At 44.5% G+C, this 138,795-nt stretch overlaps 3 protein-coding genes across 8 annotated transcripts; 2 read left to right on the top strand and 1 right to left on the bottom strand.

Moving 5' to 3' along the window:
* Positions 1-62,318: 62,318 nt before the first annotated feature.
* On the top strand, positions 62,319-65,782 carry PDC (phosducin; the record flags this gene model as incomplete). The annotated part of the gene is made up of 3 exons (XM_082287191.1): positions 62,319-62,379; positions 64,004-64,164; positions 65,258-65,782. 3 exons carry the CDS (start codon positions 62,319-62,321, stop codon positions 65,780-65,782), a joined length of 747 nt encoding a protein of 248 aa, XP_082143317.1.
* A 4,418-nt stretch (positions 65,783-70,200) lies between these two features.
* Positions 70,201-86,946, bottom strand: ODR4 (odr-4 GPCR localization factor homolog). Of its 2 annotated transcripts, XM_082286850.1 has the most exons (14): positions 86,810-86,946; positions 84,818-84,951; positions 84,588-84,719; positions 84,103-84,198; positions 82,879-82,985; positions 82,116-82,152; positions 81,852-81,992; positions 81,182-81,277; positions 80,634-80,699; positions 79,211-79,339; positions 78,451-78,541; positions 77,296-77,481; positions 72,129-72,221; positions 70,201-71,360 (listed from the first exon to the last, which is right to left on the bottom strand). In XM_082286850.1, exons 2-14 carry the CDS (start codon positions 84,914-84,916, stop codon positions 71,293-71,295), a joined length of 1,341 nt encoding a protein of 446 aa, XP_082142976.1. In that variant the 5' UTR covers positions 84,917-84,951; positions 86,810-86,946; the 3' UTR covers positions 70,201-71,292. The 2 variants fall into 2 exon arrangements, with proteins under 2 accessions (XP_082142976.1, XP_082142977.1); XM_082286851.1 differs by lacking the exon at positions 82,879-82,985 and having other exon boundaries at positions 82,116-82,157.
* Positions 86,947-87,303: 357 nt separating this feature from the next.
* TPR (translocated promoter region, nuclear basket protein) lies at positions 87,304-121,678 on the top strand. 5 transcript variants are annotated; one of them, XM_082286801.1, is made up of 51 exons: positions 87,304-87,474; positions 89,373-89,477; positions 90,214-90,287; positions 91,204-91,300; positions 91,633-91,736; positions 92,343-92,507; positions 92,730-92,822; positions 92,944-93,024; positions 94,017-94,104; positions 94,590-94,730; positions 95,467-95,558; positions 96,328-96,525; positions 97,029-97,136; positions 97,660-97,886; positions 98,912-99,075; positions 99,156-99,295; positions 99,383-99,531; positions 99,794-99,956; positions 100,214-100,348; positions 101,092-101,232; positions 101,394-101,562; positions 102,037-102,203; positions 102,421-102,573; positions 103,104-103,220; positions 103,881-104,084; positions 104,174-104,358; positions 104,545-104,692; positions 105,063-105,200; positions 105,801-105,932; positions 106,192-106,322; positions 106,678-106,888; positions 107,041-107,187; positions 108,215-108,413; positions 109,060-109,265; positions 109,766-109,827; positions 110,662-110,870; positions 111,173-111,445; positions 112,230-112,378; positions 113,213-113,296; positions 113,626-113,823; positions 114,164-114,295; positions 114,823-114,913; positions 115,367-115,551; positions 116,449-116,517; positions 117,102-117,211; positions 117,745-117,851; positions 118,526-118,621; positions 118,766-118,922; positions 119,531-119,649; positions 120,545-120,643; positions 121,541-121,678. In XM_082286801.1, the coding sequence occupies exons 1-51, from the start codon at positions 87,324-87,326 to the stop codon at positions 121,594-121,596; spliced, it is 7,119 nt and encodes a 2,372-aa protein (XP_082142927.1). In that variant the 5' UTR covers positions 87,304-87,323; the 3' UTR covers positions 121,597-121,678. The 5 variants fall into 5 exon arrangements, with proteins under 5 accessions (XP_082142927.1, XP_082142930.1, XP_082142931.1 ...); XM_082286804.1 differs by having other exon boundaries at positions 117,117-117,211; XM_082286805.1 differs by having other exon boundaries at positions 117,120-117,211.
* The last annotated feature ends 17,117 nt before the right edge of the window (positions 121,679-138,795 follow it).

Genomic DNA, 138,795 nt, shown 5'->3' on the forward strand with positions numbered 1-138,795 from the left:
AATGTGCTCCCAGGGCTGGCTCCATCCATGGAAGCTCTCAAGGCCCAGCTGGTGCCAGCCCTGAGTGACCTAGTTTGACCCAGAGCTGACCTGCTTTGAGGGGGGGGTTGGACAGGGACCTCCTGAGGTCACTTCTAGGCCAAGTGATCCTGTCACCCCATGGCACGGACAGGGTGCCCTGTGCATCCGTCACTCAGCACTCAGAGTGTGTCACCAATCTTTGACACAGCTGATTTCCTGCACTTGTGCAAAGCCATTTCCCTGCAGGATACATGATCCAGGAGCAGGACCCTCGGGCTGACCACGCTTCCTCACACTTACACAACCGGTGACTTACGAAGAGTTACGCACTGTCCATCCTTTCAGCTTCCATGAATGAAACACCAGTTCTCATGGATTTACAGCCCTTTCCCATGACCAAACGCAGTCACTGGTTGGATGTGTTAACCTATTCTGCAATACCTAGTGCTGGTCACGCAGTTATTAGTGGTCTGTTAATCGTGCATCCATTTTCTGTGTAATTGAGGGGAAAAATAGCTGTATAAAGGTCAGACTCTGCTTTTCAGCTCTGATCCAACAGTTACCCACATTACCATTGTTATAACTAGCTTTTTACATGAACAGGATCTGGGAAACCCTTAAAGCCCTTTAAAGGCCATGGAGAAAAAGAAAAGCTGAAATTGCAATCCAAAAAGTTCCTCCAGTCTCCAGGAGCAGAAGAAGCAGCCCCATGTTAATAATTTCCAAAGTCCTTGGCAGGGACAACACCTGGTCTCACTATGCTCTATGGTAACTTCCAGGGTGCTCTGCTCCTTTAGCCCTCATGATTTGCTGATAGATATTGGCTTTGCAATAGCTAAATCCACAGAGAGAAAAGTAAATATTTCAGTTCAGTACTTGGGTATTACAGCTGGAGAGGGGTCAGTAGCTCTGACCGAGGAAGCTGTGACCGGTCTGGAGAGATGGTCCCGAAAGGAATCGCCTTCCCAGGGCCCGGTGTCCTCCCTCAGCTGCTGGCCAGGAGGGCCCATGCAGAGACTGTCAGCTCTTTAGTGATTGTCAGCTCGTGATTCCAGCTCAGCTCTGCAGGGCAGCCTCCAGGCCAGACCAGGGAGAGAGGAGAGGCTCATGTGGCTGGTTCTGCACAGAAGGAGCTTTATTGTTGGTTCCCTCCGGCGAAGGGGAAAGCCAGGGAAGAAAGCTCTCTCCTCGCAGGGGTAGAGGTCTTGCTTTTATAGGGATACAGTGGGTGGGTGTCAGAGGGTAAAGGCCAATGGGTTACAAAGAATCTGCATAGGGTTTTCCAGAGGATTCTGGGTGAGTAAAAGGTTAGCTGCCTTCCCAGGGAGTCCTGCTGGGGATTGTGCAATCTCTTATCTCAGCAGACATCCCTCCAGGGCAGGGGCTGGGCATACCCTACACACTTGAGGAATCCGGACTTTCTGCACACCTTTATGCAGATCCCTGACAGCAGCATGAGAGGGAAGGAATTACAGTCACTGGATTCCTGCAGCCATGTCTGTGTGGAAAGTTCATGTGATCCACCTCAGCAGCCAACAGCAGAGGCATTTTTGACCAGCAGAAGCAAAAACCTAGAGAAATCTCTCCCAAAGAGTGACATTTATGGGTGTCTGAGACATCAGGTTGGATTCAGCAGGTGTTGGAGAAGTGTTTGCTCTCTCTGAGCTCCATCACCCGCTGCAGACACATTTTGTGAGGGGCTGCCCACACTACACCCACAAGTATTACGGAGGCCCAGAAGCTCTTGCATCCCTTTTCTTCGCTAGGAAAAGCTCCCTTGATTGAGGTCATAGGCTCAGAACAGACAGACCAGAAGAACTTGATGAAACTTGATTCCAGCCCCACCGCAGCTCACGAGCCCTCATATCAAGCCCACATGGGCTTGTTATCAAGCTCAAGTTACTCAAGAGAACAAACTGTTCACTGAACTGGTTTGCATATACACCCCTCACTCTGCCTTTCTTCTCAGATCCTTTCTATAAAGTGCTGGAAATGTTTCCTTGTGGATGAACGCGTTGTTCTGAACCCAGCGATTGCACTTGTTTGGCTTTTCTGAGTCTTTGATAAGATTCATGGAAGGGTTTCATGAACCCCAAATCTCTCCCTCTGTACGATTCAGTAAGGTCGGTGGATAAGGTTGTTCCTAGAGGCATTAAAGGCTCTCCTTCCCTAATATCTGCATTTCAATCAAGTTATTCATATAATAATGAGGGGTCAAACTTGCACAGCGAGTTCTACACACCAGTAAAAGCACAACAAACCATTTTCCCTGGCTCTGTCCTTAACCAGAGCAGAAAGTGTAGGGAAATGCAAGTGATTTGGACCTTTTGAGTAGATTTTGTGACTGTTTGTTTGCTGATGCTTGACAAATACGTTTATGTCTGACCAAGGGTCACTTCTGTTTTTCTAATGCTTTATATAGAAAGAATCATAATAGGCTGGTTTTGTTATGAAAATCTTCCCTGTTTCTTAATGCAAGTTAGGACCAGTTTTTAAATATCCTCCACTGTGAATCTGGGTATAAAGGAACCAGCTAGCCCTCTGAAAGGAAATCACTGGAAAACCAACAGGGTTTAAAGTCCCCATCCCTGGTGTTATATACCATGGTTTGCCATTGCACAGAGCTGACATATTCTCCTCATCCAGCAGTTTATGGGAAGAAACAGCAAAGACCTGGCCATTTCCAGTGTCTGGGACCATGGGACAGGCAAAGGAAAGCTTCCCAGCTGTTGCAGATTTTAGTAGGATTTTAGAAGAAGAGCGGAAGCTCCATTCATCGTCCCTGCTCTCCTCAAATGGGAGTTAAAGGTAGTACATTTATTATTTCGGGGAAATATAAACAGTTCCTGAACAGACTGTTTGCATGCAAGCAGTGACTAGGAAAAAGGGGAACCCCTGAATTTCCTGGAGAGGGTTTTTTTAGCTAGCCAAGGGGCTGATGCAAGATGCCTGAACCTTGCACGTACTGCCAGTGCATGATCACTGCTATGCCAAGCACGGCTCTGTGCATGATCACTGCTATGCCAAGCACTGCTCTGTGCCTACACACTCACAGGGGCACTTCCTGGGCTGTCTGGGTGTTTCCAAGCCTTCCTGACTCCCAGTGAGGAGAGGAAACAGCTGTTTTTATTCACCCTTTAACCTGCTGTGTGGGGAGAGGGGTCAGGAGGGTGGGGACTGTCAGGCTTTGCTGGGCAGGGAGCACCATGGTGGAACAGTGCTGGCACCAGCACCAACCAGCCTGGAGAGAGGAGCCAGGGCTGAGCTCACCAGGGGGCTGCAGCTCCTCCTGAGGGACAGCTCAGATCTCTGCTCCCTGTGACCAGGGACAGGACCCAGGGAATGGCCGGAGCTCGGCCAGGGGAGGGTCAGGCTGGAGATCAGGGAAAGGTTCTTCCCCCAGAGGGTGCTGCCCAGACTCTCCAGGGAATGGGCACGGCCCCAAGGCTGCCAGAGCTCCAGGAGCGTTTGGACACCGCTCCCAGGGATGCACAGGGTGGGATTGTTGGGGTGTCTGTGCAGGGCCAGGAGCTGGATCCATGATCCTGGTGGGTCCCTTCCCACTCAAGATATTCTGTTATTCTGTGACTCTGTGAATCAGACTTATACATGGTCCATGCCACAGCATCCTTGTCTAACAAACAGAGAGGCCTCCAGGAGGGCATCCTGGATGGATCCTGGCAGAAAAAGCCACAGACAAACATGAGGAATTGGGAGACCCATCTGGAGAGGTGGTTTTTCACACAAATCCTCACATCAACCTCCTACAGGACCCTTAAAGTAGAAATTATCACATATTTCCTGGAAAAGTAACACCAAGACATGATACAAAGGTTATTTGGTGGGTGAGACTTCCCAGAAAAATCTCCTTTACCTTGTGTTTGAGAGATCACCAAGGTAAAGCATGTCCCAGTGAGAAGCCTGCTGGACACCTCTGGCACAGCTGAGCTTGGTCACCCAGGCAGTCACCCTATGGCCCAGCTGGCCACAGCAGGAGCCACTGTGCTGACACCGCGGATGCACTCTGGAAATGTTCCATGCTTCAGAGGATCATCCCCCAAAGGGGGGATGCAGCTGAAGTGGTGCTTTCTGTGCATCAGTCAACATGAAGCCTTTGGCACTGGCTCAGTGGAAGTTACCCAGAGGAGATGGGCTGATCCCCTTCCTCTCCCACTGCAATCGGGAATCTCCCAACTGTTCATCTCCTTGTACGAGCAGCACAGGAACAGTCCTGGCTGGGAACATGGAGTTTCAGCCTTTTTTCCCTAATTTGCAAACACTTTTCACAGGAGAAGAATTCTTGTGCATAACTATCACCACAAAACCTCATGTACAATTTTGATGTCACAATCCTCAAATTTAACCCCAAACTCCTGGAAGTGTGCTGTAAATACAGCAGTGGGGATGTGGATGCACCTTGGCTGACGCTGCCAAGGAGAAGGGGAAAACCACTGTCTGCAAGTGGAGGATAATTGTTGGGAACTGCTGCAGTTCATGCAAATCTTTTCCAATAAGAAGAAGTCTCTTTGTAAGAGAAGCCTTCAAAAAGCTTCGCTGAGGCTGAACTCTGAAGCAGAAGTTATGCTGAAATACAAGTTGGGCTGCTGCCTTCCTGGTAAAATTCAGACTAAAAACTACATGGAGAACTTTTCAAAATTAAGATATGATCCCAGAGCTGGAGCCCCTCTGCTCTGGGAGCCAGGCTGGGAGAGCTGGGGGTGTTCACCTGGAGAAGAGAAGCCTCCAGGGTAACCTTAGTGACAGGACACAGGGAATGGCTTCCCACTGCCAGAGGGCAGGGTTAGATGGGATATTTGGAAGGAATTGTGCCCTGTGAGGGTGGGGAGGCCCTGGCACAGGGTGCCCAGAGAAGCTGTGGCTGCCCCTGGATCCCTGGAATTGTCCAAGGCCAGGTAGGATGGAGCTTGGAGCAGCCTGGGATAGTGGGAAGTGTCCCTGCCCATGGCAGGGGGGGCACTGGATGAGTTTTTTGAACCCTTCCAACACAAACCATTCTGGTATTCCATAATGTATTGATTCAATGGGGGGTTTTACAGTAGAGGTTTGTTGGCTGTGATTTCTGACACATAGGATTTTAACCTCCAATCTGAGCATGGAGAGCACTCAAATACACACACACATCAACGAGTGACAACTCGTTGAACACATTAAGGAAGAGTTTGGCTCAAAAGTTTACAGCCCAATATGGATTTCAACCATCAACAGCTCCCTGTTTCTGACACTACAGTGTCTGGGGAAGGAAGTTATGAAACTAATGAACAATCTTTGGGTTCCCTCTTCAGTTTGAAACAGTTTGAATTAGGGAGCTTGAAGGCAAAGTTAGGGAATATGAACCAACCAAAGCAAAAGAGCATTTGCATATTTATGAAGGAAAAAAGGTTGTATTTCCAGCTGTGGAATAGGACCATTGCACTGGCAGTCCCCCACGACAAGTGCAGCACAAGTTTTCACACTTTCTGGACCAGACATTCACCTTCCTTCCAGAATTGGAAGCAGGGGAGGAGGAAAGTCTCCTTTTCATGACTTTTACTTTCCAAACCCATCAGCAATCTGGGTTGTCTGCTTTTATCACTGTACATCTAAAACAGCCTCAGCTCCTCAAGCAGGTGCTCTCACAGGTCAAACCTATTTCCACTCATTTTTACCCTTTCAGAGAAGAGAAAAAAATTCCTTTTGTTGGTGCTTCTACAACCAGCAGCTACCAAAGAATTTATCCTTCACTGCAATTATTTGTAGAGCTACGATTTTTATGCACATAGGTCTAGTTGACTATTCGTAATTATTTTGAAAGAATCTTTTCCATTCAGTCCTTCACTGTAAAGCTCAAACATGAAAGCATGGAGACGTACGGAAATCCCAAAGCCGTCTGGAAAAACCCCAATATTTATAGTAAAATTATTTGCAGACCCAAACTGCTCTGAGTGGAATTCATAGTCAATAATTTTTCTCAATGAGGTTGAGCCACTGAAGTCCTGAACTCCCTTTCACAGTGTTGGTTTGGGGGTAGAATGATCAGGTGTAGGGACCAAACACCCTTGAGATTTACCCTGCAACTCCCATCCTCTGGCTGCAGATACCAATATCTCCCATTGAACTGGAAGAGGTACCATAAATATCAGGAGAATGATCCAATTTCTGAGTGGCCAGAGAAATGGGACCCTGCAGACCTGTCCAATTATGTGATTTGATCCGCGCACTCCATGAGCTGTGTCTGCTGAGGGAAAAACTCCAGTGCTTCTGAGACATCCATCCATCCATCCATCCATCCATCCATCCATCCATCCATCCCCCAGCTGTTTATCCAGATGGGATTGTCTGGCTGTCCCAACAGCACCCCCTCAGCCCTGAATTGTTCAACTTGTCCTGGTGTTAAAGAGTAACTTAAAATGTAGCCAATGGCTTCTGGGATGCTGAAAATGCAAATGGGGAAAGGTCAAATGATCCCACCCCTGAGTGCTCTTTCCTGGCTCAGCCTGGAAAAGCCTCAAATCCTCAAGGTCGTTTCCATGGGGAAAGCATGGAAAAGGCTCATGGGACATGGAACACCTGTCACACCTACATGGATACTGGCTGGTCACACACCTTCATTGTCCAAATCCATACAAAGCTCCCTGCACCAAAATTCCTGGGGCTCCCTGATCCCTGGTCTTGGAAAGCCACAGATGGGAAGAAGACCACATAATTATCTTCAGGCACCACCACGAGCTCTCTTCTGACATCTGGACACCCTCACTGGCCCAGTTCTGGCTCTTGTCCAAGAACTGCACACTCTGACTTGTCCAGGTTGTGCTCTCTTCCTAGAATTGGGCACTCTAACCTGTCCAGTTCTGGCTCTCTTCTGAGAACTGGACACCCAGCTGGTCAGACTGGAAGCAGGATGGTTCCCAGCCTCCCAGTCATCGCCAAGACAGCTTTCCCAAAACCTGCTCTGGTCACTGGGATTCCCAGTGGCTCCCTCTTCCAAGAGCAGGTAACCAGGCAGGTTTATACCAAAACCCTGGATTCTTTAGCCATGAGTCCCTCAGAAATTGTGTATTTTCCTGAATTCTTTTGGGTGTGAGGAACTCAACATGTCTCCCTTCTCCATGATGGATTGGTTGAGATGCATCCTGGATGGTTCCCTTCTTTCTTCAACTGTGGTCTTCAAAATTTTTCAAGCTTTTCTTCCGAAATCTGAAAGTGAACACACCACTTTTCAAGATCCAGATAAAAGGGTTTGTTTCCACAACTGCCTTGTGCTGAATGAAAACCAAAATCAGAGAGGAGGGAGCTGCATGCCCTGCAATAGGAAATCTGTGTTGAACAGTTCTGCAGAATCCAAAAAGCATCTGGGAACAGCCCGACTTTTATTTCTGATGGATAGGAAAGAATAGAAACCAGGATGTGGTTTCTTTTCAAATCCTCTCAGAAGATATAAACTTTTTAAAACATAACCCAGAACTCTGACACTAAGGAAAACATAAAAAGCCCCAGGAAATCTAAGGAAAGCCCCAAGGAAACAAACAAACAAATGATTAGCTTTTTTCTTAATGAAGCAACTGATTAGCAAGTTGTGTGTAACATTCCTGCTGTATCTGACTATGCCTGACACACAGGCACTGAACTTCGTGGAGGATTAAGAAAAGTGAAATAGGGAGGTTAGCTTCACTGTTCATCATGTATTTTAATAAAAAACACAGTAGAATAACCCTAGATGCCAGTGGGTGCTGAAATGCCCTTTAATATTACCTCAGATCTGTCACAGGAAAGCAGCAAACCAATTATAACTTCCTTTATTTACCTGCCACCTTTCCTTCTGTAACTCAGGGCAGGGTTAAGCTCCTCACCTGCATTTATTTAACAAACTGGGTGGATGCAAACCTGACCAAGAACTGATGTAACCCAGGTCAAAAAGTATTTGTACTAATAGATGATTTTACATTTAACACCTACAAGCATAACTTCAATCCAGTACAGCTAAACCATGCCAAAAGCCAACATCAAAACCCAATTTTGCAGCCTGGTGAGTGCTGTATCTGTATTTTCCTCTTCCTGGGATTTTAGAGAGCTCTGGAAACAAGTAATTATAAAATTATGTACAAATTATTCAAGGTGTCTCATTCAACTTCAAAGTGATAATAAAAATACAGCAGGGAGGTGAATTACAGGTCAACTCCTTCTAGAAATTTTCCACTGCGTGTAACAGTTTTAGGATTGTCTTGTTGCAAAATAGAAGTTTGGGTTTTTCTTTTTCTACCATAGTGCTGGCATGTTCTGTTTCCTGAGAGTGATTTTGCCAGTTAAATCAAGGGGTAAAGTGGTGGGGGATAGAGGAGCAAGACAGATGCTGAAACAGGCACAAGGAACATGTGAAATTTCCAATTATTTCATATAATTGGGAGAGGATTTTTTTAGAAAAATCCCCAATTTCTCCTTAAATATTTCCAGCTAGTCTAATAAAACTTCAGACAAATAAATCAACTTCCTCTTCTAGAAAAATCTGAGGTCAAGCTACCATTTGCCATTTTATATTTCCCTGACAACCCTACCCTTTACACAGAAGAGTTCAGAGAGACACAAAAGTTCATGAAACATGCAGCACCCAAAAGGAGGAAACTACTTTTCAATGCTCATCAAATTAAGTACCTCAATTACACAGAAGAAGAAAGTTGGGAGCTGAAATTGCACTTTAGTGTTTCGAACTGTTATACTTCAAGTTTCTGTTTCACTCGGGGGATTCTATCCACCCCCCCCCCCAGCTGAAGGTAGAAGTTATGGAGTCTGCTTTATTTGTGGCTTTGGGTTAATTTTAAAGCGAGTACTTAAATATAATTACGGACCAAAACAAGCTGGTGCAAGAGGAGCTGATCTGGGTAGATCCAGAAATAGATTTTAATTTTATTTTCTGCAGCTACCAGGACAGAGGAATCCAACCCACTCAACCTGACTTTAAAAAGCACACAAAGGAAAAGAAAAAAAGTAAAAAGCCTCAAACTGTTGAAGCTGCCTCAATGTGATGCAGAGCAGGGCAAACTGTTTTCCTTCCATGAGTGCACAAGCTTTGGGGTCTAAGAACACAGGAGAACCTGTCCAAACCCTATAAAAAATACAATCACTATAGAAACCCAGGCTGTACCAATGATACAGAGTTCAGAGTTACTGATTTGATGGTAATTCAATGGCTTGCCTTCCCAGCTACCAGGGGAACTCGTGGTTTGCAGAGTCGTATGAGACAGTCCCTGCATCCCTGTCAGATTGCAAAAGGACCTTTCCTCACTCCCACAGCCTCACCAAAAGTACCTGAAAGTTCGTATTTTTCCCCATAAAAACTCATCCTGTTTTTATTCCCAGCCTGTGGTTGCAGACTCCACCTACAACACACGTACAGGGAGCTGCCAGAGGTGTGATCCCAGATGTCTGCTGGGAATGCAGAGCCATAGGATGGGACCAAGCTGGTGGCATGAGCTGCATCTAAGGCTTCCCTACAGCATTGCACAGGAGCATTGTCCCAGAGTGGTGGAGGGACACTCTCCACTGGCCGCAGCTGGCATGACAAGGAGTCAGAGCAGCAGGAAATCATTAATTACCTATTAATTCATTATTAATAATTAATAACAAATTTATGTGTCTGCACTAGAAACCATTAAACACAAAGCACCTTGGGCTAGCTGTGTGCCTCGAGCACTGTTTCCTGCTGAGAAAGTTAATTAAAAAGCAGCTTAAATGGTAGGGAGTGGAGAGAGTTCATTTAACCCACCACAGAGTCACCCTGAGCCCACAGAAGAGGAAGGGCTCAAGAGTCGGATGTTGAGCCTGACTCTGGAGTTCCAGCCTGCCTGGGAAATGAGAAAAGTCTGTGTCCCTGTTTCCCAGATGCATGGGCAGTGCATTCCCAGCATCTCCCTGGATATTCAACGTGTACTGTTCCTACTGTCCTTTCTCCTTTCTTCCCACAGTTTCAAACAGAACCATCCCAAGCCAGCTGCTTCCCTGCATGTCCCCTGGCCAGAGAGGCAAAAAGCACAGGGTTTCCACCAGTCTGGAATTAAAAGCACCAAATTCCTCACCTGGAGGAACCCCACAGACAGGGAGAGGGATTTCTGCAGGGAGAAAAAGGAGAAGTTCAAGCCCTGGTCAAAACAGATGTTTTTGTTCCAGTAAGCCAAGTTTAGTTATTCCAGGCTGCATTAAATCAATAATAAGTGCAGCTCTGTAACCACTGCCTGAGAGAGGCTTTGCAGAGACCTCAGATCAACTCCCTGGCAGCAGAAGTGGCGCCTGGAGATACCAAACACGTGGAAGAAATGCACTCAGCAAACACTGTGGGTGTGAGTCAGCTCCCAAACCTTGTCAGTGCCAAAGTTCACCAGTTTGGTCAGCCAGGCTCCATCCCTGGGCTGTAGATAAGGGATGGATGTGCTCCCAGGTGAGTCACGCCACACACTGACAGATGTTCGTGATGTGTGGTACCAGCCCCGTTTAGACAAGACTTTCTTTCAGATGGCTAAATTTAGACTAAATTCATTCTCTCCAACCATGATCTCACCCCAAACCTGTGAAGTCTTGCCCTTCTTAAGGCCGCAGGAGCTGTGCTGATATGCAGATGTTGGCATTCCAGCATCACTGAATAACCTGTTCAAAATCCAAGGTTAATTCCATTCGTGCCATGTGCTGGTTACCAGTGGTGGATTAATCATCCTCATGATTTCTGTGGCAAATACCGAATTCCCCTTTTCTACACCAACATGCACAGTCTGTGGTTGATTTCCAGCAATATTGACCATCTTAATGACTCCAGATTAAGATTTCTAGGAAACATGAAGTTTACTCAATTCTGCAATTATCACATGTGTTAAAAATCACCAAAATATACAAACTGGGCCACCCAGGACCCACCATCGCCTTCCTCTGATCAAAAATCTGCTGGAGGAGCAGCTCCTTTTCAAGACCAACACTGGCTGAATAATGTTCTCTAAATTCCTGGTCCATTCAACAGTGATAAGGGTTCAGCATTCTCCTCATTAGCTCAGTAATCAAAATATCCTATTTTGAATCCAACTGAAAATGGTTAGCTTCAGTGAACTGCTCTAAAGCCCAGCACAGGGATCCTCATGGCTCTGAGGCCACACAACTGAACACCCTCTTCAAAATGAAAAAGAAGAGGAGCACCTTGGGGTGGGAGAAAGTTTTGTTATTTTCTAGCCTGTAATTGATGGAAAATAATGTATTTTCCAAAGCACTCGTGCTTTGCACAGAAGAGAATGGCTGAATTTTAACCTAATGTCACAGACACTTGGATGTGCAAGGGGATAAGGAGCTCCAGCTCAGCCAGGCACTCCTCCTGCAGCCCCTTCTTGAGGGGATGTGAGGGATCATTTCATTATAAAATTGAGTTTCTTCAGTGCAATTGATTTAACAGAGCACTGAGAAGACCCCAGGGCTTGTTGTTTGTTTTAGCCACTGCCTGCTTTAGAGGAGGCCTCCCAGGAGATGAAAGCAAGTTTCCAGTGAGAAGAAGTGACAGAGTTCTTTCTTTCAGTTCCTTTGGGCCCCACTGCCAAGTTTTATGATTGTGGTAGGAAATGCTGCTGAGGAGAGCAGGGGCTGTTGAGCAGAGGCTCCTGCACGCTGACATAAAAGGAGGGTGGCTTTCCCTTTTAAAGGCTGATTCCTGGCAGTGAGGGGATGAACTGCAGTGCCACACGCAGAAAACCAGGATTAAAGCTCTTGCATGGCTTACGCCTATCCCTTCCCTCCTGAGGTATCCAGCAGGATCTTTGGAAGTGAGGACACCTGTGTCACCGGGAAGCCCCAGCTGAGAGCTGAGTCCAGGCCACACCACCAAGAGAGGCAGAGCCGTGTACGGGATCCAGGACGGATCGCGTTGGGCAGAGAGAGCACCGGCGGCTCCCACCCCTCCCTGGGTGTGGCTGGGGCGAACACACAGCTCCACACGGAGATCAAACCCATTGCAGTCGCTTTGGTCTGTATTTAGCACATCAGCCCCCAAGGGCTGCTGACTCAGGCGCTCAGCCTGCGCCAGCCTGAATCTGCCCGGTGGCCAAGGCTGAGATTTCACATCTGGGCACATACGAGGCTCTGGCTGGCAACTGGGAAATTGTGTCAGTGAACAGACAGCAAAGTCATGTTCTAATTTTGCTCTGAATAACTAACTAAATGTGTTAATTGTATAAAATTAATTGCTAGTGCTTGAATCATTACAATCTATGTTGGGATCATCAGTTCAGCTAAGAGCTGTATTGTATTTCACAGTTTTTCACTGCTTCTTTCTCCAGGGGAAGAAAGGAAAATTAAGTATGATACAAATAGCCAAAAAAGAGGAATTATCCACAGCCAGCAAAACTCAATTCTAGCACTGTTTTGGAGGGAAGTCAGCTGAGGAAACTCAGCTCGTCTTGGGTCAGCTTTGACAATAAGAATAAGCAGTCACAAGAAGGTGCTGCGCTTCCAAACTTCAGGGTTAGTCTGACTTTCCCAGCTCTGTTCTTTGCTCAAATTACAGCCCTGCTGAAAGCAAAGCACACTTGTGTCAATGCTTCCATCTGTACCTCTTCAGAGTAATTGATTTCCCTCTCCCTTTCCCTTTATTTTTCCCCAGACTCAAGCTCCAAGAGACATACTTTTGTTTCTGGCTTTCCTCCACTCCCTTTCCTTTTCAGTTTTTTCCACTTAAAAGAATGCATGCAGACTTAAAAATGGGGTTTCTAGGATGAGTTTTAGAGAGCTCAGCCTCTCTGCTGAGGGCTGGGTGCTGCCAACTTTAGAGGAATTTTCTCCTACTCATTTTGCCCACAGATGCTCACATGTGACTCGATGACCAAAGCACCCTCAGCCAGAGGAATCCAGGGGAGAACCCCTATTTTATCACCTCCCTTGTCAACACAACCAACTCAACACATCATGGGTGAGCTGTAGGGTGGAACTGGCCAGCCCCAGCTGCTTCCCCCATCAGCCCAGAGCTGCTGCAGTCACAGGGTTCCTGCACAGGCAGCAGTGCACGTACGACATTCCTGCTCTGCCTTCCCCAAACCACTCCATTCCCCCTCCCTGGGTGTGGAGCCTCCCAGGCTGCCCCTACAAGCAATGAATTAAGGCATCCCAAAGTTCCCCCTGCAGCACACGTTGCTGTGCACTAAGGACTAGGTTTTCCAGAGTGCTCTCCCATTTAATTGATCACAAGGATCAATTCAATGTACCCTCCTCCCCAAATTCCTGTGCCATGTGGGGCTTGCTGGAGTCTCTGAGCATCTTGTGGTTTAATTAATAAAAATTTGCAGTGAGGTGACCGTACTGAAGAAAGGTGAGGAAAAAGGGGCAAAGGGATGACCACTTTCTCTTAGGTACATTTTCCCGTAGGAGAACAGTTTTCTGCTAAGCTGAGGGTGCTCAGATCTAGAAAGCTCATGTGAACATCCAGGTATTTGCTAATTCCCTCAATGCAGATGGGACCCTCAGGCTGGGGGCTCTGAAGTTCACTGCCTCTTCTGTTCAAACAAAGATCCTTAGGGCTCCCCTAGGCTGAGGGAATTACAGAACCATAAAATCATTAAGGTTGGAAAAGCCCTCCAGGGTCATCAAGTCCAAGCTGTGCCTGATCCCCACCTTGTCACCAGCCCAGAGCACTGAGTGCCACGTCCAGGCCTTCCTTGGACACCTCCAGGGATGGGGACTCCAACACCTCCCCGGGCAGCCCCTTCCAAGGCCTGACCAGCCTTTCCATGAAAAATTTCCTCCTGATGTCCAACCTGACCGTCCCCTCACACAGTTTGAGGCCTTTTCCTCTCATCCTGTCCCTGTTCCCTGGGAGCAGAGCCTGACCTCCATTTGGCTGCACCCTCCTGTCAGTGAGTTGTAGAGAGCAAGTTCTCCATGAACTCCATACCCATGAATTCCCATGATTTGGTTCAAGTGTTTAAGAAACTCATAGTGCACTTTAAAAGAAAAAATAATTGCATTTAGAAGCCAGGGGGTTTATCCTATTGCAGCCATAATCATAGGGAAATGTCCTACCATAGGGCCTGTGGTTGTTAATAAAAGGATTTCTGATGAGGGGCAAGAATCGATGAAATAAAATACCCAAAAAGGGTGGAATCTGCCAAATTTTTATGCCTGGAGGGGAGCAAGGAGCTGGCAAGAGCTGCCATGGTTGGAAGTGAGGAAAAGACGCCCAAGGAAAGGGAATGGCGTTTATTCCCTCAGTGACGCTCAGCTCCAAGGAGCCTCGACGTGCTCCCTCCCGCGGCCCCAAGCCATGATCAATTTGACCCAAATAATTTGACAGATTCTGGTCCAACCTATTCTTAAAAACCTCAGAGATACCACACCCTCAGACCCATGGTTTGCTTCCATCAGACAGGCACTGGAGTTTCCTATTGGAAATTAACCCACAGCTTCTTGCTCTGTTGCCCGTGGCCAGGAAGGAACAGCTCATTCCCTTAATCCCTCCCAGAGACCTTTCCCAGCTAGAGGACGTGCTTCTTTCCTCCAGGATCCAGAAGCCTGTCCCCCATAAAACACAACTTAAAACTAAGCCTACAGAGCAAAGTCCATAAAATATAGCGTAGAGAAGCAAGACTATGTAGTTAGAGGACTCAGGATCTTCCATATCCATTGAAAACGTTCTTGGTTCGAAAAACTTTAAAAGCTGTGTATAAAGTAATCTGGTTTTCCATTTTTCTTTGGTGATCAAAATTCTCCAGACGTTGCTCATTCTTGCCAACTTCCTCTCCACTTCAACTGAGCCAGAGCTCGTTAGGATCCCTCAGCCACCACATCCTGAGCACCCCAAACACAAAGGGCCTTATTCACCAGCCAACCCCCAGCCCAGCACCAGGAGTCTGCCCAGGAGCTGCTTTGGGAGAAACGTGGGGAATCAGCCAGCAGTGCCATGGAAAGGGTTTGACAGTGCCACAACTGGGCTTCATAATCCTTCTTTCTCATCAACCATTTCCCAGAAACCCATAAATTTTTGTGTCTCAGTCAACTGGCAGCCCTGGGATCAAACTCAAACTGGGCCTGGGACTCCATGGCTGAGCCTAAATGGTGGCCTGGAGCCATGGGCAGGGGTGAGGAAGTCCCAGCTGTGGCCACCCCACATTCCCTGTGAACACATTTATTAGCTCTTAAATTCACCTTTTACAGGTATTTCTATCCCTCTCAGTATCTGGGGTTTATTAACTTAGATACACGTCTGCATTATTTATCACAGCACCCTCTAAAATCTTTATTTTCCTGAAAGTATTGGCTGTACCCACAAACATACTTTTAATTTTATTTGGTCTGTCTATTGAAATTCATCAATGTTGATATGCCTAAACCATAAAATAGCAAAGAAGTGCACTTCAGCCAAGACAAAACTACCAGGAGACAAAATGTTTCCATTTAAGAAATGTTTTAAAAAAGAGCACCAGGAACAGCAAAGTTAATAATATGCTTTGCTGCAGGATTATTTACTGTGCCTTAGTCTCACGGGCAGTTTTACCAGATGACTTGTCTTCAAAGCCTGAACTCACCCCGTGTTTCTAATGGGCTCATAAAAGTTCAAGGCAGCAGGTTCATATTCCATAAAAATCAAAATGCCTTTGAAGCACTGCAGGAGCATGTCTGCTTCCTTATCCCTCACCTGCTCGTGTCCCAGGCCAGCAGCTGCCATCCTGAGCATCCTGCTGGAACAGGTACTCCAAAAGCTCCTCTTGATAAATGGGATAAATGGAGGGCTGCAGCTCTGGCAGGAACCTCAATAAATCCCACGTGTGCAGGGGTTTTCCCTGGAGGAAACATCCAAGGCCGTGATCAGGGTCTCCTCGACTACAGAGACACAAAGTGACATTTATGGAAACATCAAGGCTGGTGTGACCTCCTGAACGAGCAGGAGGCCTTGGTGGGCCCCAGTGGGATGTTTCTGAACACCCCACAGCTGGGTCAGGCTGCTGAGAGCCTTTCCAGGGAAGCTTTGACACCTCCACGTGAGGAGAGCGCGTGGTCACCAGTGCCGAACTGATTTCCCTATGAATTCCTATTCCCCTATTACACTGGGTGCCTGCTGCCTTTTCCTGAAGGCAGCAAGGAGCTTGTCCAAGCACCCTCTTTGCCATGGTCCTCTGCACCCTGAGACTCCTCCTGCTCCTGGATGGATGAGGCTCCGGCCACAGCAAGGGTCCAGGAGCAAAGTGACCAGGACAAGAGGAATGTGCTGAGCTGCACTGGAACAGACACTGGCAGCTCTTACCATGCCCAGACAAAGGAGGAATATTTTCCAAATTTTTCCTCTGTGTGTCATGTTTCTCCTCTGGTCAGCCATGCCGTTTTCCTGCTCTTCTGCACCATCAGAATATTCTGTGATCTGATCTGATCCATGGAGTCGGTGTATCCGGGCACGTACCTGACTCTGGCCACGTCTTCCCCTGCCTTTACACCTATTTTTTTTGCCTTTCTTGGGCTCTTCTGGTCTTCACCCAGGAAAACTCTCCAAAGCATCCAGAAGCCTGCTAAGAATTTCAGGTCCAGAGGTGTGGCCTCACCATGAGGCACAACCACAAAAAGAAGGCTCCACAGGTCTGTCTCCCATCTGAATCAAGATCTTGGCTTGTACAGCTGACAAGAAGTTTTTAGTGTCTCTTATTTTCTGCATCCTGCAGAGAGAACAGGACTGGGCAGACTGAATTTGCAGTGGAGTCCAATCCCTGTGCAGTACTTGCTCAACAGTGTTTGGCCTTGAATCCACCAAACAACTACATTTGTCTTCTTTAAAGATCCATTTCAAGCAAAAAACCCAAAAGATAATGCATCAGCAGGTCCTCTCTTTTGAACAACAAGAAGAAAACAACAAAAAACCAGTCTTTCACTTATTCTTTCACTATTTCAGCAGCTATTTTTTAAAAATCAAATTCAAAAACCACTTTGAAGCTCAAGTATTGTTTAGCTTCATGAAACAGCTGAGGAAACAACTCCATCCTTAAACCTGCAAGGCAGCACTGGGCAGAACACTCATCTTTAAATACTTACAGTCTTACTTAGCTAAACACTTGAATTACTTAAAAAAATGGGTTCAAATTGTGCTTCCATAAGGAGAATCAGACAGGTCAACCTGGAATATCAAATGATTCTTTAACAATTTAGTAAATATTTTCATTTTCTTTACTTCAGTGTTAGAGTCAGCTACATTCAAGACAAACATTTTGGAGCACTGATGACCCCTGAAATCAGGGAAATAAACAGAATGCTGGAAAATTCGGGTAGCTGGTTCTGTGGGGGCCAAGAAAAAAACCGGCCTAACAAAAAAGACTTTGTAAGACTGCATGATCCAGCATTTGGACTAGGTAGGCTTCAGAAAGGAAAGGGAAAATCTGACCTCCAATTAAATCGCTGTGTCATAAATCTAAACCAGCACTGTGTGCTAAGGGCAAGCAAACAAGAGCAAGCTCAAGGACCCTGGATTGCCCCCAGAGGAACAGCTGCTGGATGAGAACAAAGCTGGAGCAGAGGGATTTTGTCTCTGGAAACAATGCGGGCTTTGGATTCTCTCCATGGATGTTCCGGCGTGTGTCCATGTGCCTGCATGTGTCCAGGTGCCCGTCCAGCTCCGTGGGCTGGGGAGCAGCCCCCAAAAGGGCAGCACACCCCACAACAGTGGCATGTCCCTGTTGAGATGCTCCACTGGCTTATTGGGAGGTCACTCTGCCTTTTCCTTGGGAGCAGGGATAGGAATCTTTGTCTCTTCTATGTGCCAAGGGAAGTAAATGCACCTTCCAGGTGCTGGCAATTGCATATTGTTGAAAAATAGGGGTTTTCTTCTATTCCTACATGAACTTTCCACATGCTCCAGCCTGGAGGATCCCTCAGGTGCCACGCTGGCTCCTGCCTGCCCATGCACATATTTCGTCTCGGAGGAAAGCTTCCCCATCCTCTCCTGGCCGCTCCCAGAGAAGGACAGTGCACATTCCCTGGGAGCAGGGCTGGATCTCACCTTCAGAGTCACTGCCCTCCCCTAGGTGTGACCACAGGGTTCTTCAACTTTTGAGGCACTTTCTGAAGATGTTTTTGAGGACACCTTTACAAGAGCTGAGCATCACTGAAAAAAGTTTGCCCCAGTTCCTGTTCTCCAGAAGCCAAATGCTGCCATTTAGCTCACGAGGACATGGAAAAAAACTCAGGCAAAAGATAAAGAAACGTGAAGCTCTCCAGCCTGCTTGAGATGAGTGCCGCGATTATGTGGAATTTCCTGAGCAATGGAAAAGTCTTAATGCCTAAGTTCTGAGAAGTTCTCAGAGAGATTTCCAGAGCAGCTCAGCCTCCTGCAGAAGCCAGGGGCAGTTCCAGGGTACGTGACAAGATTTGTGCTACAAGACCTCCCCAAGCCCCCAAAAGCCAGGATTGCTTTCCTGGCCTTACAGCTGCTCTGCAAACCCCCAAAATCTCTTCCTCTTCATTCCTCAACCCCCAAGTTGTAGCATGGAATGACACCAGAACCACAGGGACCTATACAACAGTTCTATCCCAGGGACATCACACAAAGATGGATGGATGGATGGATGGATGGATGGATGGATGGATGGATGGATGGGAATAGCTCTTGCATTTTCTCTGGACCATGACAGTGCTACACCACTTAGGAGATCTTAGGAGGGGGTATGAAACTCAAGAAATCTGTTTGCCACACAAAATTCCTTTGAAGTTGTTGTCCTATTGTGAAAATACCAGGGTTAAATAAGAGTTAAACAAAGAGGAACTCAACATACCTTCCCCAGCCAGAGCTATTTCAGAAGAGCTTAATTCAGGGGTTTTTTTCCTCAAAATCCTCCATCTGAAGCACAGCTGATCTGCCACAGGTTTATTCTGCTTTGCCAGCCCCTTCTCCCGGAGGGAACAGCACAGGATATTGCTCTGATTAAACCCATTCCACTTGGTATGAGACTCTGGAGGTTATAGCTGAAGGGATAACTTTCAACTGTACTTTCATCTTTCTGGCTGAAAGTTATTCCACAGATTTATTTAACTGAAGTCCGTTCCAGAGATTTCTTTAATGTAAGTCTGGTTTTAACCAGAGCTCTACCTGATTTTTCCCGTGTTCCCCATCGGCACCTCCATTGTGATGTTGCCCAATCTCTCCATCTGTTGCACCAGTCATGTTGATCAGAGGAACACATATTTTATATATATATAATTAAAAGGGACTTTTAATTAACAGAAATAAAATTCTGAAAGTCGGATTGTAGAGTTACTCCTCATCCTGTTAGAATTATGGCACCTCTCATCCCATGCTGGCTCTCCTCTGCTGGGATCACTGAATAACCACTCTTCCAGAGAAAACACATCGGTTTGCTCTCTCCAATTCAAAATCACAAAGGGACCCAATAAATAGAGGCATTATGTGGTTTCATGTGCTCTGTGTTCCAACATCTTATTACTTTTACCTCAGTAATGATGAATCCTGAGCAGTGTGTGATGGCCCAGATCAGCCAAAGAGACAAAGAAAAGCTCTTCAGGCAGCAAAGATGCTCTAGTCTGTGCAATCAGCTGCCTTTCTTTGCAAAAGCTACCTCAATGCAAAAGAGGACTATTAAAATACATGGTCATAATAATGAGAAAAATAAAATTTAATTGCTGTTACCAACTCATTATACAGAAAATAAAACATGTGAATGTGGAGAATGAAAAAATTGAAGTTGACCATTTCAGTCTTAAATGGGAGTTATCTAAAACATTTTTCCTTTGCAAAGATTCTCCCCAGAGAAAAATTGCACAAATATTGCAATTTTGTTTTTAAATAAATAAATAAATAAATGTGAAAAATTAATCAAGGCAGCTTTGCAGGGAATGTGAGGCCACTCACACTTGTAACTAAGTTTCTTACATTCACTTTGTGTTCCTTGTGGCTCCCTGCTTTTGTTACACCTCCTGGACCAGACAGGGCAGGGGGATGCAGCCCTTTGGATGTGCAGTACAAGGACAATGCCAGACTCTGGAGGATATAAATAGATGTGTGGGCTGGGCTTTGGTGTTTCTGAAGCTTGTCTGAAATAGTAGGAGGGAAAAAAAGGCATCTGTCACCACATTTTGGTCATAAATGGCTCTTTTCTGGAAAGAGTTGGCAGAGGAGTGGAACAGGTTTGTGAAAACCAGCACAGTATCAGTTTCTTCGCTTTCTTCCACATATCAAAGATGTTTTATGCATTGCCCTATTTTGGCCCATTTCTCGTGCCTCTCTGAGCCTACACAGTTCTTCCTGGTCAACCTGACCCAACCAGGAAATCCTCTTCAGAAATGTGCGTCCCCTGCCCGGGCTCAGCATTTCCCACATTCCAGTGGACAAACAAATCCCACCCAGGTGCTCCAGCAACAACAGGCCCGGGAAAATGCAAATAAGGCCATCAGGAAAGATATTTTGGTTTCAGATCATGTTCTGGGTGAAGTTTGCCGTTTAATTTATCCCATTTCTTCCTCTTCTATGTGCAGAAATTTGGGAATGATCCATGTGCAATTAATTTGTATGGCAGATACGAATCACAGGTAGAGGAAATGCTTTTAGCAATGAAAATGAAATGGAGGCAGAAAAGTAAGAGAAGGTATGAATAAGGAAAAAAGGAACATCTCAGTGGTCATTTTCAGGGCTGAGATGGTTTAAGGCCAGCCCAAGTGGGCACAGGGTGTGGCCAATTCAGCACGAGAAATAAAGACTCCTCTGTGACTGCTGTGCCCCCCCGACACCACTGGAATGCCCCTGTGCCCAGCACACCATCAGCCCCCAGGAAGACACTTTCCCTGGGATCCCTGTGGCCACACCTCACTTTGGGAAGGTAGGAATGGACAGGACAGATGGACGTGCTGTGGCGCCCCTGGGCTGGGTGCCCACGGGTTTCTCCGTGGGGGGCAGTGGCTGTTCCCTCAAACCACGGGCTGGACTCTGAGGGGACAGCGGGGAAAACGTTCTGTCATCTGCAGCTCTGCCCCGGGCAGGAATAGCCCACATTACAGAATACCAAGTGGGTAAGGGAAAACCACATTTTCTCATTTTTAGCAGGGAAACTGTATTTGCCAAACAGCCCATTGCCCCTGGCACTCGAGGCTCAGACTGAATAATTCCTGGGATGGTTTACCTCATCCCACCCAGATGGTTTTGAGCTCAGGTTGCCTGCAGGACACAGAAGGACCCAGGCAAGCAGACAAACCAGCAGCTGCCATGCATTACCCAGTTTAGAGACCTGGCAATGGGACGAGAAGTTTTCTACTTTATTTTTTGTTAACTTCTCTGTAGGGCCATTCACACTCTGCCAAGTAGCACAAACTGATCAGAGGAGACAGAAACTTCAAGCCAGTTTCCTAGAAATCAGGTGAAGGTGAATCCTTTTTTTATAGTGGATACAGAAGAGAAGTTGTGTAGACAACTTTTGAGGGGAAAAAATGCCTCAGACTGCACCAGCCCCATAAGGCTTTGGAGAGAGACTGGAAAGGTGTGTTTTTCCACAGACACAACCCAATTCTGGCTGTGATGTTCCACCTGCCCCCTCTTCTTCCTTCTTGTCCATATTGCAGAAACCATCATCCCCACCTCATCTTCTGCCTTACTCTCACTGGGAACACACCAGCTGTCCAACTGTCTCATACCTTCCCCCATCACAGCCTGAACACACGTCCATGAAACCAAGAAAACCAGCCCTGCAACAGACGAGGAAGCTTCAGGAATCCCTGTTTCTAGATGATTCTAGAATCTGTAGCAAAAGAGGGGACTTGCTGCTATGGTGACCTAATTCTGCATTTGCTCCTCCTGTGCCTGTGGAACACATTTCCAGGACCAGCTCCAGGTAGACGCTGGAAGTCTGCCTGGGTAGGAGATGTGGATGAAAGAGGATCCACGTGTCTCACAGGCCTGTGCAGAAGGTAGCTGTGCCTCAGACTCCGGCTGACTCCTCCCTGCAGCACCGTTCATGTTCCCAAATAAACAGGAAAGCACACACAAATACTTTCACTTTGGAGCTTTCTCTGCTTCCCCTCCTTGCTCAAAAGCGTCTCTGCAGAATCTGGGATCCATTTCCTTGGAAGGCAGGGAGCCTTTCTCTTAGAGCTTCCCAACACTGACTATCAAACATGAGAATGCCACTCATGAATCACTCTGGATGAGGCAAAACAATCTCTGGCATAAATTAAGAAAGTCCAGAGTGAGAGCTAGCGCAAGTGGAGAGTAAACTTCCTCGCTATGCAGCTCAGCTTGCCAAACTCTAGAAAGAAAACCTTTGAAAAAGTGGCAGAATGATCCTATTTCCTGTTGATTTACTCTCTCCAGCCACAGAAGGGATGATGGTGACACAGACCACTCTGGCTTGCAAAGCAGCTCTAAGGAATGGCCCTGGCTGGATCACATCGCCAACAGCGGCACTTCACACACGCACTCAGTCACATACAGCCATGGCAACACTGATTTATTGTGCCACCATTTCACTCCCTTCTCTTCCCTCCTCACAGGTAATTGAATAACTGCCTTTCTTTTTAATCCCAAACAGGGTGCATTGCTTGCACACCTCTCAGCAAGCCCTGCAGCAGATGCCCTCTCCAGGGCAGCATTGCTGCAGGGAGTGTGTGTGAGGAGGGAAAGTCTCTTTCCAAAACTCACTGAGTGCCAGGGCAGAGCCAGCACCCCCACGCTAAGTGCCAAAACCAGACCACGAGCACAGGGTGAGGGGTTTTCCTCTCAGTGCAGGACCTGCGAGGAGCAGGGCTGGGGAGAGCCTGTCCTGCTCCCCAGGTGCTGCCTGTGCAGCGCCTGGGAGCCTCTCCCTGCCTCTGCTGAGTTCCCAGCAGCACGTTCAGCCTCTAATTTGGGAAAGGAAAAACCCAGTCTGGCTCAGCACCACCCTGGAAACCCAGCCCACCCATCTCCTATGCCAAAGCTGGTGTTTACAGCTTCCTTCAGACCAGGTCAGCGGGTTCTCCCCAGCCCTGCACAGCACGGGGGATGCCAGAGCACTCACGGAGCTCTGCACACGGGAACCGCATTTCTGCACCTCGCAAACCCTTCCCTAAAGCTGTGGATTTCCTCCTTCTCCTGTCAGGCAACACTAGGAGAAGTCATCCAGATCCCCTGGGATGTCCTCTACAACCCAGCCACCCTGCTGAACCCCTGACAACAAAGCCAAATGAAGCCCTGGTGGTGCAGTGACTGAAAAAAGCTACACGAGGAGGGAAATTTTGAGCACCACTTAAAGAGGAAAACAGCTTCCCCTGATATGTCAGTACCTGCACAACCACAGCTGGAAACACACGGATTGCAGGCTACAGGCATGGCCTCACCAGCTAGCTGAAAAAAAGAAAAAGTTCAATATGATAAACCTAAAATTTAAGAATTAATAAAAATTTATTTTAAGGGGTGAAAATGGCACCAGTACTTTGCTACAACAGTTCTGAGTTTCAATTTGGAAAATGCAATTTGCCATTTGGAAATACTTCTCCTTAAGGCTTTAACCACTGTGCAAATTATTCCTCATTATCACCTTCACTTTTCTCCTGCAGCAAGTCAAGGCATAAAGTTAAGACATGGAGTTCCCCTCCAGCCAGAGAGCCCAGCAAGGGCTTCCCCGTTCAAAGCTTTGGTCCAATTAAAGTGCACAGAAATAAAGTTCTACCTCAGACCATTTTTTATTGTCCATACGCTGAATGAGAACTGGCCTTGGACCAGAGAACAGGAGTGGGGATAAGACCTCACCTCACTTCCTGCAACATCTGAGCTTTGTTGAGATCATGATGGAGCTCAGCCTCACGTTCCTGAGCTCTTGTGGGGACAGAAATTACAAGGTCTGTCTGTGCTGAAGTGTTCCAGGTGTTCCCCAACTGCTGCAGAGCTTTTTCCCCTCTGTCCCCACACTGTGACCAGCCCTACAAGGGTCATTTCCCATTTCACCGTGTGCCTCTTCAGTGAATGTTGGGGGGCTTTTTTCAGTCCCTGGCATCAATCAGATCCTTTTAGTTTGAGAGGGGAGGCTCACAGAGGAGAAGGGCTCCCAGGCACACCTCACCATTTCTGACCATGGTTCAGTTTTCTGGGCTCCTCGGTGCCTCTGGCAGAAAATCACTGTAATTAAGTGTTAACAGTTTGATGAGAAAACCTTTCCTCACACTGGAGGATTCACCAACCTCCCTTTGACAACGCACAAAAGTCATAAAATAAAAAGCTTTGGAATTTTCCAACATTTCTGTTTCCTTTAAAGCTTAAAAAAAGAGAGCTTTTCAGGAAAGAAAAAAAAAAGAAAACAAACAAAAAACCACCAAATTCAGTCCCCAGACATGGAAAACACAGCTGGAGGAAAAATTTTTACAAATTTCCACTCCCATGAGCAGCTGGTGTCAATGGCATTTTGAAGGAGCACAGAAGATCAAAGATGTATTAATTGAGATTAAATAAATATGGGGTGCTGGAACACAGGATGCCCAGCTTTAAGTTGCTGCTGATTATCACACTTATCACACTGAAGAGAACACCTCCTACAGCCTCTGACACCTCTGCTATCCTACACAACTTCAGCCAAAATCTTCCTAGGGATTTGAAGTTCCAACAAAAATTCATAAATCCGCACATGCAAATAACTGAGATGTACTTAAAATTTCCCAGCAGTTCCATTAGAAAAGCAACTTATCAAAAGCAGTCTTTTCACCAAAATGTGTGAATCCTGGAGACAAAAAAACCCCGAACAGTTCCAAGTTAGTATTTACGGTCAACATATCTTCCCTACAGGGCTATTGCTCCTAGCACCAGCTGCCTTCCAGGGATTCTCCTGGCAGGCTATTCCAAGTTTGCTGGAGGAGCTGTTCCAAAATGTTTGGATAATTAAGCATTCTGTGAAGCAAGAATTTATACTTTCTGTATAAACTGTAAATGTAAGGCCATAAATTGTCCATGTAAGGACTGTAACCAAAGGACCACTCACTCAGCTTTTCTTTAATCCTTCTCCCCCAGCACAGGCAGAGCCACACTAAAAGCAGGAATGACTCGAAATCTCCGAGCACATGCTTAGGACACAGATTTGACATTCAAGCCTACAGAACACAGGAAAACTCAAAAATATTTGTTGCATCCTTAGAACAGAAGATGAAATTTTTCACATGCCAAAGATTTGCAAGACATTGGGCACAAGGAAGCCTCCCTGCTGTCTTTTTATGGCCTTTTATTTATAAAGATTTGGTCACATCCTGCATCTGAAATGCAACACACACAACTGACAAGCCTGAGAGAACAAAACCTGAGTGTTCCCACCCTCAGGTCAGAGGTCAAATTGCTGATTAGCACCATGGCCGTGCCCAGGGGTTCTCCCCACACTGCAGCCTTTCCTGAGGGGTAATTTATCCCATAGGAGTGGCAGTTTCTTTAAGGTCCTTATTTTACTGTGAAATATCTTGTGCCTTTGTTCGTGGACTGATTGCAAATTGGGCTGTAATTAAAAGCCAGGCAAATATTTGGGGTTGGTGAAATGCAATGAGCTCCCAGCCCTACGCTTTGGTGTGGGAGAGGTGACTTAAGTGACTTGTAAGAGCTGGCATAAAAGACTGAGAATATGAATGAATATGAGAAATGAATTCTGAGAATGGAATAACTCATTAGGAACATGTGATCAGCTCTGCAACTGCCTCCATAATTCCCCAAACTGAGCAAAATGTTGCCATCAAATAAAATCATGAGAATTGTGGTGTGGTTTGGGGGAGAAAGGAGGCCTTCTGGTTGGGTGTTTATGGCCAAAGAAGATGCTCCCAAGCCAACATCTGTCCCAGATTATAAATCTCCAGGTTTTAGATGTAAAGGGAACACAGATGAGGGAGAGTGGACCCAGAGAGGTTCACAGGAAGGAGAAGGGAGGCACCAGGCTGAGCAGAAGTGGCTCCTGCAGGAAATTAGGGGAAAATACACAGAAAAATCCTATCCGGCTCTTCAGCTGCTGAAATCAGGAAGCAGCTTCAGTGGAGGTTTTGTAAGAAGCCAAATGTAACAATGAGTTACCTTCCAGTGTTGTTTGCTTGTTTGGATTTTATTTTTTTTAAACTTTAATGAGTGTATGGAAAAGAAACTTTTGAAAAAGGTGCACTCCAGCACCTTTTACAACTGAAAATTCAAAGTTTCTCACAAGCCAATATTTTACTCCTGTTTTATAAAGGTGGAGAAGAGGGAACAGAAGCACAAGAGGCATTTTAAGATTTTCCTGAAGTCCAAAGGTGACAAAACAGAGTTAAGACAAATAAGTAGAAATTGTAAAAGCCCATTGAAATAAATTTGTCCTGTGGAAGGTCTTACATTGTATTTATCCTCTAAACACCCACCTGGAAGCAGCCATTCTGCCCTCGACTTCCTGACTGAATTCCATCCGCTCTAGTGTTGCATTTCCAAAGCAGCAGTTCACCCCAATGGAACTTAAAAGCTCTTCAGGGGAAAGTCCTGAAAGCAACTTCTCCTTTGCAACAGGACCTGCCCAAGATTTAATCTTCCCCTGAACAATTACTTCTGTTTGACAAGGAAAAAAACCCTCATAAAATTGTTATAATTGATGTCAGCTCAAACCACACATGAACTAAGAAATGAAGGAATATCTCTGTTAATACTGCTTTTGTAATGCAGTGTCTGTCTCCCAAAATGAACTGCAAGCACCTAAAAATAGTCATGAGAAACCTTTGGGGCAATATTACCTCTGAAGAATAAACAGCTCCAGAATTTTATTGAGCACACAAAATTCCTCTGCTCCAACCCCCTCCTGTTCACAGGCAAGGAGCCAATAAAAAATAGATTTGTAATTAAAATGCCTGGAATTTGTGCAGTCAAGCTCTTTATTAACATTACAATTTTTAGGTGTTGAGTTAGCACAAGGACACCACTGTTCAAGATTTATCACTGCGTCTTTTGATTCTTCTTTCTACATTTAGCTCTTCAAACCATTTCCAAATTTCTAAGCTAACCAGAGTTTTTTTATTAGTGGACAATGAAGGTGCCCACACAAATACTTTTTGTTAAAGAGTCTAAATTTTTTCCTACTTCTGAAGGGTCTCTTCTTCTCCTCTTCCATTTCTTTTCTGTGTGGCAATTACACAATTGCCTGTTCAATTTATTGTTTTATTTCTCTTGGAATTCCTCTAAAAATGACAATCTTTCTCAGTAATGGCTTTAGTTTACTTTTCCTTTTCAAGAGATTTCCAGCTAGTTTGGATTTAATATCCTAATATATTGTTAAAAAAGAAGAACCTGTTTCCAGCTGCCAGCAGTGGCTGGGAATGCACACCAGGAGTGTAACTCTGCATAAATGAAAAGAGAAAGTCATCAAATATAAAACCTCTCACATCAGGTAAAAATTATGTTGAAAGGGAGTTAGAGCTGGTATTCCAAAACCATAACTTTGTGTGAGAGAACCGACCCCAAAAGCAAGCAAAATAAAGTAAATAAATAAACAAAATAAATAACAGAATTTTCTTTATTTTAAAGAAATAAAGAAATTTAAAGTTCATTTTAACACAAAACGCACACCTAATAAGGTATATAAAAAAAGAATATTTGTAGTCAGCAATTATACTACTGTCTGTGTTTGAGGCACAAAAGCTCAGTGTCAAACCTCAGAGGCATGGACAACGTATTTTTCCATATTTTCTCCTTTTACAGTGTCTGTCCAAGGCAGCTTTTTGGTGTTCAGACTTCCCTTCCTGGAAACAAGACACGAAGAAGAAAAGTTCTCTGAGAGTTTTGCAGAGCACAGGGAACAGCTGTTGGTTTATGAAGAATCATGGCTAGAAAAGCATCATTTTAAATCCGTTTTTAAGCTGAAGTTAGGGAAAGGATTGCCATCAATTGAACAGAGAAGCTGAATCTTCATTACTCCACAAAAAAAAAAAAAACTTGGCCTGAGATCAGGAACTGAATTTCACAAAGAACTTTCTTTTTGATAAGTTGAACAGAGAAAAATGGGCTTTGCTCTGAACATGTGGCAAACTGAATAAACTGTGAAAGAAGAAATCTGTAATTTTGATCACAATTCTCCCTCTCCCTTAGTGAAAAAGGATTTTTTTCTCATCCCTGAGCAGAACCAGCGTGACCCCAGCACTTGGTCAGGATTAACCTCCTCTGATGAATAAGGTCAGTGTGAGTACATCCAAAATACTTAAGCAACCAAATGCAAAATATAACACGAAAATGAAGGGATAATATCAGTTTCTACTGAGTGATGAGCACAGTCCATCCTGAGTGCGTGGATGCATTCTCAGAGTGTGAATACACACGTACTCAGCCCAGTGGGATCCCACCAGGGAAAACTTGCCAGATGCTTGATTCAAGAGGAAAGATTTTCAATTAGGACAGTAAAATATCATTCTCTTCTCTTTCTGGATAAAACAACGAAATTGAGGGCTTCTTTCAGCAGATTATGCTGAGAAATGTCATAATGAATCCCGTCAGACAACTTTAGAACAATTATTGCTAAGGAAGTTGATTCTCAATTTTCTCCATTAAAACCTTCCAGCCTCTCTAATAGTGAAGCACTGATTACCACCCAGCCTTCAAGTAGTATTTCCAACAAAATTCCATCTGTCTCAATGAAGAGGACAAGGACTGTGCTACCAAAGAAGTGAATTTGGAAGTTCCACTTGGTAAATGCTCAAGATGTTATTGATACCCTACACAGTCACCCTACAGGGATGGCAGAAACTCTTTAAAAAAAGACAAAAACCTAGTATTAAAAATGTTCTACAATTTAAGAGAGCCACAGCTGGATCAGCAGCAGGTGAATGAAGGTTGGATCCCAGTTGTCTCTGCTTCCCAAAGGAAGGACACGTGGCATGGAAGGGTTCACACTGAGCCCAAGGCAGCTGCAGTGGAACTGCTGCTCTCTGCACCCAGGGACAGCCCTGGGGTGGGGGCTTGAGAGGAAAATCATCTCATTGCTCTCTAGACTTCCTTCAAAACCAATTTCTGCATGTCCTAGGGAGCACATAAATATTATTCCTCTGGAATTTTATCAGGAGATTATCCAAACAAACGGGAAACTATCAAAACAAGTGGGATGTTGTTGTCTCCGTGGTGTCTCCAGGCAAAGTAAAGATGCTCAAGATGGCCTCAGCAGCAGCTGCTTCTGGGCTGGGAGGTCTTTACAGGGGCTGTAAGGATGGGAAAAATTCCTAGAGCAAGGACTGATGGAATACAGAGCAGCCACATTCATTTTAAGTTACATTGCCAGGAAACTGAGACAGGATTAATTATATGTGGATTATGACAGGAGGAGGTTCCTGCTCAGGAGAATTGGTATCTACAGGTCATCAGACCTTAAGGACATGGCAGATTTGCTGCTTTCCAAGAGGGATCTGCCAGGTACAGGTGAACCAAATACCTAGAAAATAAATAAATACCCACTCCAAAGAGCAGCAGACACAGGACAGTGGCTCTCTTAACACCTGAAAAAAAAATTGTGGCCACAATATTAAATATCTATAGTAAGATAGACATGAAAATATTTGGGGCAACAAGTCTGCAGCCAGAGCAGCATAAATACACTTAGCAACTTCTCCTCACTGAAGGAAACAAAGAAAAGGAATTATTGGGTCTCATACTAAAATGGGATTTGATACATTTAAGGGAAGAGATTAGAGTATAAACCCTTCTAACTCACAGAAAGGAACATTGAAATCCTCACATGCTGTATTCATGTCTTCTCCTGCATTGCCTCTTTCAAGTCCTTCTAATTTGAGTTTCAGATTCAAATAGCTGCAATTATGGAACAATTCAATCACAGGGTAAGGGAAAGGAAAAATAAAACTCTCACCAGAGCGTGGTTTGGCAGGGCATGTTCTGCTTTAAACAAAGATTAAAATGAGAAGGATTGTTCAAAATCAAATAAATTAGTGTAAATTCCTAGAATATTGGATAATTTCCCTTTATTACTCCTCAGCTGCAACAGGTTAGTCAGACTGGGAATTTTCCTTTCTGTGGGTGCTGTTCAAAGCCTCTGTGCGGACACCTAGAAAATTCACCAGTTACCAAGGCTGTGTTGGGATTTTAAGAACAATTAAAGCTAAATTTGTTATACTGGCTGAAGAGCTGAGAACCAATCTGAAAACCAGCAAGGCGCCTCTTTTACCAGTTCCCTTCTGCAAAGTCGAGCAGAGATCATGAGAATCTCAGGACACGAAATCTGACGTGCACTGAAATTATTGGGAGAAGCAGATTTGTCTTCATCTTATTGTCATAATAGCAACCAGCCCTCTGGCTGATGTTCCAGACTATTCAACCCCTACTCTAGCCTAAGGAATTTGAGACACACTGTGGAAAACTGTGATTAAATCCAGGTTTCCCGTGCGAGTAGGACCCACGCCACCAGCACAGGCGTTTCCAGGCATGGCCCACTCAGCACAGAAACACTTCCCACTGGATTACTCACCTTGGGCAAAATGTCAGGGGGACAATAGGACCTGGAGAGCCCACGCAGAGCTTGCTACCTGCAGGAGATCCCTGGAGATGGCCTTCCCTGCAGGCTGGAAGGGGCAGCAGGACATTTACACATCACCCACGTACCGACACCAAGGCAAAGTGACAGGTCATGTAATTTGGGGATTTTCCAGCCTCAGAACAGAAAACTGGAAACTGAAAGAGGGCCATTGCTACGCCTGTGTCATGTGTTCTGAATCAGGCACAGACACCCCAGCAGCCATGAAGAATTGCCATTCTTTTTTTGTCTCAGATGTATTGCCTTTGATGAAGGGTAGTCAAAGGTTAGTTTGGGCAGTTAATCATTTGTTTGGAAGCATTCTGTCAAATAAGGGTCAATGTTTTCAAACAGGTTACACTCAAAATGCCTAAAATACATCGATACAGAGCAGGCAGTGGCTGACAAAAGGGAACCCAGAACCCTGAGTTTTTCTTTTCTTTTGCTGATGGTGCTCCTGAGAGAGTGACCGAGGTCAGGTTTCAGGTGAAGAACACAGTGCTGCAAAAAAACCTGCATTATGTTTGTGATAATAGTCATAGCTGTGCTGTCCAAAATCAGAAGAAATAAATAACCTAAGTTTTATAGATAAATTCCGTTTTATTAAGGTGTGGCTCACCAAGCTTAAAGCCAAGACAAAAGTTGGATGTGGAAGTCCTAAGGGACCTCGATCTGTCATTGAGCTTTACACTGCAAAGCCAGAAAGGGATTGGGCCACAAGAGACAACCAGGAAGCAAAGACATCCCTTGGGATGAAGAAGACAAGGACTTGGAAGTGTGAAACACCTCTTGAGGCAGTCAACTGATTATGAAAATGTTAAAAGTAGCTGCATTAACATTTCGCTAGAGATTTCCCCCTGCCTCTCCCTCAGTTACCCTTCTGCTACCACACATTTAGAAATATTTTTTTTGTAATCACATCACTTGCCAGGTGATTTATAAAGCAGAATGAGCAACAGCCAAACATTTACTAGAACTGTTGCTGAGCAGAGAACAAATCACCTGCTGTGCCACAGTAGGACAAACAAGCTGGGCTGAGTGGTCTGTACATAGACACTAATGATCTCATTAACTCAATCCATGTTATTAATTGCTAGCAATGTAAAGGCCACACTTCTACCCTCTTCTGTCCCTGGATACACTGCTCCTCTCAAATGAATGAGTTCAAAGTCATCCTCTTAGAACCTATCCATGGTCACCACCTGGCTTGCTCACACTGAACCCTTGTGAAAATGTGGAGAGGTACTTGCATATCCCCCTACTAATTCCAAGAATTCAAATAACTCTTCATTCTCTGAAAGTGATTCATTAGTTTTGAGTCCACCATCATCATTGTTTCCAGCCAAAACATCTCAAAAAGGAAATTACAGCAGCCAAGATAATCACGCATTGGGGGAGGTATTTTGACACCTTAGATCTTACCACGGAAATATGCTCAGAAATTTGAATGAATCAGTAACCTGGAAAAATAACAAAATGAGTAAAACAAAAACTACAATAGGTCGTGATTCATCTTTTTTTCACTGTTAAGGGGCTACGTGCACTCACCCCATGCTGAAGGACACATTGGAGGAGGAGCAGGACGGTGAGGGAGGAGGAGAAACCCAAGGCAGCATCTGCACCAACAAATGGCTGTGACACATCCCAGGGGTTCCAGGGCCCCGCGGCTGAAGGGGTGCTTTGACACCGGAATGATGAATCCGATCGGAAAACAAGTGGACAAAGGAAGAGAGCTCAGCTAACAGAGTCATCTCTTCGCCGCAGGGATCCCTTCCGAGGCATTGGGCAACGTGTTTTGATTCTCAGGGTGATGTTGAATATTAAACCCAGTGAATAACAGGCTCTGGAGTCATTACCAGCCCCAGCTGGCATTGAAAGTGGTGAATGCTTTCCTTCCAAGCCTGGAACAGGGGCCAGGTGGGCACTGACTTACCACTGAGGGGAAACCTTTTGTTTTGATTTGCTGATTACTTCCACTTGGTGGGCGAAAGGAGTTAGAAAGTTCAAAGCCATCTGGACATTTTTAACTGAAAATTTTCACTTCAAACACTGCAAAATCTTTAAAAACTGGTTCAAGTGAAAATCAAATGGTTATCCAAAAGCATCAGTGATTTCAAAATTCAATAACACGTCTTTGTGTACTGCAAAGTTAAGTCAAAATCACTTTTTAATGTTTTCATTTCAACAAGAAAGCATTGAAGATGTTATTTCGACTCAAGAAAAGCCCCTTTTTCAAGTTTCAGTTACCTTGCTGAGCCATGTCTCTCTTCTGCCCAGCTCTAATCTGTAAAGTCTATTCAGCATATAAACTGCACAAATAACAGCAAGCATGCATCATATCAGGGGTTCCAGCAAGGAAAAAAGGTGTTTTTTCCAGTTCAGAAGTTGGCCTAATAAAAAGGGGAGAGGAAAGAGAACAGATTCTGCTTATTTTAAAAAATTCTGTGTACATAACATGTCTTCAGGAATCCATCTGGCACACCAGACACATCCATAGCTGGGATGGCTGCAGTGAATTTTCTGAAGATAATTTTACCTACACTCAGGTAACCTCAGAGCATAAAGTACTTTTTCTTCAAAAAGAAAACAAAAACAAAAGATGTCTTCAGAGCACAGGCGTTTCTTTTATTTCAGAGACTGAAGTCATAGCAGGTCAAGGAGAAGAAAAACAAACCCAAAAATATCCATTTTTTTTCTTGCACTGGATCCCAAAAACCCTGTGCTGAGGCCTCTTGAACAAGGAAAGAAGAAAATTTCTTTGGCGAATCCTTATGGTTGGAGAAGACCTCCCAAACCATTTGAAATTAAAGTTACATCACCATCCTTTATTGATCATTGGCAATATCTGCTCCAGTGTTTGTGTACGGGGATTACAGGACTGTTTCTAATTTTTCTTTGGAAAGCAGCCCTTTCCTGCAGGGTTTGCAATAGTTCAGACAATGTTAATCCCTCAGAGATGCTGCTGCTGAGCCTGTGGTGCTCCTGCCCTGCAGGGCCTCTGTTCCCACCCCATGCTGTGCTCCAAGGGATTCCCCATGTGTGTGCGTGGCTGCGGGGGCTCGGGACAGCAGGAAAACCGCTCTGGCGTTTTGAGGAGCGGGGAGGAAGGAGGGAGGTTTGGCAGCTTTCCTCCCAGCCCCCCCAGTCTGACACCAAGCCCATTTTCCTGCCAGCTGGAGACCAGGGTGGGAGTGCCAGGCTGGGTTGTGATTTTGCCTAGCAATTATCTCCCATCTTTTGGGAACATGCTCTACCCTCCTCCTTCGCAGTCAAGAGCTGTCCTGACACAGACATTCTCTGAAGCGGCTCTGGAGCTGCTCTCCACTTCCGTTGGGGGTTTCTGGTTTTTTTTCTTTAAATATTTATATTGGAGCAACCCACTGAAATATCCAAATGTATACATGAAGAACCCCAAAGCAGGAGGAGACAGCCAGCCCTACCTCTTTCATCTCCTTGTTTTCTTGCTGCAGCAGAGAGAAGCCAAAATACATAGTCTGGAAGGGGTCAACACTTAAACCACTGGAGCATGGGAATGAGGTTTTTCCGTTACTAGATAGAGCTTTATCTACCACTTAGGAAAAGATTTTCAAACCTTACCAGTGAGAGATTAGGGGAAAGTCAGCAAAAATGAGAAAATGTCTCCTTCCAACAGCTCCTGCTTCACCTATTTCATTTTATGAAACTACACAACAAACCCTAAAGGCAGAAAAAATATAGGAGAAGATAACGACCTCAAGCTTCGGTAACAGCTGTGAGATGTATTTAACTTGGAGAGGGGTTACGACGTCGAGGAAGCTTTAAGCCATCTTTGTGGTCCCCTAAGCCGAGGCCAGATGTGTCTGCTCAGCCATGGAACATAAACTACAGCATCCTGCTGGAATTTAAGCCAGTTATCCATGACCCCAGGGGCTGCTGAAAGCCTGTGAGCAGCAAGTGCTCCTTACAGGATCGCTCTCTCCACCTGTTGCCAAGGAGGGAAAAGAGGAAGATGATGTCTTTTTAAAGTGTTTAGTCTATTTTCAATTGCTTGTAAAACCGTGATTCTTTATTACACCTGGAAAGAGCAAGAGACATTCATTTCACCTTAAGCCTTCACTTCCCTCACCCTCCTTTCAGGTACTTGCATCATCCACACAGTGTTTCCTCATTACCTGCCTGTCACTGCTGCTTAGAAGTCCCATTACTTGTAAAGGGCTACATCTCTGCAGCACACTTCAGTGGTATTTGTCTTGAGATAAAAATGAACTCTGTGCCGTAAAAACCAAACGTTTACACACGCAGATTTCTCTCTCTCTGCAGATCCTCTAGTAAATCATTTGCAGGCCCAGTATGCTCAGTCCGAGGTGGTGCTGACACTGCTGTGCAGTCTCTTCAGAAGTCCTTTGATTGTGACTATGAAAACAGCTGAAATCTCACTTGACCCTGTAGGAACCCAGTGTGCCAAGAATATTTCTCTGCCTGTTTTTAAGGGTTCTTACCCCCCTGAACAACACTGTTTTAGCCTCAAACCTCGGAAAAAATTACCAACGGTCAGACAAGAACTAGAAAATACAGTGGTGTGAATTAGGTGATAGACTACTATGTAAGATTGCCACAGAGTAAAAAATTTAGAGATTTTGGACTTCTCTTTATGGTAAATAGATAAGAGTTAAAAATATCAAAATGGAGAATTGTTGTTGTTCTCTAAACCTTCTTCTCCTTCTTCTACTACTCCATATTCTGCAGTAAAAGTAGTTTGGAATGATTGGATAGAGAATTCCGCAGTTCCTAGTTGTGTTACTGAATAATTGGTAGGAAAGTGAAAATAATGTACATTTTTAGTAACTATTGGTTAAAATATCTTTAAAAGGCTGTGTAAATCTTGATAGAGAGGGCTCACTCCTGCTTTTCTGTGCTCTATGCTGTACCTGGGTCACGCTAGTGGCTCTGTTCCTCTGATAAGACTTAATAAACAACTATCTGGAAGCATTGAAACTCAAGGAAAAGTCTCAGTTTATCTTTGAAACTCCTTGCAAGGACTTTCAGCAAATTCTCTCCCATCCAGAGGGACTTGATTTACGGCACAGTTCAGTGTCAGACCCTTTCCTCTTGCTCCTATTACAAGGGCAATAGAGGAAAGGTGTGACATTAACCCCACACACACCTCCATGGATTTCTCCCCTGCGAGCACCCCAGCACAGCTGTACAATGTACATGGAACCCCAGAATGGTTTGGGTTGGAAGGCACCACAGAACTGATATTGTCCCACCCCCTGCCATGGGCAGGGACACCTTCCACTAGCCCAGGTTGCTCCAGGCCCCATCCAACCTGGCCTTGGACACTGCCAGGGATCCAGGGACAGCCACAGCTTCTCTGGGCACCCTGTGCCAGGGCCTCCCCACCCTCATACTCAGCTTCTTCTTCATGCACAAAGATTCACGTGCGTGTCCTGGTGAGACTTCCCTGGATGGATTTACTTTACTCAGGTCACCCTGGAGTTCAGCTGCACTTCATGAATCACTGCTGACAATGAGAGACGGTGATGTGATGCATCGAGCATGTTCCTCTCTCGTCCGGCAGCTGATGACGGTGAACTTTTAATTTGCCCCCTGGATTACATGGACTGGGATTTCTCAGAGGAGGCTAAGGGGGTTAGGTGGCAAGACCAGGGGGTTTCAGTGGCCACTCAGCCCCAATATTACACACACATCCTATATCCTCTGGTATGTCCTGACCAGATGCTGGTTTACAAGCAGATTCCTATTGCTCATGTCATAGGCTTCGGGCTCCTGACTTATAAACAACACAGGACAGCTGCAGGGATCACACACAGCACAGGAGTTTCAAAAGGCCACTCCTGTTGATATCTAAATCTCAAGGTGGGCAAGGATCCAAGTTTTCCTGAGCAAGTTGGTGTCAGGTGAAAGATTGCCAAAAGAGACGATTCTATCACACTGGAGGGTTCTGCTCCAAGCTAAATGAGGGTCTTGACCATGGATGTTCTTCTGCCTTCCCATTTTTATATTAAACTCTTTGGGCAAAAGATCTGGTGAGCTCATCCAACCTGGCAATATCAGATCCACAGGAAGATAAGAAAAAATGTGTAAGTACATATGAAAACTAAAGCCCTGCAGACCTTTTCTTCCTGCTGGATAGTGAGCAACTTATGTGGAAAAGAACCTGGATTGAAGTACTCACAGTGATTAGCCAGGCAATCATTACTGATGAAAAGATAACGACCAAGCAATGATTGTCAGCGTTTCCCTGGATGCTTTATGATGCAATTGGTAAAAAGGAAGAAATAGTGCCAAGATTGATTCCAATGTGCATTTCTACAACCTCTTCAGGAGATGAGTTAGAAGGGCCCCTCTTAGATATTGACAGGTCCATTTATAATAATCTGTAAAAGATTCCTTGTTCAGAAATTACCTTCAAATCATCCTCTTTCCTCAGAGCCAGCCTTTAAACATTCATCTAAATACAATATTTTGATATATTCTGCAGCTGCATATTTCTGAGCAGAGGAATGTGCTACTCCCAGCATTCCCGCTGCTCAGGAAATAAAACTTGTGAGAGATGTTCACGAACATTAATTCTCACATCTAAAATCTAACTGCTGCAGATTTCCACAGCCAGTGAAAGTAAAGTAGCTGCTTATGAGTTATTTTACAGAAGTTTTTAGACCTGCAAGATTTTAAGGCATGATTTTGATTGGGCTGCAGTGCTGGTAAAGAAAAGATCCAAACCCTTGGAGGCTTTTGGAAAAAGGAAAGAGCCTTCAGCACAGACATGTTAACACATAAATCAGGCAAGAATGGGAGCCAACACAAGTATGATTTAAGAAATGCATTAGTTTAAATAACAGAGAAAGTAAAAGCCCCAGGAAACAGAGAAAACAATCTCCCTTAAAATCTGGGATCTGCCAGATTACAGAGCTGTTGTGCTCGGTGCCATCAACACTGTGCCAGACGAGTCAGGAATCCTCCTCCTCAGGTAGTGACTGGCAGGTTCCACAAAGCAACTCTTTCAAAAGTCAGATGAGGCAACAAAAATGCCCAAGGAAAGCAGAAAAGGCCAAGGGCCTATTTATAGTCTGTTCCTGTCTTTTTGAGTTTGGGAATGTGACGTGCCAGTGAGCCAAAAGAAGCCAATTAGCCCATTTTTGTAGTGGTACATGAGCAAAGACTTGAAAGAGAGCTAAAGGCAACAAAAATAGGAATATCCATGAAAAGGATCAGTAAAGAAAGATTCTAGAGCCTTGTGAAGGGTGAAAGCTACCCAGAAAATACTCACTCTGTGAGAAACAGCTCACCCCAAGGAAGAAGTTTTCAGTCAGAAAATAGCAGAGCCACAACACAGCAACCAGAACATGAAAATGATTTTGTGTGCTGCAATAAAGAGAGCACAAAGTGGCTGGAGATGCAAAGGGGTGACAGGGTACCAAACCCAGGCAGAGAGTGAGACCAGACCAAGAACTCGGCTGCTGCACCAGGGTAACACCAAAGTGAGTCTTCAAAACAGGCTCCAGGCCCATGGTGCTCAGGCAAGGGCTGTCAGCCAAGTCCCTCCTCCATCTCTGGCTCTGTCCTTACACCAAAACTTCATAGATGCCAAGAGCTCCCTTAGGTGGGATAAGAAAGGGAATATGGACACCAACCTGCTACAAGAAGGGACAACAGAGCATAAATGAAGGAAACGTTTCAAGCTGAAGTTTATAACATGGACCCTCAGGATCTGCTCCTGTCCCTTAAAAAGCAGAGTTAACACATCATCCCACTCCAGATTTTTACTCAATCACATGCATGAAAAAGAAATTTGAATCTCAAATACCCAAGGCAAAGAGTTCACAAAGAACCTAAAATCTCAAAAAGTCTTTACAAACTTTTCTAGGATCACACGTGGATAAGACACTGTCTGCTTGGATAACTCGTTGCACTAAAAGGGCAATTCTTGATTGGAAAAATAATTTTCAATTAATTAAACTCCTGTAACTTTTCAGTTCTTCCAAGGAAGCAGAAGCAACTCAAGAAGTCACACTCCGCCATAATGTGTGTGGACAGTCACACTCTGTCTAAATGTGTGTGGAACACAAACATATATAGGTGACATATACATATATTAAAAAATATATATGGTTTATGGTGTTCTGTGTATAGAACAACGTAAACCAGCACATGCATCTGAGCCCCAGATTCTTTAGCAAAAAGCTCAGACAGAAAAAGCCCCGAATTTCAGCTCCCAGGGAACATTTCCATGACTCCTACTCAGAAAACAAAATTACAAGTTTACTTCTCCACTGAAAACACAGGGGCAGAAGTTCCTGGGAAGCAGTAACCATGGAGCCCAAGCTATCCCATTTTTTACTGTCACTTCCAAGAGTTCAACAACGCTACACCACAGTCCTTTTGTTTGTAAGAGCTGGACAGTGCAGGAGCTGCCAAGAAACCTCTTCCCTGGCTGCAATGACCCCTTGTCCTCCCTCTCCGGAGGGGCGGCTCGGCACAGTTAAACTCTTCCATGACGCAAGGGACTGGGCCCGATGACCAACAGAGGGCTCCTTCCAAAGACCTCTCTGTGATTATGTGCTGATTAAATACCTGCGTGTACTGCTGCCTTATTTCCCCATTTGCTCCAAATTCATCAGGCTTGGCCCTGCTTCACTTTATGACGTGCAGTGTTATATCAGGACCTATGAATAACTGTCCCTCTCCCTTATGTGTCTGCCCCGGGAAGTTCTGCCCTTTTTTTTTGCCCATCCCCTGGTTTTATAATAATTTTCTCTCTGTGTTGTAACCGCAGCCCTCACACAGACCTCCCACCAGACCCTGCACGCAGAGAACCAGCACAAGCAGCCTGACATTCCCGTGGTGGATTCTCCAAAGAGCTTCCAAAAAGATGCCCTTGATAAACTGCACAAACCCCACAGCATTAGCATAGGCAATTACAGTTTCACTGCTGCCCATGGCTTTCAACTTCAAACAGACTTTGGAGGAGCAGCTGGACATTGGAGAGAAATCTGAGAAGAAGCTTAGGAAGACCAGAAAGGCCTGCACTCCTCTGCTGTCAGAAATGGTTTGTTTGGGTTTGCTTCAAAACAGGCAAATAGGAGAGAGGTCCAAAAGGCCCTTCCTGGGCTCTTAGTGACAGAGCCTGCCAGAGCTCCAGGACCATCTGGACAATGCTCTCAGGGATGCACAGGGTAGCACTGTTAGGGTGTCTGTGCAAGGCCAGGAGTGGGACTGGATGATCCTTGTGGGTCCCTTCCAGCTCAACATGTTCTGATTCCACGATTGCGCAGAGGTGACTTACCACACACGGTATGGCTCTCCGCCACATCACCTATTGTGTACTCTGATCCTTGGAATCATTGTCCAAAGCAGGGGGAGCTGGGCAGCCTGGCTCTAGGAAACAGCAGGTTCAGCTCCAAACTCTTTGGACCAGGAACAGTAACATCCTGGATGCAGACATCCACCTACTGCAGGATGCAGCTACCTGTCGTCCTGATAGAGGTCTGTGTGACAAATTAATATCTGCAGGAGATTACCTGGACCCTGTTAGGGGAAAACTTCCAATTTGCTTTTAAAACGTTCACTCCGTCATGTGTGGAGCTCTGGTTAATCCGGGGAAGGAAAACAAACACATGAAAGCTGTCCCCACTTGACTGTGAAAGCTTTTGAATCATGGGGTGACTGATGGGTCAGTATACTCCGTTCAGTTTTGAACCTGATGCTTTTCTCTGCCACAGTATTTTAGTTTTGTTACCCCTGTTCACCACCGATTTCTGCAATGCATCCTTTACACCTCGCTCATGGCAGTGAGGTGCCACGTTGGTGACATCCTAGGTGTCACTGTCTGCATGATACCAAATTGAGATTGTGTGGAGTTCAACAATAGCGACTGCCGGGTGCTGCAGGGTCAGGGCAATCTCTGGTACCAGCACAGACTGTGGGATGAAGGGACTGAGAGCAGCCCTGCACAGTAGGATTTGGGGATACTGATGGGGGGCAAATTGGACATCCCTGGCCATGAGTGCTGACACGCAGAAAGCCAATGGTATCCTGGACTGCATTCCCAGCATGTGGGCAGAAGGAAAGGGGGGGATTCTGCCCCTTTGCCCCTCTGAGGTGAGACCCCACCTGCAGAGCTGCCCCCAGTCCCGGGGTCCAGCACAGGAGGACATGGACCTGCTGCAGCTGGTCCAGAGGGACCACAAAAAAGGTCAGAGGGCTGGAGCACCTCCCCTATAAAGAACAGTCGAGAGAGTTGGGGTTATTCAACCTGGAGAAGAAAAGGCTCTGGGGAGACCTTATTGCAGCCTTTCAGTGCCAAAGGTGGGGTTTGAAGAAAGGTGGAGAGAGCTTTTTACTATGGTCTGTAGTGACAGGACAAGGAATAACCGATTTAGGATGAAAGGAAAGATTTAGATTAGATTTTAGGAGGAAATTCTTCACTATGAGGGTGGGGAGGCCCTGGGACAGAGAAGATGTGGCTGCCCCGTCCCTGGAAGTGTCCAAGGCCAGGTTGGACAGGGCGTGGAGCAGCCTGGGCTAGTGAAAGGTGTCCCTGCCCATGGCAGGGGTGGGACTGGGTGAACTTTAAGGTCTCTTCCAACATGAAGAACTCTATGATCATACTGAGGAGTGGCAAAACGAGGGTCATACATCACTGTTGTGGAAACACATACATGGCAAATCCCTAAGAGAAGACAAAGGGAGAATTGCTTCATCTCACTCCCAGCTGCCATTCAATGTTAGCAAGCAGAGGCTACCAGCAGTAATGAAAGAGGCACAAAAGTCCATTACGTGGCAACAAATCAGTGTAGAAACTGCATCATCTAACAGCTCCCAGCCTCACCCTTTACTCATTGTTCTGGTGAAAGAATTTGCTGCCTAAACACACCAAGCCAGCAGAAACCGAGGGGTAAGGGGAACCTTTCAGTGCCTTAGGTAACAGTGCTCCCTTCCAGCTGCAGATTCCAAAGAAAATCTGAGAAAGAGTGATCTTCATTTGCCTAGATGTAAATTGAGAAAGTCATACATCATGCTGTCCTATGCACTGAATTAAAAATTAAAAAAAAAAAAATTAAAAGGATTTTAAAAAGTACGATTGGGAAGTTAATTCAATAAAAAGTTAGGGGGAGCACATCTGGGGGCAAACAGGATTTCAACACTCAGAATCCCTCACCCACTGCCAAGATGCTTTAGGAGGAGACTACACCTTTAAGGAGGGAACATGAGTATTAGAAATTACGTATAGGCACTTTTAGCTGAAGATTTCCACAACTACATTTCCAAAAGCACTGCGTGCACCATACTTTCCACAATCATTTCATTGATAACCTATCCTCCATAGAAACCTCCTAAGGAATGGAGTCCCAAGTACTATCCAATTAAATCAATTGGTTTGATTTTTGTAGAAAAACGATCACTCTTCAAAGAGGGATTAGGCCAATTTAATTATGAGAACACACAGAACTATTAATTAAAATACTATTAATTCTCACCTCACTTTCCATGTGAAAGCACACAGAAACTAATTCAAAATAACATTTTAAAGTGTGTTTAGGAACATTACCTGTGGTTCATGTAAAGAACATTTGAGGAGACAGTCCTTACAAAACACAACCTGGTCATTGAGTGATGACTTTTATACTTTCCTCACTCAAAACCACTCCACAGACTTTATTTCCCCAAATATCTTCCATAATCTCAGGCAGCCAGTTGGTGTAATTGCTCTCATGCTGTTACTACCCCTGATAAATCATGGGGTGTGGGTGTCAGGATAAAGAGGGAGCACTTCGTCCCACAAACACATCACTGACAACGTTTCATGTGCTCAGCCAGCAAATGACTGCATAAAATATATGTAAGATGATAACTACAGACACAGTTCTCACTCTGAATTATCCTCTACTCCTCTTTAAGATGTGCAAATATTTTATGAAATGTCAACTTCTTGGGAGTTTTTTTAAATACCGTGTTTGATCTTCTAAAATCCTTTAAAGATAGCAAAGCCTAATGATGTACCAATATACACACCAGCACCTTCCTTCTCATTTATGTCTTTAGAAGAAATGAATGTAATGTTTTTATCCCAGGGAAGCGGGGGGAAGCACCTCTGAAGCAAAGAGGATGTAAGGACAGAGACTGTGGCGCTCCAGGCACCCGACTCTGCTTTCCTAGGCAAACAGCGACCTCTACGGGCAACACGGAATGGTGCAAAATAAATGACTGAAGAAAGGCCAAGTGTTTGAGAAAGAAAGGAGAATCAAAAAGCTTGGTGAACTTCTGGAAGACAAAGTCATTATAGTGAAGTAGGATATGGATAAGTATCATCCCTCTGGTTGCAACAATGGGCTCCAGAAGCTCGCTGGAATAGATTTTGGTGGCAAACAAACTCAATGTACAAAGCACTCCTAAAACCAAGGGAATGACTCCCAAAAGGAACCCTCCAGTGCCAGAGTGCCAGAACCCCTCTGGCTCACCTCAGAGCCCACGAGGGAATGCAGACATCACCGCTGCACACCAACATTTGAGCCCAGCCCTGCCAAGGCTGCCCAGGCCTGGCACTGCTCGGGTGTCTTGGTTTGAAAGACAAATGTCTGCCAAGGAAGGCAGGAGCCTCCCTTGAAATGAAAAATGCAACCCACTTCCCTCCAAATTATTATAATTTTGAAATAAAGGGGCTTTAGGCAAAGATGTGGGAAATAGGAATAGCAGTTCTTTACTATTATATATCTATATGTGTATAACCAGTCAAACAAACAACAACAACTATGGCAGTAACAGCACACACAAACCCAGTCCCAGCCTTCTCGGCTGTCAGGCCCTTTCCCCTCGGGTGCAGTTCCGCTCGCAGCCGGCAGGGGCGCTGGCGGCTCCCGGTGAGCAGGGCAGGTGCGATGGTTCCCCCGCGGCTGCAGGGGGCGCTCCGGAGCGAGCTCGGGGAGCACGCGGCACCGGTGCCCTGGGATCCCGGGAAGGGATGGAACAAAAAAGCTTCACAAACCCCTGGGCAGCTGATCCCGGTGTCCAGCTGGACCCTCAGGAAGGGCAGGCTGGAACAGCAGGGACAAGCACAAATCCCGGGGGGCAGACGAGATGTATCAAACTCCAGAGCTGCAGCGGGAACCCTGGGAGGTCTCAGCAGGCAGGGCAAGGCGGGGTTACAGAGTAGCAAAGGCTCACAGCAGAGACAGTGGTAGGGCAGCCACAGCCTGGCTCCCAGCGGGGCAGGGAAAGGTGGGCTTGGGAATCCCGGGGTTTCTCCCTGAGGTACCCGAGCAGATGGTGAACAGGTCCCTCTTTTAGTAAGGTGGGGTGTTAGGGTCCCAGTGCAACAGCTGCTCCAGTGAGCGAGCTCCACTCACGGTAGAAGGAAGGCAGCTGATCCCTCCACAACGATGGCAGCCTCTCTCTGTCCTAATGCCAAAACAACAGCCCACAAGCCCAGGTGAGAAAGCGTAGCCCGTTGGACCCCTTCTCCAGTGGCCAGGTCTTTTGTTTCTCCCAAACACCCAGCAATCTGTCACCCCGGCAACATATGTGGGAAAAATTCCTCAAGAGAAAAAAGAAAACATAAGGGGAACTCCCAAAACCCCAACATCGAGGCACACAGGGTGGGCAGCCAGGGTGAAGGAGCAGAAGTCCTGTGCCAGAGGATGGCCAGTTGGGAATATGGCTTCTCCTCACCCCTCTTCAAAGGCAGGACACTGCTGGCAGGCATGGAGCCATCATCCTGGGTGATGGAGACTGGGCCACAGCGGGAGGAAAACCAAGACTTATGACAGAAACTGCAAAAATACAGAAGGGCAGTGGATGGCTGGGCAGTGGGAAGGTGGGACCAGTCTCTCCCTGACAGCAGGAGGCTGCTCCAACCTCGTCAGTGGAAAAGAAACTAAATGGGCCACGATTTAAAGCCTTGTTTTGCCTCCAACCTGCAACAGGGCAAGACGCTGCAGCACCATGACAAATGGGGCGTGGGAAACACATTGCTCCTCTTCCTGCTCTGCATTTTAATCTTCCTTAACTTAATGACAAGGATGCAAACAAATAGAGTTCTCCTAATTGGTTTAGGATCAGTTTCCACGTCAAGATTTAATCCATCTTTTTGCAAAAAAGGGGCTTTTTGAGCCAGTGATGAACAACTGTAATTTTGTAGATATTCTTGCAAGTGCAAATTCTTCATCATTAGATGTAAAACTATCACAAAATAACACCAGTAATCAAATTTTCTGACAGATATTTTGTCTGAAACTGTAGCATGTACAGCGCAGTTGCTAGCAGAAAAAATGTAATCTAAATTAAAAACATTAAGGGCATGTTTTAACCTAAGGTTGTAGAACTGATATCTCATCAGAAGTAAGGAGGAAAGAAAATAAATAAATAAAATAAAAGAGAGAGAGAGAAAACCAGGAAAACCCTAAAAATTAAGAAAGCTTACCAGTTGCAGAAGACTAAATTGTTTCAAAATGTCATTTTTAGGCCTGGCAAAGCTTTTTTGGCCATGCTAATTTAAAAGGTTTCCTCCACAGGCACCCTGGAAATTTTTTATGGTTTTTTATGTCCCTGTGACTTGCGGCAGGGAGAACCTAGAGGCTGGTGGAGTAAAAACATATCCAGGCCTTACACTAAAATAAGAGAACATCTCACAGTCTAAAGTTGCAAAAATGGACAAAACAATAGATAAAAGTAGAAGGTTCAACATTTAGACACAATGATACTCAATATCCCGCTCAAATGCAAAGCTGTCTCCAATGGAATGCCAGCTTAAATCTTCAAAGAACTGGAAGTTAACAAGTTTATATTTAGGAATTCCCTGCCTGGCCCCTTTCCCCTGTGTGTGTCCTCCTGTGGGGCCCTAGAAAAGCTCCATCAGCTACTTTACTGCTAAATTGAATTCTGCCTACGCAATGCTATGATTTTATACGTTTTCACAAGGAATGAAATTTCTTGGTTTGCCCTTTGGAAGAGAGCTCAGTGAGCGTCTCAATTTAATGGGATCTTCCATTAAAAATTAACTATCTCATAAAAGACATTTAGATAGTCCATAAGGAAGTGAAAGGAATGAAGAACCTGGAATCTCTGGCAGCTCGTGCATGTCAGGTAGGAAATAACTCAGGGCAGGTTTAGCACAGAGTCCTGAAATCCCAGAGTGGATTGGGCTGGAAGGGAACTTGAAGCTCATCTCATTCCACCCCCTGCCTCGGACAGGGACACCTGCCACTAGGTCAAACAGGGAACAAAACCAGGCCAACAAGCAACAAATAACTATATAACATTCTACATAAATGCTGGAAGTTGGGGAAAAGATGTCACTGAACTGGAATGTCTCATTTTAAAAGGAACTGTTGCCATTTTAACTTCTCAAAAGTATGTTTATTTTTAAACTGGGGCACAAGGCTTGGAGAAGGCTCCAGTCCAAGACCTTGCTCAAGCAGGGCCAGCTAGACCAGGCTGCCCAGGACTCATCATCTGGGTTTGAGAAACTCCAAGGACAGAGGCTCCCTAATTCCTCCTTTGCCAGCTTCATGGTAAAAAAGCATTTTCTTCTGTTCCCAGGAATTTTGTGTGTTTCAGTCTGTGCCTGCTGCCTCTTGTCCTGTCCCTGGGCACCACCGCCCAGAGCCTCTCTCTTTTCCTCATACCCACCCATTGGATATCCACTGACATGAATGAGATCCCCTTGAGCCCTCTGCTCTCCAAGCTGAGCGCGCTCAGCTCTTTCTGTCTCTCCTCACATAACAGATGCTCCAATCCCTTGATCATCCCTGTGGCCCTTCCTTGGATTCACTCCAGTGAGTCCAGCCCGCACCAGTCCTGTACCGGGGACCCCCTAACTGGACACAGCTGTGCTTCTCCAGGGCTGAGACAAGCTCCTGACATGCCCTCCTGGGCACCCCATCTCCTATGGGCCTGATAACATCCAGTTGTGAAAATGTCCCCTAACCTGATCCTCCTCCACTGGGAGAAGGCAGGGCTTTCCTTATGCCAGCCCTTCTGATGTCAGGAGGAACGAGGCTTAATGAAGGCTGGTCTCAACAAGGACTCAAACCTCTGGAGAGCTTTCAGTCTTATCAGGAACAAAACCTTGGATAACCTAAGCCACTAGAGAGCCAACCCCTCCAGAGACACAATTCCAAAAGCCCTGGGTACCCTGCAACTCTTGTGCAATATTCACATGGGGCAATAGCCCTCAACATTGTATCTGTGAAGGATGTTCTCTAAGTTTTTTTAACTGGTTCAAGTTTGCTGACTTTGGTTAAACAAGGATCATGGGGAATGTCTTTAAACTAAAAGATGACAGATTTAGATTAAATGTTAGAAATTGTTCCCTGTGAAGGTGGGGAGGCCCTGGCACAGGGTGCCCAGAGAAGCTGTGGCTGCACCTGGATCCCTGGAAGTGTCCAAGGCCAGGTGGGACAGGGCTTGGAGCAGCCTGGGATAGCAGAAGGTGTCCCTGCCCATGGCAGGGGGTGGCACTGGATGGGCTGTAATGTCCCTTCCAGCCCAAACCATTCTGGCATTCTGTGATATTCTTGATTGCAGAGCATCTAACTTCATGTCACAGCCACAGCTGCAGGTGTTTAAATGCAAGCCTTCCATTTAAAACTGCTTAGAATTTAATGTTCCTTGATGCCACATAAGACATTTATAGCCTTCCATAGAACAAAATTCTCCCTCCCCCTTTTTCCATTTGTGCTGTCAGTGCTTACTGAGTAACTGGGTATGACTGGGTGATTTATTTAAATATTAGCACAATTTCTGTGTATGCTTTTATCCTTTCTATAAACTGCAGTCCCACCACAGCTCAGAAATACTGAAAAGGCCATCAGGGTTGTAAGGACAGCTTTCCTGCATCCAGTAACAGGTTCTTACACTGTTTCTATAATCCATCTGTACATCTCCAGCATTTTTAATACACCTGGCTCTGCAATAGCAAGGTGCCATCTGTGGTGGCTCTTGGGGCTCAGCTGTTTTTCTCCCTGCCCAATTATATATATGCACCAAATCCTTTAAACCTCTCTCCAGTCTGCAGCTTCATTGGCTCAAACTAAAGAAGAGAATTTTCTAATTCTCTGCTGATAATCCTATTACCTGTCCAAGGCTATTTCTGCAAGGGTCATCATTCCAGAGGGATGTAAATCAGGGGCCAGGTCTTGCTGTGGTCAGTTGTAATCCAGCTCCTCTCCTGGAAACTCCAAGGACATTCGTCAGCCCCTGGGAACAGCAGAGCTGAGGGACTGAGCCTCTCAGGTACCGTGATTTGTGTGTCCAAACCTTGCCTTTCAAGTTTGATTTCAGTAGGGAGAAAAAAATATGGTGTTTTGAAGATATATGAGTGGTGTATGAAAAGTTCTAATAAGTGATGGGGTCTCTCAAAAGAGCCTCACCTTTGGCAGCATCAGGCTGAAATGGGGCTGGTGACATAACAGCTACTGCCAGGTTCCCAGCTGTGAATTTGGCAGGCTACTTTCATTAAACTGAGCACAATGAGCTGCCAGAGCTGTCATTATTTGTGCTTTAAATGAATGCATGGGCAGTGAGTGGTGCCTCACTCCAGCTGGGGTCATTTGGGAGAAATGGAAATACATTAGAAATCAGACACTGGATCTGCTGACAATGTGTGCCCAGACTATTGGAAGTGACTCCTATATCTAATTTAACAGGGCTTCTCTATTCCTTGCATGGAATCCTATCTCTCTCTATTTGATTTTGGCATTGATTTGATTCAAAAATGGGATTTCTACTCTTTTGTAACCTACCTTTGAATACCTGTATATAAGGATCTGCAAGAGAATATAAAAACACCATTTCTTCTGCCTGTGCTGGGATGGAGTTGTGTGCTCTGGGGAAAGGTGAGTGAAGGGCTGAAATCTCTGGGATAATCTCCAGAAAATGTTCACATCTGGGCCCATTTCGGAGCCTCCAAGGAACTCTAAGTGGTAACTTTAGAATGACTCCTTCTTATCCACGTATCTAATCTCAGCTTGGTTTTGCAAGAATTGTTTTCTTGCAAGAGAATGTTTTGATGAGCATAAATATTGGTGTGAAAGAATAATAACCCAAATGTACCGTGGGCAATTCCCTCTGTAGCTGCTGTGACAGCACTACTTTTAGGCAGGTGACAGGTATGTAACTAAAGGTATAAATGATGCATTACATAAAAAGATGGAGAAAAACTCCATTTTTGGGCCCTGAGAGGTTGCTTTGGACAGCTGAAATCCCCAGATGATGAGCATGTTGTGACTAGAATGGGTCTGAGTGGTCAAGAAACATTGGGGCAAAATTACACCTTGGATTCTTGCTTCCAGCCCCTCCCACAAACAGTTTCACCTGCACAATCAATGGCTTTACAGGTTTCCTGCAAGCATTTGACATCTTTTTGACAGGAGGGAATAATTTCAACCTAACCCATTCTTCTGCAGCTGACCTGTACCAGATTGCTAGAATTATATGGAAGTGCTTCATCCTGTTTCAGAATGGGATTTTAAGCTGATCTTTGTTACAAATATTAAAGATTAATCCTAGCAATTATAATTACAGCACAGCTAAAAGATGGGAAATGCATTAGGGCATGAGAGATAATCACCAAAATAATACAGCTTGAGAGCAAATAACATAGTTAAAGATGATTACTATACACCAGGATGTGCAACTGCTGGTTTCCAGTGATAAGGGGAATTCCTCTCTAGCAGCAGTGTGTCTCAAAGCTATCACAGGGCTCCCATGTTCCTCATTTACAAAGTTCGAAAACCCTACAGGTATTTCACACCTTCAAAATACTCATGGGGCCATCTGGTCATACCCTCAGCTCAACTGCAAAGGTTTTTCCTGGGTGAATCACAGCACCAAAGGGCATTTCCTGCCCCCCTACAGCCCTCCAAAGCAAAACCAGAACCTGACCAATGCAATCAGTGCAGAAATAATTCTCCATAAACACTGCACTGGATTCCAGGGATCAGGCAGCTCCGTGGGGTAACTACCTGCAGCTCTGGGAGGTTGTGACTCGCACTCTGCACCAGCCCTGCATCTTCAGAAGAGTCTTAAATGTAGAACTGCAAGAACTTAGGAAAAATCGACATCATCCTTAGCTTCCCACCTTGTATTTTAGACCTATTGTCTTCTTTCACATAGCCAGCAATATGACACCAGATTAACAACCCCACAAGGCACCTGTGGACAGAAAACCCACCGGAGATTGTACTGCCCACTTAGTCAGGCTTTGGTGAGCAAGGAGGGGAAAGGAAATCAGCTCGCCTCTGAGATTTGCTGTGTATAAGGTGGCCAAAGGACATGGGGAACTCAGCTGGAGAGCCTGGTAACCAGCTTTCAGCACTATCCCATCTTAAACTCCCAAAGAGGCTCACTCTAGGGCACATGGCCAACCACAGTGAGACTGAATTACACCCTTAATTCTGAACTGCTTGAGTGAGCACAGACTTCAGCCTCAGCCCAAATACAGAGAAACCTCTCATGGATTTAAACACAAGCTGGAACGTGCTATAAACCAATATATTATTGTATTGAGCAGAATGCATCCCACAGCTCCTTTCTTTAATACTCAATGCCTACGGAATTCCAGGTAAAGCTGTAGAGCATCTCCACAGTCAGCATCCCAGTCCAGAGAAATTCCTATTCTGCTGCTTACTGGGATGAGGATATCAAAGGACTATGAGTAGAAGAAAACAAAGTTAAAGTGAGAAATGAGGTCTACCCCAACACCAGGTATGAGCAGAGTTGGCCAAAATTATGGGATTTGCACTTTCTGAGTAAAAGAACAAAATCCAAACCAGAACAAAAAAACCCCACCCCTTCCAACTTCAAGTTAAAGGCTTGGTGAATTCGTGTCACCTCTTGTAGTAACTCTTCTTTTTTTTTTTTTTTTTAACATAAAATGAAACATTTCAAATTTTCATTGGCATTTTTGTTATGGACAGACATGGGAAATGAGGGCAACAACATGCAGAGGAATAATGATGAGCCTGAAAAATAGCTCCATATATTTGCCTGCCAAAACAAGAAACTCTTTTTTGATGACCCAGAGCCCTTTCCAATCTATCAGCCAGAAATCAAACAAATAAGAAAAATGCAGGAAATTGCAGCGAGCGAATGCCATATAGTTTTTCTCCCTGCATTCTAGCAGGGGAAGGGATGGCAGGAGCAGTGATTCCTGCAGAGAAAGCTGATCTTCCAGAAAATCAATCTCTTTGTTTTGAAAATATTAAAGGAATGCATTCAAATGGCATCTGGAAATTACATTTGTTTCTATTTGCATATCCTTGCCATTTTAGCAGTGTCAATCATTCATAATGTGACATAATTAAAATATTCTTGAATTATTCCATTTGTGCAATATCTTACGGAGTTGTTTTGCATGGAATTAAAGACTTTACGGTAATTTGAGATGAAAACATGTTATAATAAAGGCTTGGCATTTTGGCACAAAGTTTCAAATAAAACAATTGGGGCGCTGATTCCTGTCCTTCCAAATTGCTGGAATCCCATGGAAACAGCTGCCTGCAGCAGAATCCAAGGAAAACCACCCATTCCCGTTCCTCATTGGGGCAGGAATGCTGTCCAGGCTTAAAGCAGTAACAGTACAGCGATCCCATAAGGAAGGCCTTAAAGCAAATGGAGGGTGTTTTAAAGGAAGGGATGAGATAAATCCTTGGACCTCACTTCTCTGCAAGCACACAATGATGAACCACCTGCCCCAGCAACTCTAAGTTAAATCCAGGTCCAGGGTCACTGTCATGGGGAGACCTCAATTCTGTCCCAAGATTCCAGGAAGCAGCACCTGCCAACAGCTCACCTTTGCCCCCTTCCACGCTGGATGTGCCCAGGTTTATTTTGTGACACTCCACATTTGGTCACAGGCAAGAGGCACATTTGGAAATACGGCCTAGCTAAAAATAGCCTGGCTAAGCCTGAAGCCAAGCAGGATGAAGTAAGTGCTCAGAAAGAGTTAGGAGAAGTCAGGCTCTGCCAGAGGAGGAAACGAGCCAGACATGGATGTTCTGAGATCTAAACATTGTGCCTTCAGACCCTGGGGGCTTCCTCAGCACCCACACCACAGCCACCTCCAGCCCTTCGCTTCCAGGGACCGTCTCTGCCAAGGAGAGCAAATTTTGGTCCCCATTATCCATGCCTGCATCCTCTCAAGGCAAGTCAGGTTCTGTAGTTTATCCAAAAAGGGTTTCAGGCCACTGAACCAAGTTGTCGCAGCAATTTCAGTAACTCGTGGCCCATGGCAAACCACACACCAGGATGCATTTATCCACATCTGCCTTAGGGCACCAGTGGAAGGTGTCCCTGCCCATGCCAGGGGCTTGGAACAAGATGACCTTTAGCATCCCTTCCAACCCAAACCATTCTATGATTCCATGACTTTATTAATTTTAGAAAGTGGCTGTTTATTTAAAACAGAGTAACAGTCATTTTAGGACTTTAAAATTTGATTATACCCTTCTGTTCAGTATGAATATTGATGGATCACCCAAGACTCTCCTGCAATGTTTAAAGTAAAGGGATTAATATAGATTTGCTGCTATACTGCCTAATCTGGTGCTGTTAAATAGTTAAATGAATTGTGATTTGATTTTTTTTAAAGAGACCTTGTTGGAACACATCAATAAATAAGGCTCTTACAAACTGATTCATATTTGAGCTGCTCCGTTGGGACAGCTAATACTGCAACAGTCACTTATCAAGTGAATGCAAATCTCTGACATCATGGCAATCTGAAACAGTGTGGTTTTTCTCCAATGTATGACAGTCTCTGGGTTTGTATCTGAGTCTGATTCTCCCAGAGGGAGAGGGAATTCTCTCACTTGCATTCATGTCTTATTCTTTAGCACTGGAGAATCCACAAATAGAGCCCCATTTAGTGCTGAAGCCCACAGCAAAAAGCTTTTAGGTGCCAAAACCATTAGAAAACGAATCCTAGGAAAAAAGATCAGATTTCATTACTTCCAATGCTCATGGAATTCCTCTCCTTTCCCAAGAACAGCACACTGCTAGGGCTGCACCTCCATCCACTTCCCACATCTGCCACAGCCTTCACAGCTGGAGTCAGGCTTGGGCTTAACCAAACATCACACCCTGCTCCACAAACAAATGTGCAGGGAGAAGAAAACTTGCCCTCAGAACACCTCCATTGTCTCTTGTCCTGACTCCTGCTAATCCCATGGCCACCTGCTGCAAACAGAAGGGGTAAGGACCTGGCTTATTTTATCACTTCAGCCCCAGTGGTAGCAGAGCAAGGGCTGCTCTGGGTCGCTGCACAAGGTACCTAAATCCCACAACACAGGAACATTGTATTCAAGCACCTGTGTTGAGCGTATTTTCCATTTACCCTCAAGGTTGCCACAGGAACCCGAGGAATTGAGGCGCTTTGCCCTCACCCAGAGCCGCAGTATCAGTGATGCTGTCGTTCCTTGGGTTTGGTAGGAGCGTGTTCCCAGCACGCAGGCGATCAGAACGCTGCCCCTGGGCTCAGCTCCAAATCCCATCCCTGGGAGGGGTAAATTGGCATTGGGCTGCTGCTGTACACACATGACGTGGATGAAATGAGTCAGAGGGGTTTACAGCATGGTCTTTCTTAACCAGATCATTTTGTTCCCTTTATTTTTCCTTTTCCTTCCTTTCCTCTGCAACAAGCTCCTGGTCTCTCCTCCTGCTTGTTACAACAAGCTTTGCTGCTGATGCTCTTGCGCTCAGTGAATGTCAGAAGCCTCCAAGAACACTGTCAGATGGCTTCTCAGGAGGCAATACAATTATAGCCTGAGCACAGGGAAGGCTAAAATATTTGGAATTAATTTTAGGATAGAGCCATGGCAATCCCTGTGAAGAAGTCTCAGAAACAACCAACTGTGCACAGAGAAACTGGCCCAGCATTCGTGCTCCAGTTTCTACATAAATAAAAGTCCCTGGGAAAGGATTTGCTCTGCTGTTTATCTGAGCTGTGTTTTTGGAGAAGGAGAGGGAACACATGTGTTTTAAGCCATCAGCCTGTGCTTCGAATCATGACATTTTATTTATATGCTCAGAGAAACTTGTGTGCATGCCTCAGCTGCTGCATAACTGCAACCCCAGTTTGCCTTGCTTGGTCTGAAAAGGAAGCAAAATAATTCCAATTTTGTGCAGTTTTACAAGCTACATGTAAAGTTATTTACAAATTAGCTAATGAAAACTCACCATTTATAATTACAAGTCAATCACAGGATCCAAAGGAAAACATGAAGCCTCTGGAATGACATGAATGGTATGAAAGGGATACCATACTCTCTGCAGAAAAGGGATAAGCTTTTCTGTGAGGGTGACTGAGCACTGGAACAGGCTGCCCAGAGAGGCTGTGCAGTCTCCTCCTCTGGAGATGTTCAAACCCACCTGGATGAGATCCATCTGCTCTAGCAGGGGGCTGGACTGGATGATCTCCAGGTCCCTTCTAACCCAACTATGTGATTCTGGGATATAGGGAAGGTACAGACCTGATGTACACACTCCAGGGCTTTCAGGGGCCACACAATCCTGTCTGCTTTGGCTTTCATCTTCTAATTAATAAAGGTAATATGAGGAATACATTCCTATTATCACTGACTTCATGCAGTCATAGTTGCCATAGGGATGTCAGGACCATTCAGTAGAGACAAGGTTATTTCTGATCTTGCAAGCAAAGGAGCAGCTGGTTGGAGCAGGACCTGGGCCTCCATCATTTAATCAATTACACACTAAGTCCATTTTTTGGTAAGTGGTCAAGTGAAAAAAAAAAACCAACCCAACCCAAAACCAAAACCATGTCCAGCAGGATGTGTGCTTGTGGATATACTGAACCCAACTCCAGACTGGCAGTGTCCTCCTGACACTTTCTCTGCTGCCTTTAACAAATACAGAATGACCACTTTTACCTCTAGATCTTCCCATTTAAGAGAAATAAGGAAATTAATCTGTCAGCTCTTCTAAGATGCTGAGATGCACTCAGGACACTTTAGCAGAAGAATAAAAAAGGGAATGGAGGAAGAGGAAGCACCTGGCAGTCGCAAGTTTGGCTCTGCCAGTCCTACAGGAAGAGTTCCAAGGGAGCAGGCTGGAAAACACAAGAAATTCTTGGGAGCACAATCTGAATCACAGAATTTAGGTTGGGAAAGATCTCCAAGATCATTGAATCCAACCATCTACCCAACATTGCCAAGGCCAAAACACATCCCCAGGTGCTGCAAACAGGGGCCACCACTGTTGAATCCCTGCAGGGATGGGGACTCCACCAGTGCCTGACCACCCAAGGTCACCTGTCCCTTTCCCTACCATAGCAAGGTCTTGGTCTGCTGTGACTTACTTTACACATGAAGCAGCACCACAAGATGTGTGAATCTAATTAGACTGCCACAAGTCAATAAATACCCCTGGTCAAGGGTATTTGCCCAGTGCCCAACACAAAGATCGTTCACTCCTCTCCCTTCACACAGGGACCTTCTCTGGAAAGAGGAGGCCCAGCTGCAGAAAAGGGCACTAATTCAGTGAGAGAGGGTCAGAATTAGAAGATAATCTAAATTTTTAATGATGGGAAAGCAGGAAACAAGATCCTCACACATCTCAGAGGATGGATGTTAATGCTCAGAGAAAGCCAGGAATGAAGAGTACATGAACATGAAAGCTGTTGTGAAGATTTTCAATTTTTAAAATTGTTTAGCTCTCAAGTTTGAAATAATGACTGTTTAGACCCTGCTTTAGAGGAAGCTTGTTGTCTAACTCAAGCCTGCTTTTTCCAAATGATGGTAACAAAGTGTAGATATGAAAAAAGTAAAAGCAAATATCCCTACTGATTTATGGTTACAAATACACATTTGAAAAGAACATCAACCAGCTAAGGAGAAAAAAAAAAGCCTGAAAAAAACCCCCACCAGAATTAAATGTTATAATTCCAAAACTATTTTCTTAACTCGTTTTTGTGGGCAATTTTTTGCATGTCCAGAGCCTTGGGAGGCATTCTTGGTCAAACCCATCCCAAAAGAGATAGTGGATGCTCTTCCAGCTTCACAAGTGTTGATTCCTCTCAGCCCTGCCCCACAGGCACCTGCTGGTTTTTGATGGAAAGGAGCAGTAAGATTTGATCAAAAGTCCTCACATGGTAAATATTTCTAGACCTCTAATTAATCCCACAACAAACTCAAGTTCCTTCCCTTTTCCATAAAACACCAGCCATCAACCTCTCCAAGCACCTGTCTCCAGTCACTGCCAGAGTTACAGCTCTGACACAAGAGATTTTTGACAAATTATGGGGATTATACACGTTGCAAACATCTGTTCAGCTTGGGAAAAAAATATGCACAATCTCTGCCCTGGGCTTCTGCCATCCATAATGACTTTGCTAAATACAGCAATAAACTCCAACCAAGGCTCTGAAGGACATGTTGACTTTAGCAAACATGAACGTGGAGTTCAGAAAGAAACACACACTTAAACATCAACTGAAAACTCTGCCCAGACTCCCAGAGGACCATGGTGAGCTGTCCAATCCATCTGACAAATTGGGCCAGGCACTGAGGTTAAACATGGATTGAGGTTCGTGCCCTTAAATAATCTGCATCTGAAAATGTTGGCTGCTCCCTCTCACTTCAAATAGGCATTTTCTCAGTATCCAGCCTCTCTTCCCTCCTCTTCCACCCTGCTTGATACAGCCAAGTTTGTTTAAAAAGAAGATAAATCAATAACAGGTTTCCTGGCAGAATAATTTTAAAAAAGGATTAATTCATCACAAGAGTAACAATGAAGGAGCTGCTCCAACAAATATGCAACATGCCCCAAAATTTGAATCCCAAATTTCAAAAGATATTCACCACTTCATATACAAAATTAAGCTTTTCCAAATAAAATTTTTTTGGTTAATGCTAATTGAAATTTGACGTGGCAACTACTGGCAATGTTAACACTGGCAACTATTATTTTTCCTCTAAAAATAAACCAAGTCCTGTTTTAAAATATCTGCATTCTACCTTTCCAGACAAAACCCTGGTACTCTGATAGAAGTGAATCATAGAATCACAGAATCATGGAATGGCTTGGGTGGGAAGGGACCTTAAAGCCACCCCCTGCTATGGGCAGGGACACATTCCACTAGCCCAGGTTGTTCCAAGCCCTGTCCAACCTGGCCTTGGATACTTCCAGGGATCCCGGGGCATCCCCACCCTCCCAAGGAACAATTTCTCCCCAGTATCTAACCTAAAGCTACTGTCTGGCAGTTTGAAGCCATTCCCTCTTGTCCTGTCACTGATTACTGTGAAGGCATTGAGCTAATTTCCTGTTTCAGAATGATATCCAGAAATAAATGTGCAATCCTGAAAAGATGAATAATTCCTGGTGCATAATTATAGGCCAAATTTTGAAAGACTAAAATAAAGAGGAAAAGAAAGGGATATTTATTTAATCCTATGATCTTGCAGCCCAACACAACGCTGAAGCCAGGGGTAGTCACATAAGGAATTTCCTAATTGGCAAAGCCTTAAGGATAAATGAAACATTGGATTCATCTATTTAAAATGTTTCCACCTCACAAATAAAGAACAGCATAACTCTGCTAAAGCGGATAGAGGGAATAATCCAATCCCATAACCCTCTCATCAGTCCCAGTGACATGCAGCAGAGCTGGCAGCTCCCTGCGTCAGCCCAGCCTGCTTTATGCTTTATTCCCATCATATGACCTCTTCTCTAGCAAATCAAGTCCTGGCCTGGTGTTTTGAAATGATGTTTTTTCCCAGCCACGGTGACCCGATCACTCCATGATACACCATGCTTTTGCCTTGAGGTGACCCCAGGATGTTTCCATTTTGCCACACAATCAGCCTGTCTTTGTACCTTGGGGTGACAAAGCACACAAAGAAGGTTGGCTCTTAAGCCAGTCTTTAGCTGCTTTCCTGTAAGGGATCTGATTGCCCGTGATGCAAGGGCAGCTCCAGGTGCTCCACATTTGCCACTCCCTGGCACAGGGCCTGGCAGCAGATCATGGAAGGTGCTGTACAGCCTTGGGCAAAGGGCTGCAACTCCAGCCTCAGCACTGATCTTGATTGTGCTAATGCCTCCTGCGAGCCTCAGCACATCCATGACCAAGGATTCTTGGCAACCTGTCCCTGCTGCAGGCACAGGAGGACACCGGCCCTCCCAAGGGTACACGCAGAGCGAAGGACTCGCTCCATTCCACTGCCCAGGCAGGGGGAATGATGCCTTCTCCAATTCCATGTTATTTTACCCTATTCCCCCAAATTTCAAGAACCTGAACATTTAAATCCATGGCTGCTCCTTCTCTTGTCCTGCTTGCTTCAGAAGCTGCCCATGCACCAGGTACATCTGTGACCATTAATTACCATTTGGGAGAGGGAACAAGAGCAATCAGGGAGGGAATTCTGCAAATGAGAACCAGGGAAAATGGGCAGAGAAGCAAGATTCAAATTAGCCCTTGGGAGAGAGAAGTGCTGCTCAAGTTCAAACACTCTTCCCAAGAGGCAAAAGCCAGGGGAAGGAACACTCAGAGCACGTCCCGGCTGAGCGCCCACCCACATGGAGCTCCACAGAGACATGCAACCACATCTCACTGCCAAACACCCTTCAGTTTTCACTCTTCCCCCCAAGGGTCCCCAAAATGTCACACTTCCCACTTCACCAGCAATGTCCCACCAACCACTGAGGATTGGCAGCCTGCTGCTGATCCGCTTACCTAAACCCAGACACAAACAGCATTTTCAGCAGGATTTGCACAGATGGAAAGCAGCAAATTTGTGCCTATAACAAGTTTATATTTTGAGAAAAATATTACTCATGTTTGCTTACTGGACTAGCAGCAAAAACTCTTATATTGGAAAGCAAGTTTTATTTATTGTCTTTGTCCTTTGCAGAATGCATCTTGCCTTTTACAGTTTGTTTAGGGATATTTTTATTTAATTTCCTTCTCTTCTGTAACTGTAACTCACAACTACAAGGCACTATTTTTGTATTTACAGCTGCAATCTGTTACAAGGATTAAACAAGGCTTCATTACAGTACACAGCTACGGTGCTTTCTTCCTGAGCTACCTCAGAAGTTCAATATGAGCAAGAGAAAATAGTGAAGTTGTCATTTTGGGTAAACAGAGACATCTCTGTGAAGGCCAAAGGCATAACATTATGCTCCATCCCTGGAAGTGTCCAAGGCCAGGATGGATGGGGCTTGGAGCACCCTGGGCTAGTGGAATGTGTCCCTGCCCATGGCAGGGGGTGGCACTGGATGGGCTTTAAGGTCACTTCCAACCCAAGCTGTTCCATGATTCTGTGCTTTGTTACTAAGCAGAAAACCTTCTTCCATATTGGATAAAAAGGAACCACTTCATTAAATGGTTATTTCTACCCTGTAGTAAGGCTGGCCTGTCCAGTTTAATGACACCAGAGGAATGAGCAGCAATAACAGGAATTCTGCTTCTGATCTACAACAGATCCAAAGCTCATAGAAATTAAATGGCAGCATCAGGCTTATACTTTGCATTTGGGGTTTTTTCTTGGTGAAGAAGTTTTTTTTGGACACAAAAATCTTCTCCATGAAGAAATTGTCATCTTTTCTTTCTTCACTCAGAAAATCTGACAGAAAGACAGGAAAGTAAAGAACTTAAAGAATGATCAGTCTCTTAAAATACATATGTAAAGCCACCACACACATGACAAAATAGGGCCTAGTGCACTGATGACCCATGGACCTGATAAGGAGAAGTTGTTCCCCCATTTGAATTTTCAGGAGCCACTTTCAGTCATCAAAACCAATGACAAAAGCTAATGAAAATACAAAAGATCTTCTAAATTAGCAGTTCCCCCCCTCCCCAGAGATGGCTGCTCATCTGGAATGTCAGAGTGGTACAAAGGGGAAGCTTGGGATCGGTACCAACGGCAGCTGATGGGCTGGAAGGTCTTCCTTGGTGCTTCCTTGGAACCAGGAGACATAACTAACTCCAGTGATGACATTAATCTTCACATCACCATCACTGCACATCTTCCTGCTGTGTGACACAACACCCTCTCAGGGGACTCTGTGCTCCTACCCTGAGCCAGTTACGTATTGGGATTGAGAGACTGCATGAGTTACATGATTAAAAAAAAAGAAAATAATCAGCTGTAAAGCAGTAAGGAATCTGTAAGAGTAGGTTGGGATGGCCATTCTCCATCCCTGCTGAATCCAACCATGCCCATGCAGTGAATCGCTGCCTCTGAGTCCTGGGCCTAGCAATGCTCTCAGGCCAACTCAGGTTGAAGTTGATGACCTTAGTCAGGTGACCTTAAAGGAATTTCTAAAAGACAACACTATCAGTCAACAAATTATGACCCACTTGCACCCACATGAGCCTCTCCAAGGGGCTGCTGCTCTTGCAAGAGCTGCCATGTGATGCAGAAGAGGGTTCCTTCCAGCCATCCCCATGCTGGACACACCACGTCCCAGCACACCTGTAGAGGCAAGCAGGTGGCACCTTCTCATCTGAGACACTCATGATGGGCCATCCTGACCTACTCTGTGACACCTTCTGTGGTGCTGACTCAGCCTTAACATGGACATTTCCTCACAGAGGCACTTGCATAACAACAACCTCACAGCTGGCAGCACCCACACTTCCCCATTTATTGGGAAGCTCATTTTTAACTTTGGAAAATGCTGCTTGCCTGGCACATAAAAGAACACCTCCTCACCACCCAAAAAAAACCCCCAACCAGCCATCCAACAGCTCCACCTCAACCCTGGATGAGGATGTGGGAGAGTTCCCTACCGAGGTGACTGCCTGGCTTTGCCCACACACAACACACAAGAGCTTCCGCTGCGTTTTCCTCGAGGAGAGCCAGCTCAGCCTGGAACACCCTCCCACGGACCACCCTGTCCATGTGCCTTGTCCTCAGCTGCCTGGTTGGGAAACAGCTGGCTCGGCCAGGCCCATTTTCCCAGGGCAGAGATAAGAATGACAAGGATTTACAGCCCTGCTGAGCTGAAAGGAGAACAGTTTGCATGCCTGGCTCCCAGCTCACAGCCCAACTCAGTCACAGGGACAAGATTAAGCTTTAGGAGTTCCCACTCCCAGTCCATAGTCAGCCTCCCAGCCTGTGCATGGTCAGGGTTGTTGCCTCGTGCCACACTGCAGAAGAATGGTGAAATACAGCCTTTATGCTGTTATGATTCATCTAATCTTCACAGATTTATGGGGCACAATAGATCCGTAACATAAATTTTACAGAGACCTTTCATTTGTTAAGCAATCCGTTCCCACCTATGGGAAGAGAGATGTTTCACCAGAAGCACAGTCAAGTTTTCTGGTTTGAGCCTGCAACTGAGTGCTTGAGCTTCATACCCTGTGCTTTTAGTGTTTTTCAGGGCTCAAAGCTCTGAAACTGCAAAGCACACAGAGAATCAAACCCTCTTGCTCCTCCCAGAACAAAGAAAACCTGCAGCAGAAGCAGACAGAAGAGCTTATTGTAGATGCACATATAAGCCAAGGGAACAACTTAAGACTTTGACCCAGCATATATATCTGCTCATCCCTGACATGGCAAAGATTCTTAGTTTTGACTAGTGAGATGGGATTACCTTCAGATTTCTATTTCAGAATTGTGGGAATAGCAATTAATCTGGTAATCAGGATCTATGCAGCAATGACAACCTATCTATGGAGCAACCTACAGAATTTATACTAATAAAGCTTAACTCATTACCTGCTTTTCTTCCAAACTTACTTGCAATGTTTCCCACAAGTTTTGATTAATTGCCACAGGTACATGCATGGAACAACTTATTTGCACATTTGCTAATCAGCTTTAGTCTCAATACACACAGGAATCAGGTACCTTGTATCCTGCTCAGCTGTTATTCCACATTATCTCTTGATACTGCTATAGAAAAATGAAGGCACATTCCCTCCTGTGCATACACCACTATTTATCACTCCAGTCTAACACCCCAGCAGCCTTTAAATAAGGCAGTTATGGCGTGAGATCATCTTTGCTACTGTGAAGGCAAACAAAGCTTACCTTAGCACCTGAACAGCTGAAACTAGTCTAGACTTAATGGGAACACTCCAATCACCTGCTTTAAGACTTCTGGCTGCTCTGTAGTGCTCTGGCACCACCCAGTTAGGATCATCTCCTTGGTGGGAACACTCAAAATAAGTGTGGTTCTACTTCAGAAACACCACTGTAAGAGACAAAAAGGGTGTTAGGGAATCACAGTGCCCTGAGAGTGTCACCTGGCTCCTTGGGTTGCCTGGTTTATAGAAAGGGTGGAACAAGAAAGTGATTTTAATTTATAACCACCATCGGTTTGCTGTTTTGCAACAAACATGGCCCAGTCAGCTCCAGGATGTTCAGAGGTCTCTTGCCCAACAGGTTCAAATATTTGGCTCCATTTTCTGTATGTGAAATGAGCAGTCTGGGCAACCCTTAAAAATAAATACTTACAGCACTTGGAAAATTAATAGGTTCTGAATTCCAAGAGGGAAAAGAAGGAAAGAATGAAAGAAAGAAAAGAAAGAAAATACTCAGTACACATTGGCATTACAGGAAGTTTTACACCCACCATTTCCCATGACCACATCCCTGATATTCTCCAGTGACTGGGAAGGAACACCATAATGAAGGAATGCTCACCTGAGAATCTGGCCAGACACCTTTTTAAGAAGACTGACATATATCCCAATTGCTTTCTGTGGGTCAATGACTAGCTCCATAATTACCATGTGTATTTTGATCTTCACTGATACTCACCAGCTGCAGGAAATTACACACTGTGCTGTACCTGCTGTAAGCTTATCCCATTGCTATCCTGTTATTAACTGTTCTCCCTTTGGGACTTGCAGCATCTCCTACTCCAGCCACTGAAATGGAAGAAAATGCCAACACCAGCTTGGAAGACAACTTTGAAGGACAGGCAACACACACAGGCGAGGAAACTAACTGGGTTTTTTTTCCTAAAAATAAGTGAAAATGTTCATGTTCACTGGGGAAGCCCAGAATTCCAGTAGTTCCAGTGGATTGGCCAAACCTCTTGCACAAAAACACAGGTTCCAAAGGCAATGAGAAGGTATTTGCAAGTGGCAGCCCCCATGGAGGACAGGTAATACCCAATGTTGTGCTGCTCCTCCTCAAACCTGAAGCAAAGGCCAAATGCAGGGGACACTTGACAAAGCCACCTTTTGGTTTATTGCCTCACTCCTGTGGTTTATTTCTTCACTTTGTTCTCCAGGGGAGTAGAGAAGACAACAAAAGAGCAACAAAACCCACGCTAGAATTAGGTGATAGCGTTTCACTAGAAAGGCAAAATGATTTTTCCCTTCTTACAGAAGGAACACTCAGAGCTAAAAATGCCCCTTATGGCAAACACAGAATTTAGAAGCTTTAAAAGAGGCCTCACTCAAAACCATCACTCTTTTTAATCCAGTGCTCAATCACCAGGATTTTTATGAGTACTGACATTGTGTTCAGCTCTACAGCCAGGGATCATCTCCTCCACCCCATTGACAGGTAACAGGATGCCAATCATTCCCTCCCTGTGCTCCAAAGGCTTCTTTTCCTTGGAGCTATAATAAATGCCGCCCTTGTAATAACTCCGGGGTTCCTTCCCAACCAGCCTTGCTGCTGTTGGCCAAGATTGTGAGGTATACACAGGTTGGATGTGTCTCTGAGCAACAGAGCTAGTGGAAGGTGTGGAACGAGATGAGCTTTAAGGTCCCTTCCACCCCAAACCATTCTATGGGAAAAAAAAAAAAAAAAAAAAAAAGTATATACATGCACTATATCTCACTTTCATCACATCTTCTGTGTGAAAATGAGAGCTGCCTACCCGGTCTTCTCTAAATTTTCCATAGGAAACTTCACCTCTGAAAACACTGAAGTATTCTTTGTTTGTGCTTTAAAACCTAAGATGCAGATTAAAATTTTTCATTTTGAAAAACAGCACTGGAATTTCGAAATTAATTTTTTTCCCAGTTTCAAAATTTAAGCAGTTTAATCAAGCAGCTCCAAAGACCAAGATCTGCATTACAATCAGAATTATCATTTGCCTTACGGGTTACTCTTCCAGTGCAACATGTATTGTTTGGGTTTTTTAAAAATAATCTCAAATGTCCTGCACTCTTAGTTTTACTCTGAGTCCTTATACACATTTAATATTTAAATTTTATTAAATATTTAAATTAATATGTAAAGATCCTGTTTATAAAGAAATCAAATATTTGTCTACCAAACATCACCTTTGGCCAACATGGCAGTTTTAACAGGTTTCAACATCCTCATCCATGTTAACTGCTCATGTAGTTCACCACAATCCTTCCAAAGGATCCTGATGGGAACCAGATCACCAAAGTGATCCAGGCTACAAAAACCCTCTTTCTTTCTTTTTGGGACACATTGATCCCAAAGCTTTGGTTCTCAGCACTCCTGGAGAGTGCTTTGGAAGGAGGAGGGACACATAAACTGAGGGACAGAAGGAAAAACCAGCAAAGAACAGAAACTTCTCAAGAAACCTCTTGTTGCAGCCACTTTCTCACCCAGCTTCATCTCTCTTAGGGCCCAAAGGTGTGATCAATGACTGGAGGAAGTTCAAATTAGAGAGTGAAGATGGAGACTCCTTACCCCCGAGCAAGAAAGAAATGCTTAGACAAATGTCTTCACCACACAGATCTTTCAGCAGAGATGATAAAGATACCAGAGAGAGATTCTGCCGTAAGGTAAGAAAAGCAAAAGGAATTAATTTTGGCTCTATATAAAACATGCCTGTTATAAGGTAGAAAATCTTGAATTGCCACTCAATTTCTGTGTAACTTAGCAGAACTCTCACAGTGCAGACAGAACACATGTGCAAAACAACGGAGCTGGGGAAGGGGCTGGAGCACCAGGAGCAGCTGAGGGAGCTGGGAAAGGGGCTCAGCCTGGAGCAAAGGAGGCTCAGGGGGGACCTTCTGGCTCTGCACAACTCCCTGACAGGAGGGGGCAGCCAGGGCTTGGGCTCTGCTCGCAGGGAACAGGGACAGGATGAGAGGAAATGGCCTTGAGTTGTTCCAGGGCAGGCTTAGATTGGATATCAGGAAAATTTCTTCCCCATAAGGATGGCCAAACGTTGGAATAGGCTGCCCAGGGCATTGATGGAGTCACCATCCCTGAAAGCACCCAAAAAATAGGGATGTGGTGCTTAGCGACATGGGTTAGAGGTGGATTTGGCAGTGCTGAGTTAATAGTTGGACTTGACGATCTTGAAGGACTTTTCCAACCTTAATGGATCTGTGATTCTCTCTATCCAGTCCTCTCTCAAGCAAAGGGTAACTTCAGTAAAATGAGCAGTGTATTTCACATCTATCCTGTACAGCACAGCTTGATCTTTCTTCCTCCCTTCCCTGCCACAATGCTCCATCCTTGGTTAAGGCAATGGAAAATTTTTAATGTGTTTAAGAACCTATCAGTCAGGATAGTGCTCTGAGCCTGAACATCAGTCATGACCATTTACTAATTCTGAAACAGGGGAGAACCAAACCCCCAATAACACAGGACTTAAACCTGCCCCACTACTGGCAAAATTTCCACGGGCTCTGAGAGATCCATAAATTTTTGCCAAATGTGGCCACTGCTGTCAGTACCAGCATGTTGACAGGCAAGCATTGAGACAGGATCTGCACCTGTCTCTCGACGGGACCTCCCAAAGTCACTGTAGGGAGTGATGGTGCTTCTGGCTCAATTTTCAGGGTTCTGTAGACAACAGGTGGGTCTGTCCCCATTCCAGCTCCCAGGGGTTCCCAGTGACTAACAGCACTCTCTGGCTATTCCCAGATGAGCATGCAGGAGTACGAGTTGATTCACGCCACGCAGGAGGACGAAAGCTGCCTACAGCAGTACCGCAAGCGCTGCATGCAGGACATGCACCAGCGGCTCAGCTTCGGGCCCAAGTTTGGCTTCGTGTGCGAGCTGCAGAACGGGGAACAGTTCCTGGAGGCCGTGGAGAAGGAGCACAAAACCACCACGGTCATCGTGCACATTTACGAGGACGGCGTCAAGGGCTGCGAGGCCCTCAACAGCAGCCTGACCTGCCTGGCGGCCGAGTACCCCACCGTCAAGTTCTGCAAGATCAAGGCCTCCAGCACGGGCGCCGGGGATCGCTTCTCCAGCGAGGTGCTCCCCTCCCTACTGGTCTACAAGGCCGGGGAGCTGCTGAGCAATTTCATTAGTGTCTCTGAACAGTTCAATGAGGAGTTTTTTGCTGTGGATGTGGAGGCTTTCCTAAATGAGTATGGGCTGCTACCTGAGAGGGAGCTTCGAGTGCTGGGGAATGGCACAGATGAGCCAGATGTTGAATAATTAGAGCCATAGTCCTCACTGCCTCCCTCTCCTCTTCAGTCAGCTGTAAATCAATGTCAGTAACACGCATCCCACTTAGAGAAGGTGGTCTTTGCTGATATATTTGTAACATACAAAGACATAAAAATTGTTTAACTGTTAGTATGTGGATTCTACTTAAAACACATACAACTGGCAGTCCTGTACATATCTCTATGCCAGCCACAATAATAGGAAGAACAGCAGTGATATTTAAGAAATACAGGAAAAACAAATTTGAGGGCCCATGCCTGTCTCCACAAAGCACCAGTCCTTCATCTCAGTGGGGACAGGACTGGTCCATCTCTCTGTGCACACAAAAAGCCATCTCCATGCTCTGAAGTTACAGCAAGTCCTGACCCCTGATTCACTTCTACTGATTTTGGCAGGAACAAGCAGTTTAAAGGACAGACAAACAGCCCAAAGTCCTTGCATTTCTAAATGGCTCAAGTGTCTACATCATTATTTTATTCCACATTTAATATTCAATACTGATGCAAAGAGAGAAGTTAGCTCAGTGCTCATGTACGTTTTTCACCCAAACAGCTGACACAGACACAGCTTCAGCTGATTTCAGTTCATGGGAGCTCCCTATGCTGAGCAGCAGTATTTAAAAAGTCTGTCAGTTTCTGGAAAAGTATGTTGTGCTTATGTAATAACTCTGAATAAAGCTTATCAGCTCTCAAAAGCTGCTATTGGAAGTGCGAAATATATTGGTAGTACATAACCTTAGCCTTAAATTCGTGAAATACTAGTAAGCACTCATTAGACATTTACTAAACTCAAAGTTTCAGGTTTTGTTAAAGGGAAGCTGCTGAGAACTACAATTTAACAATCTATCTGAGAGGAAGACATGGGATAAACTCACTATAAACATTCCTCTCTCTCTCCACTTGATACAACACAACAAAACATTAGAAACCCTTCAGTGACTTCTGCACACTGCCAAAGCTAAAGGCTGTTTGACTCTGAGAATGGAAGTATCTGTATCTTCCTAAAGATCTTAACAGCACAGTTTGGCTGATAACATTTGAGATGATCAAAATGTTAAAGACTATTTCTCTTTTGTTTGTTCTTTTTTAGAAACTGTCAAAGTACTACTGAATTTCTACTTTTAACATTGTTTTGCCATGGATGACTATTCTAACAGAGCTCTAGAAACCTCACCTCATGTACACCTTATTAATCATCTCTCGTACAATCTTCTCTAACCGGTAAAACAATTCATGACTTTATTACACCAAGAATTCAAATAGCATGTTCCCAAAATGTCATTATTTCCATGCTGTAAACTGCTGAGTGAGAGACTGTGACAAGCCTTTCTGATGGAACTCCAGGTGAAAGGAATAAAGCTTTTCCCTTGGAGCAGTCCTCTCTCCCCTTCCTGAAGCGTAAAGTTGACCCCTCAGGTAAAGTCACTTTCATGCTAACATTTCATTTGTCTCTTCAGAATATTTGCAGATACACCAAACAGCATGAAAATCCAATGATCTTATAGGAGTTTAGGTAGAAAATACTGAATTATCTTTTGTCCATCGTAAAAGTAACCAGTTACCTGAGTAGCAGGACAATACTTCCCTTGCATTTTGTTAATGATGTGTTTTAAAGAAGAGACACGAAAAATTTCTATCCTCTACACACCAAGAAAATCTCCATTTAAGTTGTGAGAACTTAACTTCCTCGAGAACTTTCCCTCTTCATCCAACTTGGTTTAAAAGCTATCAGGCTGTACATCAGCAGCCTCATCACATAAGCTTCATTTCCTTGAGAATAAGGCTGAAAGCACAAAATCCCAACAGTAGCACCACAGAAGCAGCACCCATAGCTACTGTAAGAAATAAGTTGACACTCCAATTTAAGAGACAGATTAAGCATGCTTAAGAAGGATTTTCTTCAACCTGTGATTTAAGAACCAAAAAGCAAACACACATGTGGCACCAAGCCTCAACAGAAGCTCATGACTAATGAAGTTGCAAATAAAACTGATCACAGCAGTTATCAGTTTCTGCAGGAAAAAACCCCAACACCTTAAAAACAAAAAGCAAGACTTGACTCAAACATTTACTACTGTACGAAGGTTTTTGAGTAGCAAACGCTAAATGCTTCAATAAGCACATGGGAACAGCCTTCCTGCTACTCTGCCCTCTGGTTACTCTTCCTTTTGACTCCAAGTCACAGAGACCCCGAGTGTCCCTAAATATTCTGATGGAGCACAGGGGGGAACAAATTATCACTGGTGTCACTGCTGCTCAGGCTGAGAGCAAAGCCTCTGGTAGATGCCAGTGTCCTGCTGTCAGCTGGGCTAGTTATTTTTCCTCCCAGCAGCCCAGACAGGGCTGTGTTTTGGATTCAGTACAGAATCATTTTGATAACACACTGATGTTTCAGCTGTTGCTGAGCAGAGCTTACCCCCAGCCAAGGACTTTGCAGTGTCCCAGGCTCTGCCACTGAGGAGCTGCACCAGAAGCTGGGATGGAGCATGGCCAGGACAGCTGATCCCCCTGGGCAGAGGGATATTCCACACCATGGGATGTCATGCCCAGTGTGAACTGGGGCAGTTGGCCGGGAGGGCCGATGGCTGCTGGGGGACAGGCTGGGCATCAGTGGGTGAATGGTGAGGGACTGCACTGGGATCACTCATCTGTCTGGCTTGTACTCCTCTCTCTCGTTATCCCCCTTTTCATTATTATTACTACTGCTATTACTATATTGTACTTTATTTCAATTATTAAACTGTTCTTATTGCAACCCAAGAGTTTTATCTTTGTTCCAACCCTCCTGCCCCTCGCCCCAGGGAGGCGAACAAGCCCTGTGTGGTCCTTAGGTCCCAGCTGGGGCCACACACCATCACAACCTGTCAAAACTTACCACACCAAATGCTGCCCTCAGATGTGAGGAATCATAAACCTCAGTGACCAAGACCACTGAGATTTTTAAAACTACATTTTAAAACCCCATGGCACAGAAAATAATGATTCTATAAAACTATTTTGTGTCATAAATTTTAGAACTATACTGAGAAGAGCCTGATTTTCAGATGTGGAAGTTGAAACCATTACCCTGGACTCTTACATATTAAAATAAATATATATCTGCAATCATGGACATGAGTTAACAAAGCTCAGTGTCAGTCACAATGGAGTTTTGACAGACTGAAAGCTTTGGAGTATTATACACGTAGGAAAAGGATAAACCTACAATCAAACCTGAGCTAGAGTTATGCAGTAGTCAGGAAACAGATTTTTAAAAGGTTGTTTTCCTTTTCTCTTACACACACATTTAAATTTATCCTAAAGCCCTCATTTTCTTATGCTATCAATGGCACAAAATGGTACAAGAAAGGATGGGACAACGAAATCCCCTCTTGGTTAGTCCTGTAATTCTTAGACAAGCAAGAACCTGCTTTCTTCTACATCCACTATTTCCTCACACCAGGATGACTGGAAGGCTCAATCTGTAGGTACAAGTCAAATTACTCTTTTTTTCTTTGACAGGGTTGATTAATTTCTTATTGCACAAATGTCAACAGTCTCCTACATCACACCTGAAATCTCCACCAGAGCCCAAATTGGAAAATCAGACTTCCACAGATCCTTGATACCTAGTTACTTACAATCTGAAGGATTAATTTGACCATCACCACAAAGAAAAGAAACATTTACTAAGCACTGCATAAGCTTGCAGAGGGGAAGAAAACCAGAGTTCTTTGCAAGGGGATCCATGGAATAATACATTCCAACAAGCTCTATTTTTGATACCACAAGCACTAAACAAGAATAACTATAGGAAGAGTGTTTCAGGACAATTTTCTTCTCTGGTGTCAGAGATGCTGTACCTCACTTCTGTGGCTGAGTTTTGTGTTACAGGCAACTAAAGAATAATCATTTTGTATTTTACCTCCAAAAGCACACCCTATTCTCCTTACAAAAAAAAGGACAAAAGACAGCTCCTTTCTCCTAATTACACCCCTGTTCCTCCCTCTAACAGAGGCTGTAGCAGAGCAATTTTTAAACCAACCATATTCTGAAGCATGTTACAAAATTACTCCCATTTTCTGGATAACCCTCAGCCTCCCCTGGATGTCATCCCACCTCCTGATTCCTGCCTATTGATTCCACTCACTGGCACAGAATAAAAAGCAATTATAAAATTATAAAATTATAAACCAGCTGAACCCAGTGCCTCCATTACAACACTCACCTCGCTCCAGGAGGTCCCAGTTGAGCAATGCTGAGCACAGAAGGTCAACACTGTGTTTCAAAATATACTTACAATACTAAAAGCAGCTGTTTTTTCCAAACATGTAAAAACAGAATACACAGGTGAGGCAACAGCAGTCAAGACACCTTTCTCAGAGTTGCCTTTAATAAAGGTATCCCAGTACATACTTGATTATGCTTTAGAATCAAAGGGTTTATTTTTTTCTTTGTGTTCTACTGCCTTCAAACAAAAAAGAAATTTGCATTGGTATTAAAATGCCTTTAATTCTCTTCTGTTGTAGTTCAGGTCCAAGTAAACATCACATTTCATACACAAGTTATCTTTATTAACCTTACTAGAATTCATTCCCTCCTTCCACCTTCCTCATGTCAAGTAAACACGCAACTGGCCAACATCCCCAGGAGACTCTCTCATCACGGAAAGCTCTCTGTTTATAGCCTAAAAATCCTGATTAGCAATAATTTTGACAACTTGCCTGTATCTACAAGATAACCCACAAGACCTGCCTAGGTGTAACTGTTGCTGAAATAGTTAAAATTCCAAAATAACAATGATTGTATTGGAGCTGGACAGAGAAATCCTCATCAGGAGGCACTGAATAAAAGCCAGCAGCATACACACAGCTCAGCAATGCTATGCATTTCATTGATTTCTGAGTTCTCCAGTCCTGAACCAAGCTATTTACAGGCTGTCTTGGTCTAGTCTTGAAACTTCTAGAAACTATTCATTTGCATTTTATGCTAGTTAGCCAGTATTATCTAAAACAACACATATGGTGAAATGCTGGCTTCACTAAAACTAATATTCCCCCAATTAACTGTAATAAAATAAGATTTCTCTTAGCAAAGGAACCCTTAAAGCAGGAATTGTCATACCAGGTCATTATGCAGGTTTTACCAATACCCTGAGAAACACCAGGAGCAGCATTTTGCATTAAAGGAACCAGGAGGAAGAAAATGAAGGTTCTATGTTTGTTTAAGGGATCTCTCTAGAAAACAATATTATCATCATTCATTTATACAGAGCGACAGGGTCAGTTTCTTGTAAACCTGATTCACCCTCTACTTGATTCTGTAAGTGCATAATTCTACTTGATCTAGGAAGTGCGTGATGGAACAAGGTAACTGAACCTACAGTTTATATTGCACATCTACCTGCTGAGATTTAGGCAACAATTCTTAATTACTAATATATTAACCCCAGCTGTTTCCATCTTGTGAGTGGCCAACACTTCCTAGGAGCTGTGGTGGCTGGAGTTTAATCACTGGAGATCAATCACTGAAGTAGTTGAAGGAGAAGATCGACGCCAGGACTGCAACAGCGGCTGCCACGACCAGCCCTAAATCCAGAGGGAACACAGGCAGTGAGGGAAGGGCAGCACAACCAGCCCTAAATCCAGAGGGAACACAGGCAGTGAGGGAAGGGCAGCACAACCAGCCCTAAAGCCAGAGGGAACACAGGCAGTGAGGGAAGGGCAGCACAACCAGCCCTAAAGCCAGAGGGAACACAGGCAGTGAGGGAAGGGCAGCACAACCAGCCCTAAAGCCAGAGGGAACACAGGCAGTGAGGGAAGGGCAGCACAACCAGCCCTAAAGCCAGAGGGAACACAGGCAATGAGGGAAGGGCAGCACAGGCAGCAGCAGGCAGGGAGGGGAGGGTGGGTCAGGGGGAATGAGCACAAGGAGAAACAAAAAGAGCTACCCCAAAAACTACTTTTCTTAGCATGCTCATTACTGATGCAGCTGAGGAGACACACAGAGAACCCCAAAACACCCCAGTGATGATTTAAGGGAAAACATTTTTACATTCAAAGCAAACACATATTTACTGCTCCTATTTAATCTTCCAGTTACCATATTCTAATAATTAATAGAAACCAGAAGTTACTGCTTTGTTGACTAAAGTGGAACTATTTCAATACAAGCAGACCCACAGCACAGAGAGCTGTACTAAGTGCAGACACATCTCTGAGAGCGGGATGAGGCAGCACCATGGAGAAGTTGCAATGGAGAGTTCTGTGGCTTAGCATGCTGTGGGAGTTAACAGTCCTGAAAGGGCCCACTGCAGGTTCTGGAGTGCCATAGCAAACATCTGGGAAGGAACATACCCATATTTTGTTGGAGCTTCAACAGCAACGTTGCTTTTGTCAGCTGTGCCTGTTGCGTGTCACTCAGGCTGTCAGTCACTGGACAAATATCAACTGCATGGAAATCAAGGAAAGATGGGAAAAATTAGCAGCTGTGTTTTACAGTGAATTAATGCAAAAGGCCAAGAACTTCCCATCAACTTTATAAAGTGTATTTATAGTAGAAAAAAACAGTTTATTGCAGTAGAAGTGGTACAACAGCACATCGCTGAACTATGCTGTATGGCTGGAAAGGTAAAACTAAAGAGACAAAATACATTTCAGGAGGAGTTCCTCTTCCAAAACTCATTTTCCACACCCTGCTTCCATAGAAACACTCCCAACCCTCTTTGCATAGCCTGGGGAGAATTTGACTACCCTGAGAGGGAATCACCAAAATGTATCAGTAAGCACCTTCCAAGATCAAAGGTTCCCTTCAGAGCCATCTGTCCCAAGTTCAGGGTACATGCAAATCCTGCTGCCATGAGAGGATGAGCCCGCCAGCACTTCCCTACCCAACATCCAGAAACGCATTTTTTCCAACCACAGAAATTTCTTTTTGAAGATCCCCTAAAAATACCCTTTCACAGCAGGTATGGAGGACTCATTCCTCTTTGGAAGAATTACTAAATCCTTAGTCTGCCCAGCCAGGATGTGAGAGAGCTTAAGTCTATTTCCAGGCGGATGGGATTCAAACCTGTATCTATTTCCTTTGCAAAGATCTCCCTAATCCCTTGGCTATATCCAGCCTGTTAGAGGGGCAGGAGACAAAGAAGGGGATTAACCTCCAGTCCTCCAGCCCAACTTGTTTGAGCCACACAGAGCCAGCATGGAGTATGCCACACACCCCTCAGTGATAAGGCTGCTTGATGGTGGTGGGCCAATGGCCTTCAATTTGCAGCATTCCCGTTTCCACGAGTTTGCTAAGACTTCACTTGCCAGAAGTTTGGATTGCAATTCAGTAGCTACGACCACAGGCACCTTCTGCACGAGCAAAGGGTAAGAGAAAGTGTTTGTCATGGCAGTGGGAGCTGGATGTGTCTGGGAAGAGTGGGATGGGCAGGCTCAGATAAGAGAACGAGCCTAACAGACTGTTCAGGAAACAAGGAAACCTCCAGCAGCACCAGATATCAGGTTTAGAAGGCCATGGGACACTGATCTGAATAAAAACAGATCTCCATTTCCACAGTGGCGTTGTCCATCAGCAATAAATCACAAATGACATACTTGAGTAATAAGGCACATCCTTTGTGTGATTCATACACAAATAATTCATGAAGTACTTTCTCTATCATTAGCTGTGGTGGAAATGGATAATCTAGACATGATCAGAAAGGTTGTTTCATCTAACATGAGTCATGTGGATGATTGTCTTCAAAATCTCCTTAAGTCAAACTTGCACAACATCTGTTACACAAAACCACCCAAACTAGGCTTTTACAACCTGTCTTTAGGTTTTTTATTCCTAAACGCACCAAATTGCTACAGGATGTACTGCAGCAGAGAAATCACTGTCTGATATGAAACTCAACAGGACAGTGAGTTACACAGATATACAGACATCTATACATATGCATATATTAAGCAAAACATTGCTTGGAGATCTCTCTGCAAGCAGCACATACACATAAAATCAAGATAACATTTCAGTGCAAAGTGTGTTTTTCGAAGAGAAAGTATCAAATATCCCTGAATCCCACTGGTCCTCAATGAGGCCATAGCTAGATCATTATCCTCTCTGTGCCAAGAAAAACACTCCCTCAGCTGCCTAAAATGTGAGTAGAAGTCTTCAGCTAGAGTAGAGGCATTATTAATTGCTGCAATATAGGTTTTCAGTAAGTATCTTAACTAGTACAGTAAGAGAAGTTCTGTCCAGAGTTTTGAATTTCTTAAAAAATCCCACTTTGGGATAATCTGACTGCATTTCTTGAGCCACGTCTGAAGTCTAGCTCCAGCAGGTTCCTTTCTGCTGTACATTTGATGAGCAGGTAGGATGGTCTGTGCCCTCTAACTTGAGGTTTCTTTGTGCCTCCCTATGCTGACAGGACCTTTGGAAGCTGCACATCAAGGCAGCCGCACATTCCTCGCTTGTTCAGGCAGGAAAAAGGTAAAAAGACAAAGGGAAAAAGAAAAAAGAACCACCCTTGAGCTATTTGGTTACCACAGGCCTTTATGGCATCACATTCTGGAAGATTTGCATGTGAAGCAGCTGTAGCACTAAAGAGTTTTCATAGCAGATGTTTTCTAGTACCAATTATACGAATCCTTAATTCTTCAGTTTCCTAACCAAGATGGGGAAGTGATTACCACTGCTGAAGTCTTATTTCTGTCTATCCACTCAGGGTATTTAACAGCCCACCCCCTGCACTGAGGAGGAGCAGGGATTTAGTAAAGCCAATCAGAAATGCAGAGCTTTCAGTTGCCTGTATTAGAGCACTAAATACCTTGAAATCACAGTGTTAGAGCTATTTAAGGCTTTCACTTATAAATAGCTCGGGGTTTACTTTCTATTTTCCATATAGCAATTTTAAAGCATGACCCCGTGGTGCCCCCACTGGTGAGGTGTACAAGGAGTCAAGAGACTAAAGCTGCAGGAGACACCAGGAGAGCCCAAGTTCAGTAAACACATAAAACTGACCTCAAAATTTCCCATTTTGACTAAAAGCTGCTTAAGAAATAAATCTTTTGCCTATACTGATTAGATCCTCTTCTTCTAAAGTGCATATTTTAAAGAGCAACAAAACCCCAAATTATTTCAAAAGCCTGCTTGTGTTCTTGAATTTTAGAGAATTCTTTTTATCAGCAAACTTTCCCCAGAACCTCAGTATGAAAAGCATTTCCAGTTAATTCGAGGTAGGGGCCTCAGACCACAGGAACTGTGACACAAACAGAAACGCTGATGACAAAATTCTCTACAAACCTATTACTGAATATTGACTACTATTAACAAAGTTAGAGCTAAGCTTAGAGAAACAACACATGCTTCCCACGTCAATATGATGCACTGGAAAAGCCTTTACACAAGGGAAACCATAAACTCCCATTGTAACATAAAAACACGTTTACAGCAATACTCAGACATTTCCTACCAAAGCAACAATAAAAATCAAATTCCATAATTAATTTGGTTTTTTTAGAATGCAGAACACTTTGTATGCATTTAACAGGACTCTTTCTAAAATGACCTTCCTGGTGTGATAAAAGAGTATAAATAACTTGTGATTTTAATAAACCACAGATGCCTCATGCCTCAACACTAATTATCAGAATGAACGGTGCTGTGCTGATAGCATTATTGATATCACTGCTATTAACAGAGCCCATTCCATGGACAAACTTTATGGTGGTCACCAGGACAAGGCCAGGCTTTACCAAAATCCCCTTGAATGTTTTTCTCTCTCCTCTTCTATGCACTTACTTTAATTTGTGGGTTTGGGGTTTTTTTTAATGAAAATACAAACCTACTTTAATTTGCTTTTCTTTAAAGAAAAAAAAAAAAGGACTATAGCCCCCCCCTTCCCCCCCCAGTTAACTCTACAAGAACACCCAAGCTCATTTTGTGGCCATCATGTCACACCTATTATTGGCATTAATCTTTGGGAATGCCCTGCTGTTAGTGGAAAGGTGTTTCCTTCCTATCTGCAGCTCACACAGCCTTACACAAGCAATAAAGCTGAACTGAATCATCACCTCTCTCCTCCCACATCTCTCTCCACTGCTACAACAATGCTTACTTGCTTCTCTAAGCTACACAGATTCCTTAAAGCTCAGTAGTAATTAGTTTTAAGAGTATTAAAGTTACTCTAGTAATACCAGAGAGATTTTTATTGGCTTTCCTGTTTTCCTTGAGGTTTCTGTACATCTCTTACTCGTCAAGATGATGAGTCAGTTCATAGCTAACAGGTCTAGTTAAAGCCTGGGGGGGAGCTGATTCATTTAGAAAGACAAGAAGTAATGATTAGCTCTGAAGTTAGGAAACTCAAAACCCCCTCCAAGCAAACAAGTAGGTCAAGGAGAATACTCACAGTTCACCCTGCACAGCAAGTCATGGTTACATTGACCAGTTTATGTCCCTAAACACCAACATCCTAAAGTGTTCATAGTTCTTAGCTGAGAATTAGTGTTGGGTTTTTTACTCATTTAAATTATAAAACTGGAACCTGCAGCTCATATGCATGTTGATGGGGGAAAAAAAAGGGGGAGTAAAATCTCTTCCGTAAGACCACAGGAAATGTTATTAGATGCATTTCAATGTCATATTTGATTTCTACATTGAAATCAACATTGCAAGGGAAAAAAACCCAGCAGGGAATGATATAAACCAGAAATATTCAGAAAGAGGAACCCAGTAACTAGATTATAGCAAAATATCTGCATTAAAGGGAAGATAGCAGTCTCATAATCAGACCATAAACTTGTAAGACATTCAGTAGAAAATGAAAAGCGCTCTCAATTTTGTTTTTATTCTGGGTGAACCACAGATCTTCAGGTTTGGGCACTGCATTTGGTACATAAATTAAAACACTCAGAATAAAGAAAGGTATTTGGTGTTTTTTAAAACATCAGGTTTAGCATGAAAGCTTCCTGAAAGACAAATTAGACTACATGCATGTTTTGCTAGTAGAATTTTTTAAGTTCTTAATTCTGTAGTGAAAAACCTGTAGATTTGAATAAATCACTCACCTTATTCTAACTCTCCTCAAAACTACTTAACACTAAAAAGATGAACTACTGAAAGTGTAAATATATATATATTCATGTGAAAAATAAAGCTTCACAGGGTGTTTTTTAAGAGTTTATTTGTCAATAAAGGATCCCCTCTAATTCATGAGCAGAATGGCACACGGAAACCTTGTTTAACCATCTCTTCATGTTTCTACTGCAATTCACAGGCTGCAGCCATGGCTGCACTGAAAAACCAAAATATCTGAGAGAAGAAAGAGAAGTCTGTTCCAAGAAACACAAACTGCAAGAAACTTGATGTTTTCCCACAATATATTCAAGCTGTAATGAACTGCTATAAATCCTCAGAGTTGGACGTGAAGTAAGTTGAATTTAGGCTGTCCATATCTGGATAAAACTGGCCTATGCCATTAGTCAGCATTTTCCTAGCCCCTGACCCAGCCTGCCCTGGTTCTCAGATATTTACCTGTGCTAATGTCCTCAGCTATGTGGATTTCTTCAGCTTGCACAGGCTGATCCAACATCTCCACAAAACGTTCCTGGATTTCTCCAGCAGCCTCATCACCGAACTTATAATCACTGAGCATCACACTGGATCCAGCAACTGGGACAAACAGTCTCTGAGGCAAGACATGATATTCCCTCTCAAAATCTAAAAGGAAAGAGGGAGAAATACCATCCCAATAAAAGCCTTGACAGTTATGATAAGATTCCTCCATAATCTCTGAGCCTAAGATAAAGCCATTGCCAAAGAAGAGCTCAAGGTCTCTGTAAAAACTCTGCTTTCAGACATGCCTGGTTGAGTTGGCTGCTATTATATGGATTGATGTCCTTACGTTATTAATCTCTCCAGAAATACCCAAGGCAGTTCCAAAGCAGACCATAAAACGTTAAGAGGAGCTTTTCTCCTCTTTGGAATGACTTGCAGGAAGGCTCTGGGAGAGCCTGCAGGTAAGAGCTCCCCGAGGAGCAGGATTTCACCAGCACAAAGGATTGCAGAGGTGTCACACTCGGAGCCACGAAGTTCGGGTGCCACCTAGAGAGGGGACTCAGAACTACGTGCAATGGAAAATGCTCTCCCTACCGAAGATATTCCCATTGATTTGCCAATTAACTCTTTTGTGGTTCAAACACAACAAGAAGACAACGACACCACTGCACTGAATTAAGTTTAAAGAGTCCCCAGCACGAGCTCAGAGATCTGGTCTCTACCAAGTTTTAACAGACTTCAATATTAATAGGAACACTATAGATGGATTTAAAGAATAAAAATAAAAATGTAAAGAGTGCAAGGTACAGCTGGAACTTCAGAGACAAGAATTTCAACTACAGAAGTTTTAAAAAAAATCACAAAATTTCTGATGAGTGAGGAAGAAGCTGGAATTGCATTTTGTGGTCACAGGAACTGAACACAAACATGGTGTGAAAGCTGTGATGCCAAAGGACACAAACTTGACAAAAAATTTCCAGATTTAAGTCAAGGTTGACAAGCAGCAATTATACCTTTCATTTTTTACTCTGCTCTAACCAGACTGGAACTTCACTGTAACAGAATTTTCTACAACCACCAAAATTTACTGCAAATAGAAGCTGGTGATTTTTTTTTTTTTTAATTTCTTACTTTTTTTCTGAGGTCCTTCATTTAAAATCAGATCTTCAAACAGTATTTCACACCGGTCACTCAATGTGTTTATTATGTCTCTTTTCAAAGCCTGCAAGGACACAATGAAATCATCAGAAATATCAAAGCCATTTGCAAAGCTTTTAACCAGGAAGGAATAACCAAAGAAGCCCCATATGTTTAACCCATGATGAAAGAACAGTTTTTTTCCCAGAAAATAAAAACTAGTGTGAATTTTCAAATTAATAAATAATAATTTATAAATAAATAGAAGCTAACAGCAAAAGAATTGGCATCGAGGAGGAAAACCACAAAACAAAAATGAAAAGCTGAGGAAAGTTTTTTTGGATTGTTAGGATAAGAACTGACATAATCTAGCTATTTATCAGGAAAACCAAAAAAAAAAATCACAATGCATTGACTCAGTAAGGGCAAAAAAATAAATCATTCAGCAAGTAAATCTCAATCTTACCTCTACAAATATAAAAATATAGTCTGCAACTTTTTCTTAAGAGAATTCTTCAAAGCTTAATCGCTTTGACAGTTTGTGCAAAGATTCCCAAGAGCCCTGCCTTACCCACAGCACACATATTGTCTAGAAGAGAAAAACTAACTGACCCCACATGGATGGTTTCTAAAATAAGCCCCCTGTCCAACATTTTCATCCCAGTTCAGACCATTCTGGCAAAGAAAAACCAGTATGGCAAGTCCCGTGTATTTCGGAAGAATGCTTCTGATGGACTAAGACCCTGCTCAGTACCTGAATGGCTTCTTTAACCTTGGGCTTGTTGTTATGGATGTAGGCCCTGCACTTGACAGCTCCCCGGAGGTTGATGGAGCCGCTGCACACCTGCACCGTCGCCGTGGACCTGGCGCTCGCGCCCTGGCACTGAGGAACAAACACAGCCACTTTTATCTCAGGCCCGGGCACTTGCAGCAGAGTCACTAAAAGCAGAACCAACAAATTAACAGCAGGTGTTTACACACAATCTGCTTCCCTCAGCACGTATAACTAATTTTATTTTAGTTATTCGTTCAGTTAGGTAAGATTGAGAATCTCTTCTCCATTATGGAAAATGCATTTATCTCTCCAGGTGTTTCAAACACTTGTATCTGTGAGATTTTAAAACTTCCCAGGCTTGTGGAAAATAACAGTATTGCAACTGATAAATCCTTCTCGGACATTTTTTAAACAATGAAGCTTTCATGTTTACTATAATCAGTGTAACCCAGGGTGTGCTGGGAGTCATCCCATCAGTCAGTACTAAATTATACACGTGGTCACACTGAGAGCTGCATCAAACAGTTGCCTAGAAATGCTCTCCCTAAATACCACAACAATGAGTGTGGCATGAAACACTCCAGGACAACACCTGGAAACAGGGAGATGCACAACTTCCACACCAACTGCACAAACCACTTCTGCCAAAAAAGTTTTCCTCTCCCTGCAGCAATTAACCTCAGTACAATAGACAGTAACAACATAGTAATAAAAGAAGCTGAGGTACTCATGGAGTCTTTAAAATGGCACTGGATACATTTCTAGTTTTACTGAACACAACTTTGAGAAACCAGGAACTACCTGACAAAACATAGAAGGCTATGAAACAATGCCTGGCCACATTTGGACTTCAGGACCTAGACTGGGGCACCAAATTCATGGTTCTTCACAGCTCTGGTAGAGACGAAACTCCTGACATAGATCCAGCAGTTCCAGATGACGATTCAGCTCATGGGATCTGTGCCTTAATCCAGAGCTGGCAGCTGAGCTTCTGACAAAAGCATCCAAGTGAACGTCCAAGTTAGTCAGGGCAAGCTGTCAACTGAACTGTGGGGGTGACTCTGAACTTCAGATGCAAAGTCACTTGAAATCAATGTGCACAGGTATCTACAGGTATCCTACTACCAAAGGAATTAGTCACAGGCCTTCTTTTCCATAACCTGTTTTCCAGTATTTCAGCTATACTATGCAATTCATGGACAACACAAGAATTTCTAAAGGCACAAAATATGCAGATCTGTCAACAATCAGTTCCACATTCAATATGTGGGTAGGAAAAAAAAGTCTTAGGAATAAGTGAGCAGGATTTCTAGACAATAATTCAGAACCTTGGTATTTTATCTTTTACTTTATTTTATAATACAAAGGCAAGCTTATACTTTGCAAACCACTAAAAACTTACCAGCTGTGTCAGAACCTTGACATCAGAAAACTGTGTGCTGGGCTGAGTATTTCCTCTTAGCTTTTTCTGAGGGGGAAAAAAATTCTTTGCATCATGAAACAGGAAAGGAAAAGTCCCTGAGGCAGTCTCCTCACTATGGCATACACTGTACCCTAGTTTATAGACTTTAAGAGAGAAAAATGGCACTTAGAAACCAGCCACAAGAACAGAACTACAAAACTAAAAGGAGAGATGAATCCATCAGCCAAACGAGGTGACAGACACAGATCTCTGAAACGTCATGACCCACATTCACACCTCACTCGTGCTCTGTAATAGAAACATTTCAGTCACTTCACACATAATTACTGCATTCACACTGCCCGAGGAGGGAGAGGCAATCTCCAGGAATGGAGCTGAGAACAGGAGCAGTTCTGTGTATTGGTTACCTGGAACAGCCAATCAGATGAATAAATACTGCACAGGAGATATCTCAGTCAATACTTTGTCACACACAGGTTCCAATCATACATCTATTAGAGATCAATTCTTCGCTGTTTGGTACTCACCTGCCCTTCCAGCAGTTCTGTATCCTCATCTTTAACTTGGCCATTGATCAGAAAAACACTGTCTTCTATCTGTTTTGACCATCGGTTTAACCCATTCTTTAAAATAAGTGAAAACAAAAGAAAAATCACAAGAAAGAGGAAAGAATTTCAGTAATAGGTTGGACAGTAACATGCTGAAAATTATAGAAATATGTGTTTTAATAGTTACTCTGGGAGAGTTTTAAAGTCTCTGAATAACCTATGTTTTTCCAAATGTAAACCTTAAATGGATCACGTTCAGAACAAATTAAGAGACAAGCATTGCAGAATACTGAAGTGCCACCTCAGGGATTTGGGGGTTGTAGAGACAGTTGCAACCCACTGAAAGTCAACTCATAGCAAAAGCATCCCATAGCCCTACTCTGATTGGGTGTAACATTTCACTAGGTGAGGCACCAGAGATGTTACCTGGGATACTCATGACAATTATTACATAATTTTGAACAAAGGAAACTTCTCACTGAGCACAGCAGAAGAGTTACATCTAAAAGAGGAATAATTGCTAAACATTCCCCACTGATTAGTCCTACTCCTCTCCTGCACTGTTCAACTCTCTCTCTCTTATTTAATTTTCAGCAGAGAAATGAGTGTCATTACTGGTGTGTAGGAACCGGTGCAGGCAGTGAGTTACCTTGGTATTCTTCTCCAGGTCGTGGTTGGGGGAAGTAGCAAGAAGTGGAATGTGGATGTTCACATTTACTGTGCAGCCCAAAGCTAACCAGGAAGCAGTCAGAGCACTCTGGTATTTCCAGTCTGCTGGTTTAGCTGAACTCTGAGAGCAGGAAGAACAAAGCCATAAAGCATCCGTCCAAAGCACTGTACTGAGGCTCTTTTGGGTTTTAGCATTACTTGCCATGCATTAAAAGCTGCGTGTGGCACAGCAGGATGAGCTTACCTTTGGGTCTTGCACATCGTAGGTTCGGCAAACTACTCTGTGCTACTTAAAGAAAAAGATCCAGTGAAAAGCAAGGGAACAACTAAGAACAATTCCCAATTAACTTTGCCCTCTACTAAACTTCCTTGCTGAGCTAATTTATGCTCTGGAGCAAGCTCTCACCTTTCATCAGCATAAAAAGAGGTGGGAAAACATTTTCCCATAATCTCCAGCTACCCCAGTGATGCTGTGCATCTCTTACAAACAAATTAAGATCAACATGTATTGAGAGGAGAAGCAGTAAGGCACCAATCTGCAATTTGTCCTCATCTCTCTCTCCTCTCAGAGAAAAATCCTTGCTTTCTCTCCTTGTATTATGTCATTACCAACAGCTCCTGCATTCTGCTGCAGCTCTAGTAGTGATTCCACAGGCCTGCTGCTCCCCCACTCCATGGAAGCACCGTTGGTAACGGCAATTCAAGAAGCCAAACAGTAATTTAGATGTTTTTTTTTTCAATTTATGCAAATCAAGACTGACTGGGAAAGGTATCATTTGATGCCATCACACAGACAGACCTCACAAGAAATGATGGAAATTTTGCAAGGACAAGAGGGTCAATAGTCTTAACCATGGCTAATCAGAAAACTTCATTATTTCAATTTAGCCATGTCTAGCTGAACTTAAACAGTCTCCTCCTCCCTAATTCTCATTTATTCAGCAATAACTGGATAAAAGAGGTTGGGGTAGCAGCCTCAGTCAATAAACCTTGCTCATAAAGGATACTTTTTTGTAGCAGAACAGATTTGAAGAGCTGCTCTATCTGAGACCTCCTCCTCAGCAAGTTTCCAAAGCCTTCTTTTACTCAAGGACTTTTCCACTGAGAAGATTAGCTAAAGACCAAAAAAAATATTATGGATTTTTCCCACAAAAATATGCACTCTAATTCCTGGAGAACAGTCTTGTACTAAAGTTTTAAGTCCAAGTGATATGAAAATTATGCATAAGAAGGAAACACAGCTTACACATCACCAAAATGTCACGTTAAAAGAACATTCAAGAGAGATTCAGAGGCACTTTCCCCAAAGTGAAAGAGGCCTGTGAAATCTTAACTTAGCTCCCTTATAAACCAAAGCAAGCAGCACACACTCGCATCTCCAACCCATATGCTTTTGCCCCCACAGACATATTACAGTTTTATGCCTATCAGCTGGGTCAGGAAAGCTGTGCAAAATAGCTACTAATTATATAAACAAAAAACAAACCCAATTTTTAATTCAGTAATCACTGATCACCTGGACACCTTTTTCAGCCAGCTGCCAGTTTCATTAAGCACAACTGAGATGCAATTACACTGAACTGCCAAAATTGACTGTTGGATCTCAGGGTGCCAAACCTGCTCATGCTTAAATCACTCACCATGACTATGTTAGAAAAATGATAAAATGAACATACATTTTCACAACAGAAACTAAATATGGCAGTAGATACCCCAATAATGTAACAAAAATGCATTTTAAGTCTATCGGATAGTTCTGAGTATGTTTTAAATTTAATCCCACACTCCTGAGTCAAATGCAGAAGTTCTAGACAAGATGTTTCTTTTAAAGAAATCAGAATTATAGATCTTTCACTACTGTAAACACCTCTAAAATGAGTGATTCAGACAGGGAAAGCTAACATGTTAACATCACTAGCACCTGTACCACAAGGATTTAATATAAACCTTCAGGATGCTTTCCTAAGCCAGACTGTCCACATTCAGTAAATACAGATAAACACAATAAATAGAAATTCAGATTTACTATTGCAGTAACAAACAGGAGGTTAACAAATAGTGTCCCACAGGACAGAGATTTTTGAGGTTTCAGTCTCAAACCCACACATCAAAGCACAACATTTGTGAAATAAAGCAACAAAACAACTGTATTTTAGTCAAGTCAATGACAAGAAATTCCTCAGACACACAGCTGAAGATGCTACTGTCCTTCCAGTAGGAACTCCGCTCACCTTGCGCAAAGCGTTTTGACCGTCTTTTGCCAGCTCTGGAGTTGCAACCATAAACACACCAAGAACCAGCAACCCTCCAGGGAGCATTCTGGACACCTTGGAAATGAAAATGAACATTTATTAATAGGAATTGGCAATCTAACAACCATGTAACTTGAGATATCAAAAACCACTGGTGAGACAAGTCCGCACCAAGAGCAGAAATTAACTAAGGGAGACTGGTTTTCACTTATAGGACTCTCTACGTGCAGGAGTACATCCTGCAAGTGTTCTCCCTTCAGCAACATCAAGTGTCCTTTCATCAAAAAACCTGAAAACAATACGGGGATTTCTGGTTTTAAACATCTGTGCCCAGCGTGGTTAGGAAGGCTCTCTCACTTGGAGAAAAGGGCTTGACATGACACAAGTGCTGAGATACTTTGGGTCCATCTTATTTCCCTCTTGTTCCTCCCACCCCTCTGTCACCTCCCAGGGTGAGCTCTCACCTGACTGGCGTGTGTGGTGATCCACTCCTCATCCAGGGATGCCAGCTTGGGAGGGCCCACGCTCTCCTCCTGCTGCTGCTCCTTCGGAGGGGTTCGCACAGCCCGAATGACATAGTCCCGTTGTGGGGAACACTTGCCAAAACACCAGCAGAAGCAAACACACCTTGAAACTGGTGAACAGGGGCTTCCCCAATTCACAGGAATGAATGGAAGGACAATGCCACACTTACCTGCCCTATCAACAGGCCAGTGACATATGGCTTCATCTTTGTGCTGAGCTCTGTCAGGTACTGCCCAATACCTTCCTCGACAAGGTAAGTTCTACCCATGGCTCCAGGTTTAAGTGAGGCGTTGTAGTTCCAACCTACAAAACACACAATGCATAAAGTGAAAAAAGGTACATACATTGCAATGGGTACAGGAGAACAAGTCTCACAAAGATCCTTTAGAATCATTTGGATTGAAAAATCCCTGTAAGGTCATTGAGTCCAACCATTCCCCCAAGGCCACCACTGACCCGTGTTCCCAAGGGCCACATCCACACAGCTTTCAAATTCCTTCAGGCATGGGAACTCCACCACTGCCCTGGGCAGCTCTCCCAGGCATGGACAGCCCCTTCAGTGAAGGAACTTTCCCAATGTCCAACCCGAACCTCCCGTGGCTCAACTTGAGGCTGTTCCTCTCCTCCTGTCCCTGTTCCCTGGGAGCAGAGCCCAACCCCCCCCGGCTGCCCCCTCCTGTCAGGGAGTTGTGCAGAGCCACAAGGTTCCCCCTGAGCCTCCTTTGCTCCAGGCTGAGCCCCTTTCCCAGCTCCCTCAGCTGCTCCTGGGGCCCTGGCCCCTTCCTCAGCTCTATCCCCTTTCCTGGACATGCTCCAGCCCCTCCATGTCTTTCTTGTCATGAGGAGCCCAAAACTGAACACATGATTTGAATTTTGGAATGCCTTCAAGAAACAATATCTTGCTGCATGATACTCTTAAAGGATGCACTTTTCCATTCACACAGGGACTTGCTGAATTCCACACATGTCCTTGAACATGTCCTACACCACCTTCATTCCAATTCCCAAGTACTCAAAGCACAGCATCTGTGGACATTCCAATGAGCCACCTTTGCAGCTCCCCCCTAGAACCCAGGGCACGGGGGCTGCCACAGACTCCCCTCCCTTCCCAGTAGGGCTGGTCTGAAAAACCCTTCACACCTGGAGAGGTCTTCCAAAGAATTAAGCATTAAAAAGCTGAAGCCCAAGAGCACAGGGTGAGGAAGCAAAGGGCATCCTGAGCGTCCACAAGCGAAGGTGCTCACACACCTCAACTCATGCCCCCACAGCCGCATCCCCACACCGGGGCTCAGCACTTCCAGAACCCCGGGCTCAGCACCTCCAGACCCCAGGGATCAGCACCTCCAGACCCCAGGGATCAGCACCTCCACATTCCCAGGGATCAGCACCTCCAGACACCTGCGATCAGCACCTCCAGACCCCAGGGATCAGCACCTCCACATCCCCAGGGATCAGCACCTCCAGACACCTGCGATCAGCACCTCCACATCCCCAGGGATCAGCACCTCCAGACACCTGCGATCAGCACCTCCACATCCCCAGGGATCAGCACCTCCAGACACCTGCGATCAGCACCTCCACATCCCCAGGGATCAGCACCTCCAGACACCTGCGATCAGCACCTCCAGACACCTGCGATCAGCACCTCCACATCCCCAGGGATCAGCACCTCCACATCCCCTGGGATCAGCACCTCCAGACCCCTGGGATCAGCACCTCCACATCCCCTGGGATCAGCACCTCCAGACCCCTGGGATCAGCACCTCCACATCCCTAGGGATCAGCACCTCCAGACACCTGCGATCAGCACCTCCAGACACCTGCGACCAGCACCTCCACATCCCCAGGGATCAGCACCTCCAGACCCCTGGGATCAGCACCTCCAGACCCCTGCGATCAGCACCTCCACATCCCCAGGGATCAGCACCTCCAGACACCTGCGATCAGCACCTCCAGACACCTGCGATCAGCACCTCCACTTCCCCAGGGATCAGCACCTCCAGACACCTGCGATCAGCACCTCCACATCCCCAGGGATCAGCACCTCCACATCCCCAGGGATCAGCACCTCCAGACACCTGCGATCAGCACCTCCACATCCCCAGGGATCAGCACCTCCAGACCCCTGGGATCAGCACCTCCACATCCCTGGATTCAGTACCTCCAGACTCCAGAGCTCAGCACCTCCGGACCACCAGGGCTCAGCACCTGCACATCCCTGGATTCAGCGCCTCCAGACCCCAGGGATCAGCACCTCCGCATCCTCAACTTCGGCAGCCGCCGCTGCCTCAGCCAAGCACTGAGGTGGCCGGTTCTACGTCATCGGTAAGCGCCGCGTCGCAGGGAGATGACTCACGCCAATGCCGAGCGGAGCGCGGGAAAAGGGCGCGCAGAGGGAGCGCCGAGCCCCCTTACCGCCATGCTGAGAGTGGCGGAAGCGGCCGCGCTTCTCCCGCACCTCCCGGGCACACGGAACACCTTAGAGGCACAGACAGCTCCGTATCCGTCATAGAGACGAATCTGTGTGGTCTCCTATCCCGGCTGTAGCGGCTGTGGCGATGACGCGGCGCTGCCGCCACACCCATGATGGCGGGCGCTGCGGCCGGGCCGGAAGCGGAAGCGCGCGCGCGCCCGGCGGCGGCCGTTGCGGTTGCGGGCGTTGCGGTGGCGGAGCGATGGCGGCCGTGCTGCAGCAGCTCCTGGAGCGGGCCGAGCTCGCCAAGCTGCCCCGCGCCGTGCAGGGCAAGCTGGAGCGCTTCCTGGGCGACCAGCAGGGCGAGATCGACGGGCTGCGGGCTCGCCATGAGCGCTTCAAGGTGGATAGCGGTGAGTGCGGGCGCCGGGCCCGCGGAGTGGCCGCGGTCCCTGAGCTCAGGGGAGGCAGCGCGGGCAGAGCACGGAGCGCGGTGTTGTCTTCCAGAGGCTCTCGGGGGATGTCCTGGGGCTGTGAGGCCGGGAGGGGGCTGGGAAGGGGCCTGCAGTGGGACCTGATCGGTGTTTGTCTCTCACTTTGGCTCCTGGAGTCTTTTTGTTGTTGTTTGTTTCTCTTGTTAATGGACGTTTAGGGTTAAAACTGCGTTCGAAGAGGGCTTACAGAACAGCTTTTCGTCATGTTTTTAGCTACCATTGATATGCACAGACCTGATGAGGAGCAGCTGAGGGAGCTGGGAAAGGGGCTCAGCCTGGAGCAAAGGAGGCTCAGGGGGACCTTGTGGCTCTGCACAACTCCCTGACAGGAGGGGGCAGCCGGGGGGGTCGGGCTCTGCTCCCAGGGAATAGGGACAGGAGGAGAGGGAACGGCCTCAAGTTGCAGCAGGGAAGGTTCGGGTTGGACATTGGGAGAGTTCCTTCACTGAAGGGGCTGTCCATGCCTGGGAGAGCTGCCCAGGGCAGTGGTGGAGTTCCCATGCCTGAAGGAATTTGAAAGCTGTGTGGATGTGGCCCTTGGGAACACGGGTCAGTGGTGGCCTTGGCAGTGCTGGGCAGTGGTTGGACTCTGATCTTAGGTGTCTCTTCCAACCTAAACAGTTCTGTGCTTCAGTCTGCTCTGGTCCTCGTTGAGGAGCTGAGAAATGCAGCTTTGTTCACCCAGCTCTCAAACAGCCTTAGGTTTATACTTCACTGTTAAATTCCATTCTGTAAAATGATCCTGATGGAATCAATATTTTTATATTGATTTGGAGATGAGTTAGTTGATCACAGAACAGTAATAGCAGCAGAGAGCAGGAGACAGGAGTATGAGGTTGTGAACATGAGTTAATTTGCTGGGAATGTGAGACTCTTCTAATGTAAACTTCACTTCTACCTTTCAGCTTTTTAATCTCTTTCATGGTAGGAATCTTGGTAAATGCATTAATAAAACGTGCTGTAAATTAAGGTAACCCACAGATTTTAGCAGGTTACTCTCTCCCAGGTCCATTCTTCCGTGTGTGGCAGGAGGTGCAGCATTATTTGGAATTGTAAAGTATGAGAGGAAGGAAAAGATAAACAAACATCCCTCAGTACTTCCTTAGAAACCTGTCCTGCCCAGGAGTGGGCTTAGTTCTGCTTTTATTGAGTATTTTACACTGAAGCTCCATGGCACAGTTACTGTTTCAGATCACCAAAATTCAGATCTTTTTTTTTTTTTTTTTCACTGCTAAGGGAATAGAGCTCAGGAATTAATTTTAAGAAGTCTTCATGAAAAGTTTCCCCAGATCAAATCCCTTGATACCTGGGGTTTTGTGGATTTTATTATATGTGTATAGAAATACTCCAGAGGTAAAAGAAGTTACAAGCTGATGAGCCCACGCTGCAGAATTGGGCTGATACAATGTCTCTGGTTATATCAAAAATGTTAAAGAGCTGTTCAGATTAATTAGGCTCTTATTTGATGGATCATTTCACAGAGTCGTGGAATGATTTGGCTTGGAAGGGACCTTAAAGCCCATCTCATTCCAACCCCTGCCATGGGCGGCAACACCTTCCACTAGACCAGGTTGAAACATATCACGGTTTCGGGAAACATATCACTTGTCATGCTAGCAAAGTATTTTAAGCAACATCCATTCAATGTGGAAATAAAGGGTTTTGCCTTCAAAAATGTTCGGGGTTTTTTTTTTTCTTCTTCAAATTTTATTACAGTCTTAGTGTTTTTAAATATTTTCTTTAAAATGATCCTTGGTAAAGGTGAGAAAGAAAAGCTGTTGATTAAGTGAAACTGAGATGACTCTGTTATTTTGCAGAGCAACAGTACTTTGAAGTGGAAAAGCGACTGGCTCAGAGTCAGGAAACACTTGTAAACAAGACCCAGGAATGTCAAACTCTGCGGGAGGAGTTTGAAAAGCTTCGTAAGTGTAGCTGTGTAACGTTCTTAGGTGGTGTGTAGCATCTTCACCCTTCAGTCCAGTGTTGTGTGAACTGCTTCAGGTTTTACGCAGGAGCTGAAAATCTCTCCGTCAGCTGCATTTGTAGAGGTGTGTTTTTGGTGGTGTGCTCAAGTGGGCCTTTTTTAATGGAGTCTTTTGTTCTCATGGAAAAGAAGCCCTTTACTGTTGGGGTCTCCTCCCCCGCCGTGCAGCCCTGGCAGAGGGGCCCTGAGGGCACAGACACGGGGTTTCCCTGCCCCTGCTCAGCCTCGTTCCCGTTGGTTGGTTTGTGTTCCCTGCGCGGGCAAAGGAGCCTTGGTCCGGTGACTGGAACAGTTCCTGAGCACAGCCCCGGCCATGCGGCTGGAGAAATAAACATCTCTGAAACAGCTATCGGGAACCTGTCCGTCCATATACATTTCCTTTCCACGGGACTCCTGGTTTGATCTATGCGTGTTGCAGTATCCCCACTGCAACACCTTACCGTGTAGTAACAGTACAGTGGGCTATGTATGGATCCTCACGAAAGGTGCATCTGCTCTAAGGATGGCCTCAGTCTGCCTCAGTAGGCCTGGTCAGTCCAGAGTGAGGTCTGGAATTTTTCTCTCTCTTTTGTTAAAAATGTTTGTCCAGGAAATTTTGACTCTGTTGCATTTGGAGAGCGAATTCTGTCACATTCTAGTGGAGGTCCCTCACTGCTGTTCCTCTTCCCCCCCAGATGAGCAGCTGAAGGTACTCAACGAGAAGAACAAGGAGCTCGAGGCTGCCCAGGACCGGAACGCAGCCGTTCAGGTACTGCCAGGACGTGGCCAGGAACTGAAATCCTGTGGCTCCCCTGGCCCTTTGCAGCACAGAATGTACTCAGTTCCCAATGAAGAATCAAGATTGGTACCAGTAGGAGCTCGTGGAGATATTTACATGTCCATGGGGCACGTGTGCAGGAAGTTTTGAAGTAAAAGGTGGTGTTTTAGCAAACTGAATGACAGGTGAGCAGGTGCTCTTGTTTGAGTTTGGCTGGATCGTTCCATTCCAGCTGCAACCTGTTGTGAAGTGACTTTAAACCAAACCCCCAAAATTCAGACAAAGGTATAAACAAGCATTCTGTTTTCCTCCATCCTTTCCCACACTCGGGCACAGTTTTCCTTGTGTCTTGCCCAAAAGTCACTGGGTTGCAACATGAGTCACTTGAGCTGACGGATCCAGCAGAACAGTAATTTTGGAGCAGGAAGCTAAATAGCACAAGTTGATGGGATTGATTTTTCCACGATGATAAGATGGATCTGATTGTTTCCCCAGAGCAGCTTACCTGAGCCTGGCTGAGGTGCTTTGTCGTGGTACCTTGAGGGCAGAGACAGTGCAGCCTGTAAATGATCCAAGATTATTGCCTTGGTTTGGATTTTTATATTGCTGCACGTGCTCGTTCCTTGTTTACTCTGTTACCCCTTTTATTTAACCAAATAAAACTGTTTGAGTAAATTCTTGGCTATCACAGCTGTCCTTCCAAGAATATGAAATGAAAATGCAGTTTTGAACAATTCCATTGTGATTTGTCTGCCCACTCTAAGCCTCTTATCCCAGTGTTCAGTTGGCTAGGGTAGCTCACTGAGGTTTAGCTTGCTGCTTTGTGATTCTGAGCGTAAGTAGTGGCTCTAAACTGTTCCACAGAGCTGATGACATTTCTTTGGTGCCCTTCTGCAATCTTTTTCAGAGCCAGTTAAGTCGAGAGAAGGAAGAACTGGAAGCTGAGAAGAGAGACTTGTTCCGAACAACTGAAAGGCGATCTCAGGAAGTTGAACATTTAAATGGTACAGCCAGGAACACAGTCAAGAAATACCAAATAAAACCTGCTGGAACAACTGAGTTGAATGGAACATGCAGTTTGTACCTGCAGCACCAAATACTGGTTTAGCAGGAAACTGTTTAGAGGAAAGGAAACAAGGCAGGAAATAACACAGTAATTGCAGAAAAACAGCAGTTTGGTGCTTGTTTTTCTCCGATTAAAAACGTGCCTTATACAGTATCTCAGTGCCCGACATACAATTCCATCCAAAGTATCTTGCCTGTTGTCATTCTTTACAATTTAGTAATTAAAGCTGTTATGCAACAGCTTTTTCTAACACTGATTTTCCTCCTCCAGAGGACGTTAAACGCTTAAATGAAAAGCTCACAGCGGCAAACACAGAAAAGGCGAAACTTCAGCTGAAGTTGGATGAGGTTCAAACATCAGATGTTTCCATGAAGGTGAGTAGGGCTTTATAAGCTCAGTGTATGTTCTGCATTGTTTGTGTGTGATGTAATCACCATTTTGTTGTAATTCCTTAGAAAGTAGGTCAAGTGAGCAGCTGTTATTTATAGCAGGTTCTTTTATTATAAAATTGGTGGCTGTGACTGGAAGGGAGATGTGTATTCCTAGAAGATATGGGGTATCGGGCTGGGCAAGCATGTCCAGGCCTCCTTGGTGGCAGTGGTGGCTGCTCCTTCGTGAAGGGAGGTACAAAGGAGAAAAATAATTAGCTGTGAACCTGTACCATTACTCTGTGGGCAGAATAAACTGCATAAAGAGAGGAGGAAGGGACAAAAATGTCAGTATCATAACTAATTTTCTCTAAAAGGCTTCTAATCTAGTTCATGTTCCCAGCTAATGTAAACTTTGAGGAAACTCCCTCAAATGGCAGGAATTTCTTGTTGCTTGATAGTTGTAACTTACTACCAGTGTGATAAGGAGCATTGCCTGTATTTACCAAATGACAGTACATTTTGCTACTCCTCCTCTAATCAGAGTAGTTGAACTGGCTGCTTTCTTTTCCATGGAACCACTACAATCACACTGTGCAATTCCCTTTTCAGTACCGGGAGAAAAGGCTGGAGCAAGAAAAAGAGCTGCTGCAGAGCCAGAACACGTGGCTGAATGCTGAGCTGAAAGCCAAAACAGATGAACTGCTCCATACTGCCAGGGAGAAAGGCAATGAAATCCTGGAGCTCAAATGTAATCTGGAGAACAAAAAGGAGGAGGTAATGTAATTACTGAGTTGTCATTTCTTAGAAATTATACCACCTGATTAACTGTATTAAAGTACTTTAATAACTCTATTTGAGTGACCCTTTCTGCTCTTTCAGCAACTTTTGGGTTTGTTTTTATTTGTAGATTAAAAACAATGAGACAGGTATCTTCCAAAAGAAACTGGACTAGGAACTACAAATTTTCTATGGTGTTCTTATTTCTTCTCTGAATAGGTTTCCAGACTGGAGGAACAGGTGAACAGCTTGAAACAGTCAAATGAAAACCTCCAGAAGCATGTGGAAGAACTTTTGAATAAACTGAAGGAGGTGAGACAGCTTGGAAATACATGAAACAGCATTCCAGTTGCTTCTACAAATCAAATAATAAAATGAGTGAAATAGAAATAGTGGAATGCTCCCCTACCCTGTGTCCTCTTCCATTTGCCAGGCAAAAGAGCAGCAGGCAAGCATGGAGGAGAGATTCCACAATGAACTGAATGCCCACATGAAATTATCCAACTTGTATAAGGTGAGTTTGTTAATTCTGTTGTAACTGTAGTAGGGGCCAAATCTTATGCAATGCAGGCCAGTTTGGAGGTTTTTTTCCCCACAAAATGTGGATGTGGGAAAGGCTAACTTCCTTTGCAGGACTCTGTGAAACATCCAAAGCATTGTTTTCTTTGTAGCTGTCTTAGTCAGCATTTAGACTCTTACATTGTTTGGATGATCTTGGAGAATAAGCAAAACTGGGGTTGAAATAGTAATTTTATGCCAACTATTTTTGAGGTTTCATGTTGTATAAATGTGGTTATGTCTTAGGATCTATTGGAAAGTGTGAGTGTGGAAGAGATTTTTCGGAGTTAGAAGTTCATTTCTGAACACTGCAGGTGTTGGTGACCTGGTTAGGACCCAGCTGAATGTCCTGTGCTGTGTCAAAGACACACCATGTAAACAAGTAGTATTTGTTCTGTTGGCTCAAAGAGTGAAAAATAACTGTAACCTTCTGACTAAGTCAGCTAAAGTGTACAACTGCTTGCTCTTTGGTTTGCACACTTTAGTGCCCGGGTTACTGAGCTCTGCTTTGAGCTTTCTTGCACAGATACCCAAATAAACATTGTAGAGCTTTGCACTCGGAGATCTGAAGCTGGAAGCACAGAAATATAAACTGTTGTCTAAGAGTCCCTAAAAATAACATCTTTTTCAGACTGTTTGAAATAGAGTATTGAAAATTCCCGGTTTTCTTTAGTGAAAAGGAAAGAGCCAGCAGCAGCTGTAAACAGCTAAAGGTCATATATTGTATTGGGAATTGTCACATCAAATCAGTGTCTGATGCTTCTTACTCTCAGGTAGGCAGTTTGCATCAAAGTGAGACTTAATCCCCATGGAAGGGATTGTCCAGCTTAGGTGAATCTTTCAGCATTTTACTCAGAAAATTGCTCATAATTTGTGGTCAGTTTAAGCTTTCTTGTAAATGTGGGGTTGCTGTTGCTGTATACTAAAGGTGAGCTAAACTTTCTTCAGAGTGCTGCTGATGACTCAGAGGCAAAGAGCAAGGAGCTGACAGGAGCAGTGGAAGAGCTGCACAAGCTCCTGAAGGAAGCAGGTGAAGGTAAGCTGGCAAAGGGAGGAGAGCAGTTGGGCTCCTTGGAGTACCTTGATGCTCTGAAAAATGGGAGTTTTGTGTTCCTGAAAGGAATTTCCTTGGGCTTTTGGGGTGATAGAAATATCAGTCCCTTTGTAACAAAAGTTGCACCTGACTAGTTGAATTTACTGCTATTTGGGGAAGTATTTTCAAATACTCCTGGAATTTTACTATGGATTTTGATGAAACAGTCTAATTTTGCAAGATATGTCTTCACTTTAGTTTTTTAGTTTAGATTCCTTTTCACTGCTAAGAACAGTTCATATTTTTGCCCTTTTCTAAGCAAAGATGATAGGCAGTGGTTCTTGCTTTTCTCACACTGTTGAGTTTTCTTACCAGCATCAACTTCTGCAGATCATATATAGTAAAATTTCAGGTACACAGGTAAATTTTGATTTTTTTAAAATAAAAGCCATCACAACACACAACCTGCTTGTCTGATTTAATTTTAGCTAATAAAGCAGCCCAGGAGCATTTGGCTGAGGTGGAAGAGTCAAAAGCTGTCATGGAGAAGGAGCTGAGAGAGAAGATCAGTAAGCTGGAGAAGGAGCTGGAGAATGCCAATGATTTACTGTCGGCTACAAAGCGCAAAGGTGGGTGTTTATCATCTTTCAAGGAAATGTGCTGAATTTCTGTAAGAACCAGCTGCATTAATCTAACTTCATCTTTGGTCATTTCTAATAATTCATTTTAGAAGGTTTTTCATATATATACATATGCTTATATATGTATATAAATATGCTCCCCTCACCAGAAAGTGCATATCTGTCTTAGTGTTTTTTGAAGTTCTTTTGTTAATCTGTTATCAAAACAAAGAAAATGGAGAGGAAACTTTTCTTCAAGGCTGAATCATCATGCTTTTAGTGGTTTTCTGGAGAGGGAGATAAGCTATTCTTGTTTTCCCCTTCAAAAAAAAGGCAACAGGAAACAAAACTCTGTCCTTAAATTTCTGTTTGACATTAAATCTTGCTCAGTATTCACTGTTTTAGCTCTGTCTTTTTTGTTGTTTGCTGCATGTTCAGTTTCTAAAGGATAGAGAGCAGGAAGGAACAGAGGCATGGAGTACATTTGCTCTATCCCTGTGTTAATTTAATGAAAATAAACCAGTGCTCTGCTACTCCAAACCTCTGACAGTGTGATAACCTCAGGTTTAAGCCTTTCTCCAGCTATTTCGACTGCTCATGTTCTGAAAATATTTAAATTTTAGGAGTCCTAGTAGCAACAGCTTTTCAGCAATTCAAATAAAGCCAGTCAGATATGATATTTAAGAGTATTTCTGGTGGGGATTATTGCAGCTTTTGGATGGTAATTGTGGGGTTGTGTCTCCAGGAGCCATCCTGTCCGAGGAGGAGCTGGCAGCCATGTCTCCCACTGCTGCAGCGGTGGCCAAAGTGGTCAAGCCTGGCATGAAGTTAACTGAGGTGAGTGAGCACAACCTCTCCAGCAGCAAAGCCCTTGGATGCCATCAGTGATGCTCTGAGAATGGAAAGGTGCAGGCTTGGGGCACTCTTTGGGTTTGGGGTCATGCCTGATGAAGGCAAGGAAATCTTACTTGAGACAGACTTCACTTGCTAAGTTACTGCGATATTTTTCAACATGCCTTACAGTTTTTCTTTAGTAGAGCAAATTTGGAAATAAATGGGGTTTGTTAATATAAACTTACTTTCTATATGCATTTTTGGCAGGAGCAGCCTTTTTTTTGTTTTTTGCTTATTTACGTAATTTTTCATTTGTACTGCTGTGCTTTTGGCCTATACTTGCAAAAAAATTAGCATAATGATAGGTCATACAGATTCTAGGGGTTTTTACACTTCTGGTTATGCAATTTGTATTGTCATTGTTTGTTATTGATTGTTTTGTCCAGACATTAAATTCCTTTTTGCTGTGTTACTGGTTTTGATATTTCTGTTGTCTTAAACCTGCTTAAGACTTGTGTCTCTTAAGTAGAATTCTTTTATTGCAGACAGTTGCACTATAAAGTTTGCCATTTTAAAATTAATATGTGTAACTTCATTGCTGTGATAGGAGTCCTAAAACCATATTTTAGAAGTCCAGCTTGTTTTTTTGAATTAACTGGTTCAGAGTTGCATAAAGTTGTAGTGCCTTAAGGTATGAACTGTATCATTACCAGTGGTTCTTTAGAGATCTGTACAGACATATCAAAAACAGCCCAAAACCTTTTTGTTGCAGCTGTACAATGCCTATGTAGAAACTCAGGATCAGTTGCATATGGAGAAGCTGGAGAATAAGAGACTCAATAAATATTTGGATGAAATAGTGCAGGAAGTAGAAGCCAAAGCCCCAATCTTAAAACGTCAGCGTGAAGAATTTGAGCATTCCCAAAAAGCTGTTGCAAGTTTGTCTGCAAAGCTTGAACAAGCTATGAAGGTCAGTATAAAATAAAAGAGCATGTATAGTTTTGGAAAAAAAAAATTAATTTTCAAATCTTTAAACCTAACTGCTGTTGTAGTGTATGAAATGAATCTTTCAGTCAACTTTAATTATGGGAGAAGATGTGTTGGACTTCCTGGCTTGTGATTTCTGGAACTGTGCAAAGTATTTTGCAGAACCAATGTATCTTGTAGTTTTTTTATAATGGTGATTTACAGTCTCTGGTTTTCTGAGGGAGTAGGTTCACTGTAAACAAAGTTCAGTGTTTATTTGGCGTAAAATTGGACTTCAGTGCTCCCGTCCCACTAGTTTTAAAGCATACACCAATACAGCACAAAAGAACGTAGCTTTTGATTCTGGAACACCTGGAGTTTAATCTTGGGAGCATAACTTTAAGGAGCAATTTGGTTCCCCAGGCGTGTCTGCACAAGCTATTACCTCTCTGGAAAGGAATGTGTCCGGTTGAGATGTGATGTTTGCTCCTGTTGGTGTGCTTGCAGGAGATCCATCGCCTGCAGGACAGTGCGGACCAAGCCAACAAATACGCCTCCTTCTTTGAGAGGGAGAGCCAGAGACTGGAAGCGCAAGTGAAGGATCTCTCCCAGCAGGTAGAAGAAATGTTGCTGTGGTTAAATGTGCTGTTTGCAATTGGTTTATTCATGTGCTGCTGCATTTCTGACGTTTACTTGGAAGTTGTGTTCAGCCACCGTCATGGAGACTTTGGTTGTCCTAAGTACCTTGGTGACTTTAAAGCTTCTCCTCAGGACAGCATGGTACTTCTGCATTCAAAAGTGGATTAAGTTTAGCTGGATAGAAGTGGTGCTGCTTTAGGATAATATCGTTAAGCGTCTGACATGGAAAACTCACTCATCTGTATCGTTTCTTTGTTAGATTGGACTGTCCTGTGGTCTGTTCACAGAATGGAACAGTTTATGTACTTCTGATCTTGTTGCTTTTTGTCAAGCTATATTTTCCATCATATTATTATCTTACAAGAATTTATCAATAGTAATTGTCTGCACATTGTAGGGAAAACCCCTTAATTTCCAAGTCCTTTATTTCTAATATGTTGTTTTTCAGAGCAAACTTTAGAGTCTGTGCAGGCCTTACAGGAGGACTGTTCTCTTTCAGATCTGTGTGCTGTTAATGGAACTGGAAGAAGCCAGAGGCAATCACGTGATCCGTGATGAAGCAGTGAGCTCTGCTGACATCAGCAGCTCTTCTGAAGTGATCACTCAACACCTGGTCTCCTACAGAAATATCCAAGAGCTTCAGCAGCAGAATCAGCGTCTCCTGGTGGCTCTTCGGGAGCTGGGGGAGGCAAGAGAAAAAGAGGAGCAAGAAACGACATCATCTAAGTAGGTCACCCCTTCATTTTCATTAACTTTGTACGAAGTAGTAACAGGGATTCATTCAAGCATTGTTCAGTTTTTCGCTTCTGATTGTTATTAATTGTGTGCAGCAGCTATGTAACTCATAAAAGCAGTTCTTATTAAGCTACAGGACCTTCAGGTTTATATTAAAATGGCTTTATAGCTTTATATCTTATAATAGGTCCTGTCATCAAAACCTGAAATAAAAATAATTGTCAGACTTCTTGTGACTGATTTCATACAACAGAGCTGCTTTTCAAAAAGATAAGTTTTCATTCCTGTTAGCTGAACAAAAACCTGCATGTGTGCATATCTAAATCACTACTGTGAAGGACACAGGTAATGGAATTCTCTGTGAAAGGTTCTCAGTCTGACTCTGCTCATGCTACTGACATTCTGGAAGTTATTCATGTGAATAGAATTCTGCTGTTCAAGGAAGAGGCCTGCTTTCTTTTTCATCTACACATGGCAGCCCAAAGGCCCGTCTCCTAGAACTTCAGAGGATTCTGTCATAGGTTCACAGAGTTACTAAGTTTGGGAAAGATGTCCAGGATCGAATCCAAGCTGTGCCCAGAGCACTGAGAGCCACGTCCAGGCCTTCTTTGGACACCTCCAGGGATGGGGACTCCAACACCTCCCTGGGCAGCCCCTTCCAATGCTTAACAACCCCTTCTGTGAAAAAATTCTTCCTGATGTCCAACTGGCACAGCCTGAGGCAGTTTCCTCTCATCCTGTCCCTTGTTCCCAGCGAGCAGAGCCTGACCTCCCCTGGCTGCCCCCTCCTGTCAGGGAGTTGTGCAGAGCCAGAAAGTCCCCCCTGAGCCTCCTTTTCTTCAGGCTGAGCCCCTTTCCCAGCTTCCTCAGTGGCTCCTGGTGCTCCAGCCCCTTCCCCAGCTCCGTTCCCTTTCCTGGACACGCTCCAGCCCCTCACTGTCCTTCTAGAAGGAAGGGGCCTGGAGCACCTGGATGTGCCTCTGTGATGTTGCTGAAGGCAGCTGTTGTTGTTTCAGGATCTCTGAGCTCCAGAGCCAGCTGGATGAGGCTCTCAGTGAGCTGCAGCAGCTGCGGGAGTCGCGGCAGCGCCAGCTGCAACTCGTGGAGTCCATCGTCCGCCAGCGGGACATGTACCGCATCCTGCTCACCCAGACCACGGGGGCCATCATTCCTCTGCAAGGTACCCAGGCTGCAGGAGCTGTTAATATCTGCTGTGGCAAGCAGAAGTGTTGCTTTAAAACCCCCTTTACCTTTTTGTAGCTTCAGGTACGTTACCAGAGGAGATCTGTCTTACATCTACTCCAAAGCGCCCGAATTTACCTCAGTCCATGGCGACTCCTGCTCCAGTGTCCATGAGTGAGTCCGTGGAGACTGTGGAGGCCAAGGCTGCTCTTAAGCAGGTACATTTTTCAGCAGACACTGCACAAAGCTGTCCCTATTTCTTTTTTACACTTGGTAAGCACTTTTATGTTTGTTCTTTGTTGCAGTTGCAGGAAGTTTTTGAGAACTATAAAAAAGAAAAGGCAGAGAACGACAAGCTGCTGAATGAACAGAATGAAAAGCTTCAGCAGCAGGTCACAGACTTGAGGTCACAAAATGCCAAGATATCCACACAGCTGGAATTTGCCTCCAAACGGTAATTCAGCTATGTAATATCATTGCCTTACATGTTCTCTGGCTGCTTGATATTGTTTGCTCAGTTAAACATTGATACTGTCAATTCTGTGTAAGAACATGAAGGAAATAGTGCAGGTGGGATCAAGAATGGAAGCTGCAGTTGAGTGAGGCACGTATGTGCAAACTGAGGCATTAAACCATGAAACACACAGCTGTGTGCATGCCCCTGGTGAGCTGGACAGTGCAATGTGGCAGACTGGCTTTCCTGTGTTCCCTGGAAGGTATGAGATGCTGCAGGACAATGTGGAAGCCTATCGCCGGGAGATCACCTCCCTGCACGAGAGAACCCAGAAGCTCACAGCAACCACTCAGAAGCAGGAGCAGATCATTAACACCATGACTCAGGACCTGAGGGGAGCAAACGAAAAACTGGCAGTGGCTGAGGTCAGTAACAGTGTGTGGCACTGTGGGGTATTCCAAGGTAGCACGAGAGTTTTCCTTATGATTATCCGAAATGTCTCAAGTGAAGAGTGGAGACATAAAAACATTCCGAGGTGTTTCAGTTTGCAGGGAAAGCGGAATGTCCAGTAGTGCTGTTCTTACTGTTCTTGGCTCAATTCACATGGATTTTAAAATAATACTAAATTTAAGGGTTGGACTTGGGATTGGCAACAAAGTTCTTATTATTTGCTGTCTTAAAGGTGAGAGTAGAAAACTTGAAAAAAGAGAAGGATATCCTGAAGATGTCAGACATGCGTCTGACACAGCAACGTGACTCTCTGCTGGTTGAACAAAGAGGACAGAACTTGCTGCTCACAAATTTGAGAACAATTCAGGTATGTGGTGCTATTCTTATGCCCGGGTTGGGTCTGTCTGTCAGGCTTTTCTATAAATACCCATGAAAATCAAATAAAAGAGTCATGGTCTTGACTGGGATTTTTAAGTGGTTACAAGTCAACGTGACATAAAATACTTCAGCAACTTGTTTCAGCAAGTTTGGGGTTCCTGTCCTACATTACGATACTCTGTTATTTACCTGGGCAATGTCCTGAGATTTCTGAGTTGATGAGAGAGGTTTTCACAATGAAATGGTAGCAACACACATGAAACAATGTGAAAGGAAAGAATTTGTCATGTTAATTTTTATGATAGCAAAATTTACCAGTGCCTGCCTTGGTAGTTTATTTTGCTGTTATGTTATATTTACTTTTCTACATTTATCTAATTTATTATAAGGTATATTGACACTTAGAGTGTATTTAAGGATGCCCATTTTATCATGTGACTGACTTCTATTTCTCTAGTAGATCTTTTGGAGGTTTTTAAATCCATAGCATTTAGACTGGATAATAGATTTTCTTCTAATAATATCTATTGTATCAACATTATTAAAAAAACCTTCAAAGCTAAGTCAAACATTTTAAGTGCTATTTTTCATCATTTTCTGTATCTGCCTATTCTTTAATTTTTTTTTTTGATGGGAGAAGTATTGTGACAACTTTGTATGAAGCGCTGCAGCAATTCAGAAGAAAATTACTGAGGTGTGTTGTAAGCAAAGTGCATTGTGCTCTTTTCTCAGGGAATACTGGAGCGATCTGAGACAGAAACAAAGCAGAGACTCAATAATCAGATAGAAAAGCTGGAGCGTGAGATATCTCAGCTGGAGAAGAAACTGGAAAGTGAGGTGGAACAAAGGCATTCCCTTACCAAGAATCAAGAGGTGAGTGGAAACTGCTGCACTCGTTTGGAGGAAAACAAAGCCCCAGGTGCTTCTGCCAGAGTGCAGTGTGCTCTTCTCCATGCCTGACATGCATGCAGAACCACACTCGGCCTCTGTGCCATTTGGGAATCATTGCAAGCTAAAGAACCTTGTGCTTGCAGGTTCATATCCTGGACCTGAAGAGGCAGCTGGAGACGGAGACCAACCGTCACATCAACACAAAGGAGCTCCTGAAGAACACCCAGAAGGAAAACGCCATGCTGAAACAGCAGCTGAACAACACTGAGGCCCAGCTCACATCCCAGTCCTCACAGAGGCCTCCGGGGAAGGGTAAGATCTTCCCCCACAGTTAATTTCTCTTTATGCTAAGCATTGCCATCTGCAAAATGGTAAAATTCAAAGTCCATAATAGTTAGAATTGGGACAACAGTACACTAAATAATAAACTTCTTTGTAACTGCAATCACATACTGAGACAAATCATAACCAGCATGATTTGCTAATGTAAGATTCACATCCAAGCAGTCTTTGACAAAGGGGAAAAATAAAGGAAAGCTTCTTAAAGGATTCCTTTTATTTTTATTTGAAGGAGCTTACATGTATTAGGTTACATAGTTTTAAATAGTCAACAATGTTTATTGTAAGCCATTATTTTAGTGAGGGGTTACAGTTTTATTTAGGGAAGCTTTGTGAAAATAATTGTTTTTATCATGTTATTATCCTAAAATTACTTCACTTTTCAAGAGAGCAGTGGTTTTAAAACTAAGTTAAATTTCAGTTAATGAATGTGTTCTACTATTGCAGGTCAGCCTAGTACAAATGAAGATGTGGATGACCTTGTAAGTCGGCTGAGACAAGCTGAGGAACAAGTCAATGACCTGAGAGAGAGGCTCAAGACTAGTTCCAGTAATGTGGAGCAGTACAGGGCCATGGTTCTTAGCCTGGAAGAATCCCTCAATAAGGAAAAAGAAGTAAGTCGTTAATTACTTATTTTTATTTACTTTAATTGTTTGTTAGAGCAAAACTTCATTGCAGTTTGTGATTCTCCACAATTTCAGTGTTGTTGTTCTAAATTAGATGCTGAGAATACCTAATCTGGCTTTAAATTGTTAATAAAATTCCAGTTTTTTATCAGAATAATGTATTTAATGGGATAAAAAATGGATCTCATGATGGATTTTAATGAAGGTGACAGAGGAAGTTCGTACAACAGTTGAAGCTCGTCTGAAGGAGTCTTCGGAATATCAGGCACAGCTGGAAAAGAAGCTGATGGAGTCAGAAAAAGAGAAACAAGAACTGCAGGAGGAGAAGCGTAAAGCTGTGGAGAACATGGAACAACAGGTATGTACTGACCCCCACCTTAGACCCCCTGGTAGAGAGTCCCCAGGAATGGGCTTTCACAAAGCTTCCTCAGCTTCACTTGGGTTTCACAGTACAGCAGTGCCCTGAACCAGATCTTTCAGAGTGTACACAGGGTACCTGAATTTGTGAGAGGTTTCCAAACTTGGGCAGTACATTAAGGGTGTCACTTCAGTGGAGTGATTGTGTTTTTAAAGCTGTCACTCTCAGTGTGAGCTTTGAGCAGGAAAACATAAGTAACAGCCTTTGTGAGAGGTTTCAGAAGGATACAAAATGACTGTAACTAGAATTACTGCAGGTCCAACTCTGAAAGTAAAGGATTATATTTTTACTGGGAAAGAGCTCTGTATATTAATAATTCAAAATGTAGAAAGTAGTTGTCTCTTTTAATACTAACTTTAATCAATAAATAATAATCACCATTATGAATGTGTTCAGTACTCTGCCAAATACTTTGCCACTTAGTCCTGTGTTTGTCCTTACTTTGTTTTGTTGTTCCCCTGTCACTGCAGCTTTCAGAACTGAAGAAGAGTCTGTCAGCTGTGCAGTCAGAAGTTCAGGAAGCTCTTCAGAGAGCCAGCACAGCTCTGAATAATGAACAACAGGCCAGGAGGGACTGCCAGGAACAGGTATGTTTGTGGTGTTTGCCTGTTTTAGCCAGGGACAGCAAAATTTGTGTTAACTTTCAGCTGAACTCTAAACTGTTACTCAGGGACTGCTGGAGGCAGGAAAAGTGCTGGGAGAGCACATTCTCTATTTTGGGAGCAGCTGCTTATCGAATGCAATAGATTTCTGTCTCTAAGGTCCGTTTCATTATGTAAAAAGATTCGTTTGGGACTGTAATTAGCTGGTTTTAATTAATTACTGCCTCCATGTCCTGAAGAGGGAGCAGAAAATGCTCCCCCTAAGACAGTGGGGAAAGTATTTTTCTAACCCAAAACATAATTGTCATCTTTTGCAGCTGTGGGGCAATGTGATATTTACCAGCAGCTGATAAGATTATTGCCTTGTTGCCAACTGTTTTTTAAAGGGAATTTACTTTTCTGCAGATGAGCATTTCAGCAGCATTAATTGGTGTCAAGGATGTTGAAAAACTTCTGTTGAAAAACTTTCTGTTGAAAAACCCCAAATACAGTAGATGGGCATTTCCATGTTTCCTATCCTTGAGAATAGCAGAGGTTTTGAACAGTGGTTTTCTTTTTGCTTTGTGGTCACTGATTTTGTCTCTTTGTACATGTCAAACGTACAAAGTAAAGGTAGCAGAGTTTATTTATTCTGGTTTTGTGCAGGCAATGATGGCTTCTGAAGCTCAGAACAAATATGAGCGGGAATTGATGCTTCATGCTGCTGATGTGGAGGCACTACAGGCCATCAAAGAACAAGTCGCCAAGAACGCAGCGGTGAGGCAGCAGCTGGAGGAGGCCGCTCGGAAAGTGGAGTCTGAGCTCTTGGAATCCAAAGCCTCCTGGGAAGAGAGAGAGAGAATGATCAAGGTGTGATGAGCTTTGCTGTGTCAGTGGGTTTTTTCAGTTAATAGAAATTCAGCCACAGAAATCACAGTCAGTGAATGATTTTGTTGTAGGATGAGGCTTCAAAACTTGCATCCCGCTGTGAGGATCTGGAAAAACAAAATCGATTATTACATGAGCAGCTGGAGAGCATGAGCAATAAGATGGTGACTTCCATGAAAGAAGCCATCCCAAGTGCAGCAAATGTTTCTCTTAATGAGGAAGGCAAATCCCAGGAACAAATCTTGGAGATTCTTAGGTAACCTTAGCTCTGGGTTCCTTCTCCTGGGGGTTATAAATTAGATTTGAGCTTAAATAGTTCTGTATTACTTCATACTTGAAGGATAATATTAAAAATTCAAGTGCTTTTTTGCTAGGTAGGAGGTGGTTGCACTACATGAGAACATTTTCCTGGTGTGATGTGGTGTTGAACTCCTCCCTGCAGGTTCATCCGTCGGGAGAAGGAGATTGCTGAGACGAGGTTCGAGGTGGCGCAGGTGGAGAGCCTGCGGTACCGCCAGAGAGTGGAGCACCTGGAGAGGGAGCTCCAGGAGCTGCAGGACAGCCTCAATGCTGAGAGGGAGAAGGTGCAGGTATGGCTGGGGGTTAGTGCTTGTGATTTCAATGAGTACAGGGCTGTTCTGGGGCTGCCTGTGCCCAGAAATGAATTTTTAAAAGAATTTGGGGGTTTTTAGACGGGGATTCCTTATAACGAAATGGAGTGTCTTGTTCTGAGTCTTGTGAGAAAGCGTGGCAATTCCAAAATCTCCTAATTAGGGAAAAGATCATTTATCTTTTTTTCCCCCCCATCTCCTGCTTCTTAAGTCGTACTTACTTGTTTTGAATGTACATGTGAGATAACAAATGCCGTGATCGCTTCCCAAGGTGGCGTTATACCAGATCCAGGTGGAGTAGATGTGCACGTGCAAGCAAAACAAATGACTGAGTTGAATCTTTCCACAGGTAACAGCAAAAACTATTGCACAGCATGAAGAATTGATGAAGAAAACTGAGACCATGAACATACTCATAGAAACCAACAAGATGTTAAGGGAGGAGAAGGAGAGGCTGGAGCAAGAGCTACAGCAGATACAAGCAAAGGTTAGTACTGAGCTTCACATAAACCTGTCAGATATTCAGTGTATGAGTTAAATGTCTGGATATACCATTGCTAGTTACGGTAAATACATGATTTAGATTTTAATTATTCCTTGAAGTCATACACTAATGAGGAAACTTTCTAGTTTGAATTTTAAAAGACATTGGAAAGCTGGAAGTTCAGTTCCATTTACATGAACCTGAAAGTCAGTGTTTATCCGTGGCTAGAGGTGTAGCAGGAACAAGGATATTATCAGCAATTAAACTAAAAATGGCACAAGAATACATACAAAACAGACCACAGCTTTATTAAGGGTTTAAAAGGGAGATGGTGCTTATTTTAATGGAATCCAGTGCCTTGGATTTTAACATTAATAATCTCTCCTGTACCAAAGTGAGAGTGAGCATCTAAGATTGGGAAGTTGTACCAATCTTTTTTTCTCTGCAAGATCATCCCCTGCTGTTGTCCTTGTCCTTTTCTCTTCCTCTAGCTGGCCACTGGAAGGCAGAGAGTTGGGAAATAAGCTCTGTCATGACTTTTTCCTGAAGGATTCCTTCTGTTTCCTGAGATGCAGAGTGTAAGCCCTTTCTTTGCTTTCCCAGGTACGCAAGCTCGAGGCAGACATCCTGCCCCTGCAAGAGTCGAATGCTGAGCTCAGTGAGAAGAGTGGGATGCTGCAGGCAGAGAAAAAGCTCTTGGAAGAGGATGTTAAACGCTGGAAAGCCCGGACTCAGGTGGGGGAATGCCTCCTTTCAAAGAACATTGTGTGGAAAAAAAGGCCCCATCAGTCAAACAACTTAAAAAAAGTGCTACATTTCCTTATGCAGAATAAAAAACTTAGAAATATGTTTGAATGTTAAAGCTTTGTTCATGCAGCTTCAAAGTTGGCTATTCCATATCAAAACGCGAAAGCAGTGGCTCTAATTCAAAGAGATTTTCTGGCTATAACTGTGTAATCATTTTACAAAAATGCCCATTTTCTCCCTCTTTCAGCACTTACTGAGCCAGCAGAAGGACACCGATCTCGAAGAGTATCGAAAGCTGCTCTCCGAGAAGGAGGCAAATGCCAAGCGTGTCCAACAGATGAGTGAAGAAACAGGCAGGCTTAAAGCAGAAGTTGCCAGGTGTGGTATTAGTCAATTTGTAAAAGGTTTTGTGCAAAGCAAAATATTCTAATTATAGCTGTATGTGGAAGTGTAATTTCTTGTCTCCATGTAACTGTGAAACCTTTGGTATTCTTTCTGTGGCTTGATAACAAGCAGGTAAGGTGAAATGAGAGTTGTTTTGCAAGCTGTCTATTAGCTGCAATCATTCCAAAGTAATATATTGTAGAATGATTTCTATTCTGTATTGCAAAATCCTAGAAAACATAATCCACTACAGATAATGCCTGTGATGTTGCATAAATAAGTGATATTGAAACATAGATACGTTTTCAAGCATCTTGTTTGCATCTCCCTCTGATCTCTTGTCATTTAGAACGAATGCATCCTTGACTACAAGCCAGAATCTTGTTCAGAGCCTGAAGGATGAAGTAACTAAAATAAGAACAGAAAAGGACACTTTGCAGAAAGAACTGGATGCTAAAGTAGCCGACATACAGGAGAAAGTGAAAACTATAACACAGGTCAAGAAAATTGGTCGCAGGTACAAGACTCAGTATGAGGAGCTGAAAGCACAGCATGATAAGGTAGATAGAACTGAAATGGAGCATTCCTTAGAGTTCTGGGGTTTGCCCAGAACTTTTAAACTGGTCACTTGGCACGCAAAAGCATCTTGTGAAAGTAATGACGTTGTGATTAGATAGTCCCCTTCAGCCTGGTACCCCTTGATGCCTTTCAGATGGTTGCTGAAGCGTCAACTCAGCCTTTGGCAGAACAACAAGAAGACCAAGTTTCTGCCCAGGAAGTACAAGAGCTAAAAGACACTCTCAGTCAAGCTGAAGTGAAGACAAAGAATTTGGAGACTCAGGTTGAAAGCTTACAAAAGGTAAGAACAGCGAGTAATTTTGGAGTACTGTTCTCCACTGCAGCCCTAAGTGTGTAACAGTGAATGACACTGACAGTGCCTTAATTACACCTCCCCTGATGGGGGAGAATTTTAGAGTCTTTGCCAGGAGTCTGAGAGATGAACAGGACTTTCAGCCTTCTCTGCTTTCAGATAGTTGTTTATTAAGTCTTATCAGAGAAACAGAGGGCCACTTAACATGACCCAGACATAGCACAGAGCAGAGAATGCAGGAGAATGCCAAATTATCAAGATTACACAGCCTTTTTAAAGGTAAATCAACCAATGGTCACTAAAAGCATACATTATTTTTACTTTTCCACCAGTGTGTAATAATCATCTAGTCACGTAGACAGGAACTGTGGAATTCTTTATCCAATCATCCCAAACTACTTCTACTGCAGAATATGGAGCAGTAGAAGAAGACGGTCTGGAGAACAACAACAATCCTCCCTTTTGATGTTTTTTGCTTTTATCTATTTACTATATTAACAAACCCAAATCCTCTAAATTTTTCACCCTGTGACAATCTTACCTAGTATTCTATAACCTAGTTCACACCAGTGTAGATTCTAATTCTTCCCAGAGGGTAGGCAATTTTCTCCAAGGACAAAGGTCAAAGCCAGTGTTGTCCAGGGGGGTAGAACCCTTCAAAACAGGCAGAGAAATATTCTCTGCATTCTGGGTTCCTACAAGTGAAGAATGGGAGGGTGTTTTAATGCATGTCACAGAAGTATGGGAAGTGGCCTCTACGTTCTTGGGAAAGAGGGATCTTAAGCCTGCTTGAAATCCTGGGTCTAGTGTGTCTCACATTATTTCCTGGAATAAGTGGGAAGAGAATGCTGTTCTTCAGCTCTTGCGTTCAGAGAGGACTGAACTCCTGTTCTTGATAAGAAGCCTTTTAACCTTAATGCAGTGGCCAGCTAATACCAGCTCCTTGGAACTTGGGCTCTGTATTTGCCAAAGTTGTTGGTTGTGGCCAACAATTGCAATCTTTCTCTCTCCCTAGACAGTAACAGAAAAGGAAACTGAAGTTAGAAATCTCCAGGAGCAGATAATGCAGCTACAGGCAGAACTGGCCCGTTTCCATCAAGATCTACAAGAGAAGACTACTCAAGAAGAACAGCTCAGGCAACAGATCACCGAGAAGGAAGAGAAAACTAGGAAGACCTTGCTTGCAGCTAAGCAGAAAATTGCACAGTTAGCTGGTATTATAATTGTTTTTTCTGTCCTTAGAGATTTTTGATTATTTCTATGGAAAAACCTTTAGCCAGGATGCTTGTGAAATATGGCCTGCTTCATATTTTACTGAAAAGTGTTTTCTAGACTAGATGCTGCAGGAATTGTTCTAAAGTTTGAAATTTAATTCCTCCAGGGATGCTAGAAGTACATAACTAGCTGTGTACACTGGACATAGAAAAAGTTTTGCTTACTTTTGGCCAGCCAACAGGATAACCCCCATTTTTGATCCTTCTGTTGATTAGAGCAGATTGGCCCTACTAACAGCTTGGGTAATTCTCCCCTTCCCTAAATGTACAGGTGCAAAACACATTGTCTCCTCTGTTTTTAAATGTCACTGAGAGGAATGATGGTGTAAGAGCTTGCTGAAAACATCTTGTTCTTTTGGGACTACTTGTTTAAGTTTTTTATTTATCTATATTTAATATATGTTTTTCTACCTTTAGTTTCTTTTTATTTAATTGCAATTAAATAGAAAAATGGCATAATTGCCTCCCAGATTTCCTCTTGTAACTTAACATTTTTAGGAGTTCAGAACACTTCAGTCACCTGGTAAAACACCCAGGCATTCAGTGTGCAGATTCAGCGAGGCTGAGCCCTTTCCTGTTCCACCAGGTACTAAGGAACAGCTCACAAAGGAAAATGAGGAGTGGAAGCAGAAGAGCAGCTCCTTGGAGGAGCAGAAGACGGAGCTGGAGGTGCGGATGAGCGCCCTGAAGTCCCAGTACGAGGGGCGGATCTGCCGCCTGGAGAGGGAGCTCCGGGAGCAGCAGGAGCGGCACCACGAGCAGCGGGACGAGCCCCCGGAGTCCACAAACAAGGTACAAAAAGTCCTGCCAGGCAGCCCTGGGACAGCAGCCAGGCCACCAGTGCCTAGCCTGGACTCAGGTGCCACCGTGCCCTGCTCTTGGAAATACACAGGCTGGTTTCAGGAAGGGTTCAGAACTTAATTTAAATTCCCTGCCCTAATCAGAATTCCCAGTGCCAACAAGCAGGCAGTTCTGTCATTCGCTATGAATCAGCCAAGGAGCTGTTCACACTCTGCCCTCTATCTTTTGTGTTTTACCGATGCATTCAGTATAACAGGTTCATGTCTCAAAGCTTCAGAAAATACCCAAGCAATTATGAAATTGTATTCCAGCCTTGGTATGGCTAGTATGATTTGGTTTGGGGAATTTGCCATAATTATGGAGTCTGCTCAGGTACATGCCCAGCAAGCATTTCTCTCACAGACTTGTTAGCAAAGTGCTGAAGTGTTTTCCTTGTTGCCTGCTCTGTTTCATGTGTACATGACATGATCTTTCTGTTCCTTACCTAATAGGTCCCAGAACAGCAGAGGCAAATCTCACTCAAGTCTACTCCAGCTTCAGGTGAAAGAGGAATGTGAGTTCAAGGGCTTTGCAGAGTTTCTGTGGTTGATATTTCTTGGGTTTATCACAACTGGGAAGATACTGATTGACATAATACATTCCTCCTGTTTTCTCAGCTGCATGTAATCAATAGAGTTTTCAAGCTGTAAACTGCTGTATTAACCACCAGGAACATGGTATCTGGGAAACATGGAAGATTTTTTAAAATGTTTTCAGATTTCAAGATTTTTGAAGTTGATTGTTAACTTTGATAATATAGTTTTGATTGTTAACGTTAACCTTTTTGGTTTTGGGAAGGATCTTCCTTGTGCAAGAATGAGAAATGGACTGAACAGATAACTCTAATGATGGATAAAATAGTCAAATGCCTAAGCTCTGAAATGGGAAATATTGCCGTGAGTTATGATAACAAACTCCCTCTCAGCTGTTAAAACTGCATCCTTTAGACAGCAAGGCTTTCAAAAATGTCTCCAAAAATTTGGCTGCCCCTTGTCTCAGCCAAGAGATGCTGTTGCTCTGTATTGAGTGAATCAGTTTTGACGTAAGGTGTGTTACTCACTGTAATAAAAGTCCCAGCACAGCCAACAGTACGAACATTTTGATCTAGATCCCTACTTGATTACCTTGGAAGAAATCTGTCAGTCCTCCAAGATGGATAAAATGCTATTAATGGCATAGTATGTCTCTCTTCTTTCAACTATAAAAAGTTTGGAAGACAATTCCTTATGCTGTTGTCAGGCTTTTAAATGTAAAAGCTTTAAAAAAGAGTTTCTGGCTATGAGAATATATTTGTTATTTTTAAAAGCTGCTTTCTGTACCATGATGAAACCAATCTCCTGTTTTTCAGTGCCAGCACTTCAGATCCCCCAACAGCAAACATTAAACCAACTCCTGTTGTGTCAACTCCCAGTAAAGTGACTGCTGCTGCCATAGCTGGGAATAAGTCTACTCCAAGGGCCAGCATCCGTCCAATGGTGACTCCTGCCACAGTCACCAATCCCACCACTACCCCCACAGCCACAGTTATGCCAACAACACAGGTGGAGACTCAGGAAGGTGAGCTTTTGATTGTAGCACAAGGATCCTCAGTATTCAAAAGTGCTACCTGTGCCTTGAAATGGTGGTGGCAGTCAGTTTGGAAGGGCCTCCCAGTGTCATTGTCCCTGCATGTCTTGGAGTGTTGCACTTGCATGACCCTTCTACTTGCAGCAAAGTTGGTGGTTCCTCAGCTGGAGACGTGCATAACATTAATTCATCTGCAAAGCACTGCTTGTGCTTGTTGAGGGCAGCCTGAGAGGGAGAATGTGAGCCGTGCTGGATGAGTGAAGACCCTGACTGTGCTGCTGTTTGCCTTCCAGCCATGCAGTCGGAGGGACCCGTGGAGCACGTCGCAGTGTTTGGGAGCGCCAGTGGCTCCGTGCGCTCCACCAGCCCCAACGTGCAGACTTCCCTGGCCCAGCCCATCCTGACTGTGCAGCAGCAGACACAGGCCACTGCATTTGTGCAGCCCACCCAGCAAAGCCACGCTCAGATGGAGCCTGCAGCTCAGGAGCCAGCCGCTGCCATCCTGGAGGTGGTGCAGAGCTCCCAGATCGAGAGGCCCTCCACCTCCACAGCCGTGTTTGGCACAGGTTGGTGTCATTTGGTAGGCCTGCTTTGCTCAACAGTTCCCTGTAAGTAGCTCCAGTTAGACCCTTGGCAAAGCAGGCCTCACTTCGGTTTGTGCCTTTTCTCCCTCCCTTAGTTTACTGCACGTTTTAAGAGCTTTGGAAGTTAGGCTTCCTTCCTGAACTGTCAGAAATGGTGCCTCTGAAATGCTGTTGGCACTGCATTCCTTAAGGTAGAAAGAAAATGAAACTTTGTGTTTGTCTTATTCAGAGCAGCTTTAGAGTTTAGTACATGAAACCTTGCTGGCTCTCTTTCCATGGCGCTGTGAGCAAGGTTCATTTTAGGAGCCATGAGTAAGCTACTTAAGCTTGAATTTAAAATAGAGGAGGTACTCTAAAGCTACTCGCTGTATTTCACTGTTGCACATCTGTTTGTCCTACGCAGTGTAAATAGAATATTTGTTCCCCAAAAAACCCATTTCTGCAAACTGTTGGGGTTTTCTGTTTCCATCTGAAACTCTGTTAAATGTTTAGGTGTACTTGTCCAAAGCAAAGATGTTGGAAGAAATAGTTGAGTTGTACCCTGAGGCTTATAGTTAGGGTCAGTTAAGTTGTGAAGAAAGGCCTGAGAGCTTAAGACTTGTAACTAAAGGGGTTGATGTTTTCATGGCCTAGGAAACAGCTCACTGTGATTTTGATTGTTGTCATTCAGTGCAGAAATAGAGGTGGTCTTCAGAGGAAAATACCAAAGCTTTTGATTTCTGGTTTGTACATGTGTTGTTCCGAAAATAACTGAGAGGCTTTGAAGTTTCAGCTACCCCCAGTTCCTCACTGTCTAAACGCTCCCGAGAGGAAGAGGAGGACAACACCGTGGAGAACTCGGACCAGATCTCTGAGGAAGCAGTGGATGCACCAACTTCAAAGAAACTGAGAATCATGCAGAGAGTTGGACCTGAGGTTTGCACAAACATGAAGTTCTACTACTTCATCTATCCCTTTGTAGGATTTTAATGGGAAGAGCAAATGTGTTACTTCAGAGCAAATCAGTGAATTCTTAATTGACTTTCTAATCTCTTGGGGAGGAAACAGTTATATTTGGGTATCTAAAAAGGCAGAGGTTAAACCAGTTAGAATGAATGACGTAAATCTTAACCTGTAGGATGGAAGAGAGAGGGCCATATCCTAGGATTGAGGAGGAAGAAGTTCAAACTTCTTTCAGTGTGGTTTGGAAGATCTTTATCCACAGTAATTCTGGACAAACAGTGTATTTGAGGAGATGGGAAGCAAAGATGAGTTGCTAGAAAAGCCTACAGAAGATGCATGTGAATGCTGGTGTGAGGGATTTGGGATGTGCTATGAAAAAGGGATGAAATTGAGATAGAACCTCACAGCAGGTCACTCATGAACAGCGTTAAGGAAGCCAAAGATGTTTTATTAACTCTGTGCCAGAGGGATGTTCATAACAGAAACAGGGCAGGATTGTATAAGAACATTATCACTTAAGAATCTGGGAGGCTGGAGGTAGAATGGGAAACTTTGATGATTCATTTCTTGTCCTGAAAAAATTGCGGGATGCTGAGGTCCAGTGGACTGGGGAAGTTGTATTTCTCCAGGGCAGGGAAGTGAGGTTCTTGATAAAAGCATTGCTAAGGAAGGGGGAGAAAATGCTGCCCATAATCTTTGTGGGAAAAGATAATTTTTTTTTTTTTTTTTATAACAAGTAAAATAAAATCTCAAACATGTTTAGGGCTAATGATGTGTTTTAAATGAGAAAAATATTTGTTCTTCCAGGAGGAAGTGACAGCAGAAGAGAGCACTGATGGAGAGGTGGAGGCACAAACATACAATCAAGACTCACAAGACTCCATTGGAGAAGTAAGCGTATTTGAAAAGCCCAAATCTTCAGCAGAAATAGCCATCTGCCCCCCAAACTCTCAGTATATTTGGAAGTGAAATCGCAAATGGAATCCTGCAAGTTTAAGTGGTCTCCTCCATGGAAACCACTTAAAATGTTTTAAAGTTTAGACTTGCACTGTTCAGTCACTAAGTCACCTATCACATTCTCTCTTGTCCTTTCCTCTGGTCAGTTGTTGAGGAACAGCAATAACTGTTTGTCCTCTGAGCATCAGAGTTGGGTTCTCTTGCTGTTGTACATGGTGCATTTAATTTTGTTTGTTCTGGTGATTGCCTTTGGTCTTTGGCAGGGTGTGACCCAGGGGGAGTATGCTGCCATGGAGGACAGCGAGGAGACTTCCCAGTCTATCCCAATAGATCTTGGATCCCTTCAGTCAGACCAACAAAACACCACTTCATCTCAGGATGGCCAGTCCAAGAGAGATGATGTCATTGTAATTGATAGTGACGATGAAGATGATGATGAAGAAAACGAAGGGGAGCAGGAAGTATGTATATCATGGAATTCCTTTATGATTTTGCCTTTCATCAACTGTAAAACTCACCAGGCAGGACTAATTTAATCAAACTATTTCTGACTGTGTAAGTGGTCTGTATTTACGTTGCCTGAATCTGCAGTGTTTTAAAGCTACCTGCTAATTCACCTTTAATTTTTCTTTTATTTTCCTTTATCTGAACCCTCAGGCTTTTCCATCTTCTTTCCTACCCTTGTCCTGTTGAAGAGGGAGATAGGGAGTGTCTGGGTGGGTGTTGATCTGTGCACTACATCCAGCCTATTTCACTCCCCTTTCTGCACTTCCCTAAGGTTCTTTTGTTGTCTCATCACAGGATTATGATGATGAGGAAGAGGAGGACGAGGATGATGATGAAGACACGGGGATGGGAGATGAAGGTGACGACAGCAATGAAGGAACTGGTAGTGCTGATGGCAATGATGGATATGAAGCAGACGATGCTGAGGTGAGATTTGTACCTTTCTTTTATAGCCTGTTAAATTTCTTGCAACAAATTGGTGCTGTAATGCACAGATGTGAATGCTTGGAAGAGAAAATCTTGGTGTGAATTCATCCCCAAAAGTGGAGACTGCTACTGGGTGATGGTAATTTCTTATAACTGGTGTTTTCACAAGAAAAATCAACTTGGAATTTTTAAGAGGGCTGAATGAAAATACAAAGCACAGCAGCCAGCAGCAAATACTGTAGTTGCAAAGCTGGTGACGCTTTTCAAGAGCTGGTTATTTCACTGTCTGTTGTTATTAAATGATGGTGGCTACATTGTTCAGGTTTGTGTATGCACAGGTACTCAAAACTTCTGAAATCTCATACAGTTGAGAATATGTTTACCTAATGCTATAGATATGTACAGAAATCTTTTAAGATTGTCATATATTTGACTTTGTTTACTTTCTGAATACTTTTGTACTGCTTTTATATTCTCTTTACAACTGATAATTTGTTTAGTCATACCCTGTTTATGTGGGGTTTTAGGGTGCTGATGGTACAGATCCTGGAACAGAGACTGAGGAGAGCATGGGAGGAGCTGAAAGCAACCAAAGGGCAGCAGATTCCCAGAACAGTGGTATAGTTATTCCATGTTTTTTCACAGTCTGTGTACGTAGGGGGAGGGAAGTGTAGAAGCTATTTTCCATGTGTAAAAATCTCCACTTAGAAGTAAAATTATAAGTGAAATACTAAAGGCCATTTCAACCTGCAATGTGGATTCTTTTGAAATGTTCTTTTCTGGATTTATTCTAAATTCCATTGAAAATCCTGCAAGCTGTGGTTGCTGTGGAAGCTGAATGGCTCCATGGATTAATCTGTCTCTAAATCAGCACCTTAATAGTTAATGCTTGGTTTCAGTGCTGCTGTTGTAGCTGACCTAAGTCCTCTTTAAGTGGTTTTAAATAACTATACTGGGCTGTCCCCAGGCTTGCAGGGGAAGAAAGGTGTTAATTCGTGGCAGAATTGGAAGATTTGCCTTCATGTTTTCAAGGTGGTTCCTAAGGTTTCCCCCTGTGTATTTGTGTTGTAGGAGAAGGTAGCACAAGTGCTGCAGAGTCCACGTTTCCCCACGAGAGCCCGAGGGAGCAGCAGCCGTCATCGGCATCCGAGCGCCAGGGCCCGAGGCCCCCGCAGTCCCCAAGGAGGCCACCGCACCCTCTGCCCCCACGGCTCACCATCCACGCCCCTCCCCAGGAGCTGGGGCCCCCAGTGCAGGTACAAACCAGCTCCAACACCTCAGAAGACTTTGAAAAAAATTACTGTATGGTTTCTTATAAATAAAATCCATTGGGGAAAAAAGTTGCCAGCTGTTCAGCATCCTAGAAATGGTAGCTGAGCAAAGTGACTTAATGTCTGGACAGGGAACATATAAATCCATCCCAAGTGCCTCACTGCTTCTTATCTTGGAATTCTTACTATATTATACCAGTGCTACGTCAGTCAGGGGCTGATGATATTTTCACTAAAAAAGCTTTTCTTGACCAGGTTGTAGCTCACATTGGAAGGTTTTTATGAGTCTCTTCCCCAATGTAGATGGGGCAAAGGAATGCTGCCATTTATTTTCCAAGTTAAACCTTTCACAGCCAGTGCCTGACCCATGATTATGCTTTGTTGAAGAGCTGTAAATTTTGTAAATTAAAACATCACAACAGCAATTCTTCAAACATATCCTGACTGAAACGATCCTTTACCATTAACTTGGGCTGAGACTTGGGATCACAATATTTCTGTGTGCAAGTTTTCTGTATTCGGTAGAGACTTGAGTAAAATGTTACTGTCACTTGCCCAGAATATACACATGGTACCCCAGAGGGTGGTGGGGCACTGAACAGGCTCCCCAGGGAGCCTGCTCATGGCCCCAAGACTGCCAGAGCTCCAGGAGTGTTTGGACAGCGCTCTCAGGCTCTTTCTGGATTTCTTGGGGCTGTCCTGCGTGCAGGGGTTGTTCTTGATGATCCTTGTGGGTCCCTTCCAGCGCAGGATATTGTGATTTCATGATGATTGCTATATTTGCTCAATTAGCTGCTGCCCTTGGCTCTGACTGAACGCTTGTATGTTGTTAGAATTCTGGGACCACATTTACACTACTTCCCTCTTTTTTTTCCCATAAAGAGAATCCAGATGACTCGAAGACAGTCAGTGGGGCGAGGACTTCAGCTGACCCCTGGGATAGGTGGAATGGTGAGTGTATCAAAATCTACTACTAAAGACCTGCTTTGAGGGAACATTCCTTATTCTTGGGGTTTATTTTGGTTGTTAAAGAAGCCTGACTGCTGATTTCAGGGGGGGATGGTTTCTGTAGTCTTGCAGAAAATATCCTACTCCTGTTAATTCCTGTGTTAATGGAAGGCAAGGACTAGAAAACTCCCAGGAAGTAAAAGACTTCAAAAGAGGCTCAATTGGTTTTGTCTAAGGTGGTTTTACTTGTTTTTAGAGTCAGTCACAGTGGCTATGTTGCTGGAAAAAGTCATGCTGGGTTCAGGCTCATCCTAAAGGAGCAAGGCTAGTTTATGCTGTCCCATCAGCTAATTTTGAACCCTTTATTCAGTTGTATTTGGCAGAACAAATGCAGGTTCAGTGAGAGAAAAGAGACTGACTGACTAAAGTACCTTTTGTGACATCAAAGGCATCAGCTTTTCATGTCGGAAATTAAACAAGAATTTTTTTAGAGCTAAATCTGTCTTTGTTTTGCTGGACTGTGTGGAAAAATCAGCCTGTATCTCAGCTGGTAAAAACTGGAAATACATTGTAGGCTCTCATATCAGTCTCTTTTTTTCCAGCAGCAGCACTTCTTTGATGATGAGGACAGAACAGTTCCAAGCACACCAACTCTTGTAGTTCCACATCGTACAGATGGATTTGCAGAAGCCATTCAGTAAGTAGTGTGAAAAGAAAAAGGAAAAAAAAAAGGCTCTTCTCTATTCTTTATTTGTTTTCTTTCTATTTTTCAGTGGAATGAAAATAAATTTACATTAAATGAACTTGTGATTGGAGTAACATGCTAGGTAGTAGGATGGATAGCTGCATGTGCAGATAAGTAATTATTGTTTGAATTGTGTGTCATATAACTGATCAGCAAATTAGGAAGTGAATAATCTCCAGTGTATTGTAACTTGGTGATCTAAGAAGACATTAAACAAACAAAAAAAAGTTCTATCTGATTTCCTTCCTCATTCTTCCTCTCTCCCCATTAATACTGCCAATAAAAGTAGGAAAAGTTAGCTCCATTTTTGCTTTGGGATGTTCTGGACATGTCCAGCAATCCACTTAAAATTCTGAGAGTATTTTTATGGTCAGTATTAGTTCATTTTGTCTCATGCATGATTTGTTCTCTTGGTCAGAAAGTTCTTCCCCCCTGTCCCCATCTTTGGGGAATTTGCAGAATTCCTTAAATCTGTATTTTGCCAGTTCCCCCCAGGTAGCTGGAGTTCCTCGGTTCAGATTTGGGCCCCCTGAAGATATGCCACAAACCAGCTCCAGTCACTCTGATCTTGGGCAGCTGGCATCACAAGGAGGTAAAGTAGTTCTGGGCTCTCTTTTCCATGGGTCTTTGAGTGAAAAAGAGATAATTCAGTCAACAAAACACAATTCTGCTTCAGGAAATTGTTGAAGTGTGGAAACCTGCAACTCATAAATAATTGTCAGCAGAGAAAGAATAACAGAAAGTGAGAAGGTGTTTTCTTCAAACTGCTACATTTCTAGTTGTGTTAGGATTTTGAAATTGAATGAAATATTGAAGGAATGGTTTTTAACTTCAATTTTACTGTTGGTTGTAGCTTCCCTGTAGTGAAACAATAGGGGAAAACAGCAAATGCAAAGAAATCTTTGGGCTGTATCCTTACCTGCTCAGAGATGGCCAAGCTGTTGTGCTTGTTGTTGGTCTGAATCGGTCCCTTTCCCCGGCATCCCTGTTGGCATGGAACACAGGCTGTACTCTGGAGACAGCTCACAGCAAAATAATGGCATAAGGCAAGGATGAAAGTTAAAAAACAAGCAGTAATATTTTCATCAAGGTTTTACCTTCCAATAAATTACGACCAGCTCTGACAGTAAGTCAAAACAAAATAACAAAAATCTGCTTAAATACAAGTGGCTGGATTTCATCAAGTGTTCAGAGGGAAGACATCAGTTAATCCTTTTTTTTTAGCTGCTTATTTGGATAGATTGTCACTGGAACTTTGTGTTGCAGGTTTAGGGATGTATGAAACCCCACTGTTCCTTGCCCACGAGGAGGAATCGGGGGGTCGTAGTGTCCCCACAACACCATTACAAGTAGCAGCACCAGGTAAGAGGCAGGGGTTTGCAGAGCAAAGCAGGGAGTAATTCCCCATGATTATGCCTCAGGAGCGCAGGGCAGCCTGTCCCCGAGCTGCCTGTGCTGGGCAGGGGCTCTGTGGGCAGGGGCTGAGGCTGCCTGTGCTCCCCGCAGTGACGGTGTTCACAGAGAGCGCCTCGGCCGACGCCTCGGAGCACGCGTCCCAGTCCGTGCCCATGGTCACCACCTCCACTGGCAGCCTGTCCACCACCACTGAGCCCGGCGCCGGCGACGATGCCGACGAGGTCTTCGCAGAGGCGGAGTCTGAAGGGTAAAGCACCACTGTTTTGGTTTTGGTAGCGCTTCTGGCATGTTCATTGTCACCCAGGGGCAGCTCAGACAGCGTTTGGTAATGGTGTTTTCTGCTGATTTTCTCCTTGGGATTTAACAAAGTTAATAAAAAGTCACAAAAAAAAAATTATATTTTTTAAGAATGCAGAGGAGTCTGCAGTAGTCAAATACTGATGGCAAGACATGGGTTGAAGGATCAGTTTGCAGAATAAAGACTAAGGTACTCCTGTGTAATACAGAAAATCACGCTTCATGCAAAGCACACATATATGGCTAAGTCACCCAGTCAAAACAGTGCATGTACAAAAGATGAAGCATCGGGGTGGAATAAGGAGTTCTTACTGAATTTTGTAGACAAATAATTTTGTCTTTTGCTTTACAAGTGCAACTTTTAATATTTATAATAATTGCTGTATGTTGAATTATGATGAAGTAAAGATCCAAAAGGGGATAGTTTATAATTTTATGCTGTATTTTACTTTTGATTTTCACTGAATCTCTATGTTCCAAGACGGGTTTTTTTCCTGAGCTTTTTGAAACTATGTAAATACACTTTCCATGCTTCTCCTCCCACTCCTTCCCTTCTAGCATTACTTCAGAAGCAGGTCTAGAAATCGATAGCCAGCAAGAAGAAGAATCTGTTCAAGCATCTGATGAGTCAGATCTTCCTTCAACTAGTCAGGATCCTCCTTCAAGTTCATCTGCAGGTACAGGATAATCAGCAAAAGCAGTTCATACCTTTCCATTAAGAGTGGGAATTCCTTTGTCTAGCATCATGGCTGGTAGCCAGGATATACAAAATAAGATAAAACTGTTAAAATCACAGACTCATAGAATGGTTTGGGGTGGAAGGGACCTCAAAGCCCATCCAATCCCACCCCTGCCATGGGCAGGGACACTTTCCACTAGCCCAGGGTGCTCCAAGCCCTGCACGGCCTGGCTTTCGACACTTCCAGGGATCCAGGGGCAGCCACAGCTTTGGGCACCCTGTGCCAGGGCCTTTCCACTCTCTCAGGGAGCAATTCCTTCCCAATATCCCATCTAACCCTGCCCTCTGGCAGTGGGAAGCCATTCCCCCTTCTCCTGTCCTTACAGGCCATTGTCCCAAGTCCCTCTCCAGTTCTCCTGTAGCCCCTTTAGTTACTGGAAGGGGCTCTGAGGTCTCCCCAGATTCTCTTAGAGCAAGGTCATATTTTGATGCTTATAAATCCTTTGGTACTTCAGCAAACCATTTTTCCTTGGACTACAGTAACAGGAGTAGGCCAAGTGAAATAACGCTTCAGGGAGCAAATGTTACTGATACTTTAGTGATTTATCCACTGGCATATTTGATGTTAGCTTTAAAAATATTTTTAATTAAATTGTGAAACAACAATAAGTTAATCTCTATGGAGTTATCAATTGACCCCCTTGTATAGGTAGCAAAAGAAGTCCCAAACTTACTTGTTTTGAAGCTTTTATTTATATTAGAGGAGAGGTCGATGAAATAATGAGGCACCTTCATCATTCTAAAGTAAAGAAAGCACAACACATACGAAAACATGGAAAGATGAAGAGTGAGAATCTGGCAGACACAGCCACCCTTTCTGTCTCTCCCCACAGACACGAGCAGCACTCAGCCCAAGTCCCTTCGCCGTGTCCGGCTGCAGCCCCCGACGCTGAGGACAGGCGTGCGTGGCCGCCAGTTCAACAGGCAGAGGGGTAAGTGCTCCCGGCTGCTCCCAGCCAGCCTGCTGCAGACACGGCTCCAGCACCCCTCCTGTGGCCACCACCTCTGAAGCTGGCCTTGCTGGCAGACGTGGAGTGACACAGCAGCCCTGCCCTCGAGTTTGGCGTGTGAGCCTAAGAGCTCTAGTTTGGGTTTAGTGTGTTAGGTTGAACAGGTTTCACACAGGAAAACTTCCTTCTGCAGTGGCACCTGGCTCTTACCAGTAGAGAGAAAGTAAAGGGCATTAGATCTTATACTTCAAAGTTTTAAAAGAAGGTTTTAAAAATCCTGTTAGGACAGCAGTTTATAAACTTCTGATTTTGGCATTAGAGCAATTTCCATTTGGTATATTAAAAGGTTCCAGTTATATCAATGTGTACTCATTGAAAAAAAGCTTTATTGGAAGTATTACAGTTTTTTTAGTGCAATAGAGTTAAACCATGACAAGAAATAGTTGTTTGCAACTTCTGTATTAAGAAAAAGCCTTAGATGGATTTTATTCTGTTTTGCATTATTTTAACATTGTAGATGACTCAATATTAGCATTGAAATATAGGTCAGCTGGTATTTTAAGGGGAAAAAAATAAGGAGGTGGGACTAGGATAGATTTTCTTCCATGTGTCACCATTTTTTTTAATAACAAAAAGGCAGGACTAACTGATTTCAGGTGTGGTAGGAATCCTCTGCTCATTGGTTTGGCTCAGGATCACAAGTCACCCCCAGCCTTTTGCATGACCCAGGTGACATGTACATGTGTCACCAGGCTTAGGGGAGAGAGAGGAGCTTGAACTGTGTCAGAAAGGAACCATTCCACTGCCCTGACAATTCCTTAGGGAAGGATGAAGTATCATATGTTTACACTAATGCACTTGTTTTCTTTCCCTGCACAGGTGTAACTCATGCCATGGGAGGCAGAGGAGGCCTGAACAGAGGAAACATTAGTTAAATTAATTGTAAAGTACTTCCAGCTGTGTATACAAAGTGCCAGTTTGCCTGTGGTTGCTTAGTGTAATGAAGTCAGAGCTTGAAGCAGCATTTCATACTTAGAGCTGTGTGCACACATTTCAATGTCTTTTATTAATAAAATTAGAAAAAATGTTGACATTCAAATGGCATCTTTTTTTAAACTCCTCTGCTGTGCATCACTTGCTGGGACAGTTGTACCAGTCTTTGGATACAGTCTTTCCTGTGAGAGCAGTAACAGGTCGTGCCATTCTTTTGCCAATATCCAAACTGTAGTACCGATCTGAAAGGAAGAGAGGTCAGGATTAAATTCCAGAAACTACATTTAATACATGAGAAGAATCCAGAAATTCAAGCCTGCATTTTAATGTTATTTAGGCCTGAACAACAGATTTTCCATTCCGTATAGGGAGCTGAGAGGCTCCAACAATAAGTTTCTGTCATTAGCTTTATTTTTCACGTCCTGGGTTGCATTAAGTTTTATAGCACTGCTAATAATTAAATCTGTCCCAGGAGCAGTGTTCTTGTATTGCTAGAACACAAAAACAGTCTTAAGAATTTGGAAATCAAACAATCTAAATTCACAGCAATCTTGCACTCACTACAGAAGTGGGAAGTCCATGGTCTCTGAGTGTAAATGGGTCTGTGAGGCCGATTCCTCCAACATGAGGAATTGGATCTTACTGACAGGGACTTTAATATCCTGTATTTGGGTATGGTTTGTTCTTAGAGCTTTTTTTTTTCAGAAAAATCTGAGGAACGCTTATATGGGATCCTGGCTGGGGGAATGAGTCTACTTAATCTGGGATCATAAAAATAATTCTTTTTATCTAAGTCAAGTGGTTCATGTCCCTCCTTTTTGTGTTTTGTCAGAAACATAGTTCCATAGAAGCCAGTGAAAAACTATTGCTATGTAGTGATCCAAGGACTTCAGTCTATCATTAACATAATTCTTCACTTAAGTCACGTCACAAGGCTGAACTCCCTGGCAATCCATTCCCCAACTGGCTGCTTTGAACCTTCGTATTTCGGGGCTGCACATTGTCCTGTAACTACTGACTTTTAACAGAAACATCTCTTGATTATGGGCAACATTTTAATTCTCAGGACTTTTTCGTAGCGCTGAAAGTAGTACCACAAGCGATAACAGGAGCTTTTTTCTTCTCCACCCGTGTCTTTTGAGATCCAGTGATGTGCTTTAGCTTTACTTACTGTAAGAGAAGGCGTAGTAATCGTAACCATCGGGCTTGCTCTGGTTGGGCACGGAGAGAGTTGAGTGGACAACTTTGGGGAGCCCTCTCCAGTATGTTGTCATTTGGATTTCCTTGCGCAGAATGCCTGCAAGCAAAAGGAACCCTCCGTGAGGAGCTGTGGCACTGCTGCAGCTGTCATGGGACTGTGTCACCTACAGCCATTAAAACCTTTAAAAGTACTGTATTTAAAGAAACCAAACAATGTTGTGTCAGAACCTACAGAGGTGAAAGCAGCTGTCTAGGAGAACCTTAGTGACCACATTACCAGAGGGATGGGGGTGGATCCTGACAGTGCGGATGACGGTTGGCATGCGCACGGCGCGCTGGAAGCGCCGCCTGATGACAACTCTGGGGACAAAGGCTGGGTATCTGATGGTGACCTGCGCCCTTCTTTGACACTTCTTGGCTGGTTCTTGTCTGTACACATACTGCTGGATGTTCCCATCTAAAACACATGTTTGGTTAGTTAGCTTAAAGAAAATAAATCAATAAACCAAACCCCCCCCCCAAAAACACCCAACCACCAGCTTGATCAGGTATGAAAATGTCACTATATTCATATCACACACTGGAAATCAGTAACAAATAACATTCTTGTAAGATAAGGAAATTACTTTAAAATAGAAATCAGAAATAGAGAAGGAAATTTCCATACATAGTTACGAACCAGCAAGATTAAAGCCTTCCCTAATTGAGACTGAAATAGCTTTACCACCAGATAAAACTTATTTCAATGTTTAGCTACTACAGTGCTGGATTCCTGGATTCTCACCCATACAGACCTGGTTTAAAATGCATTGAAAGACTTCCAAGTACTAACACAAATTTTTTTAAGCTTCAGGCTATTTTTGAGCACCTGGAGCACTGACATCACTTATGTTTCTCAGTTTGAAAGAAATAGGTCTTTGGGTCAAGAGAAACAGTCTTTTAGTCCTGACCAAGGCAATTCAAGCACCTTTTGATGTTCCCTGAACTTCAGGAATACGAGACATACCTCTTTTGATAAAATAAACAGATTCTGGTCTGTTGTTGTATCTTGCCACAGGGAGGGTTGCTACTATTCTCCCACTTAACCCTGCAAATCCAGTTGCTAGAGGTTTGGGATAGCCTTTATCCATAACACCATTAGTGAAGCGCCAGTACAGGGGACCCTGAGCAGTTAAGGGAAAAAAAAAAAGAGCTTTAGAGGAAGCTAACTCTTGGTTATTGAACTGCAACACAAACATGAAGAATAATTCATAAATAAACACTCGCACTTTGATAGCTACATTGAAAATCTGACTGGAATCACTCCTACGTCCATTTCAAATGGAATAAAACTACTACAACTTCATAAAATACCATCTGCAATCTTTTAACCTTTGAGTTGGGCTAGAGTATCTTAGAAGCTAATTTTTAAGAGGGGTTACTGAACAAAGGGGTTTGCTTTCTAATCTCTTAAATTTGCATAGATATAACAAGCAGTTTGAATTCCAGGCTTGAATGATTTATTGGGGAATTACTATGTAACAGCTTTAATGAGGCATGGGCACTTCATTATAATTTTTATTGCAGGTTGGGAAGCATACTGGGAATAAGTTTAGGCAATTTTTTCCCTGATATCCAATCTAAGCCTCCCCTGGCACAGCTTGAGGCCGTTCCCTCTCCTCCTGTCCCTCTTCCCTGCGAGCAGAGCCCGAACCCCCCGGCTGCCCCCTCATGTTAGGGAGTTGTGCAGAGCCAGAAGGTCCCCCCTGAGCCTCCTTTTCTCCAGGCTGAGCCTCTCCAGCTGCTCCTCATCAGCCTCTCCCCATCCCGCCGGCCGGGACCGCTCCCACCTTGATGAAGAAGGTTTTCCCATCGCAGTTGCACCTGGAGAAGACGGAATCGATGGGTGAGGGGATGCCCCAGCCGTCGCTGATCCGGCGGGGGTTGGTGGTCGGCGGGGCCCGGCCGTTCAGCAGCCAGTAATAGTGACCTGCGGGGAAAAGGCGTGAGGGGCGCCGGAGACAGCACGTCCTGCCCCGGGGATAGCGACGGGACAGCGCCGTCCTGCCTCGGGGACGCGGCTGAGCCGAGCCCGTGAGAGATCTGGCGGGGCGGGCTCTGGGCTCGGGAGAGTTTCGTGAGGGGTGAGGGCACCGAGGCGAGTGAGGGAGGAAAAAGGAGGAAGAGCGATGGGGCAGGTGAGGGAGAAGGAGGAGGTGAGGAGGGGAGCAAGGGTGGGTGAGAAAGAAGGAGAAAGTAAGAGAGGGGGGCAGAGCAGGTGAGGGAGGAGAAGGAGGCCGGGGCAGGTGAGGGTGAAGGACTGGGTCCGGGAAAGGTGAGGGAGGAGGAGGGGGAGGCAGCGGTGGCGGTCAGGTCAGGGTGAAGGACTGGGTCCGAGAAAGGCGAGGGAGGAAGAGGAGGCGGCCAGGGCAGGTGAGGGTGAAGGACAGGATCCGGGAGAGGGGAGGGAGGAGGGCAGGGGCCAGGGCCGGAGCCAGAGCCGGGGCAGGTGGAGGATGTTTGTAACAGTCTCACCTCGGAAGACGGCCAGGGTGCCATTGGGCAGAGCGACCATGCCGTCCGCTGGCTTCCCGCTGCACAGGTCCTTCTCGTCTTTCCTCTCTGCAAAACATAGCCAGGTGGGTTTGTTCAATGTTCCACAAGAACGGCCTTAGCTTTCCCCCTCGCCCCCGCCGGTGGGCCAGGGATTAATCCTTTGCCGGGGATGCGTTCTCGGGAAGTTCGGCTCTGGTGCTGTGGCCCCAGCAGTGCCGAGTGACCAGGTGTGGGTGTATTTGCTTATTGCCACCTAGGCACCTGTAATTGAGGAAAACACCTACAAACACCTCGTATGCTACATCCCTCATAGACTTACTCCATGCTCTAGGATTTTATTTTTCCTTTAAGCTGCTTTAGTGGCTTCTCTTCCCTCTCATTATTTCTTAAAAAAAAAAAGCACTTACACTTTCTTTCAGTTAAATGTATATATGCAGTTAAATATAAAGGAAGGATTAATCTCTTTTACACTGAAATTCAAGTATTTTGCATCTAAACCACTAATTTATCCCCCCAAAATATCTTTCAGTATACAATTGAAAAATTGCCCAAGAACCTGCAGGCTATATCTGATTAAAATAAATAGAGGGCATGAAAAATGCTGTGGCAAAAATCACAAACAAGAGACTTCTTGTCTCTCTTATATGACATTTTTAGTAGGTGGCTACAAAACACCAGGTTGGATACCATGAGTGAGGGTGGATATGCAGCCTGACTTCTAGCAAATTTTTCATGGAATTTAGAAATTTGTCATCTTCTTCCCTTGACTTTTTGTCTGTTTGCATCTTCTACAGTACTTACAGCAAATAATTTTCAGTAGGACCAATTACTGAAACTAATTAATTTAGATCATGTTCTAAACTACCTGGAGGATTTAACTAACCCCACAGCTGAGAACTGAGGTTTCAATGTTAAGGACACTGGCAGCTGTGGTGCTGTGGTTGTGGCTGCCCATGGGATACTGCCGTGTTCCCACGAGTTATTGGTGCTTTTGTACCTGCTGGAATGCACTTACCTTGTGTTTCTCCAGGGAACATTGGCAGGTCCCCAACCTGTATTAAAGGCTTGTTTATCTCGGGCTCTTCTTTTGCTGGCAGAGTTTCGGGTTCGGTTGGGTGAGGCTCTTCTCTGGCCTCAATGACCTCCTGGAAATGTATTGTTGGCTTGGATGTCCCATTAGACAAAAGATACATTTCTTCTATCGTGTCCTTTTTATCCCTTGTTGTGGTTTCTTTGGTAACTGTAGTTACCTCTTCTTTGTCAATACTAGGGGCCTTTTCAGTGACATCTTCCATTTCTTTTTCAGGTGTAGTGCCCATTTCTTTGATGGTTGTTACCTCTTTTTTACCAGCTGTTGTCATCTCCACAATAACACAAGCAGCACCTGGGCTATCTTTGTCTGCTGCTGGCCCAGCCTGCTCAGTTTCTGTAGTTGCCTCTTTTTCATTTAGTGTTACAGCCTCACTGGGTTGAGGAGTTGAATCTTCTTTGATGGTTGTTACCAGCACAGTGGGATTGGGCAAGGGAGCTGTGGCTGCTGTTGTTGAAGTCTTGGTGTCTGTAGAAGTTGTTTCTGATTCAGCTGCTGCAGTGGCAGGTTGCTTGGCCATAGGAGTTGTGTTTGGAATGTCATCCATACCTTTAGGAGAGTCACCTGGTTTAGCTGTTGTCATCATAGCTGTGAAAATGTCTTTAAGCAGAGTAGTTCTGTCTTTCTTGGGTGTTGTTGTCTCCTTGTTCTCAGTTGTGGTATCTGAAAGCATCGTGCCTACCCCAGCTGTGGCGGAGTCGTTACCAGTTGTTGTGGCGGCAGCATTGCCAGGAGCATCTGTGACTTTACTGGCAGTGCTATCGGCCTCAGGGGCTGCAGGGCTGGTCAGAGAGTCTGCATCTTCGGTTTTAGGGGTTGTAGGAGAGTCTGCCATCGTTGTAGGTTCTTCTGGGGTTGTCTCTTCAGGTTTTGGGGCGATAGGAGAGTCAACCAAGGTCGCTGGTTTGTCTCGGGTTGTCACCTCTGGTTTGGGTGTTGTTGGCTCCACTGGCGTTGTCTCTTCTGGTTTGGGAGTTGTCACCTCCTCTGGGGTTTTCTCCTCTGGTTTGGGTGTTGTTGGCTCCTCTGGGGTTGTCTCCTCAGGTGTGGGTGCTGTCGGCTCCTCTGGGGTTGTCTCCTCTGGTCTGGGTGTTGTCGGCTCCTCTGGGGTTGTCTCTTCTGGTCTGGGTGTTGTCGGCTCCTCTGGGGTTATCTCTTCTGGTTTGGGTGTTGTTGGCTCCTCTGGGGATGTTTCTTCTGGCGTGGGTGTTGTTGGCTCCTCTGGGGTTGTCTCCTTCGGTTTGGGAGTTGTTGGCCCCTCTGGGGTTGTCTCTTCTCGTTTGGGGGTTGTAGGCTCCTCTAGGGACGTCTCCTCTTCTGGTTTGGGTGTTGTCTCTTCTGGTGTGGGGGTCATTGTCTCCTCTGGGGTTGTTTCCTCTGGTGTGGGAGTTGTCGGCTCCTCTGGGGTTGTCTCTTCTGGTGTGGGGGTGGTTGGCTCCTCTGCGGTTGTCCCCTCAGGTGTGGGTGCTGTGGGCTCTTCTGGGGTTTTCCCCTCTGGTTTGGGTGTTGTCGGCTCCTCTGGGGTTGTCTCTTCTGGTTTGGGAGTTGTCGGCTCCTCTGGGGTTGTCTCCTCAGGTGTGGGTGTGGTCGGCTCCTCTGGGGTTGTCTCCTCAGGTGTGGGTGTTGTCTCCTCAGGTGTGGGGGTGGTCAGCTCTTCTGGGGTTGTCTCTTCTGGTTTGGGTGTTGTAGGCTCTTCTGGGGTTGTCCCCTCTGGTATGGGAGTCGTCGGCTCCTCTGGGGTTGTCTCCTCAGGTGTGAGTGTTGTCGGCTCCTCTGGGGTTGTCTCCTCAGGTGTGGGTGTTGTCGGCTCCTCTGGGGTTGTCTCCTCAGGTCTGGGTGTTGTCGGCTCCTCTGGGGTTGTCTCCTCTGGTTTGGGAGTTGTCGGCTCTTCTGGGGTTGTCTCCTCTGGTTTGGGAGTTGTCGGCTCTTCTGGGGTTGTCTCTTCTGGTTTGGGAGTTGTCGGCTCTTCTGGGGTTGTCTCTTCTGGTTTGGGAGTTGTCGGCTCCTCTGGGGTTGTCTCTTCTGGTTTGGGTGTTGTCGGCTCCTCTGGGGTTGTCTCCTCTGGTTTGGGAGTTGTCGGCTCCTCTGGGGTCGTCTCCTCAGGTGTGGGAGTCGTCGGCTCCTCTGGGGTCGTCTCTTCTGGTTTGGGTGTTGTTGGCTCCTCTGGGGTTGTCTCCTCAGGTGTGGGTGTTGTCGGCTCCTCTGCGGTTGTTTCTTCTGGTGTGGGTGTTGTCGGCTCCTCTGGGGTCGTCTCTTCTGGTTTGGGAGTTGTCGGCTCCTCTGGGGTTGTCTCCTCAGGTGTGGGGGTGGTTGGCTCCTCTGGGGTTGTTTCTTCTGGTGTGGGTGTTGTGGGCTCCTCTGGGGTTGTCTCCTCAGGTGTGGCTGTTGTCGGCTCCTCTGGGGTTGTCTCCTCAGGTGTGGGTGTTGTCGGCTCCTCTGGGGTTGTCTCCTCTGGTGTGGGTGTTGTCGGCTCCTCTGGGGTTGTCTCCTCTGGTTTGGGAGTCGTCGGCTCCTCTGGGGTTGTCTCTTCTGGTGTGGGTGTTGTCGGCTCCTCTGGGGTTGTCTCTTCTGGTTTGGGTGTTGTCGGCTCCTCTGCGGTTGTTTCTTCTGGTGTGGGTGTTGTCAGCTCTTCTGGGGTCGTCTCTTCTGGTTTGGGAGTTGTCGGCTCCTCTGGGGTTGTCTCCTCAGGTGTGGGGGTGGTTGGCTCCTCTGGGGTTGTTTCTTCTGGTGTGGGTGTTGTGGGCTCTTCTGGGGTTGTCTCCTCAGGTGTGGCTGTTGTCGGCTCCTCTGGGGTTGTCTCCTCAGGTGTGGGTGTTGTCGGCTCCTCTGGGGTTGTCTCCTCAGGTGTGGGTGTTGTCGGCTCCTCTGGGGTCGTTTCTTCTGGTTTGGGTGTTGTTGGCTCCTCTGGGGTTGTCTCCTCAGGTGTGACTGTTGTCGGCTCCTCTGGGGTTGTCTCCTCTGGTTTGGGAGTTGTCGGCTCTTCTGGGGTTGTCTCCTCAGGTGTGGGGGTTGTCGGCTCCTCTGGGGTTGTCTCTTCTGGTTTGGGAGTTGTCGGCTCCTCTGGGGTTGTCTCCTCAGGTGTGGCTGTTGTGGGCTCCTCTGGGGTTGTCTCCTCTGGTTTGGGAGTTGTCGGCTCCTCTGGGGTTGTCTCCTCAGGTGTGGCTGTTGTGGGCTCCTCTGGGGTTGTCTCCTCTGGTTTGGGAGTTGTCGGCTCTTCTGGGGTTGTCTCCTCAGGTGTGGGTGTTGTCGGCTCCTCTGGGGTCGTTTCTTCTGGTTTGGGTGTTGTTGGCTCCTCTGGGGTTGTCTCTTCTGGTTTGGGAGTTGTCGGCTCTTCTGGGGTTGTCTCCTCAGGTGTGGGTGTTGTTGGCTCCTCTGGCGTTGTCTCCTCAGGTGTGGGTGTTGTCGGCTCCTCTGGGGTTGTCTCTTCTGGTGTGGGGGTTGTCGGCTCCTCTGGGGTTGTCTCCTCAGGTGTGGCTGTTGTGGGCTCCTCTGGGGTTGTCTCCTCAGGTGTGGCTGTTGTGGGCTCCTCTGGGGTTGTCTCCTCTGGTTTGGGAGTTGTCGGCTCTTCTGGGGTTGTCTCCTCAGGTGTGGGTGTTGTCGGCTCCTCTGGGGTCGTTTCTTCTGGTTTGGGTGTTGTTGGCTCCTCTGGGGTTGTCTCTTCTGGTTTGGGAGTTGTCGGCTCTTCTGGGGTTGTCTCCTCAGGTGTGGGTGTTGTTGGCTCCTCTGGCGTTGTCTCCTCAGGTGTGGGTGTTGTCGGCTCCTCTGGGGTTGTCTCTTCTGGTGTGGGGGTTGTCGGCTCCTCTGGGGTTGTCTCCTCAGGTGTGGCTGTTGTGGGCTCCTCTGGGGTTGTCTCCTCTGGTTTGGGAGTTGTGGGCTCCTCTGGGGTTGTCTCCTCAGGTTTGGGAGTTGTCGGCTCCTCTGGGGTTGTCTCCTCAGGTGTGGCTGTTGTCGGCTCTTCTGGGGTTGTCTCCTCAGGTGTGGCTGTTGTCGGCTCCTCTGGGGTTGTCTCCTCAGGTGTGGCTGTTGTCGGCTCCTCTGGGGTTGTCTCCTCAGGTGTGGGTGTTGTGGGCTCCTCTGGGGTTGTCTCCTCAGGTGTGGGTGTTGTTGGCTCCTCTGGGGTTGTTTCTTCTGGTGTGGGTGTTGTTGGCTCTTCTGGGGTTGTTTCTTCTGGTGTGGGTGTTGTTGGCTCTTCTGGGGTTGTTTCTTCTGGTGTGGGTGTTGTCAGCTCCTCTGGGGTTGTCTCCTCCGGTGTGTTGGTGGTGGGCTCCTCTGGGGTTGTTTCCTCCGATGTGCGGCTGGTGGGTGGTTCCGTCTCAGTTGCTGGTGCCTCAGTGGCATCAGGGGTTGGGGCTTGCGTTGGGGGGATGTCGGTGGTATCCACTTCAGTCACTGGTTCCTCTGTGGCATCAGGGGTCACATCTTCTGCTGCATCTGTGGTGGGAGCGTCGTCTTCGGTCGCTGGCTCCTCTGTGGCCTCAGGAGTTGTATCCTCTACCTTTGGGGTTGTGGGAGTGTCTTCCTTGGTAGGTGGTTCCTCTGTGGCTCCAAGGGTTGTCTGTGCAGGTTCTGTAGTTGGAGCAGGAGTGGTCACTTGGATTTCAGGGTCTACAAAACAAATACAAATTTGGTTCAGCCATTGGAACTGCCATGCATGTAGCTATTGCCTATAAATGTATTATACCCGTTAGCTATAGGTACTTCTTTTGGAATAGCAATGCCTTTTTTTGATGGGCCAAACTAACCTGGACCAGGTGAAATGGGAGTTCTTTTTGTCTGCATGGGGCTTTGCAGCAGCTCAGCACAGTCTTTGGTGATCCCTTTTGGCCAGCCTGGCGCTGCCCCAGGTGCAGGGCTTAGTTTGGTGTTTGTAGGTGGGGCTGCCTGGGGTTCCCTGCCTTTTTCATGGAAGGGAATCCACACTATAAAATAGTCCTTCTAACAAAACACTTCCCTTCTCTGTCTCTATTTTGATTTATTCCACTGCCCTGCATCATAACTTAGCCTACACCAACAACCTGGAATTGGAGGAGGGAGGTAGGCAAACAGGAGGAAAATAATTCCTGAACACAGAGCCCTGACTGCATCTCCTCCTGTATCTTTATACCTTGGGTTGTTTACCTCATTGTGATCTATGCATTTAAGGCTCTCTTTACGTGTATTTATAGTTACATTGATTAGAGTGAAATTGTTGATATTCAGCAAAAAGAACAGTAAATGCTTCTGCATTTTGATCTCTCCCTAAGTACTCTCTCGCTGAGATTTTGCAGTTTAGTTCTGCCTTCACAAAGGTTCTGTGTTTCTTATGAGCAGAGTATTGCAGAATAGGTTTCACTCCCATCCCATGTGTCTGAAATAACAGAAGCCAGCTGGGATCCTGTTAATGGTTATTTGAATTTCCTTAATTTTCTTTCATTTAACCCACTATATTGTTGGTTTGAACTTTTCTGTAATAGGAAATTGAAACAGCAGAAAATTAGTACTGCAAATCTAAAACAAAAAGAGGGGGAGAGGATTAAAATATTGACTGACTTCTAGTCTCTTTTCATTTGTGTTTCAAGTTCAAACCGACCTCCTGAGTTATCACTTCAAATGTTGGAACATAATAACAAAGAACACAGGAAAGCAGCATATTTTCCAGTCAGAGCAAATAAATCATGTGTTCTCTGAAGCCGTGTAAGGCCTCGCTTGATTAAAGCTAGACGAACCTGCTAGGATGTTTTCCTGTGTTGGTGCTGCCAGATCACCACTGTCCCACCCTTCCTGTTCCAGCCGTGGACGCTGTCCAAGACTGACAATGGTCTGTACCGTGTTTTGGAGGATATGTGTGAAAAGCCAATAGAGACACAGGAGACATCACCACTCTGCGCTGAGTGAACTCTCCGAAGTCCTGAGGGCTCAGTGAGGTAATCAGTTTATAAACCGAGTGCTTCCAAGCTTGGTAACTGTCTGGTAATGTCTAGGATCAGCTTTCTATTTCCAGAGCAGGGAAATGGTCTTTAATGTTCCTTCAGGTAACACCCATCCTGGTGCATCCATGTACTTGCCTACCTTCCACAGCTTCATCTGGCAGCTCTTCCTCATCTGTGGAGGACCTTTTAGATGTTGATTTGTTTTCTGGAGGAATCTCTGGGGTTGGCTTTGCTGTGTGTGCTGAAAGAGAGAACGGCTCCCATTAACAGATTATTTTATCTTTATAGGTGCTTGAAGTCAACTGTGTAAGAGTGATTACAAAATTTCATTGACCATCTTCCATTTGAAACAAAGTTTCTTTTTATCTATAGGATTCTTTACACTATTATTTGTGTGAAAAAAAGAGCAAAAATGCCCTTTGGATCCTGAAGTGTTTCATCACAGATGTGAGCAATACTTTTTCCAGAAGTTTGAGGTGAGGCATTATTAGCTAATGGCAATTTTGAGGTGGGAAAAGAGATGAATTCTGAGTGGAGCTCAATGTTTTGAAAATTTGTCTTTTTTTTTTTTACTACGGATGACTTGGGACTAACTCACTCTAGAGGATATAGGAGAGCTGCCATATTAGCCAAGAATTTACTTCTATAATCCCCTTGTAGTTTTTCAGATGTGATAATTCTACACAAGTGATTGTTTTGGAGAGACGTTTTAAAAGAAATGGTTTCCTTGAAGGAGACAGGAGCTACAAAGCAGGCATGGACCAAGGAAGCAACCCAGGTGTCAAGCTAACTTCTACTAGGCTGGGTTTTAGGAGAAATAGGAGGTTGTGTTCAAATTTTCCAGCTCTGAAGAGTGGATGGGATCTCAGTTGCATCCAGTAAGAGCCAGATAATATTTTGTAATTAACTGTTGGTCAAATTGTACGCTTGGAAATGAGGTACTAGCATAGCCTTGTAGAAGGAACTTGTTAGTTGTGAAGGAAATGTGATGGAGCTTGGGAACTGGCCAAATTATTTTGATCCAACCAAGAGGCCTGGTAACTGCCAGAGGTGTGTGTAATCAGCTTTTTACAAAAGGAATGGGATTTTTGTCTCTAAGGGAGGACCACGCTGTCAAAAGATTTACTTTCACAGCAAGCTGCTGCTCAAAGCAAGGAAGGTTGGGTATTGCACTATATCCTGAAACCTTTATTGAGGAAGAGAGAGAAATTGTCATTGAATAAAATCACTCTAGAAGCTTGAATGACTCCTGTGAAAGCCAATTGTTGGGGAGGGAAATGCTTTGGTTATGTCTGTACATATATTCAGGGAATAAGGAGCTTCTGGAGGAGAGGGAAAATAAGAGTGAGCTCTGGATATACATCGTACACTTGGCTTTACTGTACAGAAAAAAATGTTCACAGGATGCTGAAACAGTAGGTTTATTCCAAGAGGTTTAACGGTTTCTCAGTTATTCACACATAGTATAAATAGTAAAATACTGAGTACAGTAGTTTGGGGGATTTCTGCTGGATTTTTTGACAAAAATTGATAGTAAAGATTAGTAAAATACAGAAGGAACTCTTTAAGATTAGGAACAGTTGATTAGTTCTTCATTATATTTTAACTGAAGAAGTGAAATAGATTAACAGTGTTTTGTGAATGTTTGGGTGTGATAAACTCAGCAGAAAGAGGGAAATATTAAGCAGCCTCAGAAGAAGCAAATTCACCTCAATATGCTTCCAAGACACTTAAAATGCTGAATACAGACTCTCCTTCAGTTTCAATTACTGTGCAACTGTGTGGCAAAGCCAAGCCACTATCCCAACACTTGGGGACCACTTGGGTGAGGAGAACCAAATGATAATTGTGACTGATGTTGCGTGTTACACTGCAGGCTGTGGGAACCGGCTGCCTTGGAGGTGGGATGCTCTGTGGATGCAGCAACCCGGTGGCAAGTCCTATTTGCCAAGTGTGTTGACAGAAATTAAATTAGCTCTGTAGGTACCAGAAAGTTTAAGGACATGATGAAATTTAACATATTCTGTTGTTGTTTTCTAGAGTTCATTTGCTGGTGTCCTTAAAGCTACATGAGGGTGGGACTGCACCTCCAGATCTGTGCCTTTGTGCTCAGCTGAAACCCCACCAGGCTCTGTAGAAAAGGACAGAACAAACAGAAGTGACTGCAGGTCAGTTTGATTCTGCCCTGGACTGAACTTGCAGCCTGAAGGTTAAATGTGTGTTTTCTTAAAATTTTTCTTGCTACAGTGTGAACATGTAACATCCAGTTCCTCCCTCTTGCCCCACAGGATGGGTTTCTGTGCTGGGCTGCTCTTCCCACGTTGGATTGGAGATGGGAGAATCTAGGATGTGCATCTCTAATATGCTGCCAGTGACTGTGGTGACCCCAAGCAAGTGGTCTGGAGGTCCAGGTAGTGCTATCCCAAGGCATGGAGTAGCCATTCCCCACTTTTGAATGGGTGGGGATTTTAAGGGAGTTGAACCTTCCATAAAGTGGAACCTTCCACCTTGTTTTTATAAGATGAACTCAGAGTTTTACTGCAGTTCATTTTTTCATCTGCCCAGTGGTAAAGGCCCTGGGGGTGCTGATGACAACGGCTGAGTGTGAACCAGGTGTGCCCAGGTGGATCAGAGGCCAGTGGCTCCTGGGATGTCCCAGCCCTGCTGTGGCCACAGCCCCAGGGCAGTGCCTGTCCCCTGTGCTGGCACTGCTGAGGCCCCTCGAGTGCTGTGTCCAGTTCTGGGCCCTCATGGCCAGAGAGACCTTGAGGAGTTGGAACGTGTCCAGGAAAGGGAACAGGGCTGGGGAAGGGGCTGGAGCACCAGGAGTGGCTGAGGGAGCTGGGGGAGCTCAGCCTGGAGAAAAGGAGGCTCAGGGGGAACCTTCTGGTTCTGCACAACTCCCTGACAGGAGAGGGCAGCCAGGGGGGTCGGGCTCTGCTCCCAGGGAACAAGGGACAGGACAAGAGGAAATGACCCCTAGGAGCACCAGCGGAGGTTTAGATTACCAGGCTGCCCAGGGTAGGGGTGGAGTCCCCATCCCTGGAGGGATTTAAAAGCTGTGTAAACATGACACTTGGGGACATGTTTTGGTGGTGGCCTTGGCAGTGCTGGGGAAATGGTTGGATACAGTGATCTCAAAAGGTCTTTTCCGAACAAAACTGTTCTGATTCCCCAGCATCTCTCACTGAATTCTATTATTGATGTGCAGAACTTGTCCTTACATCTGGTATTCTGAGCAATGGCTCTGATAGTTAATTAGAGCATGGCTAGTGCCAAAAGAGCCTAATGCAAAATGCAACTTTATCCTCAGAATTCACATCTTGTTGATGGCTTCCAGGATATCTACCTCTATGTGCCCATAAAGTGTTCATGCTTGAGAAATTGGACCATTTGATTGTGAAATTAGATTTTGTTATTTTTGTTCTGTTTTCTTTTGTCCAGTTGTTACCGAAGCCCACACAGTTTTGTTTATGGTAAAGCAAAGCACCTCAGTTTAAATACATCTTTGAAAAACAGTGATGGAGAAATGTCTTACCCTCTTTGCAATGCTTGGTGTAGTCTGGGCAGCATTTGCCATATCGCTCACAGTCAGCATCGCAGTCACACTCCCTTCCCCTCTCGAAGGATTCAAAGCAGCGTCCCTCGCAGGAGACGGCTGTGGGAGGCAGAGCAGCACAGTCAGACTTTGGGCCAGCTCATGTGGAACGCTGGGACCTCTCTATAGTGAAGTCATTTGCTCGAGCTGGCGCCAGGAGCAGCTCCATAAAATCAGGTGCTTGTCCTGGGCTGATCCAGGATTTGTCTGTAATTGTGGGGTTTGGATCAGACAGTGCCGCCAGAAGGGCCCTGTGCCATGGCAGAGCATCGAGACCACTGGATTGACAGGGCAATAAAATGTGACCTCCACGTTCACTGTAGCCAGGTCCCACCGTAGGAGGCTTCCACTTCCCCAACCACAGGGCAGTGATCTCAAGAGCAGTATTTAAATTCTGGGCTGGGTTTGCAGGAAGGTGTTCACCAGGGTATCCCTTTGCAACAAGAAAGATGTGTCTACCAAAGCATTATTGAAAAATAATTGGCCTAATTGGGTCACAACTGAGTCTATCTGGTGTGTCCAGGCAAACACTGCAACCTAATTGTGTGAACGAGTTAACCAAGTTACCCCAAGAGACCAGTTTGGAACTGTTTAATACGGTTCTTAAATTATTAGTACTAAAGGAGTATCTACCATGTTTTGACAAGATTAATAACCACATGATTTTAACATTTCATTTTCGGTTAACTTCTGAAAACTTCACTGACCAAACTGCTATTTCATATCAAATAATGACCACATTCTGTTAGAAAGAATGTGCACAGCTATTACAGACTTCAGGAAAAGCACTTCCTCTGCCTAAGTCTCTACTGAAGTTGTTGTCTCTGTGGCACACAAGGCATGAAATTGTTTTACAGTAAAATCACTATCTATTAAAATTAGGATTACTGTATAGGCAGATTCTGAACATCTTTGGATTAGTGTAGTTGTGGAATCAATCTGTTGATGCCAGTGGATCTATCCCACATGCACAGGTGAGAACTATTTTTATTATCTTAGGGAAATTTTTATTCATAAATAATGTCTGGCATTTCTGTCATTTAGTCAGCATTGATCCCACACTAACTAGACAACAGTCCTTAGCCAGACTGCCTGCATCCTTTCAGGATGGCACCTACTGTGCTTGCCTGGACTCACTGATTTAGAGTAGAACAGAGAAGACTTCCTCCACCCTTAATTTTTGATTAAGTGTTGTGTAGATGCCTTTAGAATGCCTTTAGAATCTGACCCACAATGCATAAATAGCCTACATAATTAAAATGCCTCAGTCTGCACCTTCAGCTGTGAGGAATGCTGATGTACCCCCACAAAGCAAAGTGAGGATGGGGAAGACTGAAGGGCAAAATGTCCCCAGTGTGTGTCAGGGCAGCAGAACTGGAATTTTAGGGAGTGCTAGGTCTGCATTTTGAACAGCACTCAGTGGTGTTGCTGGATCTGAGAAGTATTTGTTACCCCTGTAATCCTACTGGAACCACAGTGTAGTGTGACAAACTGCAGTTATCCAAATCACTGACATTTCTGACATTGGTGATTCCTAAGAAAATGTTTTTAATGCTCAGTAAATCACTTCGAAAAACCTGTGTTTATTTACATTGTACAGTTTTGCCTATAAATAAAACATAAAGTCATACTTCTCCAACCATCTTTTCCAGCAGACTCTGGATGTGGTTCTGATTCAGAGTCAATTTCCGTCCATGGAAGGACACCCTGGCTTTGGATTAGACCCCACAGCATCCACACTTCTTAAATTTGAGTTGAAATATGTCAGAATTTCTTTCTGCAAAACTCTGAATTGGCTTTTACCACTTTTTTTCTTTGTATAAGAGACAGACACATACAGTACAAATGCACCAAGTAATAGAAAACAAACAGTAAACTGTTTTTGCCCATCTTGCCTCGTTCTGCTTTTGTAAAAAGCAAAATTCTTTGTCTGGCAATAACCTGTGGATTGCAAGAGGTTATCCTGAGTTTTTGAGGGGGACAATAATACATGTAAGAGAGGGAACAAAGACAAGCGAACCAACCGACATTTAAGCATTCAGAGAGGAGATACTGGTGTGGGAGGGAGCTGGGAGGGGAATTTTGAGGAGAGGAACTGGCTGTGTTTGGGAACTTACCCACAGTGCAGACTTTCCTGAAGTCAGGGCAGCACTCCATGTAGTGATGACAGTTAAAATCACACTGGCAGTCATGCTCTCTAGAGTACCCTGCCCCACATCTCCCTGTACAGCTCGATACATCTAAAATCACACAACACTGGTGTAAGTGTTGCCAGATCACAACGGTCCTTAAGGAAATGCTGAATGGAAAAGTAGTAAAGCTTCTCTTTTTCTCCCTAAAGAATGTAGTTTCTTCACTCAATACTGCAGAAGCTGAGGGCCTGGTGTGACCCCTCCTAAAGGTGAGGGGAGCAGAGGTTTACTCTGAGCCAGCCTGAGGACCAGCAGCAGCACATGTTCAGATTAGAGGGGTCTTCCACTGAGCTAACTTACCCCATTTCTTCTGAAAACTAAGGAATCCTTGAGGATTGGTTCCGTAGTATGACCACAGGCATCCAAACTAGCCCCTTAGGCAGTATATCAGCTTTGCTGACTTATTCTCCAATTTGATTCACCCTCTGCATGGTTATAGGTATGCTTCTGCACACCCATACCTGACAGACCCCTTAGGTGTCTGATTTTTACTGTTGGTAATGCTGTTCCTAATAACCCATCTAATCGGGTTAGCTTGCAAAATGGAGAGAACTGTCGTAACAAATACAGCTCCCTGAAGCCATTTTTGTTGGAAGTTTCAAAATCTGCCTACTCCC

Source organism: Coloeus monedula (genome assembly GCF_965178545.1).
Source record: "Coloeus monedula genome assembly, chromosome: 9".
Taxonomy (NCBI): Eukaryota; Metazoa; Chordata; class Aves; order Passeriformes; family Corvidae; genus Coloeus; species Coloeus monedula.

Excerpts from the sequence above, each read along its gene's own strand:
- ODR4 (XM_082286850.1), bottom strand. The coding sequence starts at position 84,916 with ATGGGTAGAACTTACCTTGTCGAGGAAGGTATTGGGCAGTACCTGACA. Across the intron at positions 81,993-82,115 it reads ACGATGTGCAAGACCCAAAG|AGTTCAGCTAAACCAGCAGA; the intron begins GTAAGCTCATCC and ends TCCTGCTCTCAG. Across the intron at positions 71,361-72,128 it reads GAAGCTCCAACAAAATATGG|GGCTGGTCGTGGCAGCCGCT; the intron begins GTATGTTCCTTC and ends CTCTGGATTTAG.
- TPR (XM_082286801.1), top strand. The coding sequence starts at position 87,324 with ATGGCGGCCGTGCTGCAGCAGCTCCTGGAGCGGGCCGAGCTCGCCAAG. Across the intron at positions 93,025-94,016 it reads AATTATCCAACTTGTATAAG|AGTGCTGCTGATGACTCAGA; the intron begins GTGAGTTTGTTA and ends AACTTTCTTCAG. Across the intron at positions 104,085-104,173 it reads AGAGAGAGAGAATGATCAAG|GATGAGGCTTCAAAACTTGC; the intron begins GTGTGATGAGCT and ends ATTTTGTTGTAG.